Source organism: Apodemus sylvaticus (assembly GCF_947179515.1).
Source record: "Apodemus sylvaticus chromosome Y unlocalized genomic scaffold, mApoSyl1.1 SUPER_Y_unloc_2, whole genome shotgun sequence".
In the NCBI taxonomy this organism is placed as follows: domain Eukaryota; kingdom Metazoa; phylum Chordata; class Mammalia; order Rodentia; family Muridae; genus Apodemus; species Apodemus sylvaticus.
This window is the reverse complement of record NW_026262996.1, coordinates 584,366-717,471: the sequence shown is the minus strand read 5'-3', so window position 1 is coordinate 717,471 and position 133,106 is coordinate 584,366. Positions and strand designations below refer to the sequence as shown.

Genomic DNA, 133,106 nt, shown 5'->3' with positions numbered 1-133,106 from the left:
GTTCGCAGTCTCCACATAGGATATAGTGGTGGAAAGGGTGCCCATTGTGGCAGGGGCCTAGCTAAGAACATTTTATGAAATCAGTCATGTGTTTGAGAAGGAATCAGGAAACCTGGCAGCTGGCCTTATTTCCCAAATAATGTTCCAAGATTTCCTTGGGAAGTCTGAATGTTTTTCCTTGACCTGGCTGGCATGGGTTGTATAAACTCAACCAGGGAGTAGGATTATTTGGAGGTGTGACCTTGTGGAGTAGGCGTGTTACTGTGGGTGTGGGCTTAAGACCCTCTCCCTAGCTGTCTGGAAGTGAATATTCTGATAGCAGCTTTTAGGTGAAGATATAGAACTCTCAGATCTGCTTGCTTCATGCCTGCCTGCATGCTGCCCTACTCCCATCTTGATGGTCATGGACTGAACCTCTGAACCTGTAAGCCAGTGCCAGTTAAATGTTGTCCTCCTAAGAGATGCCTTGGTCATGATGTCTGTTCACAGCAGTCAGACCCTAAGTAAGACAATGTCCTTCTCTATTGCACACACAGCAGACAAACACAGTCACACAGGTTAACATGTGCACACTCAAATGTATGCACACAGGCACTCACATGCACACAAGTGTGTGCATGCACACACACACAGAAACACACACAGAAGGAAAGGAAAAGCAGAAATTCACGTATACATCCAGGCAGGCATGCACTAAAGCAAGCATGCCTATACTCAGAGACACGTAAGCAGATTATCCCCATAGTAATCACATTTGTAAGATATCCAAAGCCATGCAAGATTGCGGAGAAAGTCTTCTTTATGCCAAGTGCTCTGGTCTCAGTCATTCAACAGCATAGGCCACCATAAACAGCAAACACGGTGACCTTCCATCTCCACTGATGCCCTACCCAATATCTTCTTACACATCTGCTCTCCCCTGAAGTGTGAACACCACTAAGGATATTGATGTGGCCCAGCAGCCTGGGATGCCCTGGATCACAGCCTGTCTGCTTCCCAGGTGACTACTGTTCCTCTCAGCTACATGTCTCTTGAGCCTCTCCTGCACACTGCTGGCTTGGGCATTGACTGAGCCTATTTAGGACTGCAGTAGCTCCAGTCCCTCCATGGGGAATGGTGTTTTGCTAGACCACTCCCAGGCTGTTCCCACAGGCCTTCCTGAACCTTGTCTCTGGCCTCATCCTCTTCTTGCCTCTGGTCTTCCTGCACTTGGGTGTCCACCTCCACCACCTCCTGGACTTCCACCATCAGCAGTAAGGCCTCTTCACCAGGGAGTGCTTCAAATCCCCAGAATGTTGCCACTTGTTGCTGCCGAGGTGCCCCATGCCAAGGGCTTCAGAGGTTGCAGCATGGCCGCCTTGAGGAATGGTGGGCAATAATCAGTATGTGACAATTGGGTTTAGGATATCAGCACTACTGCCTTTCCCATATTGCTCCTGGACCTCTTCCATTAAGGTGAGCTCCCCACACTCCACTGTACTGCCCTAGAAGCCTTGCTAGTCACTCACAGGTGTTTCTGGGGTGTTCCTACTCATACAAACGGCAGTTACCTGAATAACTGTGAAGCTAGAGTGTTTACTGGAGTCCCATCAGCCAGTCTCCTAATAATGCCCATGTTGTTGCAAGGAAGATTTAACTCCCTGTCCTACAGGGTCCATGTGGAATCTCTGAAATCAGGTGGCTATGCCACCTGCTAAAACCCCTCTGCATTTCAGCAGAGTACTGGCCTGCTTTCACACAAAATTTGTATGGACTTCAAAGATCTGGCAATCATACATGGCATGGAAACCTTCTGTGTTGGTTTATGTATGCACAGCCCAGGGAGTGGCAATATTAGAAAGTGAGGCCTTATTGAAGTAGATGTGTCACTGTGGGCTTGGGCTTAAGACCCTCACCCTAGGTACCTGAAGATCAATCTTCCACTAGCAGCCTTCAGATAAAAATGTAGACCTCTCAGCTCTGCCTGTGCCATGCTGCCTAGATGCTGCCCTGATCCACCTAGAAGAACCTCTGAACCTGTAAGCCAGCCTCAATTAAATGTTGTACTTATAAGTCTTGCCTTATAAGTCATGGTGTCTGCTCACAGACAAAGAATATAACAAAGAATATAGAAAACAAGGAATATAGAAAAAATATATATAGGATATCTAGAGAGGGAGAATATATAAAAACATAGTAAACAAAGAATATAGAAAAAAATGAAAAAAAAGAATCCTCAGAGAGTAGAACTTTCGTGGATGACATTGGGGTTTCATGGCTAAGTCACCTCATCCTACAGAGCACCAGGGGCTGCTCAAAGAATATACCTAAGGGGTTAGAGAATAGGCTAAGGGACTTAAAAGCCACTGATGCTCTAACAGAGTACCATGTTCGGTATTCTGTTCTTAACAAACACATGGCAACACAAAGTGGCCTGTAAACCTAGTTCCAGGGAAATCTCCCACTCTCTTCTAAACCTGGCACATAGATACACAGAGGGAAAACTCTTGCATAAAATACCTAACATTTGTCTGATGTTCTTGACAGAATGACATTGAACTGTATCATAATAGACTCAGGCAAACACTTCAGAAATAAATGCCTTGCCTATTATTTTCAATTCAGATATATTGTATGACTCAGGAAGCTGATAATCTAAAACATAACTACTTTTATATGGCAATTAAAACTGAAACATTTTCATTTTTAGGGAAAGTACCATTTCAATCAAGACTAATGCTTCTTTGATACATTTGGGAAGCACACATTCTTAAGAACATTCATTAAAGTGTGTTACACTGTAACTTCAGTATGAACAGAATAAAGCAAATTTACAGTCATTATGAAGAAAATTTAAATCATATGCATAGACATAACACTGTATATGTCATCCAAAGTTAAACACAAATCCTCATTTCTGACAGTAATTTCTTATCATTACTGCTCATGTATAAGCCTACCATAAAACCTATCTTTAATAGCAGAGGGAAAGCATTTCTAACTCTAAAGGCACAATTTATAGGATATGGTAATCTGGGGAAAGCTTTGTGTATCTCCTGACAATATGCTGCTATCTAACAATGCCATTCCATGCCATCTAAATTCTTCCAAACTTGAATCAATACAATGTCGCTAGTTAAACATAATTATATTCCAATACCAACACCTGACAACAGGGAGCTGATAGGATTGCAATAGACAAGGACAATTACTGATTACCAATAATTACTTTCTGGCAGAACAATAAATTCAGTCAGGTATTGACTCTATGAATATCCAGTTTCAAAAACAAAAATCACTCTGAGAATCTTAGGCACTAATTTTTAATGCTTCATGACACAACACTGATAATTTTAACTTAATTAATTCTAGTTTTGAGGAAACATGTCTATTTCTCATTAAAAAGCATTCTAATAATTAGAGAAAATTGAAATATTACAAGGAAATGCAACCTATGAGTTATGAGAGGATAGTACTTTTTTTTTTCAGGAATGTGTATGAAATTAACTACAAGTTATTATTGTAAGTCAAATAAGCCAGATTTAGAAAAATGGATTTTCTCTCAGATGTAGAAGTAGATAAAAGTCTGTGGTGTGTGTGCATGTGTGTGTGTGTGTGTGTGTGTGTGTGTGTGTCTGGTAGGTGTGTGTGTCTGGCATGTGTATGTGTATGTGTGTGGTATCATGTGTGTGTGCATGATTGTTTGTGTGCATATATGTGTGTTTGTGTTTGTTTATATGTGTTTTGAATTATGGAACTTGAAAGGAAAACAGCTTGAGAAGATGGAATACCTGGGAATACAGAAAAGAATGGGAATAATTCAGAAAATGATATGATGATTCATATGCACAAAGATGTGATTGTGAAACCCAATAATTTTTTGCTGATCTAAAAATAGTAAATTACCCTACTTTGACATGAAAGATTAAGGATTTTGAAGTCTGTACTAAGATCTAGCAACTTGACATTTTGGGGTAGCAGCCACTAGCTCTTATCGAGACTGGTCTTGAACTTCCAGATACAAGTGATGTCTCACAAAAAGCTAGACTACGGATTTGGTACATACCTGTAATCCCAGCACTCTGGGGTTCCAAAAATATTAAAGAAAAAGAAAACTTCTAATTAACTCCTCTGGCAGTTGCTGTACTTCAGATTACTTGGCCTTGGTCTTTAAACTTTTATTTAAGAGCTACAGATCACAAGAAAAACAAAATTCTAGGAAATGGACATATTTTCTCTTGAAAATGTTTTATGAAGCTATGCCAAGTCAAAATTGATTTAGAAATTGTGATGGTAGCCAGGCGGTGGTGGTACATACCTGTAATCCCAGCACTCTGGGAGGCAGAGGCAGGTGGATTTCTTAGTTCGAGGCCAGCCTGATCTACAGAGTGAGTTCCAGGACGGCCAGGGCTATGCAGAGAAACCCTGTCTGGAAAAATCATATCCAAAATATAAAAGAAAAAGAAAGAAGGAAAGAAGGAAAGAAGGAAAGAAGGAAAGAAAGAAAGAAAGAAAGAAAGAAAGAAAGAAAGAAAGAAAGAAAGAAAGAAAGAAAGAAAGAAAGAAAGAAAGAAAGAAAGAAGTTGTGATGGTTTATATGTGCTTGGCCTAGGGTGTGGCACCATTAGGTGGTGTGGTTTTGGACTAGATGTGTCACTGTGGGAATAGGCTTTAAGATCACAGTCCTAGCTGCCTGGAACCCAGTCTAGTGTTGTTTACCTTGGGAATAAGATGTACAACCCTTACAACCTCTTGAACAATGTCTACCTGGATGCTGCCCTGCTCCCACCTTGTGATACTGGACTGAACCTCTGAACCTGTAAGCCAATTCCAATTAAATGCTGTCCTTTGTAAGACTTGCCTTGATCATGGTGTCTTTCAGAGCAGTAAAACCTTAAGACGGAAGCCTTCAGTAAAACTCTAACGGATAATGTGCATGCATAATTAACTAGCAGATATATAAACTTTCAAAACTCTAGAAAAAACAAAATGTGTCATGTAACAGTGGGTACAACCTCAGAAAGGAAGCATCTAATTAGAAGACTCACAAAGAAAACTAGAAAGAATTGGAAAGCAACTAGACACCTAAACACATAAATCCCCAGATTCCATTCTACACAAAGTTAAGTCTGTCCTTAAATTGGCCATACATACGAGCACTACTGAATATTTGGTGGAAAAACACAGAGCAAATCTCAAGAAATTATAATGAAACATATTTAGCAAAAGTAAGGATCCCGCCTGTTAAGTTCCAAGTCAGATACAAATGTGTAAGTTGCCCATCAACATATCAAAGCAGAAGATGGATACAAAGTTCTCCCTGGTTCCCTTAATCTGTACTTGTTAGAAGGAGTTTCTGACTGGCATATCCCATCTCCTTCCCTGTACCAATGCAGCCCAGTTAATGGGCTGGGATTCCCTCTTCCTAGAACCTCTGGGATGCCATTTTGACTGTTCAAGTTTGTTGACAATCTCTTGGCCTTTGCCTCCCTTCTTGGCCTTTGGTCCCCTCCACTCTGCACTCCCACGTCTTATCACATTGCCACATCCAGGGTAATGTTTAATCTAGGCTCTCCCAGATTCCTTGTCCCTGTCCAGGCTCTCCCTTTCTACAATAAACCTTCTCTTCTACCATACCTAGGAACACTCATATCCTTTCTTTTTATTTTCCTTTTATCTTCATTTATCACCAACATCAGTTACCTAAGGGTTAAATCAAGAGCAATTCTTTCAGAGAAAGATGGACATGGCCTTACTTCCAATTATACCAACTAAATACTTAGCTCACACAGATCACCCAGAACCCTCATTGTCTCTCAGCAAATGTCACAATTTCTGATTCCCTTTGAGCCTGTGCTAAGACCCAACAGTGCTTTAATATTATCTCAGAATCTTAATTTTTTTTTTTACAAGCTCACTATGTAAGTCTTATGCTTTGGCATCTCTACAAATTACAATGAAAGTAGGTTTAAAAAGCAGGAAAAGTCACACTTATGGCAATGGAGGGGGTTTATAAAGGAGAAAAACACTGCAGGTGGGGATTTCCAAGACTTGGCATTACAGGAGAGTGGAGAGGAATGCTGGTCTTTAAGCTAATTGATTTACAGCACCTGGTTAAACCACAGGGAGAGAACCTAGATCAAAAGGAGCATCTTGACCTGGGAAAGACTTATGTTTTCTTAGCCTACTAGGTTATCAGCCAGCTGCACCTGCTGTTTCTGTTTTGCAGCTGCCAGGGACAGGGCCATGCCTCTGTTAGGGCAAGTTCATTTCTAATGGAATCTTATGAACAAAGTCGAGTTTCTTCTGCTGCCTCAGACCCTTTAAGAGAGAGAAAGAGAGAGAGAGAGAGAGAGAGAGAGACAGAGAGACAGAGAGACAGAGAGACAGAGAGAGACAGAGAGACAGAGAGAGACAGAGACAGAGAGACAGAGACAGAGACAGAGACAGAGAGACAGAGAGAGACAGAGAGACAGAGAGAGACAGAGACAGAGAGACAGAGAGACAGAGAGGGAGAGGGAGAGGGAGGGAGGGAACAGGAAGAGGAACAGGACGAGGTACCTGTACAACCCTGGGTGAACATTCCTAACCCAGGGTTTCTCAGCAGTGGGTACACCTGATAGTAGGCCCCTGGTGAAGCACCCAGCCTACATGCAGGAGCATGAACTGAGAAAGTATTTATGAGAAAGTATCCTTCTGTGAAGGACCAGAGTATCCATACTTTGTTCTTCCTTCTTCTTGGACATCATCTCATCTGTGAATTGTTGCCAGGGACAGTCCCAGCCAGGAAGATGCAGATCCCAGGGGGAACTTTGGATTTCAGGAGAGGAGCAGGTTCAGCAGTGACAGACAGAAACAACCACACACAGAGGTGGTTTGAATCTGAATGTATTTAGGAGCTGTAAAGCAAGGATTTTTATACTGGAAGAGTTGGTATTACCATGTCAAAAATGTCGCCAGTGAAGCAGGCACAATTATCATAACCATTTGGCACAAGGAAATGCAAAATCAATCAGGTACAATGTTTCTCATGTAACAGATTCAGAGGATCAATTTACAGATGTCATCAATCTTCCTGAGTAGAATACAGAGTCACTTGTAGTTTACAGTAAACCTTCAAAGAGTTTGAAGTTTCTTATACCCCCTGGGTCTTAAGTTTTTGTGAGAAATTCTTATCTAGCATTTAGCTTTCACCTTGTAAAAGCCTCTTGACTTAATCAATGCTTTCCATACCCCAGTGTCAAAGCCACCCTCATACACATACACACAGCCATATAAACCTGCATGTTGTTGGAAGGTTGTAATTATGTAAGTGAGTATGAGGCAAAGCTTTGCATTCTTAAAAAGGAGTTTGCAGTCAGTGAGTCCACATATATATGTGTGTGTTTTATATTATATAATATCACATATATTATATAATACATGCAACATATTTGTTTCTCTATGTATGTCCATACCAAATACACACACACACACACACACACACACACACACACACCTAAAGTGTTTGAGAGTAGATCATAAAACTAGAAACTGAACTAGTTTTATAAAGAAGAAAAAAACAGTGTCCTAAATGGGAAATTAGAGAAAGAAATTTGAAGAGGATGGTGTGATAGGTGTTTTGAAGAAATAGAGCTAGAAAGAAATGGGAGCAGTAGAAGGACAGGAAAGTGGATGTATGAAGGTCTGGAGAGATAGCATAATGTTTGGAAACTCTTGTTCTTACAGAGTACATAAGTTCAGTTCTCACATGGGGACTCACAACCACCCATAACTTCCGCTAAGGGGTTTCAGTACTCTCTTCTGATCTCTACAGGTGTACATTTACCTGGTGCAAATATGTACATGCAAGCAAAATACTCATATCCATAAAGTAAGTCTTTAAATGTTTTTGAAGGAGGTGGAGTATGAAGTAAGGAAAGGAGAAAAAGTACATATGAAATGCCACAATTAAGCTCATTTGTTTTAATGATATTTTTAACTAAATTTAAAACATAAAAAATAAAGCAGTTAGTGGTATAATATCCATGGTGATAAGAAAGATGGTTTTAGAATTCACTGTAAGCAGTAATTGATACCTGATTACCAATTAAATTTGATGTCATTGATTTTTACCTTTTGATGTTCACTTTTGAAATAAGTACATCCATCTATATTAAATAATTCTACTTAGATAAGATCTGAAGATTCAGATCTCTTTTTAGTAGTTCAGAGATTCCAAAGTCTGTATCTCTGTATATAAACACATAAAATATGGACTAAGCATACATGTTAGAGTAAAGTTTAAAACTTTACTCTTAACATACTTGTACTTAAGCGATAGTTATTGTGCTGAACTTAGCAGAATGTCTGTTGATACCACATGGTACTTTTCTAATAATGATACTTTGATTTTTTTTAAAGATGTCATTTGTTTATTTATAGTCAGTTTTAGCCCAGGCTAGTCTCAAACTCATTTTATAGCAATGGCTCCTGATGAATACTCCTTTTGTCTCCACTGGCCAGTGTTGGCATTGCAGTTATAGAAGTCACTAACAAAATTAATGCAGTGCTAAGGATGAAACCTAAAGCTTTGTTCATACTGGGCAATCACCATTCTGAGACACAGTTCTGAACTAAAATTTTTATAGAACTACATGTGATTAAATTGTACTCCAATATAAATACTATGTAGAGTCAAGAAAATATTACATTAAAGAGTATTTACCATGTTGGTACATTTATTTATAGATGAGTAAATGAGAAAATATGCTTTTTCTTTACTCTGCAGATCTTTTGCAGCTATATGAATTAAGATTGTTCTAAATTTTTTTTTTTTGGTTTTTTTGGATATGGTTTTTTTGAGACAGAGTTTCTCTGTGTAGCCCTGGCTGTCCCAGAGCTCACTCTGTAGACCAGGCTGGCCTCGAACTCAGAAATCCTCCTCCCTCTGCCTCCCAGAGTGCTGGGATTACAGGTGTGTGCCACCACCACCCAGCTCTAAATCATTTTTATCTTAACATTTTATTACTTCTGTACTTATTTGCATGTGGCCACATAGTCTAATGATGCAGTATTTACCTACTGAGTTAATTAAATTCTAGTACAGTCCCCCAAAAAAGGAAAAAAGTGCTTTACAGCTAGTATTTGCCAGAAATCATCCAACTTTATTTGTGACAGTCTAGTGTATATTTCTAAGAAGAAACATCTTTCTAAAGATTTATTTGCTTATTTACTTTCCTTTCTGTATTTCAGTATTTTGCCTGCTTCTATTTCATCTCTCAGAGTGGGGTGTGTGTGTGTGTGTCTGTGTGTTTGTGTGTGTGTGTGTGTACACATTTCACAGTATGCAGTGCCCATAGAGCTAGAAGGCATCTCCTGAAATGAAGATAGTGGTGGTTGTGAGTTGCCTATGTGGGTATTTGGGAACCTTGGTCTTGTGTAAGAACAGCAAGTGTTCTTAACCTGATCTCTTGCCCCAGGTAAAAAAAGGATTTTCTTTGAAAATTTACCTAATAGTGTGTGCATAGTGTGTATGTGAGAAGAGGGGAAAGATTACAGAGGGGAAGTCAACTTTTAGAAGTCACTTCTCTCCTGTCACTAGTTCTGAGAATCAAACTCAAGGTTTCAGATTCCAGAGCAAATACTTAAGTCAAACACTGAGCAATCTAGCCAGCCCTCCTCATCTCAGTTTCAAAAAGAAAAAGAAAAAAGGGCATATTTTGTTTTTATATCTACTGTAAAGGTATATATTAATTTCCTATTTAGTGGATGATGCTGGCAAAACAGATAATGAAGGTTCCTCTGAACTTACCATGAATGCAGAATCAGAAACTGATCCTTATAAATTGGATGGAACATTTCCTGAAGTTATCAAGGTGTACATTTTTAAAGCTGACCCTGAAGAGGACGATGTAGGTAAGGAAGAAAGTTTCTAATAAATACATGCATGTTGTAACTATGTATACTATTTATATATTTTATAAATATAATTTATAAAGGTGTATAAATATGTATATGTTTTTCTACATTATTCTTTGTGATTGTCTGTGTGTGTGTATATATGTGTATATGTGTGTGTGTTTATATGTGTGTATGTGTGTGTTTGTGTGTGTGTGTGTGTGTGTGTGAGAGAGAGAGAGACAGGGTGTCACATGTAGCCCTGGCTGAACTGGAACTCACCTTATGTATATGAACCAGATTGGCTTCAAACTCATGGTAATATGCCTGCCTCGGCCTCCAGAGAATTGGAATTATAGCATGTGCCCCCAGACCCTGATATTACTTTGATTTTTAAAGGATACTTTACTTGGAAATTTGGAAAGCTTCTTTAAAGATAACTTTAGCACATTTGTAGTGTAATATGCTGATAGTATAAAAAGTAAACCTATGACAGTAAATAAGGCAAGTTTCAAATTAATTTCATAGTTTGTTTTCTTATAGGAGAAACTGTAGATGTAGTAGAGAGTGAGACAGATAATGGCAATGAAGCTGAAGTGGTTGATCAGAGCAGCAGTATTCATGTTTCCAGAGACAACATTTATACGCCAGACAGTGATTCTCAGAAGGAAGAAGAAGATACTAGTAAGTAGATGGCAAACTTTGAATGGAGATGATTTTGTTTCTATAAACTCTAATTCTTTTAAAGCAAGCAGTGTAACAGCAGACCTGTATAGAGATTACTATGCTACCATATCACAAAAGACATTAGTATTCTTTTTTTTCAAGAAAAAAATGTGTTGTTTAGCTTTCTCTTTGAATTTAAAACCTAATAATTAACTGTATATATATATGTGTGTGTGTGTATATACTTATATATCTTTATATATGTATATATACTTACATATCCTCTATATGTATATACAATCTTTATATATATAAAATTATATATGTATATGTAATCTTTATATATAATTTATATAGAGAGTATATATAATTATATATATCTTCATATATAAGTAGATATATATAAGTATATATTATATTTTCTATGTGAGTGTATATTATATATAATAGAAGTTAATGTATGTATTACATATATATTTATATTTAACTTGGTTATTTTATTTCTTTACACTTCAAATGTTATCCCCATTCCTAGTTTCCCCTCCAAAAACCCACTATCCCATCCCCCCAACCCCTGCTTCTATGAGGGAAATTCTTCCACCTGCCCACTTCTGCCTCACCACCCTAGCATTCCTCTACTCAGGGACTTTGAGCCTTCACAGGACCAAGGACCACCCCTCCCACTGATGTCTGACAAGGCCATCCTCTGCTACATATGCAGCTGGAGCCATGGGTCCCTCCATGTGTACTCTTTGGTTGGTGGTTTAGCCCCTGGAAACTCTGGGGGATCTGATTGGTTGCTCCTCCTCTGGGGCTGCAAACCCCTTCAGCTCCTTTAGTCCTTTCTCTAAATCCTCCACTGGGGTTCCCTGTGCTCATCTGACGTTTGGCTGTGATCATTCTTATCTGTATTGGTTAGGCTTTGTCAGAGCCTCTCAGGAAACAGCTATATCAGGTTCCTGTCAGCAAGTACTTCTTGGCATTAGCAGTAGTGTCTGGGTTTGGGGAGTAGTCTAAGTACTCTATCAGTTTCTAGGTTCTTAGGTATCACTATATAAATCATCAGGAACATAGGGACACAATATAAATCAGAATAGTTTATAAAGCACGGTAGGGGCTAGAAAGGGTGAAAAGGGAGAGTGGTCAGGGGTTGGGGGAGACATTAATTTGGCAGGGTAAAGAGACATTAATTTGGCAGAAAAAAAAAGAGATGAACATTCCCAAGAATTGTATTCAACCCCTCCCCCCATGCCCACCTCCTGTCCCCACACCCCCTAACCCCAGAATTTTTGAGCCCCAGGAATTCCAGACCTCTGTGCTAGCCACAACCTCCCGCACCTAGGGTAGAGCCCTTGGACCAAGGTGAAGTCAATTGTTCTTCAAGAACTTTCAGATTTTTGAAGAAGCAAGGGACCAGCCACTTGCTGAGCAATCAAACTGGTTTTGTGGACACATTTACAGCCCTTTGGGGGAGGAGTTCCCCCCTCCCCATCCTACCCCACCCACTTCCCGGCCTTTATATTTGGAACCCCCCATTGAACTTCGAATCTTGATCAGAAAACTTGTCTTGGCTCCTTATTTTTCTTGCAAGGCCATTCTATTCCAGCCCCAGCTTTCCTTCCAGGTGACTTTGGTTAGCCGCAGGTGGCTACAGTGGATGTTTGATAAAAGTCCATAAGGAAGCAATATTTTATAATCTTGTATATATCTTACTTAGGGTATGTACTTACCCTTACTAACAAGCTTTGTTTGGCATCACTTAGAGGCTAGAGTTCCACAACTGCAAAAATGCAGAGCACTAGTGACTGAGGGCTGTGCAGCCATAATTGGGCTTATAAAGCTAGCCCTCTTATTAAGAACAAACTCCATGATAAATAACCCTTACAGAACAAACATCTTCAAAGATACTACAGAAAGACTGTAAAACCAGGAGGACCAGGAAGCCAGTTGTTAGCCAATCTTCCACACAGGACATAAAAGCTGCAACTATAACATTTCAACAATATAGTTGCCTAACCAAGTACTGAATACTGAAGATACCAGTACATGTGCCATGTAGATGGGAAAAATTTTACAAGGCCTATCCTTAGATGTGTATGTCCAGGCAATCAATTGTTGCTGAGACAGGGAGAATCAGTTATCTCCTGAGACATGTTTCTTGATAAACTACCCAATACTAGTGGTTAGCCCTAAATACATATGCATACAGGCAACACTACCTAGATGCTTGTTTGTGTGTATGTGTGTGTGTGTGTGTGTGTGTGTGTGTGTGTGAGCACACGTATGCATGTGCATGTGAAACAATATTAATTATAGAAGAAAAGAACACATATTTCAGAAGGCCTGGGTGAGGCCTTCTGTATTCAGAGATACATGTGGAAGAAATGAAAGTACAATATTCATGAATAAATTTTTCAAAAAGGCCTCTAATGAAACAAATCACAACATTTAACACTTCTCAGGATTAGCGTGCATTAGAGAGCAGGCTGAAAGAAAGGCATGCTCTCAAGAGCACTAGGGTGTGACCTGGTGAGATGGATGGCTAAGTGGTTAAGGTTTGCTCTTTCAAGGTGCTTGGTTTGAGTTACTAGCACCCATTCAGTGGATCAAACCAACTGTAACTTCAGTTTCAGTGGATCTTGGCTGATAGTTTTATGTCAGTTTGACCATACTAACAACAGTTTTAAATGGAACTTTGACAAAATGCTTCTACCAGATTGGCCAGTGATAAAGCTTGTAGTACATTTTCTTGATTGATGATTAACAGGTTGAGGGCCCAGCTAACTATGTGTGATACCATCCCTGGGCTGATGGTCCTGAATGTTATAAGAAAACTGTCTGGGCAAGCATGAGGAGAAAAACAGAAAGTCCACTCCTCCACAGTATCTGCATCAGCTTCGCCTCTAGTATCCTGTTTTGAGTTTCTGTCCTAGCTTTCTTCAGTGATGGTCTGTGATGAAGAACTATAATCTAAAATAAACTGTCTCCTCCCCAAGTTGCTTTTGGTTGTGGCATTTTATCTCAGCCATAGAAACCCTAAGGAAGACAAAATGCAGCATCCTCTTCCATAGGCACCCAGCATGCATGTAATGCACATATATACAACCACACACATAAAATAAATATACCTTTTAAAAGTTAATAAAAACAACTTTTTAAAATCACCAGGTCAGAAGGCTCACAACCATTTATAAACTATTTATACTAATATGCCCCTGCTTTGACTTTCTACATAGAGAGCTATCCTGGAGAATGTTGTTTGTTGTATGCATATGAAAGGCTGAAAACAGCCTAAAAATCCCCAGTGTCTAACTCTCAAATGACCCCGAGAACTAAAAAGTTTAAAATGCTATCTCGCTCCAAAGAAGCTCTAACTCCAGCCTTCTTTTGGGGTTTTTGTTGTTGTTGTTGTTTTTGTTTTTTGAGACAGGGTCTGTGTAGCTCTGACTGTCCTGGAATTCACTTTGTAGACCACGCTGGCCTTGAACTTAGAAATCCGCCTGCCTCTGCCTCCCAAGTGCTGGGATTGCAGGTGTGTGCCACTACTGCCTGGCAACTCCAGCCTTCTAAGAAGCCCCAAACACCTCATATTCCAGAGCCCACTCTTTGTTAGAAAGGTCACATTCCTTGAGCCTGCTCTTTGTTAGAAACTAGGTGATCCTGGCCCCCATAAGGTAATGGGAAATGAGCTAATTAGCTGCTTATCTTGCTTCTCTAAACTGCTTACGCTATCATGCCCACCCAATAGCTCATGCAGCTATAGACCTTCAAGAAGATAGGAAACTGATTGGTCCATGGAATGCAGGCTTGGGATAATTTAAACTGATTGGCCTAAAAACTATGGAGTGGTACATATCGACTGGCTCACACTGTGCGGGTTCTTGATGCTAAGGAATGATGGTTTGTGATGCTTGGCCTTTGTTGTAAACCTGTAAAAACTGTCCCAATTCTGCACTCAGGGTTCCCAGTCCTCTACCCCTGCACAGTGTATGACTGTGAACCCCAGAGCCTCTGGAATAAAAATCCTCTTGCTGTTGCATCAAGACCGTTTCTTGCGAGTGATATGGGTGTTGCCTTCCAAGGCGTGGGGTGCTGGGGCACCCTTGTTTTTCAGGTCTTACATATACTCAGAAGAGAAGGGTTTCTCTGCTGGGTTCATCTTGATGTTGCATTCTCTACTCTTTTACTGTCACAGTCTGACTACTCTGAGTCTACACTGGGCCAACTCTGCCGTAGCTTTAGTCAAGCACAAGGGCAAACAGCATCTTTTGCTGTTCAATCACCTTCTCATGTCCCAGAGGGTCTGACTATCTTATTGCCATAGATTAGGAATATTCACTGATTCCTACTGTCCAGAGCCCTGAGGGCCAAAGCCCATAGCATATGATCATCCAGACTCCACATCTACATACTCTTCAAAGTGCACAGGGTCTCAGGAAAACAGAATATATTCTCATTTTGAGTTCAAGCATTCTGATTGTTCATACTGTATAACCTGTGACTGTTACAAAGAATGAACAATTGCTGTGTAAGAAGTGTATGTATTACCCACAAGTTCAGACTTGCCATGGCTACATAACTTTGTCTGTTTCAAACTGTCCAGAGCTTACAAGATTTTACAGTCCAGAATGTACAACTCCAGACCCATGATATATACTTATCTGCATGGGATATTGCATCTTCTGTACACATCCTATAGCCCATAATATTGACTCTATAGCTTCCTCTTCTTCCAGATAGCTGCAGGCCCCAGTTTTGAGATTCTGATGCCTATAGATTAGAGCCAACAAGGGGCATCAGAGTGTCCTACTGCTCAGAGCTCAAAGTATTAGACCATCCCAAATCCACAGTTTCCTACAGAAAAATGTTTAAATGTCCAGACCCCACAAGTTTCTTTGGTCTAAAGCCCACAATGTTTGAGTGTTCCGGACTCACATCACACAACACTCCACATCTTACAGGATTCCAAGTATGCAGAATCCAGTGTCCCAGTGACACATCTTATTGTGGTCATTTACCAATGTTAAATGACTTTCAGAGTTGAACGTCACAATTGTCCATCTCTTTTTCTTTCTGCTCTGGATTATTTCACATGCCTCTGGCTGTTCTCTCATATCTAAAATAAAAACCATTCCAACTATGGCATTAGTTTAGTGGTTTGTTTATTACTCCCTTACTTATAAAAGAGATTTCATTCTGAAGCCATTTTAAGCAACGGTGGCATAGAAATTTAGATTTAGGTTATCCAGAATTTTAATGTTCCAACATGGAAGGCGTTTCACAGGGGTTTTATAGTTGCACAGAACTAAGTCATTAAAAAAAGGCAACTTCAACACCTTTAATCCCAGCACTTGGGAGGCAGAGGCAGGCGGATTTCTGAGTTCGAGGCCAGGCTGGTCTACAGAATGAGTTCCAGGACAGCCAGGGCTATACAGAGAAACCCTGTCTCAAAATAAATAAATAAATAAATAAATAAATAAATAAATAAATAAATAAATAAATAAAAACAAAACAAGGCAACGTCAAAATACATTGACAAGTATACCAGAGCGGTAGATATAAAAATAGAAAAGTTAATTTACGGGTCCAAGATGCCATTTGATGACAATGCAGTGAAGTGCAGTGCAGTACACTTGAGTTTGTTCATGAGTTCATGCTGTTCAGTACAGGTCAGCAGAGGCAGTTGAACCCAGAATATTAGAACAAGTTGCCAGAGTTATTTTGAGGCCAAGCAGAGCGATTCAATCAGAAGCTGAGAAAAGTCCATTTGAATTAGTCAGTTTGGAGAGGTATTTGAACCAGAACAGCTAAGCTGAACCAGCTGGAGTTCAGAATTAGAAAGGGAAAGTTTATTCAGCAGTTAACCTCTGGAAGACAATTAGTCAACCAAATAAAAGTTACTTTTACAAAGAGGTTTTATTTATTGTCACAAGGTATTAGTTCAGATACAAAGTAGGGTAAGGAATGGTTATTCCAGATGGCTAAGAGATAAAGTAATTACCATCTGAACTTGGAAAATCCCAATCTCTCTACAGTACTGAAATTCCAGTCTGTCCATCAGCCTCTACAGCCACAAAAGTTCCCTCTAGTTTACCTTTTGTTCACAGCCAGGTGCATATTCTTTTCAGGAATTTGGAATTTATTTCTTGCTTCCTCAGGGATCTGGATTTTAAAAGGTTATAGCATTCATCTTGCTGATTTTTAACATTCTCCTATAGTCACTCACCCCAAAATATTTATATTATGTTGCCTATTTTTCAATACCTGAGTTCAGGCATATTTACTGATCCTCAAAGGGTAACTGTATAATCAATGCATAAAGTTTTAGTTATAGAATAAGCTTTACTTATCATTTGCACTAATGGGAAATGTAATGTTACCTATTTTTTTAATTGAATTTTTAGAATTAAAACAAGAGCTACGGCAAAAGTAGTAATGGATGCTGATAGTCCCACTTACTGTAATGTTTGAAAAATGGTCTGCTTTAAAAAGTAATACAAATCTACATAGCAGTTTTTTATGTTTGTTTTTGGTTTTTCCAGACAGGGTTTCTCTGTGTAGCCTTGGCTGTCCTGGAACTCACTCTGTAGACCAGGCTGGCCTTAAAACTCAGAAATCCACCTGCCTCTGCCTCCCAGAGTGCTGGGATTACAGGCGTGCGCCACCACCGCCCGGCTTGGGAAATATTTTAATTGAAAATAAAATTAACGTTAGCCTACCCCTCCAAAATCTATCTTCAACATATGCTGATAGTAGCAGAAGCAACACCTCTATGTTTGGTTGTGTCTATGCTCTGAGAAGATTTCTTTTGAGACTCCATTAAATTCACTATTCGTATAAATCCCTTAGCCTTCAATAAAGAAAACAAAGAATTGAGGAAATACAAACACAAGAAAATATAGGATTGAGTCGAATGGGAAAAACATTCTAATCCATTAAAGTACACAAATGATATTGAGTAGGGTTTCTTAATTTTAAATGATATCTTTCCTAAAAGCCAATTTTTCTTTTGAGACAACAAAACTTTCATGTGACTTTGCTGGGGCTCTTGTTTTTAATTCTAAAAATTCAATTAAAAAAGTAGGCAACTTATTATATTTCCCATTAGTGAAAAAGATAACTAAACAGCAAACATATAGAGGAAGACTTATTGTATAGGTTATACACATTAGTAATTAACAGAGTTACCCACAATGCATCAGTATCACATTAAGGAAAGAAATAAAAACATTTTCTCTTGTAGTCATTTAATCAAGGTCAAGTATAGATTTGAACTCTGTACTTCCTGTTCCTGTCTGACCATTATATGACTCTGAACCTGTGCCTCTCTGAAGGCAGTCTTAAGATCTGTTTATCCCTGTCTGTTGTATGAGTTTTATGTGTCTGTCCTATGTATTATATGAGCTGTGTGTCTACATGTGAGTGGTGTCTGTCCCTAACAAAGAGATTTGTTATCGATCTACTTATGGCACTAAAAGGCATCATATGGGAAAGAAATGGGATAATAAAGAACATCTTTAACAAAGTTTTTCAAGGATTTAGTCACTGGCTCCAATGGCACACAGATAACAAATCTCATTGCTTATCATACAACATACAAAAATGATTTCAACCTTAATGGCCAATGTTGGAATTTTGCTTTCAACTTCCGTGTTTGCTCCTTTTAGTAAAGGAAACATTACTCTAGGTAAGGCACAGAAGATCCCATAATCTATTACAGCTATTTATTAGCTTAGGTTGCAAAGGTTGAATGTACTGGAACTCCAAGGCAAGTAAGATTGGTTGTTATATTGCAGGATTAGATAGAAGAGAAAATTCCTTTCTAGCTGGAAATCAAACCTGTTACTTTGTCACAGAGCCTTCACCACTGAAAATGTCTCAGTTGTTCTTTAGTTTATGCCAGAATCCTGAATAAAGCTTTAAGGCCAATGAGAGAATAAACTTACTAGCCAGAGTGAGGGCAATCAGGCAAAGAACAATTGCTTCCTTCTCACATGTCCTTTAGGCTGTCACAAAAAAAAGTGTGGCTCAGATTTTTGATTACTTACTCTAAGTATGAAAATAACATAAATTAATATTCAGAGTGTAGAGTCATTATCACAGTATTTAACAAACGTGGAAGCAGTTTAGAACTATATAGAAACTAGGAGAATTTGAAGAATCATACTAAAAAAATGCCTGTCATGGAGAAATTATTAAAAATAAATTTAGTGAAGGCTCAGAAGACGAAAGTCTCAGTCTTCTTGGAGAGTACACATGAGCAGAATATTGGGAGAACTAAGGATAACAAAGACAGTCTTACAGGGAAAAGATGAAAATCTCACTGGAAATCAGACACAAACTCATCTTCTCATGATAGGAATTGCTGAACTGTATATAAGGATATTACAGAAAGCAAAGTGATGAATTGGAATAACATGGAAATAATATGACATGACTTTCCTAACTGGTAACGGAGCATGTACCTAACAGAAAAAGAACTTAAAGTTTGAAAGAATTCTTACCATGGCCATGTTGATAACAAAAACACATGGTGAGATGAAATTACCAACTGTAGGAGTAAGCAAATATCGGATAAAAAAAAGATTAAGATACTCATAAATGGTGATGGTGACAGGGCATACATAATTGCTCAGTTGGCAGAATGATTGTCAAACATGCACAAAAACCTTGATTTAATCCCTAGCAATGCATAAGTCAAGCACTTGAGGCCACCCTTAGATAAGTGATATCCTGACTCAAAAAACTAGAAATTAAAAAAAAAAAGTTATTAGGATAATTAAAGGAGGACCTGTAGGGCAGTTCAAGGTTTCCTTTATCACCACTACAAACTGAATATACCAAGATTCGCCCCAAACCTCTGTTCCCTAAATTCTTTTGATGAACACTATTGTTGCTCCAGCTATGACTAATATGACTAATGACAACCACAAGGTAAATCATTATTACAAAAACTGTAACATCTTTGCATGGTTTGTATACAGCCAGTACTCATTCCCTCAGCAGAACTAATTCAGAAACTAGTAGATGCAGCCTATAAAAGTGTGTGTGTATGTGTGTGTATGTTTGTATATATGATTTCTCAATTCTAAAAACACCCTGTGGATCTGTTTGAAAACATAAGGCCTTTTAGTAATTAACTCCTATTCCAATTAAGATTTAAAAAAATCTTCTACTATTTAAAAAAATATTGTCTGTGTGAATATTCATTTTTCCCAACAGTTTTTATTGAAGAGGCAGTCTTTTCTTCAAAAAAAAAAAATGTTTATATTTCTCGCCTCTTTATTTATTTATTTTTTGTTTGGATTTGTTTTTTTCGAGGGTTTTTCTGTATAGCCTTGGCTGTCCTGGAACTCACTCTGTAGACCAGGCTGGCCTCGAACTCAAAAAATCTGCCTGCCTCTGCCTCCCTATTGCTGGGATTACAGGTGTGCGTCACCACCACCCGGCTTCTCGCCTCTTTAAAAAGAACCAAGTAGCTGCAGCTTTGTGTGACTATGACTTGATATCCTATTTATTTTTTATAAATTTATTTCCTCCCTTTTTATTTTTTTAAAGATTTATTTATTTATTATATATAAGTACACTGTAGCTGTCCTCAGACACACCAGAAGAGGGCATCGGCTTCCATGACAAATGGTTGTGAGCCACCATGATTTGAACTCAGGACCTCTATCTAGAAGAGCAGTCAGTACTCTTAACCACTGAGCCATTTCTCCAGCCCTTGATATCATATTCTGTCCCGTAGATATTTATGTCTCTTTTTGTGCCTGTAGTGTGCTGGTTTTGGTACTATGTTTCTGAGAGTCTTTAAAATCATGCATAATGGTATGGCTTACCTTATCTTTTTCCCTTGGGATTTTTGTAATTAAATCACTCATACTTACATTTTTAGAAAAAGATTATCTTTCTAATTTTGTAATTTTGTTGCTGGGATTTAAGAGGTACTAAAATAAATCTATAGATTGCTTTTGGCTAGGTAGTTACTTTTACAATATTGCTTGCTTAATTAAATTCATAAGCATAGCACCTATCTTGTAGTGTTCTTAATTTCTCTCTTGACTATTAAAAGTTTGTGGTTTACCGTTTTTTTTCCACTTCCTTGGTTGAATTTCTTGAAAAATAAACACGAGTGGATTTATTTTGTGAAAGCTGTGAATGAGACTGTTTCCCATATTTTACTGCAGAGATATTTGCCTACTTACATCTATTCATAGTAGGCAGATCGGCTGATGAACTGATAATGAAATTATACTACTCATTCACAGTGGGACTCATTTCAGTTATAAACTAAAATGAAATCATGTTATTTTAGGGAAAAGAGAACTTGGAAACTATACTGAATGAATTAAGCTAGACTCACACAAATACTGTATAGTCTCACTAATACGGATATCCTAGCTCTGGATACTTACAATTGGATGGTTAGCTCTGGGCACTGTAGAAACTTGAAAGAGCCCCATAAGAAGAAATACAGGCTATACAATAGAGGGAATAACAGGGAATGGAGGAATAATTAATGATTTTTTTAAAAAAATAACATTTATTTTTATTTCATATGCATTGCTGTTTTGCCCACATCGTTGCCTGCAAGAGGGCATCAGTTTCTCTGGAACTGGAGTACAGAGGGTTGTGAGGTGCTATGTGAGTGCTGGAAATTGAAACCAAGTCCTATGGTAGAGCAACCAGTGCTCTTAACCACTGAGCAATCTCTCCAGCCTCCAAATAGTAAGGGTTTAATCAAGGATGAGAATAGGGAGATATGGGAGAGGAAAAGGTTGAGGGAATATTTAATCAAAACTATATTTGAGTGAAATGATATAAAGAAGTTTATTACTTGAAAATAAATAAATTAATTAAACATTATTATATAAAGAAACAAAACTGGGGCAGGGGACCATGATTATTTTTTAGTAATAAACTTGAGCTTCATGATATACTGTCTGTAGAAAAACAAGAGATTAACTACGAACAAGAAGACTAGTATGGTTAACCATAGGAAAAAGGTTGATGCTTGATAATTGAAAGAAATTAAGTAAAATAGTGTCTGATAATTGAAAGAAATTAAGTAAAATAGTGTCTGAGTTGATGGATATTATTATATGCTCTTGACTTATTTATACCTTATACAATAAAGTAGGACAACCAATGAATTGAATAAGAGTGAATAATAGACCTTAGGGGGTAAAAAATAAAGTTGTTTAAGTTATAAAATTTAGGACTCAAAAGCAATTCCGTAAGAAAAATGAAGCCATTGTGAGTTCAATAAAACACTGTTGTAGAAGAAAAAGTAAGAGGAATCATCTTATTTGACAGTTACTAGGAAATTAATTACAGCTATGAAGGCATTACCTAGACAACATGTATCAAGAAACAAAGAGAATCAAGAACCCAGATACAGACAAGTATTAAGTCCAGAAACAAATTTTGTTGATTCCCACAATAACAATGATTTCCATCCTTGATTTTTCTATTCCCATAGATCAAAAAGTACAAGCCAGATGCAGTTCCAACCATACTGCTTTATTTTTAACAACAACAACATCAAAAGAAACAAAATTAAAAATAAATAACTATGGTAAGTTTGCATTACCGTATTCTTTTTCTTTATGAATTACAAAATACAGTGTTCTTTTAGAATGTGAACCAAAGAGAAAAAGGTAATGGAGAGAATGAAAATATAAACTAAAAGACATTTGTTTTAATAAGTAGATGATGTGGGGATTACATAGAGGATGATAAAGGATTTAAAAATAAAGGATAATAAACTTTATCATTCTCAAATTTTATTTTTTGCTTCTCCAGATTATAATACAGGTAACTAAGGACATCACTTTATCTATGCTAGTCCTAGGAATATTGCTGATGAAATTTTAAAAAACACATACAGGAAATAGTTCTTAGGAACTACAGCACAAAAATATATTAGGAGTAAGGATAAAATAATTTGTGGTCAAATTCTAGATAAGAAATAAATACTTTTGGAGGGTCTGGGGGGTTTAAGGGCAGAGGAAGCTGTAGGAATAGAGTAAAATGGAGGAAAGAAAGGGAGCAACAGAAAGGAGAAAGGAAGGAAGGAAAGAACAAGGGATGGAGAAAGACTAATGAAGGAGAAGGACTAAAGAACAATCTCACACTACTGTTATAATTTTTGCTGATGAAAATAAGATAGATGTCGCAAAGGTGTTAGGGAAGGAAAAGAAGATGAAGGGCTTGTATCCTTTCCTTGTACACTGTTCATGTGCTCTTTTAAGATGTTTGTATGTTCTGTATGGTGTGTCAAGAGCACATTGTCCCCATGTATTGGTTCTTGAAATTTTTCTCCCTTAGGCTTAATTCTTGAACTCCGGACTCTTTTTATTTCTAGTTCTTTTTGAGTAAACTCCTCACCCTTTCTGCTCAGAACCACTTTTTGCCTCCGCCGCCGCCGCCGCCTCTCTGGTGTCTGTTCCTCTGACCAATTCCCTGGATTCTCAGGCTTCTCAAGCTACAATACACAGACAAGTAAAAATAAGGTATATGTGGTTCATGTTTGTACTGATACCAAGGACTATCCATAACACATCTCCTCACCTCTAGAAGTGTATGAATTCGCTCTAGATTAGGATTCTGCCCAGCCTGCAGCAGCTGCCAAATGCTGTGGTTCTCATCTAGGGTAACTTCAAGTAGATCTCCTTCCATCATAAGTTCCTCTAGGGGGGCCCGGGTAGCTTCAGGCAGTTCCAGTACTGGACCAGTTAATTGGGATAAAAGCGAAGGCAGCAGTTCCTCATCTGGAGGGTTTGGGGATAGCTCTTTTAGTATATGATCTTGGTCTAATTCTCCTTACTACAAAAGAGCTAAAAAACACAGACAGTCATTTGGTGGTATCTATTCATAAGCCTAACAACACCTAGACATACCTCTTTCACATGAATTTTCGTTTGGAACAATCTTCTCAGAACTTTTCAACCTGTCTTCATTTAGTACCAACTCCTCCTCTTCCTAAGAAGAAGAGGAGGAATGGATTACTTTAATCAAACTGAAAAAAAGGATAAACCATGCTCTTTATATCCAGTGTAAATGAAACTTTTTTTACTCCTAACAGAGAGCACATAGAACAATGGTTCTCAACCTTCCTAATGCTGTGGCCCTTTCATTGATATTCATAAATGTAATTTTGCTACTGGTATGAACTGTAATGTAAATAGTTGATATGCAGGATACCTGATATTCAACCTCTGTGGAGTCATGACCCACAGGCTGAGAACCACTGCTAGAGTATTATGAGTATTAGGAATCTAGAATGATACAGGATAGGGGAGAGGGACTGACCCAAAGGACACTGATAAAGGTAGATTCTTAAGGACAGTCTTAACAGTCTAGAATATAGATATCTGAAGCTAAAAAGTGGGCTGGACAGCTTACCTTAAGAATATCCTTGCCACTATCCTCTGTGAGACAGTCAGACTCAAGGCCTGAAGGCAAGGTAGGGGGCTGCTCATGTCTCAATTCATCCTGTAGTTGTTGGCGGGATTTTGCCAGTTGTTTCAACAAAGCAGTCACGTCCTCAGAAGCTAGAGCCTGTCTGGCACGACCTTGCCAACCAATGGCTCTCTCTGTGAGGCACTGTAGGGCCTCACCCTCAGGCAGCCTTACAGACAGTCTCTGTAGTCCTACTAGCAATGTCAAGATGGTCTCCAGGCGTGGACGCCTTGATCGCATGCACAGTGGGCACAGGAATTTGGTGTCCCATTCCCACCAAGCTAGCAGTTGAGATGAGGTATGACTGGCCCTTAGTGACCTGAGTAGATGGGGTACAGTCACACATTGTCCATGGAACCAGTCATGACAGAGATCACACTGCAGAGCTTCCACTCCTGCACGGACCTGCCCACATATACAGATGGAGGTTGCAGAGGCATTCATCGGTGAGGACATTGGACTGGGCTTGGCTGAGTTGATGTGACGTAACTTCAAGATACCTTCCTTTTCTTTCTCTTCCCCTTCCTTAAAGGCCATGATCTATTGAACCCAGTACAGAGAAAAGCTGTTAAGTATCCCATCCTCTTCTTAGATTATCCCCTTTATTCTTCTCCCAATATAAATAATAGGCTCGGGGTATAAATGGTATGCTTATAGGCAACCAACCCATATAACAAACCATGGCTTAGGCTACCTTCTTTTCAGTGAGATACTCATAAGCTACATTTTCTCCATCTGTGTCAAGCTGCTTACCAGAGACCCTGGGTCCCTGAGGTCCTGTGCAGACAGCCCCAGCAATTCTGTGTCATATTTGTATAACCCCATCTCCTTTTCAATCCACCGACTGCGCTTGGTACTGACTGAACCAGCATCTGCACATGGGCAGAGAACCTATTATCGGATAGAAGAAAGGGATTACTGTCCTTCATTTTCCTGATATGTCTCAAAAATTCATGTTCACTTATGTGCTCTTCACTAACCAGGGTCAGGCACAGAAAACGATGTGGTAACAGGAATCAGATCTCACCTCCAAAAGTGTGTAACAAGAATTCTTCTTGAGAAAAGTCTTAGAAGCTTTCTCTTTCCAGGAATGTGCTGTCAGTACCTGATTCTCCAGCTGTCTCAGTTCCTCCAGCTCCACAGGTAAATCCCGACCCACAGCTACAAGGCCCTCCAAATCATCCAAACAAGGGTAGTGATCACCATTCTGAGGTAGGTACAATTAGATTATGTGAAGTATTATGTTTAGATTTATTGAGTAAGGTTATATATTATGTCGAATAATCACAGTATGAATGAAAAACAGACTTATTTTGCAAAAAAGGAAAAATGGCACACTAATTTTCTCACAAAATTCTTCCTTTTGCTCACTCAGAATCAAAATGAGGGCTGATCTGATCATTTCCTTCTGTACTCTTGTTTTGGCCAACTCTTTGTGTGTTTGAACGTGAATCATTCTCTCCCTCCTTGTTTTTTATCGTGATAACCTTAACTTAGCTAACTTTCATCTCCAATTCCTCCCACAACCCCAACTCTATAAAAAATTGAAATAAAATGGTCTCTCTTCATCTTCCAGGTCTGGGTGCAAAGTGAGAAATGTGATCCTCTGGGTGCTGGAGAGGTGGCTCAGAGGTTAAGACCACTAGCTGTCCTTCCAGAGGAACTGAGTTCAATTCCAGGACCCACACGGTGGCTCACAACCATCTGCAATGATATCTGATGCCCTCTTCTGGCCTACAGGTATACATGCAGGCAAAGCACTGCATACATAATCTAAAAGAAAGAAGAAAGAGGAGGAGGAAGAAGAGCAGGAGGAAGAGAAGAAGAAACCATGATCCTCACTTGAATCTCATTTACATCAGCAATCCAAGCCCGTGCCTTAGTCAGAGCTTCCTTCAGAGACTGGATGTTAGGCAGATAGACAGGGATGTTTTCTGCCTCTCGTATTATAACTTCCAAAGTGGCTGGAGAATGCTTTTGGCTAAAAATATTTGGGAAAAAGAAACTTGTATTTAATATTATAGTTGTGTGTATATAGTTATAGTATATACTATTGCTAAAAGTATAAGCAATAAAAATTTTGATAAAGCAAGTGAATAATAGTGCTGTCTTAGTAAGGACACAGTGGTGACCTATATATATTGCATTAATAATGTTGATAATCTGAGAACAAACTCAGTCAAGGAATACATTGACAATTTTTCCTTTAAAGTTCTAAAAGATTTCCCCCAAGCCTATGCCTTTCAGGTCCTTGGCTATTTTAGAGATGTCATGTATGGATCTCATCTCATGAATGGGCTATAAATCCAAGCAAAACATGGCTGGTTACTCTCATAACATTTATGCCACTATTGCATCAATATCTAGCATTCAGCTTTGCACCTGAGAGGTATTGATAATTATCTTTCCCCTTAATTAGAGTGAAGGATACAATCAGCAAATGAATATAGTCAGTTGTGGGTAAAGTTTCTAGTTGGAAACCAGATCAATTTCTTTCTGTTTGATTATGTAAGCATGTTGAATCTTTAGCATGGTAATGAAGACTAATCAAAAGTTTAGGCTAAAGCATGTGACTTGGGGGTTAAGGAACCAAAGAACTCCTTGGGCCACTAACTCAACAAGATATAACCTATTTCTGGGACTGGAGGCTCCACTTGGTAGCATAAGATGTCTTGTTAGGGCACTGTAGGGACAAGACTACTATTATTTTGTTAAAGGAACATAGCATTAAAATGACTCCCAATGACATTCTGCTGTAAGTACAGATAAGAAGAGCACTGTTCACCTTTCATCAGATAAGCTTCTAACAGTAAATGGGAATTAAGATTGTTGAACTTTCATCAGAGAACTTCTTACTGTAGTAGATGAGAATTAACATAGACTTACAATTGAAGTATTGCAGAGAATGAGTACTTTTGGATCTAGCACTCAGCCTGAAATGTGATTATTTAATCAAATTCCTCTGCTTAAGGTTCAGGAATCTTTGCAGAAGAGGAAGACTGTTTGTAAGAGCCAGAGATAGAGGACGGCTCCAAAAACAGTGTCATCTGGACTGGTACACATGTGAACCCAAAGAGGTTCTGACATTAAACATGTGATATATACAAGTTGAAATGAGACAAGATCCTACTACTGAGAGTTGACACAAATTACCATCCTTAACCAGAAGGCTAATTGTAATTGATAGGTGCTGGGAGAAAAATAATTGTTTTTCTCCACTCAAGTATCACTTGATGTATTGGTCACAGCCCTGGGCAAGCCCTTTTCTTACTAGTGTGTAACACAAAATGGACTTCATGTTTTTATGTCTGAATGTTTTATTTTATTGCTTTTCATCTTATTGGTTTTCTTATTTTAAGTCTGAAAATTTGATTTTTTTTTTTTTTAAGAAAGTCAATTCCCAGCAACGACATGGTGGCTCACGACCATCTGTAATGAGATCTGATGCCCTCTTCTGTTGTGTCTGAGGACAGCCACAGTGTACTCATATAAATAAAATATATCTTTAAAAAAAAAGAAACCTTAAGAGATTTGCATGACATTTTACATATACAGGACTAGGTTAACCTAAGACGCATAGGTACTACCATGCGGTCTAAAATATCTAATGAAAATTATATTCTGAAGCAGTCTCATTAAAGGCCACAAAGAGAATACAAATGGCAAGAGATTATTCTTTACCTAGCTTCTAAGCACAAATGGGCCTTTTCCTCCCAACGTTCGGCAATAGTCAGCAGTTCTTGTAACTCTGCTCGAGCTTTGTTCACAGAAGGGCTGGAGGCTACTTTGGTTCCCATAACTAAAAGCTTCTTCATGATGACCAGAGAATGCCGCTGGCCAGAGGGAGCCAAGGCCTGCTTTACTTGATCTAACCATTTTGCCTGCTCCAACAACTCTTCAAGTTGATGAGCTTCAGGCACTTCCACACGAAGCTGCTGACCCTTTTCCATCAGGGACTGAAGTATTTCTAAACTATAAGGCAGTGAAGTAAGAGCCTCACGGGTCTCAATTTGGTATGTTTCCACCTCTTGAAGAACATCCTGCAACATTTTAGAATAAAAATAAAGATTTTAGCTCTCTAAATAACTAAATAATCTATCTAAATAATCAATCAATCTATAATTCTTTTTAATAGATTTTTATTAATTTATCCTCACCCTCCATCCTTTTTCCCTTCTATATTCTCTCTTTTATGAGATACTTTGCCAGAATACTACATATTCTTTTAATAATCTGATCTAAATTTAATTTAATTTTCTGAAATGACTTAATACAATCTTGTCACTGGGAAAAGCCTCTTGAAACCGGAAAAGGAAATAGTTCTAATAGTTCCATTTTCTAGTAACAAAAGTCAGCCTTTCATGAGTAAGCTGTTTTAATACCTGTTTAGTATCTTTAATATAATGTTTACTTAAAGTATACTTCTTATAGTATAACACTAAAGTATAAGATAAGGGCAGTATGAGAACAGACTCCTTTGATGGTAGGAATGAACCTGATTTTATAAGGAGTTCTTTAACTACTACTTCTTGGCCTTTTTATCAGGAACCAACTACTATTGGTGAGTAATCTCACACCACAGCTTGTAAGTTACTCCAGTACATCTTTTTCATTTCACTGGAGAACCCTAATACTGACTTTCTGTATTCAAGATTAATTCCTTCTTTCAGTAAATGCTTGCTGAGTGTAACTGAAATAAACCAGACCAAAAACAACAAAACAAAAAAATTCCCCCCCCCCCAAAAAAAAACGAAACAGGAGGAAGGTGGTTTCTTTACAAGAATCATGTTCTTATGACTCCCTTATTATGTGAGATTCCCTTCATGAATATCCTGTAACAGTAATTTCACTATCCCTGGCCACTCCACCTTAAGTTCATCAATCTGATGCATGGTACAGGGCAGAGTGCCCATCTGTTTGAGAAGAATCTGTAGTTCAGTCAGGGTGATTTGTGGTGTTTCTAACCTGTAGGAAGAAACAGGATTGTATTTAGTAAACCTGCCAATACCTTGCTGATAAAAAACAAATTTGAACCCTATATTTCTCCGTTACATTACAACTTTGAATATATATGCATGTATATGAATGTGTGCATATATACACATATACATGAATATGTATATATGTATATTGGACATAGAAAAAACCATAGCAAAGACGTAGAATTTATTTTAAGTAAAATCATGCAAGTTTTTCAATTCTGAGGAAGAGATGCCTCTCCATGTACAAAAACCCTACAGAACACAAAATAGACAAAAAAGAACCTCTTCATGATATATTATCAGTAAAATATTGAAAATGAGGAATAAGGAAAGGTAACAAAAAGTAGAAAAAGAGTCAAGTATAAAGAAGAACTCTGAAAAATTACAATTGTCAATCTAGACTATTGTACTCAACAAAATTACCTATCAAAATTGAAGAATTGACACCTTTACCACCATCCTACTGCACAGTAATGCTTCCCAAATCCTCTTCTAGAGTCTAGCCAGATGAGTATTCCTAACCACCTATATTGGCTGGTTTTGTGTGTTAACTGGACACAGGCTGTAGTTATCACAGAAAATGGAGCTTTAGTTGGGGAAATGACTCCAGGAGATCCAGCTGTGGGGCATTTTCTCAATTAGTGATCAAGTGTGGAGGGCCCCTTGTGGATGGTACCATCTTTGGGCTGGTGGTCTTGGGTTCTATAAGAGAGCAGGCTGAGCAAGCCAGGGGAAGCAAGCCAGTAAGAAACATCCCTCCATGGCCTCTGCATCAGCTCCTGCTTCCTGACCTGCTTGAGTTCCAGTCCTGACTTCCTTTAGTGATGAACAGCTATGTGGAATAATCAATATTATGTGTGTAAGATCAATAAGCCCTTTCCTCCCCAACCTGCTTCTTGGTCATGATGTTTGTGCAGGAATAGAAACCCTGACTAAGACACCACTTGATCATTATTTTCCTAAAACTTTCCAGATGTACCTTAGATCTCAGCCAGTGTCCTGGTCTAGTCTGGCTACCTGCCCAACCTCTAGGCATTTTTAGGGCACTACACTTCATGCCTATTCTGACCTTTCCTGCCCACACCACAGCTAAGCTCTAGGCTTTATGAGGATCAACCCTAACTGAAATCACCTTCAGGTGCTTATGTTATCTTGTGGTCGACCTTGACTATCCCAATAGTTCCCCCAGACTTCCCACTTTTTCTTCTCTAAAGGCTAGGCTGGTGAATGCCCCTGACCACCCCATCCACATAGTTTGTGCAACCCTACTAGATTTAGCCTGGATCCTACTAGTGTTGTACTAGTCTAGTCTGGCATTTCTGCTTTCACTGCAGAGCTCTAGGTGTAAGCCAGGAGTTGCCCAGGATTCTCCAAAATCACAGGACTCTTCCACATCATATTCAACCTTACCCCACACTGGTGGCTTAGAATAAGAAGCACATCCAGCCCCATCTTCCCAACTGACTTCATTTCACCTAAGCATTTCTAACCTCTAGACTCATTTCTGCCCAATACCTTCTCTTCTTCCCCAACTCAGCAAACCCAAAACTAGCAAATGGGGTCCTTATGCTCAAATCTCACTGCAAGAACTCACAGGCAAGTATATTCACTTTAAATCCTACCAACCCTGTAGAAATGCTTGTCAATGTGAATGCTAGGACACAGAATTTAAGAGAATAAACATATATTCATTAACGTCACTCAAGAAGTTTAGAAAAGATACAAGGAACAACTTGAAATTTAGAAAAAAAAAAATGCTTAAGGAGACCAAATGCTTAAGTGATGCTCAAGAAAATGTAAGTAGAAGAGTGAGAATCCAAAACTTCACAACAGTAGATAGAAACATTGAAAAGGGCATAGGCTGAAATGAGGACTCAAGTATAGAACTCAACAAAAGAAAAACAACTAGACTTCCTCTCCTATTACCCCCCCAAAAAAAACAGTCCAAAAGAAATGGATGAAATCTGACATGTATATAACATTACAAAACTAAGCCAAGATGAATAATTTTATAAATCCGTAGTCAGTGTAGGACTGAACAATAAAAAGTTCCCTAACTAAAAATAAGCACACTAGCAGTGGATTTATCAGAGTTTTATTACAACTTCATAAAGAACTACTACCCACAATACTCAGATTATTCTTTGAAATGGAAAAAGAAAGGAATTCTAAATTCTTTTCAGAAAGCCAGTATACCCTGACACCAAACCTGATTAAAGACAAAACAAAAAGAATCTTTCAGGCTAATCTATCTGATGAATAAAGATGTAAAAATTTTCAAAAACACAAGCAAACTCATTTAAACTCTTGTTAAAAAAAAATGTCTGAAGACCAAGCAGTTTTATTCTAGGGATAGTCATTATACCTAAGTCAATCAGTGCTATTCATCACATAGACTCAAAGATCAATACATGATCATTAGAGGCACAAAATGCCTGTGAAAAGGCCAATGTTACTTTACATTAAACGTATTGGGAAATTAGAACTAGAGAAAAGTTATGTTCACACATAAAGGGCTATGTATGAGTAAATTAAGGCAATCACCATGTTAAACATAGAAAAGCTCAAGGAATTTACACTAAGATTAGAGACAAGACAAAAGATGTCCATTGTCTCCATTGCTAAAAAATATGGTTGTTTCAGTCTAAACTACAGCAACAGTACAGCAGCAGGAAAAGGAAGATACAAATAGAAAATGATCCCAAAGTATCCCTATTCACACATATAGGATTTTTACATGAGATACTACAGACTTCAGCAGGAATAGGAAAAAATAAAAAAGAAAAAGTTAAAAAAAAAACCCCAATCAAACAAATTTCATCAGATGCAGGGAAATTAACACAAAAACAGTTGCTTTTTTAGATACTAATGGCAAACATACTGAGACAGACCAGGGAGGAGAAATTCCTTTCATAATACATAACACACATACACAAACACAATAAACAAACTCTTTGGGAAGAAATCTAAACACAGAATTAAAAGTTTATAACAAAGTTTAAAGAAACTCAAAAAATTCCAAAGCCATTGTTCACCTATGGAGAAAAACTAACCCCAAAATTTTTACATACACATAGAAAATGGGTTAAAGATACCCAAAGCAACAGTAAACAAAATCTCTACTATCAACACAGTGCTGAATTTCAAGTTATATAGAGCCATAAAAATGAAAACAGTATGGTGCTGGCAAAACCAAAGAAAGATATCAATGGAATTCAACAGAGAACATGAACACTAAGTCTATAAAAATAACTACCTGAATTTTGTCCAAAAGATGACAAAAGAATACATCTTCAGGAAATGGTGTTGGAAAACATAATTCAATATAAAAAAATGAAAATAAGTTTTACCTGTTGTAGAAAATTTTCATCTCAACCCACAGTTTCTAAGCCATCTTGATTATTTAGTTTTTCAATAAAACACACAAAACTTTTAATATACACATTAAGTCTTTAAATAGCATAAGACCTGAGGACATATTTATCCTCTATGTTATCAGACCTAATTTTCTATAGATATACCCAAGTTATTACTTATTGTATTTTATCTGGGCTGTTTTTATCTGCAATTGGCCAGCTCTCAGGGCCATGGTTTTGTTTTGGTTTGTTTTTTGACTCTTAACCCATGGTGACTTTTTAGTCTGGATCAAGGTTAAAATTTTCTATAACACTTTCCTCTCACAATTTAAAAAGCTCATATACAAATGAATAAAAATTCTTTACATCAGACCTGGCAACCCATAATTCTTAGAAGGAAAAAGGAAGTCCATTTATGTCACAGGTAAAAACCTTTGTTAAATGGTCTTTGCTAGCACAAGAAATAAAATCAATAACTAAAAAACAGGATTTAATGACCCTAAAATTTCTCTAGAAAATTTTGAAGAGGCAGCCCACATACTTGCAAGGTACACAACTGAATGAATAGTGTGTGGACTATACAAAAAATTTACAAAGCTAGTATCCAGTAACAAAATTGTTTTCTAAAAAAATGCTGTGAAAGTGAACAGAAAGTACCCAAAGGAAGAAAAACAAATGGCTAGTTTTATGTTAACAAAGTCATTTGGGAAGAGGAATTCTCGATTGAGAAAAATGTGTCTGTAAGATCTGCCTACAGACAAGTCTTTATGAATTTTCTTTATTAATGATTGACAAAGGTAGACCTAGATCATTAAGATTTTGTCTCAGAAGCATGAGACTCTGAGTTCAATCCACACCCACATACAAAAGTCATACTTATATTTTGGTGGAAACCAATATCTGTCTAATTGGAGTTAAAGGCTGCTAAGCAATGTCTTCATTTCTTTATGTGTTTTGGATATTAGCCCTCTGTTGGATGTAGGGTTAGTGAAGGTCTTTTTCTAATCTGTAAGCTGTCATTTTGTCCTATTTGACAGTATCCTTTGCCTTACAGAAGCTTTTTGCTTTCTTCCTTTCTTTCTTTCTTTTTTTTTTTTTCTTTTGTTTTTTGGATTTGTTTTTTGTTTTTGTTTTTTTTGTTTGTTTGTTTCTTTGTTTGTTTTTCCGAGACAGGGTTTCTCTGTGTAGTCCTGGCTGTCCTGGAACTCAGTCTGTGGACCAGGCTGGCCTCGAACTCAGAAATCCTCCTGCCTCTGTCTCCCAAGTGCTGGGATTACAGGAATGTGCCACCATCGCCCAGAACTTTTTACTTTCTGAAGGACCCTTTTATCAACTGTTGATCTTAGAGCTTGAGTCACTGGTGTTCTATGCCAATTTTCTCCTGTGCCAATCAAGGCTATTTCCCATTACTGTCTTCTGAGAGACTCTACCTGAGGCTGATTGAAAAAGATGCAGTTATCCACATCCAAACACTGGACAGAGGTCAAAGATCCTTATGAAAGAATTGGGGGCTAGGGGTGGCGCTGAATGTTCTGAAGGGATAGGAACTCCACAGAAAGACCAACACAGCCAAATAACTTGGACCCCTAGAAGTTCTCAGAGACTGTGCCACCAACCAAAGAGGATACATGGGCTGGAACTCCACCCCGGTGGGTTGCCCAACAGAGTGGAGACTCTTCCCTAAAGTTGTAGTCTAACTGTGGTTATCTGCTCCCCAAAAGGGCTGCCTTGTCTGACCTTAGTGGGAGAGGATGAACCTAATCCTGAAGAGACTTGATACACCAGGGTGGGAGATACCAAGAAGATGTGGGCCCACATTCTCAGTGGAAAATGGTAGACAGATGAGAAAGGGACTATGTGAGGGGTGGCAGGCAACGTTTGGGATGCATGTATATACATACATACATACATGCATGCATACATACATACATACATACATACATACATAACTGCTAAACAAGGGAGATATCATGCTCAGCAATGGTAATACGGATACTAGATGAGAATGCACTATTTATTTTTCTTTGCTTTTCTTTCCCTTTCCTTTTTTTTTTTTTTTTTGGTTTTTTGGAGACAGGATTTCTCTGTGTAGCCCTGGCTGTTCTGGAACTCACTCTGTAGACCAGGCTGGCCTCGAACTCAGAAATCCTCCTGCCTCTGTCTCCCAAGTGCTGGGACTACAGGCATGCACCACCACTGCCCGGCACAAGAATTCTTTTTTTAGCTTACAGATTCTTTTTTGTTATTTATTTTTATATATTTTTATATATTCACCTACTTTTGTCTGCTTTTTCTTCCTTGTTCATTCTTGAAGTTCCTGACATCCCACAGTCTAGCACTTGTTGGGCAAAAATTCTACCACTTAACTAAATCCCCAATCACTTTTGCTTGCTTTTCTAACATACCTGTCCTCTGAGTTACTGATCAGTCCTAGAACTTGGGAAATGCAAGTCTCTGCTTCAGTTAGGCATTTCTTCAATCGCTGAAGTAGGTCACTATTAGGAAATCGTCTATCATGAGCTTCAGATTCCAGTGCTCTTAGCTCTTCTAAACCTAAAAAAAGAGTTGAAGTTGTAAGAGAGTGCTATGGGAATATAGAAGGTTTTTAGAATACTGAAGAAAGTAAGTAAAAAATAAATAAGTGGCTTAAATAAATCAATAAATAGCTTAAAGGTTCTTCAGCTTCTATTACTTACTCCGTTTCCGTCCATCCTCGACCTCTAGGGCTGCTTGTACTTTGTTGGCCCAATTGTCAAATGACTCAGCCCGAGTCTTCAGCTTTTGTAGCATAGCAGGCAATTCATCCAATGTGTACCTGTATCTGGAAGACCAGGAAAAGAATATATGACCCAGATCTGTATTTTTTTCTATCTCTTACATATAAGATCCATACTCACCGTAAGTACTGTCGGCTTCTTGAGCACTTGCACAGATCATTGATATGGGAAAGGCAGACAAGACCATCTGGACAGTCATAACAGGCCAAGGCTGATAGGAAACACGTGGTCTTACACTTGATGCACTGACGCTCATCATCTGGGAGTAGCTCAAAGGCCTCTCTCTCAGCTTCCGTGATGCCCTGGGGGTGTTCAACCCACATATACTGTAAAGACTAGGAGCAGTGTTGTGGACACCCCACCTCAGCCAATACTGAGCCCTGCTGTGGGCTTAAGCTTGTAAGGATAGCTGTAGAGAAATTGGAAGAAAAACACATAAACACATAGTCTTTGCCCTTATAATTCCAATAGCATGAATTAAAGAGAAGGCATAAAGTGCTTACTCAATAGGATCTGTGTCTCTTATATAGTGTATACTTGATGAGTCAGTCCTTAGCCCTAGTTTCTACCACCCACCTTCTCCAACAAGGTCTTTCGTAGGCGTCGCTCCTCCTGTACCATAATGAACATCTCCTTGTGAACTGCCACTGCTAGATTTAGATCCAACTTCTCTGGGAATGCAGCCATCTTGCAGATGAGCTCCTCATGGGAGAAGACACAATAGCGCCGGAGCCGGCGGTAATGTTCAATACACTGGCGTCCAACAGGTAGCTGTAAGTGTGTTCGAGATTCTACATGCCTACCTGGAAACCACGAAGTGTAGTTTCTCCAAAATAACCCTTACTCATACTCTTTTTACTGTACTACCTGCAGGCCCATCACATCCTAGACTTACCCAATCGGCAGTGCAAAAGTTCACTGCCTCAGCAAAGTTATAGCCTTGGTTAAAGCCACTGTGGTAAGCACGAGGGAAAGTAATGACAAATTCTCCTGCACACTGGTTTGTACGAACAACCTGAAATACAGAAGAAAAATCAGAAGTAGTGTATGTTAGAAATAATGATAAAGATAAACTTATGAATGGCACAAAATTGTAAGGATTTAATAAAGATTAGAAACAAAAGACTATCTTCAAATGTATGAGTGAAGAAAGAAAATGCGATTGTGAAGACTAAATGTGATATACTCAGAAGAATCTATAAAGTAAAATGATATAGAATTCAAAGAACAGAAAATACAATAACAAAAAGATTCTTAGCCAACCCCCCCCCAAAACAAAACAAACAAAAACAAAAACCAGGAGATCAAATTCTAAGCGCTCATATCTCTTATCTCTGACATTCTGTTCATGCAGGTAGTGATAGCTAAAACAATTTTAAGCCCACACTTAAATCATTTCTCAAAACGGATTATGTGAAAGACTCAAATAAAAGATTTTGTTTAAGAGAGGCCATTGTACTGCTAGAGGAACAAAGCTCAATAAGACACATAAAAAGAAAAAATTTTATGAGTTTGTCAAGCAAATGACAAGATGCTCTACACAATTAGTTATTAGTAAAATCAAAGTCAAAATATGAGTGGCATTATGAAGTCAATTTTTCACAACTGTGAAAAAAATACAGAGAACACAAGTCTTGGTTATCATTTGACGCAAAAAGAAAACTTCTGTCATGTGAATATGAAAACATTAGGGATATACACACAACTAGCAGGAATGTGATATGGTTGGTTTCTCAGAATGTGAGAAAACTATGCATTGTTTATGCAATAATACTTGAGACTACACCAAACAACTTAAAACAAAGATTTAAACAGATATTTGTAAACAAGTGTTGACAACAGAATCAGTCTCCACAGCTGAAAGTAAATCAGCTGAGTGGTTCATCAACTTATATGTAAAGAAAATACGAATATCTATACAATGGAGTATTATGTATCCACAAAAAACAATGATGTACTCACATATTCTTTAGTAAGGATTAACTCTATTGAAGTTATACAAACAGAAGCTAGTTATCCATAATAAATGACCTACTTTAAGAGTATGTTTTTAAGAAATGGATAGAGAGTGAATTCATGGAGACTAAAAACTTATACAGTACAATCTACTATTTCTAGTTTGCAATATTTGAGCTCCTTGGATATTTACTTTTAAATCAGGAAATTGTTCTTTCATTGGTTCCTAAAATATCCTCTCTCCCTCCCTCCTTTTCCATATACATTGTTATACTGATAGTAACCATAGTTTTCTAGGTATTGGGTCTTTTTGTTTGTTTTATACCTTTGCTCCTTTGAACAACTTGTTACAAAGATACTTGCTAATTCCTTTTACCCAAAAAAGTTCTTGACTATAATAAACATTTCATTTCATGGACCATTGTTTTGTTTTTCCTATTTTTATAATTTTACTTATTTTAATTTTATTTTTTTGGTTTTTTTTTTTTTTTTTTTGCTTTTGCTTTATACTCTTTGTATGTATGTTAGTGTCTCTGTTGTCCACAAAGACATCTCAATTGTGTTCTTTAGAGTGCTGAAAATTCGAATCATAAGCGTATGTTGCAATGTCTGACATAACTAAGAATCTTTTGTGTGGTGTTTTGTGTAAGGAGAGTTGTTGTACTTGTAGTAAAGTATCTACTATCAAATCCAAAGGTTTGATGGTAGATAGTTTCCTTAGTAGGATCACTTTCTATAAACAAACAAACAAACAAACAAATAAATAAGACAAAAATGACCAAAAAAGAGATCTAACCACATGTGGTAAAAAAGAAAAAAAAGGGGGCTGGAAAGACGGCTCAGCGGTTAAGAGCACTGACTGTTCTTCCAGAGGTCCTGAGTTAAAATCCCAGCAACCACATGGTGGCTCACAACCATCTGTAATGAGATCCAATGCCCTCTTCTAGTGTGTCTGAAAGACAGTTATAGTGTACTTATATGAATAAAATAAAAATCTTAAAAAAAAAAACAAAACCACAACAACCAACAAGGATTCTTTAATACTTAAAGTTACAAGTATACTATAGGACTAGTGATGAAATAAAGGCAGATGACTCTAGTAGTATCAGAAAAAGTAAAACCTGTCACAGGAAATAAAGATCAAGAGGTTCTGATAGAATGGCTGATACATTAAATGATAAAGTTGAACATAAAAACATAATAAAATGCTGATCTACATAATTAGTAAACTGATAAAGTGTACCTATCAACTTTTAAAAATTCAAGCCATGGAAGCATGTTCTAAGTATATATAAAAAAATTTATAAATATTGTTACTAGAATGATGAAAGAAATTTATAATTACATGCCTGCATAGTTGCATCACTGATATTCAGTATGATTTTTTGTTTTGAAATAGGAGTAATATTAAAAATCAAAACGTGACATACCGGAAAATGTCAGAACAAAAGGGACCATTAGAAGTTTCAAGTTCATTCTGCTCAGATAAAGAAACGTAGAAATAATTATGTATTTGTACGAGAGACAAAAACAGAGTTGAGAATTTGAAATAGAAAAAGTACAAAATGTTGCAAAATATAGTACTTTGTTTTCCAATAACTTCTCTTGTAAAACAAGATATAAGATTAAATTTCCCAAATCTATAATGCAATTTCAATTTCCTGTGTTGAGGTCTTATAAAGTTAGCACTTATACTCAGTAATGTTAAAATGCAACTGGTTCTAAGATTCTTTTTATGCTGTTACATAACAATCCGATTGCCGGGCAGTGGTGGTGCATGCCTGTAATCCCAGCACTTGGGAGGCAGAGGTAGGCGGATTTCTGTGTTCAAGGCCAGCCTGGTCTACAGAGTGAGTGCCAGGACAGCCATGGCTACACAGAGAAACCCTGTCTGGAAAAACAAAAACAAAAAACCAAAAAAAAAAAAAAAAAAAAGAAAGAAAAAAGAAAAGAAAAAATCATTGTTCTGTGGTGTGTGTGTGTGTCTGTGTGCGTCTGTGTATGTGCGTGCACGTTGTGAAAAAGCTGCATTATTCCCTTGAGCCTCATTTACAGATACTCACCGGCACTCCATGTGACATGAGAGTGTTGGGATTCATCAGTGTGACAAGTTGGTGCAGGAGGTCAGGCTGGCTCTCAAACAACTCCGGTGTAAGTCTCTTCATAACATCCTCCAAGTGTTCTGCTGCTAAAGAAGGTACTCCATACCAGGTCTTTGGTTCACCCCTGTCAGAGAGAGAGAACAGATACATGAAGTTTAGATGTATCCTTGAATATAGGAGGTGTCTTGATATATTCCTGGTATTGGTGTGTCACTCACCAGTGCAGGTAGTTAATGGAATAACTCCAGTGATCCTCAATATGCCAACAAAATGCTGAAAACACCATGCCCACATATAACCAGGGCACTTTCATGCCTGAGATGTCTGCATTGATGTGGCAAAGAACAGACTGATCCAGCACCGGCATCACATTGAGATTCCAACCACTGGTAGCATATTCCTGTTGAGTCACAGAGTTACACTGTAGGTAGCAGGTAAGACTGGACTAAGAAAGATAAAATGAGCCAAATCTACAGACAAAAATAACTTGTTTTCTTAGAATATAATGCACCACATAACTTATAGTTGCTTAGAAGATATATATATATATGGCTTCTGAGTGCAATTTTTCTTTTCTACAAAACAAAACTATAATCATGTTAAAGATAATAATGCGAATGAAGGTTTTTATGACCCAGTAAGAACTCTTTCTAAATGCTAATCTTAAGCGATTTTATCTTCTCTTTTTCTTATTTTGTCTAAGAAGTTCTAACTTAAGTTTAATAATCAACATATGTAGTAATTACTTAATCTTAATATAAAAATGATCATTTTATATGAATTACTGTTCAAAATATATATATTAAGAGTCCAGAATCTTTCTTGCCTACAAGATATACAGGAATAAAAGATAGGGCAGCGATTGAGGGAATGGTCAGCCAGACTGGCCCAATTTGAGACCCTCTGCCATGGGAGGGAGCCTACTCCTGACACTATAAACAATATTCTACTATTCTTGCAGAATGGAGTCAAGGATAACTGTTGCCAAAAAGGCTTTGCCAAATATCCAATAGAAACTTGTTGTGGATAGTTTTAAAATCATGATACTGGCTTTCCCAGGAGCTGTGTGTGACCTTGCAGCTGCCAGTGCTCTGGCCCCTCCCTTTTGTTCTTCCCAGCTTAGCTTAGCTCCATCAACCCAGCTTCTCTGGGTCACCTATGCTCTGTGGATGAAAAACACTCAGACAGCTTTATTACTTCAGAATGTGCCTTCTAGCACAACTACTTTTGCTGGGATCAAAAACCTCCTGGCTTAAAATATATGCCCTTAACAACTTATTATCCCCATCTCTCCTCCTGCCTAAGCTTAATGCTCATATAGGTGGTCTCTACCCACCTCCTTGGCCATCCTCAGGTAGCAGAGGGCACTGGTTCTAGACTACCTGAGATCTTACCTGATTGTTGCATGCTTCTCCTCCCAAAGCTTAGCAAAAAAGGCCCTTCTCTTTCCCCGTGTCTCCTTTTCCTCCCCCCTTCCCCTCCCCCACAAGCCAAAAGGACCATGTCCTAGGTGTCATTGTGAGGGACACTGGGCTGTCGATTGCCCTCATGTCATGCAGAACAGAGGACCATCCCATCCAAATACCCCTCCAGCTGACCTCCTAGGCTTGGTTATGGATGACCGAACAATCTGGAGCTCCCTCAACCCAACCACGCCCATCACCACCAGGGAGTCCCAAGCAGTTATCAGGGTATGTGGGCAGTCCATCTCCTTCCTCTTGGACACTGGAGTCACTTACTCAGTCCTGACAGAGTTTGGGGGATCCAATTCACCTGTGCGGTTTCCTAATGCTGGGGAAGGAGAACAGCCTTACCTTCCTCATCAGACCCCACCACTTAGCTCCACATTTAGACATATACCCTTTACCCATTCCTTTTTGGTAGTACCAACCTCTCCCGTTCCCTTATTAGGAAGAGATATTTTAGTTAAGTTGGGAGCTTCAATTTCTTTTGCCCCCCCCCCACTCGCCTGAACCCAAGCTCGCCAGCAGTTCCCCTACTTCTCCTTCTAGCCAGTCAACCTACTAACACTAACATGTTATTTCCTCTACCAGCTTCTCAGGTGGACCCGAGTTTGGGACATCCAGAACCCCTCTGTTGTTAGACATCATTCTCCTGTTGTCATCCAGTTACTGGACCCTACCAGGTACATCACCCAAGCTCAATACCCCCTCTCTCTCCAGAGCCTCAGGGGACTTAAGCCTATCATTTCTGACCTCTTAAGGAAAAAGCTTCTTCGTCCCACCTCTTCTCCTTTCAATACCCCTATACCAGCAGTTAATAAACCTAACGGTACCTACCGCCTGGTTCAAGACCTCAGGCGCATTAATGCCTCAGTGGTTCCTCTCCATCCTGTCGTAGCTAATCCCTATACACTTCTTTCTACTTCCCCTCAGGAACTTCTCATTTCTCAGTCCTAGATCTAAAGGACGCATTTTTCTCTATCCCTCTTGATGCCCAGTCACAGAACATATTTGCCTTTACCTGACAGATCCTGACACCCACTTTTCTACCCAACTTACCTGGACTGTTCTACCTCAGGGATTCCGAGACAGCCCACACCTATTTGGCCAGGCTCTAGCTTCTGACTTACTTTCTTTATCTCTCCCTAGATCTAAAATTCTTCTTTATGTAGATGATGTCCTTGTCTGTAGCCCATCTCTAGAGATTAACCAAGCTGACACCTCTACTCTTCTAAATTTCCTTTCCAGTCGAGGCTACAGGGTCTCTCCTTCTAAAGTTCAACTGTCCACTCCTCAGGTTACCTATTTGGGATTAACAATTACCCCAACCCATAAGGCTTATTGGGTTAATAATATTTATTACCTTACATAGAAAGAATCTGATTAAGTCTTTAACTGTTCCTTCTACAAAGGAAGAGATTTTATCATTCTTAGGAATGGCTAGCTTTTTACGTTCCTGTGTTCCTTCCTTTTCCCTCCTCTCTCGACCCTTATGCGAGGCAGCATTAGGCCCCACCCACGAACCTCTTCTCATATCTGTTGCCAAGCCCTTTCAGAGGCTCCAACAGGCTCTCCTCAAGGCCCCAGCCTTACATCTCCCTGACCTGACTCGCCCTTTTTCTCTCTATGTAACTGAAAAGGAGGGATTTGCCCTTGGAGTCTTAGGTCATCAAATGCACCTGTGGCATACTTGTCAAAAAGACTGGATTTAACCATTCAGGGATAGGCAACTTGTATTCGTGCCTTAGCAGCTGCTGAACTCCTAATTCGAGAATCAAAGAAACTAACCTTGGGGTCTCCCATAACTGTGCTCTCTTCTCATAACCCGTCACAGCTCCTAACTTACAAAAGTTTGCAGACTCTACTTCCCTCCAGAGTTCTTTCTCTCCAGGTAGCGCTAATAGAGGATTCCATGCTCACCTTCAAATCATGTCGTCCTCTTAATATTTCTACTCTTCAGTCGGGTGGTGGTGGCACACCCCTGTAATCCCAACACTCTGGGAGGCAGAGGCAGATGCAGGCGGATTTCTGAGTTCAAGGCCAGCCTGGTCTACAGAGTGAGTTCTAGGACAGCCAGGGGTACACACAGAAACCCTGTCTCCAAAAAAAACCAAATCCAAAAAACCAAAAAAATAAAATAAAATAAAAATAAAATTCTACTCTTCTCCCCTGACCTAATACTAACCACTCCCCATCTCATTCATGCACTGAGACTTTAGAACAACTATTACCTCATGCTTCACACATACAGGAGGGCACATTGCTTCAAGCCATTTATACTTGGTACACAGATGGAAGCTCCTTTCTATATGAAGGGACTAGAAAAGCTGGCTATGCCATAGTATCAGACACCGAGGTGGTAGAGGCACAGGCCCTTCCTGTGCACACCACTAATCAACAGGCTGAGCTGATAGCTCTCACCCGTGCCTTTCAATTGGCACAGGGGCAATCCCTCAATGTCTATGCAGATTCCAAACTTGCTTTCCATATCCTCCTGTCCCACGCTGCTATCTGGAAAGAGTGTGGGTTACTTACCACAACAGGAGGATCAGTAACTAATGCAAACCATATTTTAGCCTTGCTAAAGGCCTCCCATCTCCCCACAGCTATTGGGATTGTCCATTGCAGATCCCACCAGACAGATGACTCTATTGTATCCAAGGGAAACAACCGAGCTGATGAGGCAGCTAGAGCTGCGGCCCTTAGGGGGCTAAACTCATCTCACCTTCCCCAAGACATCCTTACACTACAACCCACATCTCTACCTCCACCTCCTGACACTCGCCAAACTCTATCCTATCTTCACCAACTCTTTCATACTAACAGCCGAGCGTTATCTTCTTTTGTTAAGACCCACTTACAGCCTACTCCTGAAGACTTAAATTTCTTAAAATCTATCACTGCTTCTTGTAAAATCTGTCAGATGTCAGACTCCAACTTGAGATACTGTAGTACCCCTTTCCCTACCCATCAGACTAGAGGTTCCCTTCCTGGAACCGACTGGCAACTTGACTTTACCCATATGCCTACAGTCAAGCATGCTGAGTACCTCCTGGTCTTGGTGGACACCTTCTCAGGGTGGGTAGAAGCCTTTCCCACCACTAACAAAAGGGCTCAGACAGTCTCTGATCTCCTCCTCTGAGAGATCATCCCCCGATTTGGTCTTCCAGCCTCCCTTCAGTCAGACAATGGTCCTGAATTTACTTCCCAGATCTCTCAGAGTCTATCTAAGGCCTTAAACTTCCCTTGGCATTTTTACATTCCTTACCATCCTCAATCTTTAGGTAAGGTAGAAAGAACTAATCGCTCTTTAAAAACCACTCTTGCTAAGCTATCACAGGAACTTCACCTTGACTGGGTAAAATCCTACCTCTGGCTTTTTTCAGGCTATGAGCTCTCCCCAAGCGACCTCTTCTTATCTCACCCTTTGAACTCATGTATGGATGTCCAGTTTTAACTCCTGGTCTCTCACCTAAATGCTCTCCCCTCCCAGACCTCCTACTCACCCCATTGCTCTGCCACCTTTGCTCTCTCCTATGGGACTTTGCTGACCACCATCTACCGCGGCCACAGACTGTCTCCTGTCCACTGCCTGTCAACATTGGAGACCAAGTCCTCTTATCCCCTCCAGATCATCGGCCCTCACCCCTCTCTCCCAAATGGCAAGGCCCTTGAAAGGTGATTCTCGTGACCCCTACAGCCACTAAACTCGAAGGATTCTCTCATTGGGTCCACCTGTCTCGCCTTAAACCTTTCATCCCTCCACCTATAGATAACTCTTCTTCATACACATCAACCCTGACAGGGCTGTGCTCTATTAAGCTCCGGAGGACATCGAGACCATCCACCTTGTCCCCAATTCCAGGAGACTCCACTCCTGCAGCCGAGCTCGACCTCATTGGATTAGACGTAGGTTTCTTGCCCTATCCCTGCTGCTCTTCGTTTCCATCCAGGGCAGTCCTTACATCTGGAGATTCGAGGTTCAAGGAAACCCCACAGATAACAAACAAACAGCCTTTCCAGTTAAGGTCAGGAAACTGCTTCATAGCCGGATGCCAGGAACCGATCCAAATCGCAATCATCCCTGTATCTGTTATCCCATCTAAGTATTATGATCTCTCTAGTTGCTTTCTCTTTGACCAGATAAAAGATTACTGTAAAAAATGGCCAGATGACTATAGGGGCTCTCCATATTGGTCTTGTCAGATACATATGCTAGGATCATCAGTCAATCATTTCTTCTATCAACACCGCAAGATACTTTTCTTCTACATACAAGACCCGTGGGATTCCAGGTGGGAGACAGGAGTTGTTGGTAAGCGCTATGGTAAAAACCAGCCCAGCTCCCCAGTAAGTACCATCCACATTCAGAGATAATAAATATCTCAATCACCTAACATCTAGGAAAAGTAGGGTAATCAAACACCCCTCCAAGGTCCTTACCTCTTTGACACCACTCCTCTTAAACAGCACTAACTTGTCATTTCACCTTGTTTCAGACCTTGACCTTGGAGTACCAACTCCTTAATATTGCCAGACCTGGATGCTTTAAAGATTTCTGGCTATTCATACTCTGTGGAATTAACTCACAATTACCACTTACAGCCTCTCCAGTGATACTGTCAAGTTACCTTACCTCACCTTTTGTCAGCTGCCCTGACTCCAATGTTGCCATTAGTCCTTACCTTTCCTCTGTCCCTCTGTTTGGCATGGCAAACTGTTTTGAGACTTCCAGGACACATTCTGTAGGAACACTAAGCTCCCTAGACTGTAAAAGGATCACAATCCTTGATATACCATCTCTGCCATAATGCCCCACAGTCCAAAATATGTCAATTCTTTGTGGCACTTAGGTATATCATCACCTCCCCAGTCTTGCTGCTTCCCCCTTCTTCTTCACCACCACCTTTGCCCTTTTCCCCTACAATAAACCTCATGTGGAACTGTTTGGCTTGGTGTGGTTTGTCCAGATGCAAGCCGTGCTTCTATTACAACAGAAGGAACTCATAATGACTGAACTCCCATCCAGAAAATATGCATGGGTCAGATCTAGGCCCCCAACACATATGCAACAGTTGTGCATCTTGGTCTTCATGTAAGAACCCTAACATCAGTAGCAGGGGCTGTTTTCTTTTGGATCCCTTGCTGAGCTGCCTTGGCTAGCCACAACAGAAGATCCACCTAGTCCTACTACAACTTAATATGCCATGGCTGACTAATACCCATGGGAGGACGTCCCTTTTCTGAGAAGGGAAGAAGGGATGGGTGGGTCAGGAGGGAGGTGAGGAGGAACTTGGAAGAGAGGAAGAGGGACTGGAAGAAGAGGAAAAAGGGAAAGCTACAACCAGTATGTAAAGTAAATATAACTTAATAATAATAACAATAATAAGTAATAATAATAACAACCCCTGATTTCTCAATGGAAAATCTAAAAGCAAGGGAATGGACAGATATGCTACAAATTCTAAGGACCCAAAGATGCCAGCCAGCAAAACTATCAATCACAATAGATAGAGAAAGAAACCACCCCACAGCAAAACTAACCTTAAGCCATTCCCATCTACCAAGCCAACTCTTCAGAGGACCCATGAAGGAGAATCTCAGTTGGAAGATGTTAACAACGTCAAAAAGATCAAAAGGAATAAATCATCTCAGAACAAAAAGCAGAAAAAATTACCTTAACAAAACCCCAGAAATTATTAAACTCTTTCATTGATAATTATCAATATTTATGGTCTTAATACTTCAATTCCTTTAGACACAGACCAAACAAAGAGAACGGGTTACAAAACCAGATGCATATTTTTGATGCATCCAAAAAACATACCTCACCAAAGACAGTCATCAAATCAGGGTAACAGAACAGAAATAAAAATTTCCAAGAAACAGACACAAAAGGTAAGCAGGTATAGCCAATTTAATATATGACAAAACAGACTTCAAAAGAAAAGAAGAATGGTAGGAAAGCACACAACATACTCATCCAAGGAAAAAATATCCAGCAAGGGGATTCTGAAATTCTAAACATTTAGTCAGGAAACACAAGGGTATCCAAGTTTGTAAAAGAATCAATACTACTAAAATTAATAAATATATTGCAATATATTTTGCAATACAATATATTGCTAAAAATCATATATTGGCCATCACACAGTGACAGTATAAGACTTCAATACCTTACTCTGACCAACAAACAGGTTCAGACAAAAAAACTAAACAGAGGTAAATAATACCATAACTCAAATGAACCAAGCTGACACAGAAGAATATTCTTTCTTTCTAGCAGTTCATAGAGATTTCTGTACAAGTGAAAATATTGTGAGGTACAAAGTAAGTGAAAACTAAAGTAATGCCCTGTATCCTATCAGACCACCACAAATTAAAGTAGGATATCAACAACAAAAATAATAGAAACCTTAGAAATTCATGGAAACCTTAGTAACTCACTAACAAATAAAAATAGAAACAGAATATACCCAAATCCATGGGACAAAATGAAGGTGGTTCTAAGAGGCAAATTCAGATCACTAAATGCCTACATAAGAAATTGAAGAGTTCTTATTAGTAATTTGGCACTGAATCTGAAATTTCTAGAAAAAGCAGTAATACCCCAAAACAGTACAGAACAAAAATAAACAAAGTAAAGGCTGAGAGAATATAAAGAATCAAGGAAATAAGTTATTTCTTTGACAAAATCAACAAGATTGATAAACACTAAATCAAATTAAGAGGAGACAGAAGATCCAAGTAAAATTAGAGATGAAAATGAGGACACTACCATAGACACCAAGGAAACCCAGAGGACCATAAAGACACACTTTAAAAATCTGTATTTCATTAAAGTACAAAATCTAAATGTATTCATTTTTTGATATATTAACAGCCTATCAAATTAAAATATGATCAAGCAAGCAACTACAAAATACAAATAACCTAAGTGAAAAAGAAGTAGTAATTAAGTCTCCCAAAGAAAAAAGTGACGCTGAGATGGAGTCAGCCCAGAAGTGTACCAGACAGACCTTTAATGATAACCTATACAAAACACCTCAAATTATCTTTTAAAATTAGAATCAAAGAAATATTTCCTAATATATTTGTATGAAGCCATTACTACCCTAATATAAAAACTACAAAAAGACTTCCCACAATGAAATAAACCAAATAGTATTATGAGCAAAATATTAAAAAAAAAAATCCTTGTAAAACAAATTCAACAAAACATTAGAAAGACTATATGTGATCAAGTTCAGTTCATGACAGACATGTAGGAATAGTGCAACACATACAAATGAATAAACATAATACCCCACATAAACAGACTGAAAGACAACAATCACATGGTCATCTCATGAGATGCAGATAAAAGCCTTTGACAAAATCCAACATGCCTTCATGGTAAAAGTCCTCTTCTACTAAATAGGAACTAAAACTGAGACCTATATCTGGACAATATACAAAGAACAATTTGAGAAACAAATGTGATATCTTCTTCAAACCGTTTTCCATGGTGTGAGAAAACTATTTGGGAGAGGATGTGGAAAGATTGTAAAAGTTCTAAGACTGTGTTTTCCAAATACATGAGTACTGATCTACATGGGAATTCTAGAGATGGGGCAACACAAACAGGGTGCACTCATCTTCAAACCAGATGGGGTCCCAACAGTGACAGAGTAGTAGACACAGACCATTCCTAAGAAGGCATCTATAATTTACGTCCAGAGACCAAGGAAAAGTTAGTTTTACCAACTGAAGTCTGTGTTTATAAATCACATTTTAGAGCAAGCCTTAAGCCAGGAATAACTGATTGACATAGAATGAACTTAATGCTATTTCTCTACAATCGCTGTCTCAATTTCCTTTGTTTGGACATTCTGTATTATGGTGTTTTGCATGTACACTGTGGTTTCCAGTTTTATGTTTTAGTCGTGTGTGTGTGTGTGTGTGTGTGTGCTTGTGGTTTCCAGTTTTATGTTTTAGTCGTGTGTGTGTGTGTGTGTGTGTGTGTGTGCGCTTGTGTGTGTGTGTCTATCTGTGTCTCTGTGTGTGGTGTTTGCTTATTTTTGTTTGTTTGAGATAGAACAAGAATAGATTTTGGTGGGAGGGGTTTTGAGAAGGATGTAGGAATTTTCACAGGGGAGAAATATTATAAAAATAAACTGTATAAAAAAATTTTAGTGAGAAAAATAGGGATGTACATAAATGTAAATAGAAATATAAATGTAAAAAGAAAATGTCATGGAAAATTAGAAAATAAAAATGCATATAAACCATGGATAATTATAGTGAATAAAAATTGAGCAGTACATTTTACAGTTAAGGTGAAAACTTAAGTAAATGTTAAAAAACCTACTGTACAGTAGTTTTTTTCCTCTCTTTTCTCTCTTTTCCCCTCAGACCTATTTCTTTCTACACCTAGAAAGAAAAGCCTGAGTATATAGAAAGAACTATAAAACTATGACTAGGGTATAATTGCAAAAAAGATGATATAAGAGTTCTAAAAATCCATCACCAACAAAAAAATCCTATAAAATTATTTATAGTTCAATCTATTAATGACCAAAGAATTACAAGTACACTGTGCATATTTACATCTGTGTATAAATATATAACTGTGAATTATGCAAATATAATCATCTGAACACACTTTTCAGTTTCTCAGGCAATATAAATTGTATAATCTCAAACAGCTGAAAATGAACCAACCAAATGAAACCTTTTGGCCTCGTTAATAAACACAAAATGAAGCAATTAAAATGTTATACTTCATAAATTAGAAATGTGACTACATCCAATATTACCTACTCAAGATATAAATATGTGACTGTAAAAAGTAGTATAACATGGCAAATTATAGATTAAACAGTTCAGAGTATCTTGGAATTCAATCTCTAAATATATGATCTAGAATTTTTTTTTCTGGAGACATATTTAAAAAGCACCTATAAGCCTGAAATGATGATGCATACCTTTAATCACAGAACTCCGGAGGCAAACATACATACATACACTGAGGGATTATAAAGAGAGACCCTGTCTCAAAAGGAAGTAAAACAAAAAATAAAAAAACTGGAATAATGAAAATGTGGTCATATATAAATAAAGAAAAATTTTAAGGTGTAAAGAAAAATGAAATAATAAAGCTTTCAGGTAACAGGATAGAACTAGAACATATTAAACTCAGTGAAGTAACCTACTCCTAGAAAGAAAAATGCCACATATTTGTTCTCACTAATAATCAAAAAAGCTTTTGTTACAGCAGAAAGGGACCATCACAGAATGTGGAACACAGGTGATGGAAGTAACTACAATTTCTAAGCTGACTCCATCTTGAATCTGCTTGGCCCAGGTTTGAACTCTGGTTAATAAAAATATCACAAACAATTCCAGGAAGAAACTGCCCTGGGCCTAAGCCAATCAGGCAATAGAGGGAAAGTGCCTAAAATTCCAACCTTATAGATAAGTTGCTCAAGTTGGCTTAAGTCATCACTAATTAATCCCCATGCACCAAGATACCCCCTGCCAAATAAGACAATTGCCAGGCTGGAGACCCCTATTCCAAACGAGTATAAAAACCCTGCCCAATTGAGGCTGGAGCTCTCAGCAGGAATCTACTACATTGGAGGAGTCTGATGGTCTAAGTTTAGGTTTGCATAAATGCTTTTGCAGGTGAATTCGGACTCCTGGTGTCCATTGGAGATCCTGAAATCTGGGCACAACCGGAAAACCACAACTGTTGAAATACTGAGAGCAAATGAACCTAGAGTACCTAGGTGCTATAGATATATCTACAACATAATATCTACACCCAAGGCTCAGGGAACACCAGGGAAGAAGGTGTAGAAAATTTTACGGACCAGGGACCAGTAAGTCTACTATGAGATCACATTTCCTGGAAATGCAGAAAGCTATACCGCAATAATATGGCAAACTATCTTAAAGACGTAAACAGACACAACACAATAGACATAAAAGGCAAGGAGAAAAATCACATAAAGACCCTATAGCCATAGACAAAGAATTTATAGGCAAATAATGTCAAGGGCAAGACATACTTTGTGTATCTTTATTATATAATTTATAATATATACATTATATATAACCTTCACAATATATGAGATATGATATAAAATGAAATTATGTAGTTATATAGCCTGAATTATGTAAGACATTAAATAAAAAATATTATATTTAGTATTATGATTTACACTTCTTAACTGAGGAGCTGACTGTTTTGATGTGTGACAAAGTATTATATAACTTATACATTTTCTAATTAACAATTATAAATACCAAACGTTAGTAAGGGAAGGGAGGCTATAAGGTGATTTTTCAATTTTCCACAGTAAATTTTTACAAAAAAGTTCAGTCTTATCTATAAGAAACTATTAACAATTGTACAGATAAGCCTCACAAAAAAATTTTAGTGACATTTGCTGAATTAATTACCTTCTTAAGTCTATATTTTTAAGTGAATCTCTCTCCTAAAACCAATATTTTATATAAAGAAAAATATTGTGTTGTGTCATGATGCTGCAACAATAATTATATAATGAATAATTATATACTTCCTTGATGTTCAACTATAATGTGACCTAACAATAATTCCTTGATGTTCACAATAATATATAGCTGCTAAAATACTTCATTATAATTTTGGTTCCTCAATCAGGTAGTTATTTCTACCATAAGTAGAATTTGGTATGAACTACAATTTTTTTTTTAATTGATAAAATTTGTTAACACTGTTTTATAGGATTTTGGTATACATACAAATAGTAAAGTTAATGGAGCATTTTCTTCAACTATTCTAGTTCTTTAAAACTCTTAAGTACAAGGCTACTCTATAACAGAGCAAAGGTGCTTCCATCTTGTTTCAGCTGAAACCATCTGATTTCTACTGCTTGTCCTGAAAAATCCAATGGGAAAGTACCCAAGCCTGTTCTAGAAACTCTGAAATGTCCCACCTCAGCGCATGGCTCTTGTTTGTTAGGATAATCTACCCAACACACACATCCTATCAAATGGCTGCGTAGATATGTCCCTGTATTTTCAAGTTTTAACTGCTGTGTAGGCAGAGCCACATGTTAACAAGATATTTGGTACTGTCATTTCTCAGGTCCATTACATGCTTTCAATATGTAAATGCTTATCCTTCCTCTCCTGTCCCAAAGATTATTTTTTGAAATAACCACCTCTTGTTAGAATGGGACTTTCTGGGCAGAAGTGTGGGGTCGGGGTATGTGAGGGGAACTGGGAAAGAGGAAATCATTTGAAATGTAAGTAAGGAATATATCTTTTAAAAAAAAAGGCAAGCTGTCTTGAGTTCTTTGTATATACTGGATATTAGCCCCCACCGGATGTAGGGTTGGTGAGGATCTTTCCCCAATTTGTTGGTTGCCGTTTTGTCCAACTGACAGTGTCCTTTGCCTTACAGAAACTTTGTAATTTTATAAGGTCGCATTTGTCAATGCTCGATCTTAGAGCATACACTATTGGTGTTCTGTTGAAGTTTCCCCCATGCCCATGTCCTCAAGGGTCTTCCCCAGTTTCTTTTCTATTAGTTTCAGTGTGTCTGGTTTTATGTGGAGGTCCTTGATCCATTTGGAGTTGAGCTTAGTACAAGGAGATAAGAATGGATCAATTTGCATTCTTTTGCAAGCTGACCTCCAGTTGAACCAGCACCATTTGTTGAAATCGCTATCTTTTTTCCACTGGATGTTTTCAGCTCCTTTGTCAAAGATCAAGTGACCATAGGTGTGTGGGTTCATTTCTGGGTCTTCAATCCTATTCCATTGACTACCTGCCTGTCAGTGTACCAGGTCTTCCATTCTATTCCATTGATCCACTTATCTGTCACTGTGCCAATACCATGCAGTTTTTAACACTATTGCTTGAGGTCAGGGATACTGCTTCCCCCAGAAGTTTTTTTTTTTTTTTTTTTTTACTGATGAGAATAGTTTTAGCTATCCTAGGTTTTTTGATATTCCAAATGAATTAAGTTAGACTCCAGAGAATCAAATAACTCTATTAATAAATGGGGTACAAACCTAAACAAAGATTTTTCACCTGAGGAATATGGAACAGCTGAGAAGCACCTAAAGAAATGTTCAGCATCCTTAGTCACTAGGGAAATGCAAATCAAAACAACCCTGAGATTCCACCTCACACCAGTCAGAATGGCTAAGATCAAAAACTCAGGAGACAGCAGGTGTTGGTGAGGATGGGGAGAAAGAGGAACACTACTCCACTGCTGGTGGGATTGCAAGAGGGTGCAACCACTCTGGAAATCAGTCTGGAGATTTCCACACTTTGTTCTTCTTCCTTATTTGGCATCATTTGTTATGTGAATTGTGTCTTGTGTATTCAGAGCTTCTGGGCTAATATCCACATATGAGTGAGTACATACCATGTGTGTTCTTTTGTGATTGGGTTACCTCACTTAGGATGATATTTTCCAGATCCACCCACCTGCCTAAGAATTTCATTAATTCATTGTTTTTAATTGCTGAGCAGTATTCCATAGTGTGTGTGTGTGTGTGTGTGTGTGTGTGTGTGTGTGTGTGTGTGTGCATCCATTCTTCCATTGAGGGATATCTGAGTTCTTTTCCAGCTTCTGGCCATTATAAATAGTGCAGCTATGAACAGAGTGGAGCACGTGTCCTTATTGCATACTGGGGAATCATCTGGGTATATGCCCAGGAGTGGTATAGCAGGCTCCTACTGAGGTGACATGCCCAGTTTTCAGAGGAACCTCCAGACTGATTTCCAAAGTGCTTGCACCATCTTGCAATCCCACCAGCAGTGGAGGAGTGTTCCTCTTTCTCCACATCCTCACCAACACCTGCTGTCTCCTGAGTTTTTAACCTTAGCCATTCTGACTGGTGTGAGGTGAAATCTCAGGGTTGACCTCTGGTCCTTATTAGAAGGGGGAACAAAATACCCACAGGAGGAGATACAGAGACAAAGAGTGGAGCAAAGACTGAGGGAAAGACCATCTAGAGACTGCCCCACCTAGGGATCCATCCCATATACAGCTACAAAACCCAGACACTATCATGGATGCCCACAAGTGCTTGCTGTCATGAGTCTGATGGAGCTGTCACCTGGGAGGCCCTGCCAGTGAATCACAAATACAGAGGAGGACACTCTCAGTGAGCCATTGAACGGAGCACAGGGTCCCCAAATGGGGGAGCTGGAGAAAGAACCCCAGGATCTGAAGGGGTTTGTGCCGCAAAAAGAGGAACAACAGTATGAGCCACCCAGTACTCCCAGAGCACCTAGGGACTAAACCACCAACCAGACAGTGCACATGGTGTTAGACATGGCTCCAGACACTTTGGCAGCAGAGGATGGCCTTGGTGGACATCAAAGGGAGGGGAGGCCCCTGGTCCTGGAAAGGCTCAGTGCAACAGTGTAGGGGAATGCCAGGACAGGGAAGCAGGAGAGGGTTGATTGACTGGGCAACACGGAGTGTTGGGCGGAGGGGAGAGGGGGCTTATGGGATTTTTCCAGGGGGTGGGGTGACCAGGAAAGGGGACAACATTTGATATATAAATAAAGAACATATTTAATAAAAAAAGAAAAAAAGAAGAAGAAGACAAGCTGTCTTAGTTAAGAATAAGTAACCCTCAATGCCAAAAATCAAGAGAGGACTAGGTGTCTGGTTCACACTGGATGAATTAGTGTTAGCATTTCTTCTAGGCTGTACCCCACAGTTTCCTGGCAGCAACCAAGTTTGCCTGACTCAATGTAAAAGGTGCTGTTTACCCTCTCCTCTCTAGCTCTCTTATCCTCTTCCCTCTCTGTCCCTTCTCTCCTCATCCCCGTCCACTCTTCTCCACATGTTCCTGGCTGGCCTCTACCCCTTACCCCTCCTTTCTTCTCCTCTCTGTCTCTCTCTGTGTATCTCTATCTCTCTCTCTGTCTCTCTCTGCCTTTCTGTTTCTATCACCTCAACCCTCCCTCCCCATGCTCTAAATAAATTCTGTTCCACACTATATCCATCTTATGGCACCTCAGAGGGAAGGGATACAGGGATACTGGGATACCTCAGCATGGGTCTTCAGGAGTACCTCCTGTACCTCACTCCTCCACCCACAATGCACCATAACACACCTCTACCAAACAAGGACTGCAGGTTTTTGAAGAATAAAAACCAGCTGAGGGGCTGGAGAGATGGCTCAGCAGTTCATTGCACGTACTGCGATTCCTAAAGTCCTGAGTTCAAATCACAACCACATGGTGGCTCACAACCATCTGTAACAAGATCTGATTGTGGTGTTTTAAAGACAGCAATAGTGTACATAGATATAATAAATAAATAAATCTTTAAAACAAAACCAAACCAGCTAAGGCTGAGGTAGACAGAGAAAAGGATAAAAAAGGCAAAAAGGAATAGCAGAGAAGTCCCATTAAGTTAGGAGGCTAGTTGAGAGACTGTCCCAAGCCGGGTGGTGGTGGTGCACGCCTGTAATCCCAGCACTTTGGGAGGCAGAGGCAGGCAGATTTCTTCGTTCAAGGCCAGCCTGGTCTACAGAGTGAGTTCTAGGAGAGCCATGGCTACACAGAGAAACCCTGTCTCAAAAAAAAGACACACACAGAGAGAGAGAGAGAGAGAGAGAGAGAGAGAGAGACGGCCCCAGCAAATAGGCAGTTTTAAAATATATAGATGTATCCATGACTTTATTATTATCAATCCTCAAGCAGGCTTTCAAAAGCCTCTCAATATTTGTTAAACTGCGTGTGTCTTCCCCCATCAACTGTTAACAGAATGTAGTGTTTCAGTGATCTTTGTCTTTAAAAAAATTCCTTTAAATGCATTTATGACTGCTTGTTAGAGGCATTCTGTTTTTCTCCAAGCAGACTTAATTCAGATTCTCAGTTCAAAATTTGGTTGTATGGAGTGATCTTTGGGTATTTACCTAGTAACAATTCCAGAAGGAAAGCAGGTAGGCAGACTGTAGATCCTCACTTTTCCCTTTGCTCCCCAAGACCTAATCCTCTAGTATCTCACCCAGCCCTGCAATCAAACACCAGGTTCAGCCTTCCTTTTCCTTCTATCTCTACTTTCCAAGGTCCCACAGATCTTAACTTGTAAACTCCATCCCAACATCAGCAGGTAGTCTGAACACAGATCTTCACCTATCCTGCATATTCTATTTGCCACTTATCACAACTCTATCAGAACACCTAGAGTGATCCCTTCCTCCCTCCCCCCTCCTTTTTCCTCCTTCTCTCCCTTCCTCCCTAGCCCCTAAGAACAGCCGTGTATATTTTACATATGAAAGCAGACCTGACTTTCAGATTCTTCCAGAATCTCTCAGTCCCTACCCTGCCCTCAATCTGAGTTTTCCAGCCCTTCCCACAAAATCCCTTCCCTAGATATTTTGCTTCTTCTCTCTCTCTACCTCCCTCTCTCCCCCTCCTGTTTCTGTTGCTCTTTTTTTTTTGTCCTTCTTTCCTTGCCCTTCCTCCCCCCCCCCCCCGCACCCCCCTCCCGCAATGTGTGCCCTTGCCCTCATTTTCTTCCTCCTCCTCCCCTTGCCATGGTGACTTCTTTGGCTTTGATCCCTGGCTTTGGAGTGGTTTCCCAATAAATTTGCCTTTACTATAATCTAATCTGGCTTGTATTAGCTCATTTCATCAGTGGCACAAACACCTATTATGATCTTGAAGCTCTTCTAAAACTTCCTTGCCCTATCTCATCCTACTATCCCAGGCTCCGTCACCAGCAGGCATTCCCTGAGATCATGCCAGTGAGACAGCCTGGGAATTAGGTAGGCTATCAGGAGCCATAATGGGACAAGCTAATGTACTAGCAGGTGATCACCCTGAAATGGCCTGCTTTGGATTATTATATAATCTAGAACAGGTAAGCCCTCATTAAGCAAGGCTGTAAGGGACTCATTTTTGGAAAGATTCCTGCTATTAACATGCTTTTCCTGTTATTATTTCCTGTTATAATTAGACACCCCTTTGGAGCAGATCTCTGCAGATCCATGATGTACTGTCGTTTTTTGTTTTTTTTTTTGGGGGGGGGGTTGGTTTGTTTTTTGGTTTTTTTGTTTTGTTTTGTTTTGTTTTGTTTGTTTTTTCGAGACAGGGTTTCTCTGTATAGCCCTGGCTGTCCTGGAACTCACTCTGTAGAACAGGCTGGTCTTGAACTCAGAAATCCACCTGCCTCTGCCTCCCAGAGTGCTGGGATTACAGGCGTGCGCCGCCACCACCTCCTGGCAAGATGTACTGTCTTATTGTGATGATATTTAGACAAATAAATGACTTAAGTCTTAATGATGATCCTAATAAGGATCCTATAAGATCCTAAAATTATATCTGTGATTATTAAGCTCTTTTATAATGGGCCTGCTATCAGGTCCTTTTTCTAATAGTCAGAACTACTTTTCCCCCTTAGATAGCTTTCATAGGAAACTTTTTACAACTTAGTAATAAACTCATCAACCACTTCTTTAAGTGTCCTATTTTACTCCCTGGGAAGACTTCTGACTAGGAGGCTGAAAGGTAGAGCCCAGGAGTTCCTGCTGAGATAGAACAAAGACCACACTGCTTAATCCTCTGCTGTTAGGCTACAGGTGCTAATCACCTAAGCCAGCAGTCTTTCACCCTCAGAAAGAGCAAGAAAGTTCCTAGGACATTTTAGAAGTTATCATCAGCATTTCAGTACAGTTAGAAAGTCCTGAGACCCTCACACTTCAAAGCCATCATCACCAGAGTCCTACTCTGTGCCTCCACCACTACCTTCTCCAGGCAGGGAGGCTCCTGGCAGTGGGCAAAATGAAGTTCTTCACTTTCACCAAATCGAATCCCTGAGTCTCATCCCTAGCTCTGTAACAAATACCTGTTCCTTATAGCCTTCTTCTTACCCTCATACCCCTAACTTATCTGGATCCTACAGATTATCCACTCCTAATCTCCCTCCACCTATTAATTGCTTTAACCCCCTCCCAACTCCAGAGGCACTACCTTTCAGAGGAAGAAGTAGGTTGATTATAGATCTTCTCTCCTGTGTTCATCCAGATCCAACTGCCCAGTCTCATCCTCAACCCTATAGTAGGCCCTTTGGGGTGACCATTCTTCACTCTGTGTTCCTATTCCAAGGAGACCAAATAAGTAGATTTTGGTGGGACACTGTTTTCCTCTGTTCTGTGAATGCCTTTAGACCTCTAGCCTGTTCCCATTCCTAAATGTCAGCTACCAATACTCAGAAACACATTTTACCTGGAATCCTCAGTAGCCACAACTATCAGATCCACAATCTTCTACCAAGCAACACTGACAAGACACTCTCCTAAAATCCAGAGGGGAGGGAAAAAAAACCCAAAAACCTTATCCAACAAAGACAGAACCCAAAAACAGCATGTAGACATATAACCATCCCAATCCCAGATGCACAGGCACTAGCTTAAAAACACACTACCAGGACAATGTATCTAATAGAGTCAGTTATCCTATCACACCCAAGAAGACTAGACAGCAATAACTAATCAAATTCAGGACCTAAATAGGTAAAATAGAAAAGAGAACAATACAGAGATTCACTGAAACAAATAATTGAAGAATTGGTTCTCTGAGAAGAGGAACGGGGTAAAAAACAAAACAAACAGACAAACAAACAAAAAAGTAATCTAAACTAACTAAAACCAGAGGGAGAATATCCAAAACCAAAAATGAATACAGGATACAACAACAGATACCAATGATATGTATGAAGTTATAAGTTAAAAACCTATACTTCACAGAACTACAACATCTAAAAGAAATGAATAATTTTCCTGCTATGTAACACTTACCAAAGTTAAATTAAGACCAACAAACCAAATTAAATAGACATTATAACCCCAAGAGAAATAGAAGCAATCATAAAAGTTTCCCAAAAAACAAATGTCCAGGATCTGATAGTTTTAGCACAGAAGTCTATCAGACTTTCAGAGAAGAGCTGAGGCCAATACTCCATAAATTATTTCACAAAATAGAAACAGAATAGAAAAATTGCCCAATTCATTTTAACATGACACACTTACTCTGATGCCCAAACTACACAGATTCAACAGAATTACAGGCCCTCATAAACACAGAAGAAAAATTTTTAAATAAAATATGTAAAAACTGAAACCAAGAACACATCAAAAACATCACCAACCATGATTAAGTAGGCTTCATTACAGAGATGCAAGGATGGTTCAATATATAAAAATTGATGAGTATAATCCAACAATAAGTGAAATTGAAGGATAACAGTGTAATCATCTTATGAAATGCAGAAAAGGCATTTGACAAAATCCCACAACTCTTCAAGGTAAAAGTTCTGGAGATAAAAGATACACTGAACATACTTAAACATAATGAAGGCATTTTACAGCAAGTCAATAGTCAACGTCAAATTAAATGCAGAGAAACTGAAAGCAATTCCACTAAAATCAGGGATAAGACAGCTGACTTACTGTCATATTGTTTCAATTAAGTGCTTGCAGACATGGATAAATCAATGAGAGAAAATCAAGGAAATGCAAATAGAAAAAACAGAGGCCAAAGCATTCTTTTTTTTATTTTTTAAATATGATAATATATCCGTAAGTGACCCTCAAAATTCCAACAGGAAATTCAGATGTATTCACTTGATGAACACTTTCAGGAAGTTAGCTAGACAGAATATTAACTGAGAAAACTTGGTACTCTTCCTAAAACAAAACAAAAAAACAAAAACAAAAAACAAAAAAACAAAACAAAACAAAAAAAGGGAGGGGGACTGTAAAAAGCATCCAAAACAACAAACCTTTCACAACAGACACAAAGATAGCCCAATTATCATCAAAGAGGAATCATCTAGCAATGCAGAGCAGATGCAGAGACCCACCACCAAGTATTAGGAGGAGCCACAGGAATCCTTTGGAAGAGGGAGGAGAGGTTTGTAGGAGCCAGAGGGGTCAAGGATACCAGGAGAACAAGGCCCACAGAATAAACTAAGCAGGGCTCAGAAAGGACTGCCAGACACTGAAGCTATAATACTCCTACACCCTGCATGGTAGATCCTTTGCATAAGTGCTATGGTTTATGTCAATCTGATGTTCTTGTGGGATTCCTAACAATGGGAAGGAGGGAATCATCTCTTACTTATTTACTGTTCTTGGTCCTCTTTTCCTCCTACTGGGGTTGCCTGACCCAGCCTTGATAAAAAGTCCTACTTTTTGTGTCTAGTTCTACTATAGCTTGTTGTGCAGTTTTGGTTGATGTAACTGGGAGGCCTGATGTTTTGTTGGAAAACAAAACAAAGCAAAAACAATAGCAAAAAGTAGTAGATATAGGGGAAAGTAGGTAAAGGGTGGGGGTACTGAGAGGAGTAGAGGAAGGGGTATGAGTGAAGAAAAAAATGGAATTGTAATATAATCATGGAAATGATTGAATCAAATAATAAATAAACAAGAAAATAATCAAATAATTGATCACACAGAGGGAAGTGACCCAGATCAGAAAGATAAGTAGGATAGGTATTTGATCATAACTACATATTAGCCATTAAGTAAATGATATCCAAGCTACAATCCCTAGGCCAAGAAAGAATAGGTATTTTTAAAGTGAGTAAAGAGAACACACGAATCTTGCTGGCAGCAGTAAAAAGAATACATTTTATGCATGGACTAGGCCTGGCTGAGCTGTGAGTAGAAAGGGTTTAGTGGCAGGAAGGAGAGGTTCAGGTGGAAAGGGAGAGGGGAGATGGGACTAAGGGAGGAAATGTAGGGAGAGACAGCTAAAACTGCAGGACATCTGATAGTTAATATGAAAATCTAGTGTAAGTAGAAACTCTATAAAATATATGAATACTATCCCAATAAGGTCTTGAAATAATGAGGGATATGGAGTCCTAACTGTCCATCTCTTGTCACCAAATGAAGCTTCTAGTACTGACAGTGGGCTCCATCCAATTCAGTTATTGGCCACAGGGATACCATGAAAAGCCCCAAACAATCCAGCTTGTTGTTTTGATAATAGATGCTCTCCACAAGCTGACAGCAGGACCCCAAAGCTGAAATCAATACCTACACAACTTATTGAACATGAAGAGATTAGGCTGGTATTTACAAAGAACATTCATCCCTACATTCTCAAGTCTTGATATGAAAAGGTACTCTGCAGCCTGCTAAAGGAGAAAGGTAAATACCAAGGCAGCCACAAACCCTTTGATCAACACTGAGGTCCTGCCTATAAAATATGTTAGTGCAAAAGTGGCACAAACCTCGTAGAAATAACCAACAAATGTATGATTTGACTTAAGGCTCCTCCACAAAATGGAAGTCATTTATAACCGACCTTGGGTGACCAAGAACCAGAAAATAGATAGCTATCTACCATCAGAGAAGCTTCCTCCTGCATTTAATTGGAACAAAAACTCACAACCAGACATTATACAGAGATAGAGAGATCTTGAAATATTCATCTCTAAATGGGATGTCGGTGAAAGATAGACAGAGGAGGAGGGAGGGAAGAAGGAAGGGAGAGGGGAAAGAAGAGAAGGGAGGGGAGAAGGGGGAGAGACAGACATAGACAGAGACAGACAGACAGGCGGGCAGACAGACAGACAGACAGATACTTGAAACACCCAGTACTAAATGGGATGTTTCCATCAAATTCCTCCACTTAGAGCTCAGGGAACCCCATGAAGTGGTGGAAGGGGAGGAGGAGAAAGAGAGTGATAGAGGCGACAGAGGACACAAGAAGAACAAGGCTCTCTAAGACAACTGCGGAAGGCTCATATGTACTCACTAAGACTGAAGTAGTAACCATAGGGCCTTCTCAGATCTACACAAGGTCTTCTCTCTGTATATACAGCATTCAGTTTAGTATTTTTTATTGGACTTCTCAGTGTGTGAATCAGTTTGTCTCGTCTTGGAACTCTTTTCCTTCTGGGGGTTACCTTGTCCAACTTCTACACAGTTTTATTATAATTTATTTTGTCCGCCGGGCAGTGGTGGCACATACCTGTCATCCCAGCACTCTGGGAGGCAGAGGCAGGCAGATCTCTGAGTTTGAGGCCAGCCTGGTCTACAGAGTCAGTTCCAGGACAGCCAGGGCTATACAGAGAAACCCTGTCTCGAAAAAAAAAAAATCCAAAAAAAAAATAAATAAGTAAATAAAAAAGATTTATTTTGTCATCTTTGGTTATTATCTCTTAGAAGCCTGTTCTTTTCTAATCAAAGACAAAAATGGAGTATATTTAGTGGTGACGGAAGCTGGAGAGAAATTTGGAGTAAAGAGAGGGGAAATGTATTAAGGATATATTTGTATAAGAAAAAGAATCTATTTTCAATAAAAGGGAAGCAGTATAAATCCAAACAAAATTTGACCATATGAACCAAAAGGGCAAAGTTTTAATATTTATATTTAAAGAAAGGTTAATATTGCAGGACAGTGGTGGTGCATGCCTTTAATCCCAGCAGTTGGGAGGCAGAGGCAGGCGAATTTCTAAGTTTGAGGCCAGCCTGGTCTACAGAGTGAGTGCCAGGACAGCCAGGGCTACACACAGATACCCTGTCTCAAGAAAAAAAAAAAAAAGGTTAATATTGTAACTGTTTAACTGATATTTTACTGTCTAGATACACCAGGAAAAAAAGTGACAGTAAGAGGTATATGTAAATTCTATTAGTGATGTATTTATGTAGTTATAAATCTCATGTAAGCATGCACAATGTGAAAGAACAAAAGATTTTGAGTGCTAATAAGATTCTTCCTACTCAAATTTTAGTAGATATTAATAAATATATTACCTTTTCTTCAGGGGATAAGTTCCATTTGCTATTGTTGACAGGAAACCCACTGCCAAATTCTTTGGAGTGAATGTCTGCTCCATACTCAACTGTCACATCCTCCTCGATGCTGCTCACCAACCTCCAGAATTCCTTTTCCACAACTTCTGTAGGAACCATCTATGAGAACAGGTGAAAAGATAGCCATGGATCACTGGTATTTGCTTTCATAAAACTAGGAGACATTAATCATTCAACAACATACATGTACAGGCATGTTGAAGTAGTCAGCCTTGAAGGAATCAGCCATCTCACCAAAACTCTGTAAGGTATACTCCTGTGTAGCTTGCTCAAAGCCAAAAGCTTCAGGGGGACGTTTACACTCCTGAAAAGAAGAAAAAGAAAACATTCAGTAAAGTGAAAGCGAAAGCAAAAGGTAAAAAAAAAAAAAAAAGAAAAAGAAAAAGAAAAAAAAGAAAAACATAAAAATCAGACACATTAAATCTAATAGAAGAGAAAATGTGGAACTGCTTTGAACACATTGGCACAGGAGAAAATTTACTGAACAGAATACAAATGGTTCAGGCTCTAAGATCAAGATTTGATAAAACTGATCTCATGAAACTGAAAAGCTCTATAAGGCAAAGGACATTGTCAGTACGACAAAATGGCAACATATATATTGGGAAAAGATCATTACCAACACTATATTCTACAGAGAGCTAATATCCAAAATATATAAAGAACTCAAAAAGTTAGACCCCAACAAACTAAATAACCCAATTAAAAAATGGGCTACAGAGTTACAGAGAATTCACAAGGAGGACTCTCAAATGGCTGAGACGCACCTAAAGAAATGTTCAACATCATTAATCATTAGCATCAGGAAAGTGCAAATCAAAACAACCCTGAGACTTCACCTCACACCAGTCAGAATGGCTAAGATTAAAAACTCAGGAGACAGCAGTTGTTGGCGAGGATGTGGAGAAAGAGGAACACTCCTCCACTGCTGGTGGGGTTGCAAATTGGTACAACCACTCTGGAAATCAGTCTGGTGGTTCCTCCGAAAACTGGGCATGTCACTTCCAGAAGATCCTGCTATACCACTCCTGGGCATATACCCAGAGGATTCCCCACCATGTAATAAGGATACATGCTCTACTATATTCATAGCAGCCCTATTTATAATTGCCAGATGCTGGAAAGAACCCAGGTATCCCTCAACAGAAGAGTGGATGCAAAAAATGTGGTACATCTACACAATGGAGTACTATTCAGCCATTAGAAACAATGAATTCATGAAATTCTTAGGCAAATGGTTGGAACTGGAAAATATCATCCTGAGTGAGGTAACTCATTCACAAAAGAACACACATGGTGTGCACTCACTGATAAGTGGCCATTAGCCTAGAAGCTCTGAATACCCAAGACACAATTCACTTATCAAATGATGTCCAAGAAGGAAGGAAGGAGTGGCCTCTGGTCCTGGAAAGGCTCAGTGCAGCAGTGTAGGGGAATACCAGGACAGGGAAGTGGAAAGGGTGTGACTGGGGAACAGGGGGAGGGAAGAGGGCTTATGGGACTTTTGGGGAGGTGGGAACCAGGAAAGGGGAAATCATTTGGAATGTAAACAAAGAACGGCAAAAAAGAAAGAGCTAATGGCACAACTGTCTCCTGAGAGGCTTCATCTAGCATCAGATGGAAACAGATGCAGAGAACCACAGCCAAATATTACGTAGAGCTCTAGAAGTTTTGTGGAACAGTGGGGAGTAGAACTGAGAAAGCTGGAAAAATCAAGGACACCATAAGAAAACCTATGGAGGCAACTAATGTGGGCATGAAAGAGTTCACAGAGACTGAACCACCAACCAAAGAACATGCAGAGGCTAGGCCCTTACAGATATGTTGCAGATGTGCGTCCCTAACAACTGGAGTGAGGTCTGTTTCTAACTCTTTTGCTCCCTTTTTATCCCCTTCTACTAGCTGGACTGCCTTATAAGGAAGTGGAAGAGAATATGCTTAGTCGTACTGCATTTGGATGTTCAAGGAGACTTCCCATCTCTGAGGAGAGGGAGATTTGGGGAGAGGTGTTTGTGAGTATGCTGCGACTGAGAGGATAGGAGGGAGTGTAGGCTCCAACTGGAAGATAAACTGAATAAGAAAATTAATGAAGGAAAAGAAAAAAGAAAGGAGATTTTCAAGCTGCATTTAGTATTTTACATTAAAAACTACATTTTAAACATTTTAAACATTTGTTTCAATAGATACTAAATAATTTTTTCTCTTAGCTAACATTTTCACAGTTTATAAGTTATGATTTTATCTACTTCATGTAAATCATTACTATCGTTTAGCTTTTCTATCCAATTATTCTTATTCACTATAAGTTAATCAAGTCTTCTCTACTAATTTTAGTCCACCTCACTGAAAAGGATAGATAAAAGAAATTGACTAGGTTATGATTAAACTGTCTAAGGCGGATAAATATTACCGCTAAGATACACTTTGGGCACTTCCATATTCCCTTGGGAACTTCAGAAAGTGGTGGCAGTAGGCAAAAGATGTGGTAATTATCATTACAGCCATCACAGAGCAGAAACCTCTCATCTTCATCCGCACGAGAGCATATTCGGCAAACATATGAAGCCATCTGTCAAGGAAAAGGAAAATATGTTAGGAATTAGTTCCTCTATATACCTATCCTAAGTTTCTGGCCTACTGACTCTGAATTTCTATAACTACACACTATGGAAACTCTAAAATATCCTATCTGATAAAAAGCACAACAGCATATAAATAATCATAACAACACATTAATAAGTAGATCATATTCAAGATGTTTAGAAAGCAACTACAAAGCATTATTTTAGAAAATTCAGTAGTGGGGTTCAAAATGCAGCTCAGTTGGCAAAATGAAGCCCTAAGTTCTCTCCCCAGCAATACATAAACAAAGTGTGTCATGCACACTTACAATTCTAATAGTTAAGATGGATGGAATGATCAGAAATTCAAGACTCTATTTAGATATATAGCTAGGCTAGCCAGGGAATATATTAAAACCCTGTATTACACAGCAAAAAGTAAAGGAAAATATTCAATGACATAAAATTCACATGATCTCTTCCATAAAGCTAACTTGCACTTGAATAGCTAACCTAACCTATCTCCCACTAAAAGTCCTCTTTGCCCCTTTCCCTAGCCAGGAAACCTAGACTCCTCCTCAATTCCCACTCACCCACCACATCTAGGTACTCTCAGCTCTGCTACAGGCCTGCGTTCAGTTTTATAAGACAACAAAATTTGCTCAGCCAAGTACCCCTAGCCCCCAGGACCTCCCCACTCTAGGAGAGAGAACTAAAGCAGCAGCTATTCCCACCTACCTGACCAGTCCTTGGAACACATTGACTCACTGTATTTACTGCACATTTGGATAGGGCAGGGAGCTCCATTTTGTGCAGTTCATCTCATACCTTTTAAGACTCCTTGTCTATTCCCATTCCTAGCTGAAGAAGCTAGACTACATTGGTCCTCTACATCTGTCACTACCTATCCTCCCTGCATGCACTTGGTTCACACTCTAGAACTATAACTTCTGTTATTAACATCATCCATCTCATCCAATTAATTGTAGAGCCTTTGTGTTCCCATCATTTCCTCCCATCCCAGTCAGTATAGCACCATACCTATTTTCAGAAATAATGACATAAAACCCTGCACAGGGAAAAGACAATACAAAAATCATAAATGGTTCCAATTTGAGGCAAAAAACTAAAAATTCCTGCCTCAACTTACCACAACTTAGAAGAAGTACTAAATGATAGAAGACAACATTGTTTTTATGCTATTGTTTATTTTCTTTTAGTTTTCCATATTATTACTGATAATTTTGTACCTTTACACTGTTGAATTTTAGTTTGTATGTTACTGGAAAAGGCTTACCTATTTTTATATCTAAAAAAGTAGACTTCAAACAAAGCTTGCAAGAGAAGATAAAAGCAGCCACTATATAGGTAAAGATTCATCAAGAAATTATGTTTATATTTTTGTATTAAATGCTGAGGCTCCCAACTTTACAAAAGAAACACTTTCTTTTAAAGGCATAAGTGATTCTGTCTGGGACAATAATCATGTAGAACTTTAGTAGTCAATTCTCATCTTCCAATAGGTACTTTAAACAAACAAGAAAAAAAAATCAGGAAAAAAACTTATCCCACAGATTAATTTAATAGACAGCTACATCTGGCAGAGAAAAAACATTCTGTGCAGCACAAGGACTCACCATTAAAATCAATCATGTTATGAGCATTAAATTGGGATAGAACAAATACAATAAATGTTGAAATAATTTCTTGTATCTTATTACAACATAATGGAATAAAACCAGAAATCAATAGTAAGAAAAAGCACAGAGAAACTAAAGAAATGGCTCAAAAGTAAGAATCCTACTTGATGTTTCAGAGGTCCTAACATTCACATGGCAGCTCACAGTCATCTCTATTCCAGTTCTAGGAAATTCAATGTTCTCTTCTGATCTCTTCTGACCTGAATACCAAACTTCCACATGGTGCACAGAGATGCATGTAGGAATAACACTCTTAAAACAAAACAAAACCAATAAACAAACAAACAAACAAAAAAAAACCCCCAAGTTTAAAAAGGCAAGTAAAACTACATAAATACATGAAGGCTAATGTACTTTCAGATGAACTATGCTTCATTAAAGATATCAAGTAGAGTCTTTCTGCCACCATTGGCACCAGGGAGCTGGGAGACTCCACAGCCTTCTATGCACAGCAAGCCAGGAGAGAGTGATCTCCCAGCAGGCTTTCACTTCTGAGCACAGAGGTGAGATTTCCACCTTCTCTCTGGAGGGGACTTGCTAGGAGCACACAGGGCATACAATCAGTGGAGCACCTGGGATGGAAGTCTTCCCACCCACTGCCATTTGCACTAGGGAGCCAGGAAACTCCACAGCCTCCTGTGCACACACCACCAGGAGAGAGAGATCTCCCAGCAGCACTTTCACTTCTGATCTCAGAGGAGTAAGGACACAGGCTTACAGGCCCACAGGAGGAACAAACTCCAGCCAGAGACAACAGTACCAACTAGCACCAGAGATAACCAGATGGTGAAAGGCAAGCACAAGAATCCTACCAACAGAAACCAAGGCCTCATGGCAACATCAGAACACAGTTCTCCCACCACAGCAAGTGCCAGATACCCCAACACACCGGAAAAGCAAGAGTTGGATTTAAAATCTTATCGCACGATGCTGATAGAGGGCTTCAAGAAAGACTTAAATAACTCCCTTAAAGAAATACAGAATATCAGTCAACAGGTAAAAGCACTTATAGAGGAAACACACAGATCCATTAAAGAATCACAGGAGATCATGGATCAACACGCAGAAGCCCTTAAAGAAGAAATGCAAAAATACCTCAAAGAATTACAGGAAAGCGCCCGGCGGTGCTGGCTCACACCTGTAATCCCAGCACTTGGGAGGCAGAGGCAGGTGGGTTTCTGAGTTTGAGGCCAGCCTGGTCCACAGAGTGAGTTCTAGGACAGCCAGGGCTACACAGAGAAACCCTGAAGGAACTGGAACATCCAGGTTCTAAAAATGGAGGTAGAAACAATAAAGAAATCACAAAGTGAGACATCTCTGGAGATAGAAAACCTTGGAAAGAATTCAGGAATCATAGATGCAAGCATCAACAACAGAATACAAGAGATAGAAGAAAGAAACTCAGGTGCTGAACATTCCATGGAAAATATTGACACAACAGTCAAAGAAAATGCAAAATGCATAAAGCTGGTAACCCAAAACATCCAGGAAATCCAGGGCACAATGAGAAGACCAAACCTAAGGATTATAGGTATAGAAGAAAGTGAGGGTTTACGGCTTTTTTTTTTTTTTTGGATTTGGTTTTTTCGAGACAGGGTTTCTGCTGAAGATTTACAACTTAAAGGGCCAGTAAATATCTTCAACAAAATTATAGAAGAAAACTTCCCTAACCTAAAGAGAGACATGCCCATGAATATACAAGAAGCCTACAGAACTCCAAACACACTGAACCAGAACAGAAATTCCTCCCGTCAAATAATAATCAAAACCCCAAATGTACTAAACAAAGAAAGAATATTAAAGGCAGTAAGAGAAAAAGGCCAAGTAACATATAAAGGAAGACCTATCAGAATCACACCAGACTTCTCACCAGAGACTATGAAAGCTAGAAGATCCTGGGCAGATCTCATGCAGACTCTAAGAGAACACAAATACCAGCCGAGACTACTATACCCAGAGAAACTCTCAATCACCATAGATGGAGAAACCAAGATATTCCATGATAAAAACCAAATTTACACAATATCTTTCCACAAATCCAGCCCTACAAAGGATAATAGATGGAAAAATGCCAACACAAGGAAACTACACCCTAGAAAAAGCAAGAAAGTAATCTTCCAACAAACCCAAAAGACGATATCCACACAAACATAAAAATAACATCAAAAATAATGGGAAGCAACAATCACTATTCCTTAATATCTCTTAACATCAATGGACTCAACTCCCCAATTAAGAGACAAATATTTACAGAAATATTTCTCATGTAAATATTCAATTTTATCAGAAAATGTTTGTAATTCCCCTTTTAATTAATTTAGTAATGTTTTTATGTCGACCATTTTATCTGCATTATTTTTCATGATAATCTTCTATTTTAATGTCTTTCTATATATTTCCTCTATTTTCAGAAATGTTTTCAATGTAAATCTTTGATTTTTTAACAAATGTCTCTAATTCCACCTTCAATTAGAGTTTTTATATGTACCATTTTATATGTAAAAATTTCCATGAGATAGTCTATTTCAACATGTTTGTATATATATTTCTTAAATTTTACAAGAAATATTTTCCATGTTAATCTTCAATTCTATCAAAAAATGTTTCTATTTCATATTTCAATTAATTTAGCAATGTTTTACATGTCTAACACTTTACTCTTTAATTTTCCATAAAGACTGTCGATTTTAACGTGTTTTTCTATGTATCTCTTCTATTTTATCTGAAATATTTTCCATGTAAATCTTTAATTTTATCATAAAGTGTTTTTACTTCCCTTATCAATAGAAAAAAGAAAGAAAGAAAGAAATCAAGGAAGTTTCAACAGAGTAAGAACTTACATTAAAAAACAAAAACAAAAAAATCTCAGAGAAGAGTTAGGGATATGGCTTAATAGGCAAAGTACCCACCCATAAACTTGGAGAACCTAATTTTTGGCCACTAGAACCTGAGTTAACGCATAGGTGGCATAGATCTGCTGCCAATTGTCAAGAGAAATAGAGAAAAATAGTCCACTGGCTAAATTTTTCTGGCCAGCCATAAATATCACCTGATATTTTTATCATGCCTCAAAAAATAAAATGGACTGAAAACTTCCACTTTATACCTCTGTCCTTTATATGTACAATATTCAATAGCGTGCATGCACGCACACATGTACACACACATACACAAACATACACAAATACACACATGCACACAGATCTCAATAAATACCTTAAGATATACCTCAAGATTTTTGAATAAAAAAAGAATGAAACACAAATACAGCAGATGGCAAGAAATAATACAAGTTAAATCGATAAATTAGGAACAATACTTAAAATAAGCTAAGCAAAGAATTGATTTTTTTAAGAACTAAGACTGACAAAACCTTATACCAAATGAAATATGAAGACAAAACTAGTAACAGTAGAGATGAAAATAGTTTTTACAATAACTCAAATAAAAGTCAGAAAACCATTCATAAATTTTTTATAAAATGCCAAAAAATCTGTAAGAAATATATAAATTAAAAATCATGATATAAAATTAAGTCACCAAAATAAATAACTTCCAATGAACATGACTAAGTAGTAACTAAATTAAAGAAAAAGAAAATTCTAGAATCAGATACATTCACTGCTAAGAAGCATGTAAAAGCAGTATTTCTCAAACTATTATGTAAAAAAAAGAAAATGAATGCTATAAATCCTGAATTATCCTGACAGCAAAGCTGATTAAAAACATACAACTACAACAAAACTACAGGTTATTCTCCTTATAAACATAGATGTAAAAGTTTTCAATAAAATATTTGCATATTGAGTTGAAAACACAAAGATTATATATCATTTCTATTTTATCTAGAAAAAAAGGTTAATATTTTTCATATTCAAACCAATTAATTTAAAACAACACTGGCATAGTCTTAAGTGCAGATATTTAAAAGCCATCTCAACAAGAAGAAAAGGGTATTTGTCATTTATCAGAGTTCAACATAACTTCATAATACAATTCTTTCAGAAGATAATAAGAAAGAACATCTGAACATAATAAAGACATGACAAAGTTGCAGACAATATTATACTAAATGAGAAAAAAATGAGCAACACTTCCTGTAAAATACAGAACTATGCAAGTACTATATTCTGTATTTCAGAAAAAAATCAATAGCTTTTTTATACACCATTAATGAATATTTGAAGGATGAACATAGAAAAATATATTCAATTTACAACATCTTCAAAAAATATGCCTCAAAATAAACCCAATTAAGGTGGGAAAGAAGAAAAACTCCTACACTAAAAATATTAAAGACATAGAAAAGTCTTGGTAAAAATATTGAAAGATACATCTTTCAGACTAAAAAATTATTTAAACGTATTATTTAAATGGCTGTACTACAAAAAACAGTCTACACATTAAATGCAATCTTCATCAAAATCCCAATATTCATTGTTTGTTTGTTTTTCGATCCCAGTGATATTCTTTATAAAAAAAAATTGAAACTAAGGAAATATTAAGACTTCTAACAAATCATACCCTAGCTCAAATTATACTACAGAATCATAGCATTGAAATACCATTATATCTCAGAGGAAGGGGAGTAGTATAGCTAATTAAGCTATAAAGAAGGTTGTAGTTCCATAAAAATGAAACCAGAGGGGGAAAAATGATAACAGAGGTCCGTGCCTCAAAATCTACACCTATAATCACAGTTTTGGAAAGGTTAAATTAGATCATCCTTGCTATGTAACATGTTAGAGTCTAGCCTGGGTTACATGATACTAAATAAATTTTAATAAAATATATAACAATATAAAAGCAGTAAAATACAAAAAATAATTAATTAAAACATGAATTAATTTAGGTACATTCTAATATTGATAGTTAAAAACAGTATCACAAAATCACTGGTGAATTCTTACAAGCTGGGTACTGCTGTGATTGTTCCGTAGCTGCATAGTCATCCTCGTACAAGGTTCAAAACTGTGATTTAAATTCTTGTCAGAAAATGCTGATGTCACTTTTCCAAACTCACTGGCTTCCCCCTTCACTACAACAGTTGCAGGACATGTCACTTCTTTATCTAGGAGTATCAAATGTAAGTGAAAACACACTATTATGATTAACAACAAAAATCTTGTGGTTCTTTACTTTATCACTGATTAGTGTTTAAATTTCACCTGGTTGTATGCTATCTTTCTTTTTCAGAGTCTTCTCCTTAGCCATGAGACCCAAGCCTATCATCTTGGGACCTGCCCCATATATCTGTAGTTTCTTTAGCTCTGGGTTTTTCTCAATGTCTTCTTCTGTGGGTTCCGGCTATTAAAAAAATTTCAAAGGACACAGTAAATAAAAGGATATAAGAATTTATAGAAAATGTCTAGAATTATTATTAGCAGAATACCTTAGAAAAGTCAGTGCAGCCCCAGATAAACTAGCCATCTAGTAGATGAACTCTTCACCCACATAATAAGTAGCAAGCAGTAAGTGCATGTAGTAAGTTTAAAAATGAACTCATAAATCTGAAAGGGAAAGTGGAAGGGGATTTACGGGACTAGTTTGGAGGAAATAGAGTGAAAGGTAGATTTAAAGAAAATATATTACATGCACATATAAAATTCCCAAATACTTCTAATAATATAACAACAACAATTCCATGTATTGCTGAAGAGGACAGTGGTCTTTAAAGGACAGCTCCAGCCCCAGTTACAGAGATAGTACTGGTTAAATACAGTGGGTCTCAAAATGAATTGAAAAAGACTTATAGGTACAAGTGGTAGGTGACACAGGTGGAAGGAATATTATAGACAGAAAAGAAGAAAATAGATATCAGAATGTACTCTACATATGCATGAAACATAATGTTCATATCCCTTTTTTTTCATGTTGTGAAAAAGATAAGTAAATGTTTTCAAGATTAGAAATGAGAGATAAAGAACTGGCTCACGTTACAAGCACTCACTGTTTTCACAAAGGACCAGGTTCATAGTCCTCATATAATGACCTACAACTAACTCCAGTTTCAGGGGATCCAGTGACATCTTCTCACCACTAATGGCAGGAGACTCACATATGGTACACAAACAGAGAGAGAAAACACACATATGCACAAAAACTTAAAATCTAAAAAACACTAAAGATTAAATATAACTCTGCATATTAGAATGCAATAAATACAAATAAGCTCCTTTACATCAACAGACTAAATAATAAGACAAAATAATTTTATTCCAAGGAACATGCACCATTAAAAACATAACTCTTTTCCCCTATATTATCAAAGACTTTAGAAAAGTAAAAACTGCTAGGTGTCCTCTACACTTATGCAGCAGATGTACACTTACATACCTGATACGCATCTTGGTCTTCCTGTGGGACCCCTAGCAACTGGAGCAGGTACTGTCTCTGACTTTGTTGCCTGGATCCCTTTCCTCTACCTGGGCTGCCTTGTTTACCCTCAATAAGAGAAGATCTACCTAGTCTTACTGCAACTTGATATGACAAGGAGGTTTGATACACGTAAGAGGTCTCCTTTCTTTGAAGAGAAAGGGGGAGAGTACTGGAAGGAGAAGAGGTGAGAGGGAGGGATTGAGAGGAGAGGGTGGAGGGAAAACTGTGGTCAGATATAATTAATAAAAGAAGAAGGAAATCTTAAATATCAAATAAAAAATAAATACAGGGGCTGGAGAGGTGGCTCAGTGGTTAAGAGCACTGACTGCTCTTCCCAAGGTCCTGACTTCAAATCCCAGCAAATCCTAGCCATCTGTCATGGGATCTGATGCCCTCTTCTGGGATGTCAGTGACAGTGTACTCACATACATAAAATAAATCTTTTAAAAAAACTAGGCAAATTTTTAAAAACAAAAAACCCCAAATATTATAACTAACCAATAACTAATAAAGTATCTATTACTGAACTATGTATTTCCAACTCTTCTTATACTTGTCATTTTTTTTTTGAGACAGGTATCGAGTAAATTGCCCTAATTATCTCTGAATTTACTTTGTAGTTCAGGCAAACAACAATTAGCTCAGGTCTCCAAAGTAGCTGTAATTATAGCCCTATAACAGCCTATTAACATACCATGTATACATCAACATTAATATGCTAATATACATACTTAAATATGCCATGTAACATATTAATATGCTAATATTGACTATTAATATATAGTTAATATGTCAATATAATTAATAATAACCTAGAATTTGTATTGTATATCTTTTACTAAATACTTACCTAATTTAAAATTACTATTATTGATGGCTCAGTGGTAAAGAGCACTGACGGGTCTTCTAAAAGTTCTGAGTTCAAATCCCAGCTACCCTATTCTGGTGTGTCTGAAGACAGCACTTACATATAATAAATAAATAAATCTCTTTTTATTATTATTATTATTATTATTATTATTATTATTATTATTATTATTATTATAGTTTTTTCCACTGGACAGTCAGGTATAGTTCACTTCAAAATAAGTTAAGATTCACTTAAGATTCATAATTTTTCTCCTATAAAATACAACATAAAAATAACCTTGTTTTTAATTTGTATTTCTATAGTAATTATTGAAAGTCAGATGCCCTATATGATAGTATCTAGGTATAGCTACCTCAATAGTCTGTTTCTTCAGAAAAAAAAAAAATGAATCTACTATAGTTTCATTATAAAATTATATCCAATTCCAAAGTTTATGGTAACAACTTTTTTTTTCTTTTTTTTTAGTTTTTTGGACAGCCCTGGCTGTCCTAGAACTCAGTCTGTAGACCAGGCTAGCCTCGAACTCAGAAATCCGCCTGCCTCTGCCTCCCAGAGTGCTGGGATTACAGGCGTGCACCACCACCTCCTGGCTAATTTTTTTTTTTATTCGATATAATTTTTTATTTACATTTCAAATGATTTCCCCTTTTCTGGACCCCCCCTGACTCCCCGAAAGTCCCATAAGCCCCTTTCTCTTCCCCTGTCCTCCCACCCACCCCTTCCCACTTCCCCGCTCTGGTTTTGCCGAATACTGCTTCACTGAGTCTTTCCAGAACAAGGGGCCACTCCTCCTTTCTTCTTGTACCTCATTTGATGTGTGGATTATGTTTTGGGTATTCCAGTTTTCTAGGTTACTATCCACTTATTAGTTAGTGCATACCATGATTCACCTTTTGAGTCTGGGTTACCTCACTTAGTATGATGTTCTCTAGCTCCATCCATTGCCTAAGAATTTCATGAATTCATTGTTTTTAATGGCTGAATAGTACTCCATTGTGTAGATATACCACATTTTTTGCATCCACTCTTCTGTTGAGGGATACCTGAGTTCTTTCCAGCATCTGGCAATTATAAATAGGGCTGCTATGAACATAGTAGAGCGTGTATCCTTATTACATGGTGGGGAGTCTTCTGGGTATATGCCCAGGAGTGGTATAGCAGGATCTTCTGGGAGTGAGATGCCCAGTTTTCGGAGGAACCGCCAGACTGATTTCCAGAGTGGTTGTACCAATTTGCAACCCCACCAGCAGTGGAGGAGTGTTCCTCTTTCTCCACACCCTCTCCAACACCTGCTGTCTCCTGAATTTTTAATCTTAGCCATTCTGACTGGTATAAGGTGAAATCTCAGGGTTGTTTTGATTTGCATTTTCCTAATGACTAATGAAGTTGAGCATTTTTTAAGATGCTTCTCCGCCATCCGAAGTTCTTCAGGTGAGAATTCTTTGTTTAACTCTGTACCCCATTTTTTAATAGGGTTGTTTGGTTTTCTGGAGACTATCAGACCTTCAAAGAATTCTATCAGACCTTCAAAGAAGAGTTAACACCAATACTCTTCAAACTATTCCACAAAATAGAAACAGAAGGAACACTACCCAATTCCTTCTACGAAGCCACAATTACGCTGATACCAAAACCACACAAAGATCCAACAAAGAAAGAGAACTTCAGACCAATTTCCCTTATGAACATCGATGCAAAAATACTCAATAAAATTCTTGCCAACCGAATCCAAGAACACATCAAAACGATCATCCACCATGATCAAGTAGGCTTTATCCCGGGAATGCAGGGTTGGTTCAATATACGGAAATCCATCAATGCAATCCACTACATAAACAAACTCAAAGAAAAAAACCACATGGTCATTTCATTGGATGCTGAAAAAGCATTTGACAAAATTCAGCATCCTTTCATGCTTAAAGTCTTGGAGAGAACAGGAATTCAAGGCCCATACCTAAACATAGTAAAAGCAATATACAGCAAACCGGTAGCCAGCATCAAACTAAATGGAGAGAAACTTGAAGCAATCCCACTGAAATCAGGGACCAGACAAGGCTGCCCCCTTTCTCCTTATCTTTTCAATATTGTACTTGAGGTACTAGCTCGGGCAATTCGACAACATAAGGAGGTCAAATGGATACAAATTGGAAAGGAAGAAGTCAAACTATCATTATTTGCAGACGACATGATCGTCTACCTAAGTGACCCAAAGAACTCCACTAGAGAGCTCCTACAGCTGATAAACAACTTCAGCAAAGTGGCAGGTTATAAAATCAACTCAAGCAAATCAGTGGCCTTCCTATACTCAAAGGATAAGCAGGCTGAGAAAGAAATTAGGGAAATGACCCCCTTCACAATAGCCACAAACAGTATAAAGTATCTTGGGGTGACTCTTACCAAACATGTGAAAGATTTGTATGACAAGAACTTCAAGACTCTGAAGAAGGAAATGGAAGAAGACCTCAAAAAATGGGAAAACCTCCCATGCTCATGGATCGCCAGAATCAATATAGTGAAAATGGCCATTTTGCCAAAAGCAATATACAGATTCAATGCAATACCCATCAAAATCCCAACTCAATTCTTCACAGTTAGAAAGAGCAATTATCAAATTCATCTGGAACAACAAAAAACCCAGGATAGCTAAAACTATTCTCAGCAACAAAAGAAAGTCTGGGGGAATCAGTATCCCCCTGACCTCAAGCAATACTACAGAGCAATAGTGTTAAAACCTGCATGGTATTGGTACAGTGACAGGCAGGTGGATCAATGGATCAGGATTGAAGATCCAGAAATGAACCCACACACCTATGGCCACTTGATCCTCGACAAAGGGGCTGAAAACATCCAATGGAAAAAAGATAGCCTTTTCAACAAATGGTGCTGGTTCAACTGGAGGTCAACATGCAGAAGAATGCGAATTGATCCATCCTTGTCTCCTTGTACTAAGCTCAAATCCAAATGGATCAAGGACCTCCACATAAAGCCAGACACTCTGAAGCTAATAAAAAAGAAACTGGGGAAGACCCTTGAGGACATGGGCACAGGGAGAAAGTTTATGAACAGAACACCAATAGCGTATGCTCTTTTTTTTTTTTTTAAGATTTATTCTATGTATATGAGTTCACTGTAGCTGTCTTCAGACACAGCAGAAGAGGGTGTAGGATCCCATTACAGATGGCTGTGAGCCACCATGTAGTGCTGGGAATTAAACTCAGGACCTCTGGAAGAGCAGTCAGCCACTGAACCATCTTTCCAGCCCTGTAATTCTTTTATATACATATTTTTTCTTATATTTTATAATGTTCCTTAGCTCTTCCATGGTCCAAAACTATGGAAATTACCCCAATCAGCCAAAGAACTCCTATGGGCTGGCAAACAATTTATTAGTGAGATTTTCTTCCAAATATAAACTTATGCATCCAGACATTAACTTACAAATCTCACATTTCTCCTAACTTCATTTATGGGCTAGATAGCAGAAAACTAGGGACAGATCCTAGCTCGGTGGCTTGAATATGCTTGACCCAGGGAGTGGCACTACTAGGAGGTGTGGTCTTGTTGGAGTAGTGTGGCCTTATTAAAGAAAGTGTGTCACTGTGGGGTGGGCTTTTGAGACCCTCCTGTTAGCTTTATAGGAGAGAGTCTGCTCCTGATTTCCTTTCTATGAAAGTTGTAGAACTCTCAGGTCCTTCTCCTCCCATGACTGCCTGCATGCTGCCATGCTCCCACCTTGATGATAATGGACTGAACCTCTAAAAGTGTAAGCCAGGCCCAATTAAACATTGTCCTTAAGAAAGTAACTTTAGTCATGGTGTCTTTTCACAGCAATGGAAACCTAAGTAAGACACTGGCATGAATCACTAAAACATTCTGTATCTCATCTTTACTCTTCCTGCAGAAACCATAAAAATTTTTGTGATATATCATGCTTCTCATTTGGGAGAGAACTAATAATAATATTAAATTCTCAATTACATTCACTTCTTCATATCATTAAGTAACAAGGCAAGAGAGACAGAGGAAAGGCATAAGAGGAACTCAAATTACCCCACTTATAAGGATACGAATGTACAAAAAATAGTACTAAGGATTCTGTCTAGATTATTATAAATCATAAGTAAATTTAGTCAAGTAATAAGATTTAGACATAGGTTTTTAATTTCCTAATAGTAAAATTTTAAAGAGAGAAAACATGAAACAATTCCATAGCCATGAGAACAAAAATACCTAAGAATAAACTTACCCAAACAAATAAAATACCTCTAAAATAAAAAATATAAAATATTACAGAATATTCTTAAAATATTCACACAATGAAAATACCAAAGACATTTTTCAGAAAACTAGAAAAAACAATCCTTCAAAATATACATGGAAGCAAAGAAAATCAGTAATAATTAGGTCTTATTGAACAGAAAGATAAAATTAAAGATACCAGAATAACTAATTCAAAGATACATTACAGAACCATTGTAAGGAAAATAGTAATATAAAAAACAGACAAAACAATGGAAGTTAAGCATTGCAGTAATGTCTGTAAGTAAACCTATGACCTGCACGGCACAACAATTTCAAAATTGAAGACAATCCAGGATATATAGGAACAACCTTTGTAAAAAATAAATAGATAATTGAATCAATCTCTGTTTTTCCCAAGAAATGAGCTAATTTCCACTGTATCAATGCTCAGCACACCACCTTCTCAGTGGCAAATTAGAGAAATGGATAAATAGACCATGCTTATATGACCATTATTACAATATAGCATAGCACTGGAACTGTTCTATCGTACTTTGATTTGAGATTGTTCATATCTCAACACTAAATTTTAAAATCATAATAAATAAATAATAAATAAATAAATACAAATACAAACCCAACAAAAAAAATGTAACAAGCAGAAGTCCAAAAATATGGACATATTATCCACAACAAAATTATTTTCAACAAAATATTAAACACTGAAGTGTTGTCAAAACTGAATATCCACATATAGAAGATTGATGTCAGTTTCTCATCTTGTACAAATATAATCTCAAAAGACAAAATACTATTTTACTGAAGATCAAAGACATAAGTATTATTTGAAATTGAGAAAAATTAAATTGGAAAAAAATTTAAGGTGCTGGTTTTCTTAAAAAGATCTCAAAAGCAACACAGGGAATTTAAGTGAAAATTGACAACAAGAATTAACTAAAAAACCTTCACTAATACTAGTAAATATTCCACAGGGAAAAGGCAACCTAGAGAATAGGAAAAACACATCTTGTCAGCTATTCATTACAGAAAGGTTAATATTCATATTAGGGATAGAATTTAAAATCCATTTATGTAGATAGCTTGATATTGATTTTTTTTATATATGTACATATATATCAGAACCTAAGGCCCCTACCCCAAAATTTACAAATGGTTATCTTCAAGGGAACAGTAGTATACAAAATTACCCAAGACACACAAAAATTAAACATGGAAAAAGAATTACAGATTAATCTCATAAACACATGCAAAAATATTCAATAAAATACCTACAAACCAAAGTCCAAAACACACCATGATCAGGAAGGCTTTATCACAGAAATGTAGGTTCAATATATAAAAATCAATATATGTGATCAACTATATAAACAAACTAAAAGAAAACACACATGCTCATCTTATTAGATATTAAAAAAAAAAAAAAAACCTTTGACAATTTCCAACACACCTTTAGGATAAAAATATTAGACAGGTTAGTAAAACAAGACATATACCTAAACATAACTAAAGCAATGAATAGCAAGCCAACATCAAATTAAATGTAGAAATTAAACCAATTCCACATCAGAACAACATAAGGTTGTTCACTCTCTTCCTATCTATTCAATATAATACTTGAAGTTCTAGCTAAATCAGTAAAATAACTAATGGAGATCAAGGAGATACAAATTGAAATAAGAGAAGTCAAATATATTTGCAAATGATAGTATAGCTGCTGGCAGCTATGGAATCCAACAGAGCCAGTAACAATTACAGGTGGAGGGGGGCTTGAGGATTATTAACAACATAAGAAAACAAACCCTTCACAATAAACACAAGATACAAAATAGATTGGAGTAACTTTAACCAAGTGAAGTGAAAGACTTCTATGACCAAAACTTCAAAGAAATTGAAGAAAAGATCAGAAGATGGAAAGGTCTCCCACATTTGGGAATCAGTAGGATTAACATAGTGAAAATGGTCATCTGACCAAAAGTAATCTACAGATTCAACCCATTAGCCATCAAAACTCCAGTACAATCCTTTATAGATCTTGCAAGGACAATATTCAACTTCAAATGGGTAAATAAAAAAGCAAAGACAGCTAAAACAACCCTGTAATAACTTCTAAAGGTATCACCATCTTTGATGTCAAGCTCTACCACTCAGATACAGTAATAAAAACCTCATGGTATTGGTATTTTAAAAAAAAAAGACAAGTTGATCTACAGAATAGATTCAAAGACTCAGAGATAAATCTGATAGACAACTCATTTTTAATAAAGAAGCAGAATTACACACTGGTAAAAAAGAAAGACCTCTTCAACAAATGGTGCTGGTCTAAGTGGATGTCAGCATGTAGAAGAATGTAAATAGTACCTTATCTATCACCTTGCACATAACTGAAGTCCAAGTGATTCAAAGACATAGACATAAATAGAAGAGAAAGTGGGAATAACCTTGAACATGCGGGCACAGGAGACAATTTCCTGAACAGAAGACCAACAACTCAGGCCCTAAGATCAACAACCAAGAAATAGGACCTCATGAAGCTAAAACCTTCTGTAAGGCAAAGTATACCATCCATTAGATGGAAGAGCAGTCTACAGAATGGGAAAAAGAAGCCAGGCAGTGGTGGCGCACGCCTTTAATCCCAGCAGTCTGGGAGGCAGAGGCAGGCAGATTTATGAGTTCAAGGCCAGCCTGGTCTACAGAGTGAGTTCCAGGACAGCCAGGGCTACACAGAGAAACCCTGTCTCAAAAAAACCAAATCCAAAAAGCCATAAAACAAAACAAAACAAAAGTTAAAAATATAAACAATATATAGTTTTATAATATCTAATCCAGCTATTAAGTGTTCTAGATATAACATTTTCATATCATTTTGAACACTGATAAAGTTTTATATTTTTAGGGTTTTTTTGTTATTTGGAAAAATCATTCTTATAAAAAATAAGATTTATAAAAATGACTTTAGACCTATAAGAATATTTGTTTTGAACACGTAAGGAATAAAAATAAAAAATACTATGAGTTATAAATGAAAATACCCACTTCCCACTGGTTTCAGCTTAGGTATTCATGTCAAGTTTTTTCCCTTTTCTTGATTATTTTTGTTTGTTTAAATTGTCTCCTGAAAATGGATTTTCACCCAAACTCAATTTCTAAACTAACTCTGGCAGCTTATTAGAAGGAAAAAATAGTTTACCTCAGGCTGTAGCCTTTTTGCTCGTCTACTGCAGCAACTGAATTTTGATGGCTGAACAGACTGTCTAAGAGGGATGCTATGAGGTTTGTATTCCTTGTCTTTTTCTTCACTGTCAAATGGATCTGTGTTACATTGCTGATATGGGGAGAAAAAAATACAGCTATGAACATAGAAACTCATATGTATAAAGAGTGTGTGTGAGTTCAACAGTGAAATATTCATAAACATATACATATATATGTAATATTTAAAATACATAATTAAGTGAATTGTTCAGCTAAACCAAAGTAAGACAAATGTACTCATTCTGAACACTTAAAATATGAAGTTTCTAAAATAAGGAAGCTTAATAATTTTAGAAAATAATGATCTACTTTTTAAGATAACAACGTAGTGTAATTGCACTTCTTTTGTAGGCTATGATTTGATTAATAATAACTTTCCAAGATTTCCCAAAAAGAAACTCACTAGAGTTTACCTACCATAGGCAGAACAATAACGCTTTATATAAGCAAGTTTCCAAGGCCTATTCCTGAAATTTCAAAATATACCAATAAATTTTAAATGTCCAACAATTCAAAATAATAAGTGCCAAAATTACAAAGAAAGAAGTAAAGCCAAAAGAAATCAAATATTGTACCAAGCTCCAAGTTAGCTACAACCCTTACCACAAGATTAGCTCCAGACTGAAACATTTCATAAGGGTAAATGATCCGTTCATAGTGGGATCGTAGCAGGGAACCAATGTTTTTACCAGATGGGTAATTAAGGCGTTGAGCAACACGGGCCCAACGGCGGTCCTTGCAGATTGCTTCATACCCACCTTCCTCCACCACAATCTAAAAGGATAAGAAAAGATATAAGTAAAGTGAACACACTGGAAATGTCTAAGTACTCCAATAACAATGCAGAAAACATATTATGTACTTCCACTATTTAACCACTGTATAACTCAAGCAATAAGCCAAAAATTGTTGCCAGGTACTATAAAGCAGATATAAATCAAAGTATGTTTTCTAGTTATGGTTTTTTTTTTTTTTTTTAACGTGAACTACTCTTACCTTATTAAGGCTGTAAAGGTCCAAGATCTTTCTCTCCACATTAGGTATCTTTAAGGAAGAACCTTGAATTTCCCAGAATTTTGCAATCTGATCCAAATAGTTTAGCTTTACTCTAGTCTGGGCCTATGAAAGAGGACAGTCTTTTTAATAAATTATGCTTACTTTTTGCCCCCCTTTGTACTTTACTTATCTTTTGTTGTTTTTTTAAGAAATATTTTAAAATTATAATAGCATCATTGCCCCCTGCCCCTTGCTCCCTCCAAACCTTCTATTTTATTATGGCCTTGTTCTCTTTCAAATACATGGCTTCTTTGTCTGTTAAAACAATTAATATATACATTCTAAATATTCTATTACTTATCCTAAATGCATAAATATGATTTGCTCAGCCTGTATAATGTTATGCATATATATATATTTTCATGGCTCACCAAATGGTATGAAATAAAAAAGTGGTATGCTATTCCTTATGTGGTACTATTTCTCTCACTTCCTTAGTGCTCTGTAATTACTTGTCAAAGGTTGAGGCCTCCTGAGTTTTCTTTTATTGATACCATATTCTACTGGTGTCATCCCTGTTTAGATCATGTTTACACTCCCATGTTGCTAACACTTTTTATGCATAGTTCCTCTAACATCAGGACATACAGGAAAACTTCCTTTTCCTCTGCTTTTTCAATATCACTATTCCCTCTTCCATAATGATCTCTAAGACTTAGGTGGAGGAGAGAATAAACTAGGAAAGTAAAAGGCAACCACTTCAGACTGATTAGGAGGAAGCAATAGAGGGACTAGCAAGATGCAAATAAATATTAAAAAGGAAATAAGAAAAAATGGGGTCTGGAACTTTAATTATATCACTTATATAATTTTTTCTTTTTGGTTTTTTTGGATTTGGTTTTTTTGAGACAGGGTCTCTCTGTGTAGCCCTGGCTGTCCTGGAGCTCACTATGTAGACCAGGCTGGCCTTGAACTCAGAAATCCTCCTCCCTCTGCCTCCCAAGTGCTGGGATTACAGGCGTGTGCCACCACAGCCCGGCATATAATTTTTTTTTTTTTTTTTAAAGCACAGGTTATACATCTATCTTTACTTTCTTTGTATCTTTACCCTTTGTCTACTATATGATGGAATGCTGAAAGCTTCATATTCTGGAATCTTATAAACCTAATTGTATTTTAAAGAAGATGCTGTCATAAATTAACATTTTTAAGAAATGATAACAGTGGGGTTGCAATAAACAATATTTCATATCAGAAACTAAATACAAGTCATTGTAACATCATAAAGATTAGAATTCCATTTGTTCTGTAAAAACACATATCTTACTTCCAATTCATTTAGCCTCTGAATTCGAGGAGTAAATCTGAAGTTATCAACTTCTACAGCAAAAGGTGGCTGCCAATCCTAGAAGGAAATAAAACTGATGATTATGACATACTGAAATGGGTCAAGAAGTTAAAGATGAGGAGAGGGAGAATTGTTTCACTCTTGTATTAATGCTTTATATACATTATACTTGCTATTTGTTTTGCAAAAATTTTTAAATAATCATGTCTAAAATTCACAAACTGAAAAGCATAGACAAAAGGAAAATAAGAGGTCCACCACATTAAGTCTTCAAAACACCCGGTGGCTCACACCTGTAATCCCAGCACTCTGGAAGGCAGAGGCAGGCGGATTTCTGAGTTCATGGACAGCCTGGTCTACAGAGTGAGTTCCAGGACAGCCAGGGCTACACAGAGAAACCCTGTCTCGAAAAACAATAAATAAATACATAAATAAATAAAAGAAGAAAAAAAAGTCTTCAAACGGAATAAAAAAAAAAGAACAAAAAAACAACTGAAGACAGATCTATGTAAACTCAGTCTTACAAGTGTTCTTGCAGATAAACAAAATGTAACATATCTTTTTTCCCAAAAATATAACTGTATTTCAAGCACTTTGTTAAAATGTGTGTAATAAAATTGTAATGCTGGGTAAAAGATAAGTAGAAGAAAGGAAGTGCCTACAGATTAAATACTTAAGAGCAGTATTTTGTGTAAAAAGCATATATTCTTTATATGTTAGCTATTTAATATGATGTTGCAAGCTCATTTGAATGTGGTTTCCTAGTGAAGCCAGCTGGTAGTAGTAGTTCATGGTAAAACAGAGTGAAGCCATGTCCCGCCAATCAACAGAAATTTATCCAGAAGCAAGGATTGCACACCGTTTTCATTTTACCCTTTTTTAAAGCATGTAAACAAAATCCTGATATTGAAAGTGTTAGAAAGTGACCAATAACAATATAAACTTGCATAACATCTTTTTTTTCCAGTTATAAATGAGACCGCTAGTATATTTAATTTTTATTAGTTGCAACATGGTAAAGACAACTCATTAATTGAAAATGTATTAATTACACATCTGCAGAAGCATTTCAGGTTCTAATCACAAGGAATCTGGATTGCTGGCGGACTTTTCTACAGTACGCAATGAGAAGCTAGAGTGATTCAAAACGCCTACATGAATCTAGGGTCTTGTTTAGGGACCTGGTAGACCCACTGTCAATCATAATAAATTTTAAAGCCTTACCGCAGGTGGGCGAATCTTGCAAATACCTGACTTCTCCGCAATGGGTCTGATTTTAGCTATATAGCCGAGAGGATCTCGGAATTCCGCCCAACTGGGCTCAAACACCGGGCACTCAGGCGGCGGTAGAAAGTCGTCAGATGCTGGCTTCATGTCCGCGCGAAACGTGGTTATAAAACGTGATTCGATATTAAAGGGCGAATGGAATTCCCTACTCACTCCGATAACCCGCAGCAACTTTATTTTCTTCTAAATTTCAGAGATAGATTAATTCCACAGTCTTAGAAATATAGACCTTCCCGTTCACATCCACCATATTTAGATCACAAAGTGACACCAGATGTGTCGCTCCGCCGACTTATTTTTCAAGCGTTATTTATAAACGTAGAAGTCGTTCCACACATACGTAAAACTTGAAGCTGCAGGAAACAGACGACCAAAGTAAAACAAACAGAAACTAATTTGTTTTCTTCATTAAACTGTATTAAAACAAACAAACAAACAAAACAAAAAAAACCCAACTGTTTAGATACGTACTTTGCCGGATCTTTTTTCTTTTTAACATATCACTGCACGCGAACGCCTGCGCAGTAGACCGCTAACAACCCGGAAGCAATTCCGTACGGCTTAAAGTGTCTCCCGGAACTTCGTCTTTATGAAAATAGTAACAGTTTTTTTTTTTTTTTTTTTCTTCTTACTCGACCAAGTAGCCGGACCTTGGCTTTGTGGAAGTTAATCGGTGATTCTAATTCTAGTGCCCGGAGTATATCCACGCACATTATTTAACTAACACTGCACTTGCCATTCATACATTTATTACAGTATTTATGCATATTCAAGATTAAATTTTAGAGGCAGGCGGATTTCTGAGTTCGAAGCCAGCCTGGTTCACAGGCTGAGGTCCAGAACACCCAGGGCTATGCAGAGAAACCCTGTCTCGAAAAAAACTAAGACAGAAAAAGAAAGAGAGAGCAAGCAAGAGAGAGACAGACACAGTCACAGAGACAGAAAAAGAAAGAAGAAAGAAAGCGGAAAGAAGGAAGGAAGGAAAGAAAGAAAGAGAGAAAGAAAGAAGAAAGGAAGAGGAAGGAAGGAAAGAAAGAAGAAAGGAAGAGGAAGGAAGGAAGGAAGGAAGGAAAGAAAGAAAGAGGAAGGAAGGAAGGAAAGAAAGAAAGAAGGAAAGAAAGAGGAAGGAAGGAAGGAAAGAAAGAGAGAAAGAAAGAAAGAAAGAGGAAGGAAGGAAACAAAGAAAGAAGGAAAGAAAGAAAGAAAGAGGAAGGAAGGAAGGAAAGAAAGAGAGAAAGAAAGAAGAAAGAAAGAGGAAGGAAGGAAGGAAAGAAAGAAAGAAGGAAAGAAAGAAAGAGGAAGGAAGGAAGGAAAGAAAGAAAGAAGGAAAGAAAGAAAGAGGAAGGAAGGAAGGAAGGAAGGAAGGAAAGAAAGACAGAAAGAAGGAAAGAAAGAAAGAAAGAAAGAAAGAAAGAAAGAAAGAAAGAAATTAAATTTCACAACAATATGTTCCATGAAAACCTGAAATTTAATAATGGACATACCGTATGGAAAGTACCCGTGTTATTTACATGCACAATTAGCAGTAAGGAAATATTTTACTACCTGAAAAACTACGAAAACTTTCTGAGATACTCAGAAATAAAATTTGTTGCCATTTTGAGAAGCAGAAACAATTTTGAACAAACAGAAAACCATGTTCTCTCTAGAAAATCATTGAGACATGTTTTCTTCCTTACCTGCCTTTCTCTCCTGCTCCTGCTCCTTTCTTTTACTCTTCCGTAGTCTATTTACACAAAGAACTCCATTATTTACTTTCTTCTGAACAAGCTGTGTAGACCTCATGGAACTTCATTTTGCTTTTTCTGAATATAAATATATACCCTAACATATTTAGTTTTATTTTTATACGCCCTGTTCTACATTTCTGATTTTAGTTTTGTTTAGAAATCATTTCTAAAATTATTAAGCTTCCTTATTTTAGAAACTTCATATTTTAAGTGTTCAGAATGAGTACATTTGTCTTACTTTGGTTTAGCTGAACAATTCACTTAATTATGTATTTTAAATATTACATATATATGTATATGTTTATGAATATTTCACTGTTGAACTCACACACACTCTTTATACATATGAGTTTCTATGTTCATAGCTGTATTTTTTTCTCCCCATATCAGCAATGTAACACAGATCCATTTGACAGTGAAGAAAAAGACAAGGAATACAAACCTCATAGCATCCCTCTTAGACAGTCTGTTCAGCCATCAAAATTCAGTTGCTGCAGTAGACGAGCAAAAAGGCTACAGCCTGAGGTAAACTATTTTTTCCTTCTAATAAGCTGCCAGAGTTAGTTTAGAAATTGAGTTTGGGTGAAAATCCATTTTCAGGAGACAATTTAAACAAACAAAAATAATCAAGAAAAGGGAAAAAACTTGACATGAATACCTAAGCTGAAACCAGTGGGAAGTGGGTATTTTCATTTATAACTCATAGTATTTTTTATTTTTATTCCTTACGTGTTCAAAACAAATATTCTTATAGGTCTAAAGTCATTTTTATAAATCTTATTTTTTATAAGAATGATTTTTCTAAATAACAAAAAACCCTAAAAATATAAAACTTTATCAGTGTTCAAAATGATATGAAAATGTTATATCTAGAACACTTAATAGCTGGATTAGATATTATAAAACTATATATTGTTTATATTTTTAACTTTTGTTTTGTTTTGTTTTATGGCTTTTTGGATTTGGTTTTTTTGAGACAGGGTTTCTCTGTATAGCCCTGGCTGTCCTGGAACTCACTCTGTAGACCAGGCTGGCCTTGAACTCATAAATCTGCCTGCCTCTGCCTCCCAGACTGCTGGGATTAAAGGCGTGCGCCACCACCGCCCAGCTCAAGCTGACCAATTCTTAAGGTGCAAGAAGTAAACTTCCTAAAAATGATGTGGCCTCCCACACAGGAACATAGGAAGCAATAAGTTTTCTCTTGAAATCTCTTCAGGGTAAGGTGGCAGAAAATTAAATAATTCCTTTGTAACTTCAGCATGTTATAATCAGTTCATTTGTGCTGGACCATGATGGAGGTGGTACCAATCTGTAATCTAAGTACTCAGAGGCAGAGGCAGGCAGATCTGTAAGTCTGAGGCAAGCCTGGTCTACAGAGTTACTTCCAGGACAGCTATAGCTACACAGAAAAACCCTGTCTCGAAAAAAACCACACACACACACACACAAAGAATTTCTCAGCTTTGGAAAAGTTTGGTTCTGACTGCCAGAGATATTTTTTAAATGTTAATAATGAAAAGTGGAAAAATGTCAATTTCCTTTCATTGCATCCCTTTCAAAAGGTCAAAGTAGCAGGACATGAGATCTGAGAGGAGTTTGTCATCTTTTGCTGTCTTGAATGTTCTTTAATTGGGTGTTTCCCTTATTTACATTTCAAGTGTTACCCCCTTTCCGGGTCCCCCCTCTGGAAGCTCCCTATCCCATCCTCCCTCCCCCTGCTCCTATGAGGGTGTTCCTCCACCCACTACCCACCCCCTCCTCCCTGCCCTATCAATGTCTAATTCTTATTCCTGGACCTGGAGCTTCTTGATCCTTTGTCTGCCTCCCTCTGGTGTTTGATTGAGGACATTGCAGCCCTTTCCTATTCTTTTAATTCTGGGTGAGAGGCTGACTGTAGAAAGACCCTTGGCTTCTGTACCTCTGAGCTTTAGCTTGTCTCTTGTCCGGGCTGCTCCCTGCAGCATGTGTACCGCCGATGTCAGGCAGCCTATAATAGAAGCAGTCGGGAGAAGGGGTCTGGCTGCACAGTGCCCTATACAAACTCGGGGAGGAGGAAAACCTGCAAGGGAAGCCTGAAGCTGACTAGGAGCAGAGATGCCCAGATCAGATCCCTGTGCCTGTGAGAAGGCTTTGGAAAGTTAGCTGCATATTTTACAGCTCTTGATCCTCAGCTGTGAAGGCTGCATCTCAGGCAGTCAGACCCAGGGTCCCTGGTCCTTCTCACAGGCTCAGGGAACCCCAGACTGTGTTGTGGCACTGGTACCACCTTATGTCTTGGTGCTGCCTCCTGTTGGAGCAGATGCAGTGGGGAGGGAGCCTCTGTAGAAGCTATCTCTCTATAGACCTCAAAGACCCCATCCACATTTGATTTCAACCCTCTGCAGCTTTAGAACTCAGCTCTAGTTGTTCATAGTCAGGAGGGGGGAGGCTTTTATCTCAGGTTAGTTTTCAGTTCCAAGCCAGACATAAGATGTGCCAGTTTGTTACTGACCTTTATCATCCTGCTAAGCCTTTATAAAAGACACACAATCCAGATGCTTTAGTTATTAGCCATAGGCCTAGATTGGGCAGATCTAGGACTAACTAACTTATTCCCCCTGTGGTACTGCCTCTTGTTATTTGCTGTTTCTCCTGACCATGTGTTTCTGCCTGCCTGGACACTGCCTTCTTTCTGCATTGCTGACAATGGGCTGAACCTCTGAGCCTGTAAACCAGCCATAATTGAATGTTGTTTTATAATACTTGCATTGGTCATAGTGTCAGTTCACAGCAGTGAAACCCTAACTAAGACAGTTCCCTAACTGGTTCTTGCTTTGTTAATAAAGAAGGTTGGGAGCAAATTGTTAGGTAGAAGGAGGAAAGGTGAAGAGGGGCTTTTCTGCCATGCTTTAGAACAAGAAGAAAACAGCAGCCATGTAAGGTCTTGGGGCAGCTAGGCCCTATAGCCTCCACTATGGATCAGGGCTGACATGGTTGGGGGGGGGTGTTAGCTGATACCTGCTTGCTAGTAAGTTTAGGGTAGGAAGAAAAACAGAGATAATAATTTATGAGGGCAGGAGATTCTGTCCCCAGCAATTGTGCCTAGCTGAGAAGTTCTAAAATAATAAAGCTCCCTGACTGACCTGTATCCATGGAGTCTAGGGCCTCAGGGTTGGGCCAGTGGAGCAGTTGACTCCCAGACCATTTCAATAGAAAGAGAGGCCAATTTGGCACTAATTATAATAGACCCAGAAGACCAACCCAGGAGCTACACTGGGTAGGACAAAAGGGAGCCGGGAGAGGCCAGATCTTAACAGCTTCCAGGCAAGCTAGATCAGTGCTGGCAGCAGCAGATCTAGAGCTAAGCCAGGGAGAGTTGGTAGTGCAGTAGCTTTTGGGCACTGAGGTAGAATGTTTTTAAAACTACATATAACAGATTCCAACTTGCACTGATAACAATTGCTACAACAATAATCTCAAATGTCAGCACATCCTGGCAATGATGTGGCTCAAAGGGAACACTCTTCCATTGCTGGTGTGAGTGCAAACTTAAACAGTCACTTTGCAAATCAATATGGCAGTTTGTCAAAAAATTAAAAATCAATATACCTCAAAACTCAGTTATACAACTCCTGGATATATTCCCAAAGTATATATTCCCCTACTGTTACAAGGACACTTATTCAACTATGTTCATAGCAGCTTTTTTATAATATCCAGAAATTGGAAACAGCCTGGATATCGTTCAGTTGAAAATGATAAAGATAATGTGCTATATTTACACAGTGGAATATTGCTCATTGTCTTACTTAGGTTCTGACTGCTGTGAACAGACATCATGACCAAGGCATCTCTTAGGAGGACAACATTTAACTGGCACTGGCTTACAGGTTCAGAGGTTCAGTCCATGACCATCAAGATGGGAGTAGGGCAGCATGCAGGCAGGCATGAAGCAGGCAGATCTGAGAGTTCTACATCTTTATCCAAAGGAAGCCAGGAACAGACTGGGCATGCTCAGGCACCCAGGGGAAAAACCTCCTAGTCCATCCCCACAGTGACACACTTCCTCCAACAAGGACACCTTTTAATAGTGCCACTCTCTAGTATGAGTACATACAAACCATCACAATTAGTTATTTTATTATCCCATTTTTTGGTAGCTTTTAACTCTTTGATCTTGGCTAAGGAGTAAATACTGAGTCTCCAGGATGATTAACGTAACCAGGGCATTTTCTTGTCCAGTGAGCTTTAAAAATGTGTTTTCTATACAAGATCCACATCTAGTCCTTAAAAATGGAGGAGTAAGGGGCCAGCCTAGCCAGTGAGGAGGCTTGTGAGCCATGAATTGTAATTACACATTTTATGTTATTAGAAAATAAATGAGTCATGTCCTTGTTGGCTTTTATGTAATTTATTTTGTATCTTTCATAAAGGTCTTTCTTAATGTTTTTACTGTTCTGTGGGAAATTAGAATGCATTTCCCACATTGTAACTTACTGTCTAAAGATATATTTTAGCATTGGTAGTGGGGAAGTTTAAGAATCTTACAATATCAATTTTAGACTTAAAGGTTATTTGACCTGTTAGTCTTGTTAGTGTCTGCAAAGATTTTTCCAGTGTGGAAGGAGGTGAAAGTAAAGGAATAGGTAGACAGTGTAACCATACTATCTGGAAATAAACAAAGAGGAGTTCCTATTTGTAAGAGAGTCTTTGCCTGCATGCATGTGGTCCAGATGAGACAGTCTATTTCTTCTGATCTGGAACAGACCTCAAATGGGAATGATGAATGCAGATGGGATCCCACCACACTTGAATGCAATCAACATTATGAAGATGACAGCCTGAACTTCTTTATTAACAAATGTCATAATGGGGCGGTGGTGGAGCACGCCTGAAATCCCAGCACTTGGGAGGCAAAGCCGGGTAGATTTCTCAGTTTGCGGCCAGCCTAGTCTACAGAGTGAGTTCCAGAGAAACCCTGTCAAGAAAAATAATAACAAGAAAGAAAGAAAGAAAGAAAGAAAGAAAGAAAGAAAGAAAGAAAGAAAGAAAGAAAGAAAGAAAGAAAGGAAGGAAGGAAGGAAGGAAGGAAGGAAGGAAGGAAAAGAGAAAGAAAGAAGAAGAAAGAAAGAAAGAGGGCTGGAGAGATGGCTCAGCAGTTAAGAGCACTGACTGTTCTTCTAAAGGTCCTGAGTTCAAATCCCAGCAACCACATGGTGGCTCACAACCATCCGTGATGAGATCTGATGCCCTCTTCTGGGGATGAAGATAGCTACAGTGTACTTACATATAATAAATAAATCTTTTAAAAAAAGATTTTAAAAAAAAAGAAAGAGAGAGAGAAAGAGAGAGAGAGAGAGAAAGAGAGAGAGAGAGAGAGAGAAAGAAACAGAGACAGATGTCATTTCTTCTTTCTGAAATATAATGATGTGTACTTAGTTCCTCCTTGGAATGAATGACATGATACCAAGGAGGAAAAAGAGACTGTGGTCTGGTTCTGATTAGAGAGGTTGTAGATACTTTAAAAGAAACTGACTGGTAATTTTCTCAATGATAGAATCTCTTAAATAAAACAACATGGAATGTGACCTTTTAAACACAATTTCATATGAATGAATCTAGTCTTTAAAGAGTACATTTTTTTTCCTAAGAAGAACCAGGAGTTGGACCAGTTTCCACAAGTTTTTAAAATTAATTTAGAGTGGGTGGACTCAATAATATGGTTTATGTATTTGACATATCCTAATTGCTGAGCTTGTTAGGTGCAGTGGAGTTTCTAGTTTACATTTAAGGATAGGGTATTTTAGCTATTGATGAGGTGAAAGTAGGCCCATTGTCTGATAAGACTGACAGTGGGTTGCCCTAACCTAGAAATAATCTTGTGTAAAAGAGACTTGAATACAATTGAAGAAGTCTCTCTTTAGTTGACAAATTTTCTTTCTACCCTTGCTGATAAAGTATTCACAGTCACTAACATATTTATACCCAGTGTAAGGAGGCTTTTATTTTGGAAAGTCAAGTTTTGAGAGGTATAGAATGTGGTATATGGAAGATAGTAACTCAGTCATCCAGGTATCACCCAGAGAGGTAGTCTGGTGAAGCTGATGCACAAAAAATGCAGGGGCCTCATGTAGGATAATTCTTGGTTTTGGCAAAATCCACCATCCAATCTGATCCTGTTTTGAATTCTGGGAGCAGGCTTTGTCCTCTTGGTGTCTGGTGGGCTGGAGAGAGAACTGCCCATAAGGAAAAGCAATGAACAAGACCCTTAGTCTTACCAAAGACTAAGTCCCTTATCAAAGAGTTGGACAAGTTTTAAACTGCTGGGCAACCTAGTCCAGCTTATTGTAACCTATTCAAAAGCAAAGATGAGTTGACTCACCTCTACCAATGGGAGGCTGAAGAATGTATGTTTTAGGTCCAAAACAGTATATACCTGATTCTCTGGAACAATCAAATTCATAAGAATCACAGGTTCCAGGTTTCTTCACAGGTTAGAGATGCATTCCTAGGTGACTGATAAGGCATCAAAATGTCTCTTCAGGTCAGGTGGTATGGAATTCCCCCTTTTCCACAGATATTTTTGCTGCTTGTTGGGGCAACTGATCTACCTTTGGACTTTAGGTGCCTGGGCTGTTTGACAAACCACTTTGAAGAGAGAAAGAATTGTTTTAAACGCGTGTTTTTTTCTTCAGCAGCTGAGGGGCTTCTCTCCTTATAAATAATGGCATGCACATGAAAGGTAGCAAAAGCAAACGGGCTGACTTTATAAATGTTTGTTTGTCTGTCCTTTCCTCAGTGTATGACTTGAATGAAAGCAACCAGTTAGATCAGGACCAAAATTGGGGCTCCAGTTAAAGCCTGCTTTAGTTTTTTGGGCCAAGATTCCCTGTTGCAAGGCCTGTGCCCATATGTTTCAGTTAGGGTTTTACTGTTGTGAACAGACATCATGACCAAGGCAACTCTTATAAGGACAACATTTGATTGGGGCTGGCTTACAGGTTCAGAGGTTCAGTCCACTGTCATCAACATGGGAGCAAGGCAGCAGCATCTAGGCAGGTATGGTGTAGGCAGATCTGAGAGTCCTACATCTTCATCTGAATGGAGGCTGTTAGAAGACTGGCTTCCAGGAAACTAGGATGAGGGCCTTAAGCCTATGTCCACAGTGACAAACCTACTCCAACAAGGCCATGCATCCTAACAGTGCCACTCCTGGGCCAAGCACAATACAAACCATCACACCATATGGTAACCCGTTGGTTAGGTACAGGTGATCCAGCTCTCCTGGCTCCATTGGCGACTAGGCTGCTCCCCTGACCAAGCTGAGATGGCTTCTGTCTGACACAGCAGAGTATCCTGGAGGTCTGGGAACATGGCCTGAGAAATATATAATTAGTCCTCATACTTATGAAAGAGAGAATCTTGGAGTCATCCTCAGGCATCAGGATGACAGGAATGAATCTGCACAGCAGCAAAAGTCATATAGGTCTGATAAAGCAACAGAAACTGATCTTGAGTGATACAGACATTTGATGTCTGTCTGTTATTTGTTCCTTAGAAGTGTTTTCATAGCACAGGGAGCTATTGAAGTCAGATTCTGGTGGAGGGTGAGCTGGTCAGTTTCCGTTACTTATATAGATAGCATTTACAGCTATGGCACACAATCAGGATGGCCAACTAAAGGTTAGTGAACAGGTGCTATACTATGACTCAGGCCTGTGTGAGGATCTGAGTGAAAACCTCCTGTGCCACAATGCTCAGTGTGTCATGAATGAGAAGTGGAGATGGTTAAGTAATATCCCATAGAACCAAAATTGGGGCTCCAATTAGAGCCTGCTTTAGTTACTGGATTTTTTTTTTTTCTGTTTCAGTGCACTTTAGAGACTATTTTCCCTCTGTGTGAGAAAAGAGGCTGGGCTATTTCAGCAAACCCAGAAATCTACTTTCAGCAATATCCCCGAGATCACTTGAATTCTCATACATTCTTCTTGGTGTGGGGAGCATGGTTGCTGAGGATGGCTTACGTCTAGGCAACTCTGTGAGATCAAGCTTTTAAACCAGAGTGGAGTCTTGTGTTCAGGAGAGCTAGACCTTTTTCTTGTGGAGATATATTACCCTAATTACTAGTGCAGCTAGAACAAGGTATTTTTATCTTTCAAATAAATTGCTGTGTTAGCTGCTGCCAGTGAGGAACATCTGCATGCAGAGTTCCTTGGGCTACGGTTTGTTCATGTGCATTTGGATTAGCCTCTCAGAGTTGAAAATGACTTTTGAAAAATGAACAAAAAGATTCAGTGACTCTTGAGCATACCCTTGCCCTGTGACAGGCAGAGCCCCGAGGTAGTGCTGCTGTGTCAGGAATGACAAGGAATCTTCTGCTCCAATCTCTTCTCTGTCTTTTTGTAATGTTCCCTCTAAAGAACTAGAAAGATTTTGAACCCTGGACAGAGCCTAGTCCTGTCCAGGATAGCCGGATAGTTTCAAAATGCTGTCCAGGATAGCATTGATAGTCCATTGTAAAGCAAATGTGGATTGACTCATTCATGCTAGGGGAATGGAGAAGAAAGCATCCTTAAAGTTGAGGCGTGTACATCCCTGGTGCTCTGGTGAATAGAGACAAGCAAAGTATATGGATTTGAAACAGTAAAACAAATGGGTTTCCGTATTCATTTACCTCTCAGAGACCCAAAAATTCCCAGTAATCTGTTGTTCCTGGATTATATACAAGCAAGACAAAAACAAAAACAAAAATAAAAACAAAAACAAAACCATTCCAAACTGACTGACATGGCCTAAGAATGTTAGGTCCTAACAGCATCTTCATATAAAAAACAAATTGCTGAGCATTTATAGATGTGACTCTAAGCCAAGTGGAAGTGTGCTATATGAGTATATGTGTGTATGTGTCTTTCCACATTTTAGGAAACTGTTGTTATGTAAGTATTGGAGCAAGATCCCTGGGTTTGGAATTGTTTTTGTAGTATACTGTAAAAGCTAAAACTTATTCTTCAGTCAGAAGGCAGTTAAAATGTCTTAATATACAGATGTATAAGAACTTTTAATTTCTTGAGGAGTAAATGTGATAACAATTTTTCAAGGAAGAGGTCTGCCTTGAGGGGTAAAGGGAAGTGTGGAATCACTACTGTGAGTGAACTGCTTATAGCCCAAGCTGACAATACTTTCAGATAGTCCCAAAATATGTCCATGTCTCCCCAAAGTGGCAGCTCAGAGTTTTGTAACTGACCCTATTGGAGTTTTTAAAACATAAAAGTTTGGCCTCTGTTTATACTAACAACCTAACTAGATAGTCTCCTATTGACACAGAGATCACAGGTTTTTGGAGGTTTAAGATATTGAAGTCCTGTTCCCTCCCTCAGCGTTTGACCTAGGCTTTCCAATCTCTGCATTAATCATTAGTTCTCAGTCCATGAAGTTCTTGGCCCTTTGTTCTTAATACAACAATACAGCTTCCTGTCTTCACCTGGGAGCCAAGGCCAGCCAGCACCTGGAGCACTGAATCCATGGATCTGCCAGACTCGCAGTTTCCTGATCCCAGTAGGCCACCTGCTGACAGTGGTGTCATCATGCGCTGAGCTATATTGTAATGATGTCATTTCTTTTTCCACTGCCTTTCCATATATCCCCGGGGTTCTTTACCAGGTACCCAGTTCATTTGTAGCTGCTGGCAGCAACAAAGTCCTACCCAGTTCTTTCTTGTTCTCTGTCTTTTTTATGTAAGGTCAGGAGGGTTATTGCTTTTCTGGCTTTGGAATGGTCTAGACATTCATTCCTTTAGTGTCTTTTTTTCTTAAAATATGTTCATTGGCCCCTTTCTAATTAGTTTCTTATGTAACAGTTTGTAATGGTGTCTCCTCATATTAATAGAATAATAAGATTCCAGAACTCATTGGGGCAGAAATAAAAGCACATAACAAGCATGAAGCAAATGCATATCAAGAAAGAAATAAAAAAAAATTCTCATTCAGGGAAGCTTGGAGACATCTGGCAGAAACAGTAAGCATCATGACCCTGCAGAACCTGCATCCAACATCCTGCCCAAGCAGGACAATTTCTCTTTGTTTGTGTCCATCTGTTATAGATGCTCACTGATAGCAAGTAGTCTAGCATCTGGAAGTCTATTTTTTTAGGTTCTCCTTGGGATCTGTGATTTGGCCGTGGGTTGATGCAAATTCACAAGAGTTTTCCAGATCCAGCCACTTCAAAGTGTAAGCTCCCTTTAGTAAATTGATTTGGATATGCTAAGAAGGGCTTTGGATATAGAATCCAAAACTCAAGGTTTGGAATAAGTATTGAGGTTGTATAGCTTTAGTAATCTAAGCACCTAGAATGCTAAGGAAGGATATTTGTCAGCACCTTGATAGTGTAGAGTTTATATATAATTTGGAGCTATCATGCCCATATGATGAGAGCCTGTCTCAACAAACGAGTAAAAGGTCAACTTTGGAGAAATAAACTTTCATGATTCTGTAATATAAAAAGATCTTCATAAGGTTATACAGTATATACATAAGAAAAAGTAGAATGCATGAACTTTTATATATGCCAATATTAAACAATAATTTGGGGACTGTCTTAGTCAGGGTTTCTATTCCTGCACAAACATCATGACCAAGAAGCAGGTTGGGGAGGAAAGGGTTCATTGATCTTACACACATAATACTGATTATTCCACATAGCTGTTCATCACTAAAGGAAGTCAGGACTGGAACTCAAGCAGGTCAGGAAGCAGAAGCTGATGCAGAGGCCATGGAAGGATGCTTCTTACTGGCTTGCTTCCCCTGGCTTGCTCAGCCTGCTCTCTTATAGAACCCAAGACCACTAGCCCAAAGATGGTACCACCCACAAGGGACCCTCCCCCCTTGATCACTAATTGAGAAAATGCCCCACAACTGGATCTCCTGGAGGCACTTCCCCAACAGAAGCTCCTTTCTCTGTGATAACTCCAGCCTGTGTCAAGTTGACACATGAAACTAGCCAGCACAGGGACTATAATCTAAAACAAAAAAGAACAAAAAGTCAACTTATAAACCCCAGATATTAAGAGCCAGTATTACAGAAGGAAGAAAGGTTACAGGTTGCTTAGTTTAGAACTATTAGTTAAAGGGCTATTATCCATATAACTATGAAAATGTGGGTGCTGCTTATTTGTAAGTGACTAAAAATTGAACAAATTTAGACAAAATTTTTAGAAAGTTAGAGGAAAACTAAAATATATAAACTTTTTGTTCATTCATTTTTATTGTTTTTTTGTTTTGTTTTTCAAAGAGCATCACTTTATCTAGCCCTGGTTTGCCTAGAACTCATAGATATATACACCTATCTCTGCCTTCAGAATACTAGAATTAGAGGCATATGATATTTTGTCTGGCAAACAGTTTCAAACTTTTTTTTAAAGATTTGTTTGTTTGTTTGTTTAATGTATATGTACTGTACCATCATTATACCATCATTAGCTGTACTGATGGTTGTGAGTGGTTGCTGGACCTTTGCTTCATCCAGCTGCCCCACTCACTCTGGCCCAAAGATTTATTTATTATTATATCTAAGCACACTGTAGACACACCAGAAGAGGGCATCAGATCTCTTTACGGATAGTTGTGATCCACCATGTGATTACTGGAATTTGAACTCAGGAAGAGCTGTCATTTCTCTCCAGTCCAGTTTCAAACTTTTAAAGTTTGTGTCTAAGATGTGAGAGCTGTTGCATAGAATAAATGGAAAAAACATTTAGTAATTGTTACAAGGAAACTTGATGTTAAAGTAATATGATAGTATAGAACAAATTTAGTCTTAGTTTTAAATTGTCTCCACAATTGTGATTGATTACTATAATAAACACATTCTTATCATAAAGGAGATAAAAGATAGTTTATTCTGGAGTCAAATATTTTATGGCAATGGTGCAGTAAAGAAATCTTTGAGAAGGCTGTCCAATGATTACAGGAGAAGGTTTTTCTTAGGATAAGAAAGAGAAAACATCCACAGTCATTTGGGAGAAATCAAAGAGAAAAAGAAGCAGACTAGATATAGCCAGAACTATCTGTAAAAGAGGAGAGAATAGAAGAGAATAACAGATAATACTGATGATATCAGGAAAGAAAATAGTAGAAGATAGTCAGGGCAAGGGAAAACCTTGCTATTATAAAGAAAAAAGGGATCTGGAACAGCCTAGCACCTAGATTCTAGCATCATTCAGGAGGAGTCGGGTAGTGAGAAGAGTTAGAAAGCTACCGTGAGAGCTGCGCGGAGGCAGAGGCAGGCGGATTTCTGAGTTCGAGGCCAGCCTGGTCTACAGAGTGAGTTCCAGGACAGCCAGGGCTACACACAGATACCAACAAAAACCAAAATCAAAACAACAAAAACAAAACAAAACAAAAAAAAGAAGGCTACTGTGAGAGTTTTGAGATATAACCACTGGTATATCAATGGACAGCCATGTCATTTTTGCTAGTCAAAACAAACAAACAAACTCCTTTAGGTGAAAAGGAGCTATTTGGTATTGCATAAATAATTGTTATGCTTCTTTTTTTCCCTGGGAAATACTATTTTTTTTCACTCTTAGCATCCCTAATTTGTTTGTAGTTCTTATGTAAAGTTTAGGCTTCATGAGCTTTTCTCTGCCTCGTTCAGGTCTTATTTAGGTACCTATATTGGAGGGATTTCATGGGTGTCTTATCTGACGTTTCTTAGAGAAACAATCTCACAGAAAATAATGCTATAAAGCTCACTTGCTATTAGATGACTCAACTTTTGGGTTAGTAGATAAGGAATGATTAACAGTTCTAAAGGTAGGAGTAGGTACATTTCAAGAAGTCAAGTGGCTTTGTGTTCACACAAGATTGTTTTGATAGGTTATCAAGATGCTAATACAATTAAAGCAATACAGTTAATCCACTTATATCTTCAAAACTAGGAATCTATGTGACTGTATCATCAGAATTTACAAAGTATACTGACACAGTGACAGTTATAATTTTTTCAAAAAAAATCTGTAAAATACAAAAAATGATTAAATAATATCAACCAGACAAGGTTTCTCTCCTTTTTTTTCTTTTAGGATTTCATATGTTTAAGGATGTCTCTGGGGGACTGGAGAGGTAGCTCAGCAGTTGAAAGCACTGACTGCTCTTCTGAAGGTCCTGAGTTCAAATCCCAGTAGCTACATGGTCACAACCATCTGTAACAAGATCTGACACCCTCTTCTGGTGTGTCTGAAGACAGCTACAGTGTACTCACATATAATAAATAAATAATTTTTTTTAAAAAGGGATGTCTCCATGGGATCACTAGTGGTCTACCTTAAATTTGTGATTCTCCTGCCTCTCCTTTCTTGGTGTAAAAGCACTGGGAAACTAAGTTTGTTTGCATACAAAGCAAAGCACTTTAACGACTGAGTTATATTTTTAGTTCCAAGTATTCTTAAGTATAGATTTGCCTCTACCATGTTTTTTGTTTGCTTACTTTTTTTGTTGTTTTGTTTTTTAAAATCATGTCTATGAGGTTTATGCTGGCCTGAAGCTTCCTATGTAGATCAGGTTTCCCATGAACAGATAGATTCTCACGACCCTGTATTAGCATTATAGCGATCTTTACTTTTAAACAGAAATTTGCCTCCTACATTATTTCACCAAGATTAAAGTATCAAATATAGATATATAAATATTGATATATCCATTAAAGTGTTGGTTATTTTTGTGTTTTTTTAATCTATTTTTTGTCCTCTGTCTCCCTCTTGACTTCTGATTATCCGCTCTTTTTTCTCTCATTTTGTTTTTCAAGACAAGATTTCTCTGCGTAACCCTGGCCATCGTGGAACTAGCTGTGTTGACTAAGTATGCGTTTTACTCTTGAATGCTAGATGGTTTTTGGATTTGTTTTTACTAGTTCTTTTTGCTATCATTGTTTGTCTTAAATGATGTAAGCAAATTCTATAGTGTTGCATTTTAACTGTAAGCTCTCCAGTTTTGGTGTTTGTTTTGCTCTGCACCGCAGATACCCAACTCTTCATCAAAAATTCACAGGCGTTTTTGACTCCATAAAGACCCCAAAAATCCCTTCAGCCAATTTATTAAAATAAATTATCAAGTGAGCAAATGAATGGGTAAGTAAAAACTTCCTTTTGATTGTTCACATCAGTTAAAAATCAAGCGCCTGTGACGCTACGGAAACCTACAAAGGTCCCTCTACTCCAGCCGCAAAGGGGGTGGTAGGGGGCGGGGGGGGGGGGGGTTGGAGGGGTGGTAGGGGTGAGCGTCGAGGTTGGGATGGGGTGGGGCTTTTACTGGGGCTGTCCTTGATTTTGCCTGCACTAATAGTTATGAGGTCCATGGCAAATAGCCATTGAAACTTTGTATTTTATTTTTTAGTAAGTTTTCGTCAATTAAATATACAAAGTCCTTAGAGTGACGTCCTCGTAGTGAGGCTACAAGTATGTTTACTGTCCGGTTTTCCAGGCCGGATTCTTAGTCAGCTTTTCATCCGCCATTTTATAGCCCCGCCCATGGGATTGTTCGTTCTGTGACGCGACCGCGGAGGCCGCAGCCACTTCTTTCGTGAGCAAGATGGCGAGCGGCGAAGTCGGAGTCACTCTCGGGCAGCCGCATCTTTCTCGTCAGGATCTTGCCGCTTTGGTGAGATTTTGCTTTCTGAATTGCTAAGTAAAGTGTCCATAGTAGGTAAAGGGTTGGGATTAGGTTGTCCTGGCAATTTTGGAGCGCGAGGAGGGAGGCCGGTGATACCGACTGTATTTCGGACAGTTGGTGACCAAATCGTGGAACTTAGAGGCTATCGCTGAGGCTTTATTAATGTGGCTAACTTTTTTTTTTTTTTTACCACTGACTGTTTCAGAGGTGATTATATGGTAAAGTTTAAACGTTAATCTTTTTATAAATACGTGAAAAATGTTTTTACCTTTGCCGAAGTTCGCGAGGTCTGATGTAGTGAGAGTGAACTGCTGTTGTACGGAGAGTAACGTTCTTTTTTTTAGTTTTCCCGACCGCTAAAATACTTTAAAGTTTTCTGTGAAAATATGCCTTCAACACATCTGTTTCTCTCCGAACTATTCAAAAAATACTTTTAAAAGTAAGATATAGACAGGGAAACCCGGGAAAACTTTTTTTTTTTTTAAAGGAGCAGAAAGGAGGTAGTGTAAACCCATAGGTCTTAGGAAACCGTTGGTCTGTCTTTAAAGGCAGTGGACTTAAAAAAAAACTGTTTCCTTGCAGGATGTTACCAAGTTGACTCCACTTTCACATGAAATTATCAGCAGACAAGCCACAATTAATATAGGTAAGAACAACTGTTAATTAGTACATGGACCTATTCTGTTCTAAAAGTTGATTATGGCAATAGATAATTCTGCATTTTCTTTGAACTTACGAGACTCAAATTGTCCCCAGTTAGAATGCCATACATCTTGTAAAAGTAGTTACCTAAAGAATTCCCATCAAATATTCCAGGAATGATAAGAAACTGACATCCTTAAAACTTGGGCGTTTTTAAGGGAACTATTAGAGGCTAGGATAGACTCTCACTTTGTAATCTTGCTTACCTGAAATTTGCTTTGTAGATTAGGTGGTTCTCTCAGGCTACAGAGATTTGCCTACCTATGCCTCTCAAATGCTGGGATTAAATGCTTGCATATAATTTTAACCAACAGTATAAAAAGTACTCTTCAGTTACATTTCAGAACAGAATTTGTGAAAATGTAAAATTGATTGTGCATTATGTTTGTATAAATGCATAATATAAACTCTCAAAGTACTTGCTTTCATTTTGTGCATAATTTTTGTTGTTTGTAGGCACAATTGGTCATGTTGCTCATGGGAAATCTACAGTTGTAAAAGCCATTTCTGGTGTTCACACTGTCCGATTCAAAAATGAGCTAGAAAGGAATATTACCATAAAACTTGGATATGCTAATGCCAAGGTACGTAATATACTGTGGAAGTATGAACTATTCAAATTAGTGATTATGACAATTGAAAAAAATCAGTATTGTCTTTGAAATTTTCAGATTTATAAGCTTGATGACTCAAGTTGTCCTCGACCAGAATGTTACAGATCTTGTGGAAGTAGTACACCTGATGAGTTTCCTTCAGATATTCCAGGGACCAAAGGAAACTTCAGATTAGTCAGGTGATTATTTCAATGCTTAATGAAGTAATTAGAATTATTAAGAAACTAATGAAAGCTCAGTTTGATACAAATTTCTATTTTAGTAAACTATGAGTAAAAAAAAAACAAAATTGAAATCTTTTTTCTAGGTGATATGACAGTTGCTTAGTAACTTAAATTTTTTTAAGGGCTGGAGATGTTCTGGAGATGCTTCAAGCATCTACAAACCAACTCAGACAAAAAAAAAACACTGCTCTGAATATTGTTTAAAAATCATTTATTCAAATCCCCCAAATTTGTACAAATCTTAAGATTTGCTACATAGGAATGAAGTCATTAGATAAAATTCCCTTTTTCCCAAATATCTTACGTTTTCCTCTCAAAATTGATAGATTTAGCAGTAGACAATAAAACGAATTACAAAGTCATGGATGAAAGTGAAAATTGGGGCCATTGTATGGTGGTAAATGTTTTAATCCTAGTATTTGGGAGGTAAAGGCAGGTAGACCTCTCTGAGTTTGAGGCCAGCCCGGTCTCCGTATTTAGTGAAAATAAATACATCAATTCTTCAAGAAGCTAAAACTGCCAAAGACTATATACAATATGAAAAAGTAGTACGATAGACCTATAACTATTAAATTAATTTAGCTGGACCTGGTATCTGGATATGTAATTTCCATTTTGGTGGAGGCTATTAGTACGTCCATAAGTTTAAACCTTGTAAGCCTCTTATTTTCATTTTGAATTTCTGAAAGCATACCAGTTCTTAGGTATTGCTTTGCAGCAGAATTACTCCCAGTATGATCTAAATCTGTGCATGTGTATATGATTGTGTGGGGGAGGGTCTTCTATATACAAGAATATGGTGATTAGAGGTGGTTATCATGTGTCTTTCTCTTGTGCTCCATTGTAATTTGAGACTGTTATTACTGAACTTAGAGCTTATTATTAGCCTGATGGGGCCAGCAAGTTTCAGAGATCATCCCCTTGCCGCCTCTGTGCTGGAATTAAAGACTAATACTGTAGGTCTTTATATGGGTGCTGGTACCAAGGTCTTCCTGTATGTACAAATACTTTACTTACTAAGCCATTTCTCTAGCATATCAAAAATCTAGAGAGTGTTATCTATTATTGGTTGATTTGAAGACTGATTATTATTTCTCCAATAGACATGTTTCCTTTGTTGATTGTCCTGGTCATGATATTTTGATGGCAACTATGCTGAATGGGGCAGCAGTGATGGATGCAGCTCTTCTGTTGATAGGTAAAGTCAGAATTGGTTAAGTCAAGTCAGTGTAAAGTCTAAGAACTTTTAAGGTTATTAAGGCCCATAAGATGATAAAATGGAAAATTTCCAACGAAAATTAACCAAAAACCCTAATACTAATGAGGTACAAAAAACAAAACAAACAAACAAAAAAACCACTGATAGTGAATAAGCATAGACTTTTCCAGAAGCATGGAACTTGGTTATACTACTAGGCAAATTAATATCACAACCTAGGGAGTATGGTCCTAATTGTGTAAAATAAGTACTTTTTATATAGTACATTGTTATGTTTGTGGTTATTTTTGAATGTAATATTTTTCCATTTTGTTAATAGTTAATGTTTTTGGTTGTTGCTATGTGTTAAAAAGTACTTCAAATCAAAATTTATTCATTGGGACTACAAATATAAAAGTTTCTTTTGTTTAGGAATTTGGCATCTTTGCCGCAAGTCTTTTTCAGGCTTAAGAACAGTATGAACATAAACTTATGTTTGTACAGGGTAAGAACCCATAATACTTAAGAATGTTTGAATCACTTTGATAGACATTAGATGTATGTTAAATATGCTACCAAGAGTTGAAGTTATCTTAAGATTTATGTGCATCAGGATAAGTTTTTAAGACCTCTTGGGTCTTGGTTTCACCTCTGCTGTAGTAACAAGTGGTTTTTTTTATGACAACTTTTTGTTTGTTTGTTTGTTTGTTCATTTGTTTCTTGGGTTGGTTTTTTTGAGACAGGGTTTCTCTGTGTAGTCCTGGCTCTCCTGGAACTCACTCTGTAGACCAGGCTGGCCTCGAACACAAATCTGCCTGCCTCTGCCTCCCAGAGTGCTGGGATTACAGGCGCTGCCGGCACCACCTGGCTAAATGATAACTTCTGTCTTGAGGCATTATATCTTAGAACTGGTCATGAGTAAAACAATTTAAAGTCTATTTTTATTAGAAAATTAAGTCTTAATACTTGGTTTCAATTGTTTAAAACATTTTTTTTCTTTTAAATAAATTTAGCTGGTAATGAATCTTGTCCTCAACCTCAGACTTCTGAACACCTGGCAGCCATTGAAATTATGAAGCTAAAACATATTTTGATTCTGCAAAATAAAATTGATTTGGTGAAAGAAAGTCAGGCTAAAGAACAGTATGAGCAGATACTTGCATTTGTACAGGGTAAGAACCCATAATACTTAAGAATATTTGAGTCACATTGGTAGACATTTAATCTAGTATTTAATGTACCAGATCATCCAAACACAGAATTTATGGTGTTAGTTCACTATCTTTTCATACTTTAGTAAACTGTTACTTGTAAATGTGATATAATGTATTGTTTCTGGATTAGATGTACTCTACTTTTATTTAGTCATATATAAAAGTTTTAAAAGATTTTTTTAGTTTGACTGTAATTGTGAGAAGGGGTGGTTACATGTACCACATTGTGCATGTGAAGCAAGCTGATTCTCTTTCCCACCATGGAGTTGCCCAAGGTTTGAATGCATATCATCAGGTTTTTTTGTTTGTTTTTTTTGTTTTTCCGAGACAGGGTTTTTTTGTGTAGCCCTGGCTGTCCTGGAACTCACTCTGTAGACCAGGCTGGCCTTGAACTCAGAAATCCTCCTGCCTCTCCCTCCCAAGTGCTGGGATTAAAGGCGTGCGCCACCACCGCCCAGCTATCATCAGGTTTTGCAGCAAGTGCTGTTACCCACTGAGCCTATTGACTGCATACAAGTTAGACTTTTTTGTATATGTGTGTGTGTGTGTGTATACAGAGTACATGTGTATATATAAGAGTACAGTGAATGAAAGTATTGTTAGTATTTTTCTTTCATGTCTTTTTGAAGTTTCCATTCTTTTTTTATTAAATAGTTACCAAAGTAGTATCTGACGATGTTTTTTTTCCCTTTATAGAGTATAATAACAGGATTACATTTGGGAGAGAAAAATGTCACATTTTTATATATGTAATATGATTTCTTTTTTTGTTATTTAGTAGGAGGTTAGCTACAAACCCTTTTATTTGGTAAATAATAAATTATGGTCCTCAAATCTCACTATGTTTACTATAGGCCATTTATCAGCCAACTTAACATTTAATGAGTAAATACTGCCAATAGTCTTTGATAAGTAATGCTTGTAATTTTTATCTTGACATTTATAAATGGACAAATTGTGATTTTTGAAAGCTTTTACATTTAGCAGTGTTTCTTTGCTTGTAGTAGGTATATTTAATCACTTTTTTTGGTAGTATGTACTAACATATCTTAACATTTTTCCCTAAAAGGACTTATTGTTTGAAGATGAAAATATATAGAGTCATCATTTCTATTTGTTGGCTAAGATGTAGAGGAGTATATAAGAATATATTTTTAGTATATTTAATAATTTTTAAAAATTTATTTATATTTTATGTGTATTGCTATTTTGCCTGCATCCATGTCTGTGTAAGGGTGTCAGATCTTAGAGTTATGAGCCTGCATGTGGAAACTGGCAATTGAACCTGCTTTCTCTGGAAGTGCAGTCAGTGCGCTCAAACCCCAAGCCATTTCTCCTGCTCAGCCATCTCTCCTGCCCTAATTAATTGTTTTATGAAGCACATAAATATGTCTGAATTTTGCCATGTAGGTACAGTAGCTGAAGGAGCTCCTATTATTCCAATTTCTGCTCAGTTAAAATACAATATTGAAGTTGTATGTGAGTATATAGTAAAGAAAATTCCAGTACCTCTAAGAGACTTTACTTCAGAACCCCGACTTATTGGTAAGGACTTCACCTTTTGGCCTTTGATTGTGTTTTTTTGTTGTTGGTTTTTGTTCTGTTTTTCTTAATACATTCATTTCTCTTCAGTATTTGTTTGTTCAAGGACTAATTCTCCTCTCTCTTGGCCAGTTATTCGGTCTTTTGATGTTAACAAACCTGGCTGTGAAGTTGATGACCTTAAAGGGGGTGTAGCTGGTGGTAGTATTTTAAAAGGCGTTTTAAAGGTAAATTGTATTCTAAACTTTTTATTGTAACTCCCATTTCCCATAATGTAAGTTAAAATCTATAGGTTTTTCTTTTTTTAAGGAAATTTTTATTGTATATTGTGGTTTTTATTTTTAGGAATTTTTAAAGGATATTTTTGTATTTATGAATGTTCGTATGTATACGTATATATGTATACCATATATGTACCTGGTGCCAGAAGAGGTTGAATTCCTCTGGAATTTGAGTTAGTCTGTTATGGGCTGCCATGAAAATTGTGGGAACCAAATTCTGGTCCTCTGCAAGAGCAGTAAAATAATCTGGTTTTTCTGTGTAGCCCTGGCTGTCCTAGAACCCAGAGACTTGCCTGCCTCTGCCTCTCAGTTGTTGGGATTAAAGGCTTGTGTCATCAATACCACCACTAGGCAAACAGTGAGGACTTTTAACCACTGTCTGGTCTCATGTATTGTCTTTTAAAAGTTGGAGTCTGTATTTTGATAGTTTCGTTATAAGTAGTTGTGGAAATTGAGTTGTAATTTTAAACAACTGTTCATGTTTTTTTTGTTGTTGTTGTTTTTTATTTGTTTGTTTGTTTGTTTGTTTTTGAGACAGGGTTTCTCTGTGTAGCCCTGGCTGTCCTAGAACTCACTCTGTAGACCAGGCTGGCCTAGAACTCAGAAATCCGCCTGCCTCTGCCTCCCAGAGTGCTGGGATTACAGGCGTGCGCCACCACCACCCAGCTTCATGTTTATTTTATTTTATTATTTTTAGAATTAAAAAATATTCTTGTAAATGGAGTAGATAATAATTTAGTAATCTGCCTTTTGGTACATTTTACATTAAAAAGCCATTGCCGATTTCAAGCATGTCATTTATTTGTTTCTTTGTTTTAGGTGGGCCAAGAGATAGAAGTGAGACCTGGTATTGTTTCTAAAGATGGAGAAGGGAAGCTTATGTGTAAACCAATCTTTTCCAAGATTGTATCACTTTTTGCAGAACACAATGATCTTCAGTATGCTGCTCCAGGTGGTCTTATTGGTAAGAATTTTACTCTCACTGATAAATATTTTTTTTCTTGGCTTTTTGGTTACTCTCATGGAGGATGGGGATGTATTCAAAAGGCTATTTGTACATATAATTAGTCTTATTCAGTATGAAAAAGTGTGACAAGCAAATGAATACTTGGTTAAGTTTTTGGTTGTATAATATATGATGTATGAATATGAGTATATTTATAAAGCAAAAGGCATTCTGATTATGTATGGGTTGACTTTTCTAGTCTGTGGGTGTATATATAATATATGTTTGTGATATGAATAAAAGTGCTTTGGCATGCATATAAAAATCAGAAGATAGCCTTAGGTGTTGGTCTTTAACTTTCATGTTGTTTGAGACAGATGAGTTGGTTCACAAGCTTCTGGGGATTCTATCTCTGACTTTCATTTTGAAATAGCAGTACTATCATGACAGATGTTTACTACTGTTCCCAGCATGACATGTGTTCTGGAGTTCTCAAGTTTGCATAGCATCTCCTCTGCCCACATAGTATAATTTTTTAGCAATAGCAAATGTAATGGCTTAGCAATTAAAATGTATTGCTATGCTTTTAATTTTTTGAATTGGCTTATCCCATATAGTCAGGGTTTTAAAGGTATGAGTATTTCTTTGCATGTATTTATATGTACCACATGTCTGCTTGATACCTTCAAAGGCCAGTAGAGGGCTTTGGATTACTATCTTTTTCCTTTAAAGTAGTGCCTTTCTTTAAATTTAATAAAAAAAAAAATTATAGACAACAGAAAGATGCTTTATCTTTGTTGTATGTTTTAATCTATTTAGCTTATATCTTTTTTGGTTTGCAGTGTTAGTATTATTGAAAAGATTGTAGGTTGCAATTTTTTTTGGTTTTGTATTGTGTTTAAATTTATTATAGCTTTATTTGTGTTTCTTCTATATTGTCTTTTCTTTGTTTACTTCAGTCCTTTTTTTTTGTTTTGTTTTGTTTTGTTTTGTTTTGTTTTTTGGTTTTTTGGTTTTTTTGGATTTGTTTTTTCGAGACAGGGTTCTCTGTGTAGCTCTCCTGGAACTCAGAAGTCCTCCTGCCTCTGCCTCCCACGTGCTGGGATTACAGGCATGCGCTACCACTGCCCAGCGATAAAAGTTTTTAAATGTTTTGTGGAAAGTTTTTTTCCTCCCCTTCAACTAGTTTTGCTGGATATATTACTTTAGGCGGCTGTTTTAGTGTTTTAGGACTTGGAGTGCATTGCTCCAGGTTTTCAAAGTTTCCTTTAACAAATCAACTGATATTCTGATATGTTTTCCTTGAATATGACTTTAATTCTCTTGCAGCTATCAATATACTTTCTTTGAATATATATTTTTGTGTTTTAGCTGATTTGCCAGAGAATTTTCTTTTAAGTCTTCTCTATTTAGTGTTGCTTATATTTGAATGTGGCTTTACATGGTTTGGGAAATTTTTCATTTGTGGTCTCCTTGAATATATGGTTTATGCTGCTGACCTGGATTTGTGTATATAGACAATATAGAAGAACACAAATAGATTCTTTCACATCTATTCTTTATTACCAGGGTTTGTTATTTTTGCATTTCCTACATGTTCTTGTGTTTTAATTTTTCTTGCCATATTCTTTGCTTATTTTGTTTAGATTCTCTACTTTATTGATGATTTTTGTTTGTATCATCAGGTCTAGGCATGGAGGGGAGGGTGAGGGTGTATGTGTATTCGCGCATGTGCATGTGTATGCGGGCCAAAGGGAATGAAGTTTTCCTAGTGTCAGGAAGGCTCATAAGGCTGGGCTGTCATACAATGTGTAGGATGAGACCAATCCTAGGGGAGTAGGAGTACTGGAGATTGGTTAGATTGGAAATACAAGGAGAGGGTGCAGTTTGGGCTATAAACATTGGAAGAAGATTCAAGAAGATTATGATAGAACAAATTCATAGGGTGTAGGTTCTAGACAGGACCTAGAGGTTGTATCTGACATTTGCAACAATATAGTAGGAAGGGTAAGAGTACAGTTAGCCTGTCTGCCTGTATGCTGTGGCTATGGGGTTCTCTGGTAGGAAGTTGGGCTTGAGACTACTTTGAGTCCCAGAGGAAAGGAGATGAGTTGGTGAGAAGGTGTGTGCTGAGATATATGGTAAAAGAACTAGAGGAACTTAAGGAGTGCAGGTAGTCTACTTGGGTCAGTACCATATGTGATAGCTTTGGATTTACTGATAGAAAGTGAGTTTGAAATCTACAGGGGTACTAAAGGAGTCAGTTTTAGAGATCTTTGGAGATATTTAGTTTTGTTTAGGTAAACAAAAATGTATTTACTACTATGTATGATGTATGCTATTCTGTGTAGATTTAATGCTTCAGTTTTTCATGAATTTTAAGCAAATAAAATACAAAACTGAATACATCTACATTTTATTAGGAGTTGGAACAAAAATTGACCCAACATTATGCCGAGCAGATAGAATGGTTGGGCAGGTCCTTGGTGCTGTTGGAGCATTACCTGAGATATTCACAGAATTAGAAATTTCCTACTTCCTACTAAGACGGCTCCTAGGTGTACGTACAGAAGGAGACAAAAAAGCAGCAAAAGTAAGTTCATTTTTATAGTAACTGTTTCAAAGCTATGAAATAGTTTATCTAGTGTTTCAGTCTCTTTTAGTTAAAATGGAATTGCTAAAGAAGTAAATAAATTGGAACTTTCTATAAGGTAATCATTCAATATAAAAGTAACTTTTTACTTCTTAAGTTTTACATTTTTTAAAATTTTATTATTTTGTATGGTATATGCATTGCCATGACAGATTTGTGGAGGTCATATATCAACTTTGTAGAGTTTGTATACTGTTTAGGTAGGTTCTCAAAAGTGCCACAGCAAAGTACCCTTGTCCATTGAAACACTTCATTAGTTCTAAATTACAAAAACAGAAGGGGTTCTGAGGGTGGTATCCTAGAACATAAAAGTACTTGTCATGCAGCATTAGGAACTAGACTTTGGATCTCTACCACCAATGTAAAAGCCAAGTAAAGATGACATCTGATGTCATCCTATGTCCTCCCCCCATGAACATAAATGAACATAAATGAATCCATAACACATACTTTCAAAAACAAAAAGAGAGAAAAGTATACATGTTGCTTATGCAGAGATTTACTTGACAGATATTAAAAACTTTAAAACTTTTTTAACAAGTGCAGAGAAAAAAAATTTTTTTTTTTTTTGGCTCTTTTGGTTTTTTAGATTTGGTTTTTTTCGAGACAGGGTTTCTCTGTGTAGCCCTGGCTGTCCTGGAACTCACTCTGTAGACCAGGCTGGCCTCGAACTCAGAAATCCTCCTGCCTCTGCCTCCCAAAGTGCTGGGATTACAGGCGTGCGCCACCACTGCCCTGCCAGAGAGATTTGTAATTAGAAATGATAATTACCAAAAACTTATTGGTGTTCAGATGTTATCCCTGACAATTTAGCTTAGTTCTTTGCTTTATTTAGAGAAAACTGCAGAAAGGCTAGCAAAATGGCTGAGTGGATAAATAAAGGCCATTGCTGCCAACTAATAACCTGAGTTTCCTGACTTCAGTCCTAGGATACGGGAGAAAATAGAGAACCAACTTCTACAAGTTGTTTTCTGACTTTCCACATATGCATTGTGGTTCTGTGCCTACAACTTGCACATGTTGGACACAAACACATTAAGTTGTTTTTAAAAAGTGACACACCCTAACTTATAAAGTGTTTACAAGACAATACTGGAGCCAGAGTGATGTTTTAGAATGCTTACTGTTCTTGGGAAGAACCTTAGTTCTGTTCCCAGTACTCACTTTATGGCTTATAATTCCCTGTATGTATATAGTGCACATACCTACATAAAAGTAAGCCAAAACATAAAAAAGTAAATAAACATTTTTAAAGCTATGGAGATTTCCCTTAAAAAGCATTTTTTAAATTGAATGTGTATGTGTGTTTTGCCTATATTTATGTATCTATACTATAGTGTTCCTGGTGCATGAAGATCCCAGAAGGTGGCACCAGGTAGCAGAAGGTTACAAACTGGTACTAATGAAATTGTGGTGCTGGTGCTGGGAATTAAACCTGTTTTGTAGAAGAACAGCTATTGATTTTAACTGCTAAGCCATCTGTTCAGTCTTGGTTTTTGTTGTTGCTGTTTTGTTTTGTTTTTGTTTTTTGACACAGGGTTTCTCTGGCTGTCCTGTAACTAACTCACTCTGTGGACCAGGCTGTCCTCGAATTCAGAAATCTGCCTGCCTCTGCTGGGATTAAAGGTGTGCACCACTACTGCCTGACCTCTTTTAGTAGTCTAAAGGACAAAAATCAGTTAAAATTTTGCATTTCTAATATTAAGTTGTTTTTATTTGCTTTGGAGTGTGATGATTAAAACCTTGATAGGCAAGGAAGTACCGCTGTATTAGTTACTTTTATATTGCTGTAGTAGAACACCATGACCAAGAGAAGTTGTAGAAAGAGTTTGTTTATCATTGTAGTGGCTTAGTCTGTGATGGTGAAGTCAAGGAATCATGGTAGGAATAGATACTGAGGATTCAGACCTTGAACTGCAGGTATGAAACAGAAAACTGGGAATGGCATGTAGCATTGAAACCTAAACTCCACACTCCCAATAACATACTACTTTAAGCAAGAACACGTTTTACTCCTTTATTATATGTTTGCAGTGTATTTGCAGATGTTAATGAAGGCCAAAAGAGGATTCAGAGCCCTTTGATTTGGGGTAAAGGTGACCTTTTGGGGGTACTAGGACTTGAGCTAGAATCCTTTTAATGCAGACTTCTTACTGTGCCTCTTTGCTGATGTTGTTGCCAAGGATTGAATCCAGAGCTAGATATATTATTTATCCACTCTCACATGACATTTTATGAGACAAAGACTTTAAAAATGTTGATCTGACCTTGAATATTATGCTTTTGTTAACAGAACTCTGAGAATAGCTCTGGCAGCTAATACTTCATGCAGCTCATAATTGTTCACAAAATACCTGGGGTCTGAACAGTTTAAATTGTATCCGTGGATTTAAACTATTAGAATCTACTTAATATTTTTATGCCACTATGCCCTTAAGGAAAATGTGTAATGTTTTTTAGAATTTTGACCTGTTTTCTGGTTAGTAGTATAATTGGTAATGTATTTTTAGAAGTAGACTAAATTAGTGTCTTAGATTTAAGTTAGGGTCAGTACCAGGCAGACTAGAATATATACTGTAGTATAGATTAGCTTCCAAATACTGTCAGTCTTTGTGTTTCACCTTAAATTACAATTTAGGATGCCAAGCTGTGATGGATCTTTCATAGTCATAGAATATTATATAGATCTTTGATAGTGTACAACTTTACATCAAATTTTATGGTAATGAAATTTTTCACAGTTTAGTTCTTTTCATCATACAATTGTCAGTTGTTTTGTCAATAAATTATCTTTTTGCCATTGTCTAGTATGTTTCTAGTTTATTTTGGTAAACTTTAAGTTAATTTTATTTTTTTTAATAATTTTCCTAGGTTCAAAAACTATCCAAGAATGAAGTACTCATGGTAAACATAGGATCCTTGTCTACAGGAGGGAGAGTTAGTGCAGTCAAGGCAGATTTGGGTAAAATTGTTCTCACCAATCCTGTGTGCACAGAAGTAGGAGAAAAAATTGCTCTTAGCCGAAGAGTTGAGAAACACTGGCGGTAAGTTCTTCAGTTTTATTACTGTTCAATTAACAAAAAAATCAAAAACCAGCCTATATATTTTCATGTGGGATTTAGCAGGTTTTTTGTTGTTGTTTTTTTTTTTTTTTTTTTTTATTAAACCTTTGGTCTTACATTGTCTAAGTACTGTACTAAGCAACATCTGTAGCCATCTTTTTACTTTTTATTTTGGCACAGGTTTTGAAATCTAGTCTAGAATTTGTGATCCTCTTCTGCCTCCTTCACTATCACACATAGCTTTAACATCATTCAGTTTTATAGCTTTAATTTTTAGCTGTATGTTTATTTATAGTGTTAAAACTGTGTAAGCCATTTTAAATTGTATAGTTTATTGGTAATGAATCTATTCATGTTATTTACTGTACTCTAATCATTCTTTATAAAGTCTCAAAAACAAATATTAGCAAACATAACTGAAAGTTAAAATTTTAGTTCTGTCTTTGTTATGCATTAGTTGGAGTGCCCTAGTTGCTTTTTTTTTTTTTTTTTTTTTTTTTTTTAATATTTATTTATTTATTGTATGTAAGTACACTGTAGCTGTCTTCAGACGCCAGAAGAAGGTGTCAGATCTCTTTACGGATGGTTGTGAGCCACCATGTGGATGCTGGGATTTGAACTCATGACCTTTGGAAGAGCAGTCGGTGCTCTTACCAGCTGAGCCATCTCTCCAGCCCCCTAGTTGCTTTTTACAAGTTATATAATTTAGTTTTTTTCTATTATTTTTCTTGGTGTAGGGTTCTTGAGATTTATCTGTTTATAGTATGTATCAGAATTACTATTGAATATGTAACCAATGAGTTTTTCCCACCTAGCAGCAGACATGGGCTGCTTCCATTTATGGCCTGTATTCGTAAAGCTGTGAATGTTACTCTATTTCTTGCAAAACTACACTTTCAGTTATTTAGGTTAGCATAAAAGTAGTGGTTTATATGTGTGTATATTTAATGTATATGTAGACCTTGATTTCTTAAGAAACAAAACCAGCTAGTGTTAAAAAGAAATTGAGAGTTACAATTGATTTTTTTTTCTGACTTACATATTCTAGATTATTGTTTCTTTTAATATATCTTTTGTGTTTTAATCTCTCATTTTTACTTTAGTGGGTTTTTGTTTGTTTGTTTTCAATACTTATTTAGTATTTGTGGAGGAAGGACAGCATCCCTATGGAAAGCAAGGGAACATTTCTGGGATATCAAACTCAGGTCAGGTTTAGTAGTAATGGCCTTTATCTGCTGAGTTATCTCAATAGCTTTACTGAAATTTCTCTTAAACAAGCAAATAACTTTAACCAAATTGCTGCAGATTGCTATCTTCTAAACATCAGAATACTCATTTTGTTCTCATTGCCCACTGGCTTTCCTCTAAAGCACTCCTATTGGCTGGTTCCCTTTTCCCAGTTAGTCATATCATGCATTATATTACATATGCTCCATTGCCCTCTGTTTTTTGCTTACTTAAGGACTTTTCCTCTTTTATAACCACCTTACCAGTTTTACAGTTTTAAATTACATACATAAAATTAATGTTTATGTATTTCTATCTTTTAAGAGCTGCAATATTGATCTATATCATGTTTGTAATTGTCTTTTCTTGTTGAATTGTTACACAACGCATTTATTATAATAGTTTAATACTTTATTTATTTGTTTGTTTGTTTGTTTATTATATGTAAATACACTCCAGAAGAGGGAGTCAGGTCTCAAAGAGCAGTTAGTGCTCTTAACCACAGAGCCCTTCTCTCCAGCCCAATAGTTTGTTTGTTTCTTTCTTTTTTCTTTTTTTTTTGGTTTTTGGTTTTTGGTTTTTTTCGAGACAGGGTTTCTCTGTGTACCCCAGGCTGTTCCAGAACTCACTCTGTAGACCAGGCTGGCCTTGAACGTAGAAATCCACCTCCCAAGTGCTGGGATTACAGGCGTGCGCCACCACCGCCCAGCTTGATACTTTAATAATATGAAAAAACAGCTACCCATGTCTCTTAAGTGCACTTAAAGGACATCTATTTTCCCATGATTTGATTTGTGCATTTTTAGATTTAAATTTGACTCTCTTAGGAAGGAGAAAAACAAACAAAAAATACTAGTATTAATATTGTGGTGGTGTCATTTATGTTCTCTATATGTACAAGTTTTCCCTTACAATTTCTTTCTTTCTTTCTTTCTTTTTTTTTTTTTTTGATGGGGCCTTATTACATTTTTAAAAAAAATAGTTAGTTAGTAGTGCTGAGCCCTGCCATGGATTTCAGAAGTGGAATTCATGTCATCAGCTTTGTCTTATAAGAGTTTTAACTTTTCTGTAGATAGTTGTAATTTGCTTGTATATCTGTTTATTTAACAGACATCTAATTATAGTTTTTGTATACGACATCTTAAAACTGTAAAACATTAAAATGAAAGCTTTTTAGGAGTTGAAGGGTGTAGCTTTGTCACAATTCTTTTGCATATTGATCTAGTCTTCCACCTTGTTGAGATAGGGTTTCTCTCATTTTGCTGCTGTGTTGTTTAGTTTCACATTAGTTGGCCTAGGAATTTCTAACCAATTTTTCTGGCTCTTACTTTCTTTAATTATTTTTATTTTATATGTGCGAGTAGTTTGCCTGTATGGTTGCTTACTATATGCATGAGCAGAGGGTAGAAGACAGAATCTGATTTTCCAAAGTTATAGATAGTAATCTAATCTAGAGAACCATCTAGTTTTAGTTGAGGAGGTCCAGTCATAATAGACCTCTATTGCTTTCATTTACTGGGAACCTTTCAAGTCACTCCTTTTTTATTTTATATGTATGAATAAAATTTATTTTCATTTTGTGTATAGGTGTTTTGTCTCCATGTATGTCTGTGCATGATATTGTATACAGTGCCTTCAGGAGAGAATATTAGATATTCTAGGGCTCGAGTTACAGAAGGTTGTGCTTATCATGCAAATGAGAAATAGAACCCTGGTCTTCTACAACAGAATCCAGTGCTTTTAGTCGTTGTGCCTTTTTTTCACCTCTAAATTTTTATTTTTGAAAGATAGTTTTATCAGATAGTGAATTCAGTTTGCTAGGATTTTGTTTTTCTTTCAATGCTTACTTTATTTTTACCCTACTTCCAGAATGGTTTCTGGTTTCCAGAATGGCTTTAAATAGGAATAAAGAATAATGTCTGCAGATATATAGTCTTCTCTTCCTAGCTTTTTAAAATATTTTTATTTTCCCAGGAGCTTTGCTTTGTTTTTTGAACCTAGACAACCTGTAATCAATGTCTCAGATACAGAATTTCTTGCAGGTTTGTTTTTGTTGTTTTGTTTTGTTTTAGTTTTAGTTTTTTTAAATCTCACAGCTTCTGGCACAATTCCTAGGTCAGGCAAGATAGAATTAGTTCTTTTGGTAACTTATAAGTCAAAACTTTGAAAATAAGTTTCATCCTTCTTACATCATTCAAAACCTGCAATTTGGTTGACATTAACTATATAGCTCTACATCGAGGGTTGGAGTTCACTTAGAAAAGTAAGAACCTTGACATTTCCTATAATTTTGAGAATAGAGTTTGTAAATTTTACTTATTTATCTATCTGACTGTCTATCTGACTGTCTATCTGTCTGTCTGCCTGTCTGTCTATCTTTGACAATTTGGCTTGGTTGTCAAGGATCTTTATCTTTTAGTTTTCTACTAAACTAGTTTAGTCAGTATGCTTTTAGGTATTTGGTATTTATATAGAGGCAGCAAATTCCTCCTGAAGCTTTCATATTGTTGATTTTTTCTCCTTTAATAAATAGTCTTTCAATTGCAGTCTTGAAAACTACTTAACTCTTGACTAAATGAGAAGTCGAACATCAAAAAGAGCAAACTTTAAAAGATAAAAGCAAAGATTCCCTGACATGGAATCTTTTTCATGATTTGATCATTAAAAACACATGCAGGAAGGAAGGAAGGAAAGGAGAGAGGGAATAGTGGACAAAAGAGAAGCCAGGTTTTTGGGGAGGGGCATTAATGAAAATTTACTGTTTTTTTTTTGTTTGTTTGTTTTTGTTTTTTTTTTTTTTGTTTTTGGTTTTTTGGATTTGGTAGAGACAGGGTTTCTTGGTGTAACCCTGGCTGTCCTGGAACTCACTCTGTGAACCAGGCTGGCCACGAACTCAGAAATCCACCTGCCTCTGCCTCCCAAGTGCTGGGATTATAGGCATGTGCCACCACCGCCCAGCACTTAATTTTATTTAAAACCATTATCATGTATCTGTTGAGATGCAGACAAGTTTTGTAAAGCACTTACTTTCAGGAGAAAATTAGGGTTTTTATTTTATGTATTTCTTTTTAGTCTACTGACCTAATCCCAGTACTAGGGAGGCATTGTCATGAGGGTCTCTAAGTTCCAAGACAGGACTACATAAAGATTCTCTGTCTCAAAATAAAATAAAGTAAAATAAAATAAAAGCTACCATATTTTCATTAATTAGTGTGCTTCTCAGAGAATTTGGGTCACCCATACACACTTTTTTGTATAGGTAGGCATATCACTCTGGAAGAATATTTACACTCTGGAAAAATATTTACATCTGAGTTCTAGAACTGTATTTTTTTTTTTTCCTTTGTTGCTGAAGACTTGAACCCAGGGCTATGTAACTGCTTTGTTACTCAACAGTATACTTTGCTTCCTTTCACTTAAAAAAGAGGGCAGGGAGATAGCTGGAAAGGAGGCTTGGTGATTACAAACAATGGCTGCTTTAGAAGACTCAAGTTCCATTCCCAGAACTTACTTAGTGGCAGGTAATTGTAACTAGTTGGAGGGTGTCCAACATTTTCTTCAGGCACTGCCCAAACCTGGTAACCAGACATAGATACACACATACATGTCAATAAAAATAAGTAAATTGTTCATGTTAACTGGAACTCTGTAAGGCTATAGTATCAAAGGAAATTTCTTTATAGAGAAGTGAGAGCTTGCTTGAACATTTGTAATATTATTATAACATTTATAAAAGTAAGTAAAACTGTTGTAAAGTGATTATGTGATAATGCTGATGAAATGGATTTAAATACATGATTTCTTCTATTTTAATTTTGCAGTTTAATTGGTTGGGGCCAGATAAGAAGAGGTGTGACTATCAAGCCAACAATTGATGATGAATGAGATGGTACATTTGGATGGAACCAGGATTTTTTTTCATGACAGTCTTAGAGATATTTGCAAATCTAAAAAGTAGGCAATCTAAAGAAAGAAATTAATTTCACAGCTTATTTCATTAGTAAAAACTGTCAGGTTATTTTCATTTTCAGTAGAAAAAAATTGATGTCTAAAAAAATGACAACTTCTTGATACGTTTCATCTGCAGTTCAACAAATAGTATTATCATTGTTAACAACTGTTGCTATGTACCATTGAACTTAGAGTAAAGAAAGTTTTTCTTGTGCTTGAAGGATTGTTACATTAATAAAAACTTGAAGGCTGGATTGAATTTTGCCTCATATTTTACATTGCTTGAAACTTAACAAATTGTTCAAAAATTGTCTGTGTTAAAATGATCTGGCCCTGGGCTTTTTCTTTTTTTCATAGTAAGAACACATTTACTAACGGATGGAAAACCAGGACCTTTATTTAGCAAGCATTAGGAAATGTTGGACTGGTGAGATGGTTCAGTGGTTAAGATCACTGACTATTCTTCCAAAGTCATGAGTTCAAATCTCAGCAACCATATGGTGGCTCACAACCATCTGTAATGAGATATGACACTCTTTTCTGGAGTGTCTGAAGACAGCTAGTGTATTTAGATATAATAACTAAATAAATCTTTTAAAAAATAAGAAATGTGAAGAAGAAAAAATACAGATGCTCAGAACCCATCCAAAATATGGTGTCAGGCAAGAACTGTATGATTAAAATTTTAACAAGTCCCCAAATATAAAGCTGATCCACAATAATTTGAGGATGCATTCATTGTACCTCAACAAGTGAACTGCAGGAGATGCAGACCTAGCAGAGGAAGGTTCAAAGATAAAACTAGAACAGTCCTTAAAGGACCTGTAAGGTGTCGAGGATAAGGAAAAATTTCCGTGTGTCCTGAGGGCTTCCTAACTGCTAGCTGCTTTTTTGCATATTACCTTATTTATGATAAGATTCTTTCTTTTTTTTTTTTTAATTTTTTTTATTCGATATAATTTATTTACATTTCAAATGATTTCCCCTTTTCTAGCCCCCCCACTCCCCGAAAGTCCCATAAGCCCCCTTCTCTTCCCCTGTCCTCCCTCCCACCCCTTCCCACTTCCCTGTTCTGGTTTTGCCAAATACTGTTTCACTGAGTCTTTCCAGAACAAGGGGCCACTCTTCCTTTCTTCTTGTACCTCATTTGATGTGTAGAGTATGTTTTGGGTATTCCAGTTTTCTAGGTTAATATCCACCTATTAGTGAGTGCATACCATGAGTCACCTTTTGAGTCTGGGTTACCTCACTTAGTATGATGTTCTCTAGCTCCATCCATTTGCCTAAGAATTTCATGAATTCATTGTTTCTAATGGCTGAATAGTACTCCATTGTATAGATATACCACATTTTTTGCATCCACTCTTCTGTTGAGGGATACCTGGGTTCTTTCCAGCATCTGGCAATTATAAATAGGGCTGCTATGAACATAGTAGAGCATGTATCCTTATTGCATGGTGGGGAATCCTCTGGGTATATGCCCAGGAGTGGTATAGCAGGATCTTCTGGAAGTGAGGTGCCCAGTTTTCGGAGGAACCACCAGACTGATTTCCAGAGTGGCTGTACCAATTTGCAGCCCCACCAGCAGTGGAGGAGTGTTCCTCTTTCTTCACACCCTCTCCAACACCTGCTGTCTCCTGAATTTTTAATCTTAGCCATTCTGACTGGTGTAAGATGAAATCTTAGGGTTGTTTTGATTTGCATTTCCCTAATGACTAATGAAGTTGAGCATTTTTTAAGCTGCTTCTCCGCCATCCGAAGTTCTTCAGGTGAGAATTCTTTGTTTAACTCTGTACCCCATTTTTTAATAGGGTTGTTCGGTTTTCTGGAGTCTAACTTCTTGAGTTCTTTATATATATTGGATATTAGCCCTCTATCTGATGTAGGATTGGTGAAGATCTTTTCCCAATTTGTTGGTTGCCGATCTGTCCTCTTGATGGTGTCCTTTGCCTTACAGAAACTCTGTAACCTTATGAGGTCCCATTTGTCAATTCTTGCTCTTAGAGCATACGCTATTGGTGTTCTGTTCAGAAACTTTCTCCCTGTACCGATGTCCTCAAGGGTCTTCCCCAGTTTCTTTTCTATTAGCTTCAGAGTGTCTGGCTTTATGTGGAGGTCCTTGATCCATTTGGATTTGAGCTTAGTACAAGGAGACAAGGATGGATCAATTCGCATTCTTCTGCATGCTGACCTCCAGTTGAACCAGCACCATTTGTTGAAAAGGCTATCTTTTTTCCATTGGATGTTTTCAGCCTCTTTGTCGAGGATCAAGTGGCCATAGGTGTGTGGGTTCATTTCTGGATCTTCAATCCTGTTCCATTGATCCTCCTGCCTGTCACTGTACCAATACCATGCAGTTTTTAACACTATTGCTCTGTAGTATTGCTTGAGGTCAGGGATACTGATTCCCCCAGATTTTCTTTTGTTGCTGAGAATAGTTTTAGCTATCCTGGGTTTTTTGTTATTCCAGATGAATTTGATAATTGCTCTTTCTAACTCTGTGAAGAATTGAGTTGGGATTTTGATGGGTATTGCATTGAATCTGTATAGTGCTTTAGGCAAAATGGCCATTTTAACTATATTGATTCTACCGATCCATGAGCATGGGAGGTTTTCCCATTTTTTGAGGTCTTCTACCATTTCCTTCTTCAGAGTCTTGAAGTTCTTGTCATACAGATCTTTCACATGTTTGGTAAGAGTCACCCCAAGATACTTTATACAGTTTGTGGCTATTGTGAAGGAGGTCATTTCCCTAATTTCTTTCTCAGTCTGCTTATCCTTTGAGTATAGGAAGGCCACTGATTTGCTTGAGTTGATTTTATAACCTGCCACTTTGCTGAAGTTGTTTATCAGCTGTAGGAGCTCTCTAGTGGAGTTTTTTGGGTCACTTAGGTAGACTATCATGTCGTCTGCAAATAATGATAGTTTGACTTCTTCCTTTCCAATTTGTATTCCTTTGACCTCCTTATGTTGTCGAATTGCCTGAGCTAGTACCTCAAGTACAATATTGAAAAGATAAGGAGAAAGGGGGCAGCCTTGTCTGGTCCCTGATTTCAGTGGGATTGCTTCAAGTTTCTCTCCATTTAGTTTGATGCTGGCTACCGGTTTGCTGTATATTGTTTTTACTATGTTTAGGTATGGGCCTTTAATTCCTGTTCTCTCCAAGACTTTAAGCATGAAGGGATGCTGAATTTTGTCAAATGCTTTTTCAGCATCCAATGAAATGACCATGTGGTTTTGTTCTTTAAGTTTGTTTATGTAGTGGATTGTATTGATGGATTTCCGTATATTGAACCAATCCTGCATTCCCGGGATAAAGCCTACTTGATCATGGTGGATGATCGTTTTGATGTGTTCTTGAGATTATTTCTTATTTGGGAAACTTGGGCTCAGGTGTAAAATAATTTTTCTGAGGTCACAAAACAGAACTGCTATTAGCAGATATTTTCATTTTCTAGTTTAAATCAAGCCATGCAGAAGTTTAGTATTTGGTCTGGAGTAAGTGGCCCAAGTGAATGAAGGCTGTGACTCTCAGCCAATACATTCCTGCCTCCCTCTTATTCTAAGAGAGAGAGGAGTGTGCATTGCTTGGAGAAAGACTTGGTACAACAGGAGTAAAGAAATTGAAGTATACCACTGAAAAGCAGGTCAGATTTAGAACTTAAGCCTTTTTAAATATTAATTAAATTTTTATACTCCATATTTTATTCCTCCCCCCTCCACTCCACTGTTCCACATCCCCCATCCCCTATCTTCATGTGGATGTCCCCACCCACCACCCCACCTGACCTTTAAACTTCCTGGAGCCTCCATTCTCTTGAGCATCATCTTTGAGTGAACCCACACCTGGCAGTCCTCTATTGTGTGTTGAGGACCTCATGTCAGCAGGTGTGTGCTGCCACTTTGGTGGATCCAGTGTTTGCAAGATCCCAGAGGTCCAGATTAATTGAAACTGCTGGTTCTCTTACAGGTTCACTTTCCTGTTCAGTTTCATTCTGCCTTCTATAATTCAACAACAGGGATCAGCTGCTTCTGTCCATTGATTGGGTGCAAATATCTGCATCTGACTCTTTCAGCTGCTTGTTGGGTCTTCTGTAGTGTGTTCATGCTTGGTCCCTTTTGTGAGCATGTCATAGCCTCAGTAATAGTGTCAGGCCTTGCTGCCTCCCCTTGAACTGGATCCAACTTTGGGCCTGTCGCTGGACCTTCTTTTCCTCAGACTCTTCTCCATTTCCATCCCTGTTTCTTTCAGACAGGAACAATTATGTGTCAGAGTTTTGACTGTGGGATGCGGCCTTCTCCCTCATTTGATGCCCTACCTGTCTTCCTGCAGGAGGTGGGCTCTGTAAAGTTCCCTCTCCCTACTGTCGGGCATCTCATCTAAGGTCCCCTCCCTTTTGAGTCCTGAGAGTATCTCACCTCCCAGTGCATTCTGGAGGGTCCTCTAACCTCCTCCTTCCCAAGGTTGCCTGTTTGCATTCTTTCTGTTGGCCCTCAGGGGTTTAGTCCTCAGTCCAAAAAAAAAAAAAAAAAGTACGTAATACCCAAGATATCCAGTGTTGGTTTTTCCACACAGTTTGTCTGCCTGCATGCTCTGCAGGTCACCTGCTTGCCTGCCGCCTGGGCTGCGGGGATGTGGGGGCGATGCAGCCCGCAATAAGGTGACACCAGGCCAAACAGTTCCACGTGGGGCTTTATTTAAGATGCAAAAAAGGTGTAGCGGGCAGGAAGAAGGAAGGAAATGAAAAAAGACAGGATAAATGCTACCTAATTATATACGGGTGATGATGTAAATTACAGGTAAAGGTGGGCCATTGAATTCTGGGTATACATCACATAGGCGACAATTAGCACAGTGCGACTATAGGCCAAGGCAACAGGCCTGTAGGTGCACTGTGCTAATTGTCAGCTATATGATGTCACGGGTCTCGCAAGTGTCCGTACTAACATCCCTACATTTCTTTCATTAAAAAAAAGGAAAAGAAGGGGGGATGTGATGGTGAAAAGGAGTGAGGGCGCCATGTCTCTTAAACTACTTCCTGCTGTCTAGGGGCATTGTCACCTTCAGGATGTAGCTGACTTTCACCATCTGGGTCCACTTGGTACATGTTGGCATCAGGTACCTCTGCGGACAGTGGCTCTTCAGTGGACAGTGGTTCTTCCGTGGTCAGTGGCTGCTAATTCTGTAACAAGCTGATTAATAGTTTGGTTAGAATTTTTTTGTATTTGCCATTGGAGGAATGTAGAAACAAGATTAATTAGGCAGGGGGCAAACAATAACACCAGGAAGATGACTAGAAAAAGCATTACAAAAGGGAGTATCCATTTCCATATAGGGTTTTCGAAAATGTCAGAGATGGAGGTCTCACGATCTCTGAAGTTCTTTATATCTGTCTGAAGCTCCTGGATTTTGTTTCTCACTAATCTGGATTGGTTGACATAGAAACAGCATTCTTCTTGGAGGAACAGGCAAAGACCACCTTCCTTAGCTGTCAGGACATCTAGGCCCTGTCGGTTCTGAAGCACCATGGCTGCCAAAGAATCGATCTGCTTCTGGATAGTAAACACAGTTTCAGTCATTCCCTGGAGATCACTTTTAAACTGGGAAGTGAATGTGTTGTATTGGGCCAGAGAAGTCATTATTCCTGCCACACCAGTACCAACACCTATGGCTATTCCTATAGTAACCAAGAGTGGCACGATCTGAACTGCCCTCTCGTGTCGAGCAGCTATCATATCTACAACCGGGATTGGCAGGGGCTCATTTCCCTGGATCACTCCCACCTCAGGGAAAAGGAGTACCAACTTGCAAACTCCTGAACAGCTGGCAGGTAGGCGATGATATACCTGAGTGCCACAAAGAATTGACGTGTTCTGGATTGCAGGGCATTGTGGCAGAGATGATATATCAAGGCTTACGGTTTTATTACAGTCTAGGGAGCTTAATGTTCCTACAGAACGTGTCCCAGAGTTCTTAAAACAGTTTGCCATGCCAAAGAGAGGGATAGAGGTTAGGTATGGAGTCGTGGTGACATCGGAGTCAGGACAGCTAACAAAAGGTGAGGTAAGCTTATTTGGCAGTATCACAGGAGAAGTTGTGACAGTTTTGAAGCAATTCCTGGGGGGTACACATAACCAAGAATCTTTAAAGCAACCAGGCCTGATGACATTAAGGAGCTGGTATGCTGAGGTCAGGGTTTGAACCAACAGTCGAAATGACAAGTTAGTGCCATTTATGAGGGGTGCTGTCAAAGGATCAAGGACCTCAGAGGCGTGTTTATCTCCCCTACTTTTCCAATATCTAGATGTTAGGTGATTGAGATATTTATTTTCTCTGAATGTGGATGGTACTTACTGGGGAGCTGGGCTGGTTTTTACCATAGCGCTTACCAACAACTCCTGTCTCCCACCTGGAATCCCACGGGTCTTGTATGTAGAAGAAAAGTATCTTGCGGTGTTGATAGAAGAAATGATTGACTGATGATCCTAGCATATGTATCTGACAAGACCAATATGGACAGCCCCTATAGTCATCTGGCCATTTTTTACAGTAATCTTTTATCTGGTCAAAGAGAAAGCAACTAGAGAGATCATAATACTTAGATGGGATAACAGATACAGGGATGATTGCGATTTGGATCGGTTCCTGGCATCCGGCTATGAAGCAGTTTCCTGACCTTAACTGGAAAGGCTGTTTGTTTGTTATCTGTGGGGTTTCCTTGAACCTCGAATCTCCAGATGTAAGGACTGCCCTGGATGGAAACGAAGAGCAGCAGGGATAGGGCAAGAAACCTACGTCTAATCCAATGAGGTCGAGCTCGGCTGCAGGAGTGGAGTCTCCTGGAACTGGGGACAAGGTGGATGGTCTCGATGTCCTCCGGAGCTTAATAGAGCACAGTCCTGTCAGGGTTGATGTGTATGAAGAAGAGTTATCTTTAGGTGGAGGGATGAAAGGTTTAAGGCGAGACAGGTGGACCCAATGAGAGAATCCTTCGAGTTTAGCGGCTGTAGGGGTCACGAGAATCACCTTTCAAGGGCCTTGCCATTTGGGAGAGAGGGGTGAGGGCCGATGATCTGGAGGGGATAAGAGGACTTGGTCTCCAATGTTGACAGGCAGTGGACAGGAGACAGTCTGTGGCCGCGGTAGATGGTGGTCAGCAAAGTCCCATAGGAGAGAGCAAAGGTGGCAGAGCAATGGGGTGAGTAGGAGGTCTGGGAGGGGAGAGCATTTAGGTGAGAGACCAGGAGTTGGAACTGGACATCCATACATGAGTTCAAAGGGTGAGATAAGAAGAGGTCGCTTGGGGAGAGCTCATAGCCTGAAAAAAGCCAGAGGTAGGATTTTACCCAGTCAAGGTGAAGTTCCTGTGATAGCTTAGCAAGAGTGGTTTTTAAAGAGCGATTAGTTCTTTCTACCTTACCTAAAGATTGAGGATGGTAAGGAATGTAAAAATGCCAAGGGAAGTTTAAGGCCTTAGATAGACTCTGAGAGATCTGGGAAGTAAATTCAGGACCATTGTCTGACTGAAGGGAGGCTGGAAGACCAAATCGGGGGATGATCTCTCAGAGGAGGAGATCAGAGACTGTCTGAGCCCTTTTGTTAGTGGTGGGAAAGGCTTCTACCCACCCTGAGAAGGTGTCCACCAAGACCAGGAGGTACTCAGCATGCTTGACTGTAGGCATATGGGTAAAGTCAAGTTGCCAGTCGGTTCCAGGAAGGGAACCTCTAGTCTGATGGGTAGGGAAAGGGGTACTACAGTATCTCAAGTTGGAGTCTGACATCTGACAGATTTTACAAGAAGCAGTGATAGATTTTAAGAAATTTAAGTCTTCAGGAGTAGGCTGTAAGTGGGTCTTAACAAAAGAAGATAACGCTCGGCTGTTAGTATGAAAGAGTTGGTGAAGATAGGATAGAGTTTGGCGAGTGTCAGGAGGTGGAGGTAGAGATGTGGGTTGTAGTGTAAGGATGTCTTGGGGAAGGTGAGATGAGTTTAGCCCCCTAAGGGCCGCAGCTCTAGCTGCCTCATCAGCTCGGTTGTTTCCCTTGGATACAATAGAGTCATCTGTCTGGTGGGATCTGCAATGGACAATCCCAATAGCTGTGGGGAGATGGGAGGCCTTTAGCAAGGCTAAAATATGGTTTGCATTAGTTACTGATCCTCCTGTTGTGGTAAGTAACCCACACTCTTTCCAGATAGCAGCGTGGGACAGGAGGATATGGAAAGCAAGTTTGGAATCTGCATAGACATTGAGGGATTGCCCCTGTGCCAATTGAAAGGCACGGGTGAGAGCTATCAGCTCAGCCTGTTGATTAGTGGTGTGCACAGGAAGGGCCTGTGCCTCTACCACCTCGGTGTCTGATACTATGGCATAGCCAGCTTTTCTAGTCCCTTCATATAGAAAGGAGCTTCCATCTGTGTACCAAGTATAAATGGCTTGAAGCAATGTGCCCTCCTGTATGTGTGAAGCATGAGGTAATAGTTGTTCTAAAGTCTCAGTGCATGAATGAGATGGGGAGTGGTTAGTATTAGGTCAGGGGAGAAGAGTAGAATTTTATTTTTATTTTATTTTATTTTTTTGGTTTTTTGGATTTGGTTTTTTTGGAGACAGGGTTTCTGTGTGTACCCCTGGCTGTCCTAGAACTCACTCTGTAGACCAGGCTGGCCTTGAACTCAGAAATCCGCCTGCATCTGCCTCTGCCTCCCAGAGTGTTGGGATTACAGGGGTGTGCCACCACCACCCGACTGAAGAGTAGAAATATTAAGAGGACGACATGATTTGAAGGTGAGCATGGAATCCTCTATTAGCGCTACCTGGAGAGAAAGAACTCTGGAGGGAAGTAGAGTCTGCAAACTTTTGTAAGTTAGGAGCTGTGACGGGTTATGAGAAGAGAGCACAGTTATGGGAGACCCCAAGGTTAGTTTCTTTGATTCTCGAATTAGGAGTTCAGCAGCTGCTAAGGCACGAATACAAGTTGCCTATCCCTGAATGGTTAAATCCAGTCTTTTTGACAAGTATGCCACAGGTGCATTTGATGACCTAAGACTCCAAGGGCAAATCCCTCCTTTTCAGTTACATAGAGAGAAAAAGGGCGAGTCAGGTCAGGGAGATGTAAGGCTGGGGCCTTGAGGAGAGCCTGTTGGAGCCTCTGAAAGGGCTTGGCAACAGATATGAGAAGAGGTTCGTGGGTGGGGCCTAATGCTGCCTCACATAAGGGTCGAGAGAGGAGGGAAAAGGAAGGAACACAGGAACGTAAAAAGCTAGCCATTCCTAAGAATGATAAAATCTCTTCCTTTGTAGAAGGAACAGTTAAAGACTTAATCAGATTCTTTCTATGTAAGGTAATAAATATTATTAACCCAATAAGCCTTATGGGTTGGGGTAATTGTTAATCCCAAATAGGTAACCTGAGGAGTGGACAGTTGAACTTTAGAAGGAGAGACCCTGTAGCCTCGACTGGAAAGGAAATTTAGAAGAGTAGAGGTGTCAGCTTGGTTAATCTCTAGAGATGGACTACAGACAAGGACGTCATCTACATAAAGAAGAATTTTAGATCTGGGGAGAGATAAAGAAAGTAAGTCAGAAGCCAGAGCCTGGCCAAATAGGTGTGGGCTGTCTCGGAATCCCTGAGGTAGAACAGTCCAGGTAAGTTGGGTAGAAAAGTGGGTGTCAGGATCTGTCAGGTAAAGGCAAATATGTTCTGTGACTGGGCATCAAGAGGGATAGAGAAAAATGCGTCCTTTAGATCTAGGACTGAGAAATGAGAAGTTCCTGAGGGGAAGTAGAAAGAAGTGTATAGGGATTAGCTACGACAGGGTGGAGAGGAACCACTGCAGCATTAATGCGCCTGAGGTCTTGAACCAGGCGGTAGGTACCATTAGGTTTATTAACTGCTGGTATAGGGGTATTGAAAGGAGAAGAGGTGGGACGAAGAAGCTTTTTCCTTAAGAGGTCAGAAATGATAGGCTTAAGTCCCCTGAGGCTCTGGAGAGAGAGGGGGTATTGAGCTTGGGTGATGTACCTGGTAGGGTCCAGTAACTGGATGACAACAGGAGAATGATGTCTAACAACAGAGGGGTTCTGGATGTCCCAAACTCGGGTCCACCTGAGAAGCTGGTAGAGGAAATAACATGTTAGTGTTAGTAGGTTGACTGGCTAGAAGGAGAAGTAGGGGAACTGCTGGCGAGCTTGGGTTCAGGCGAGTGGGGGGAGCAAAAGAAATTGAAGCTCCCAACTTAACTAAAATATCTCTTCCTAATAAGGGAACGGGAGAGGTTGGTACTACCAAAAAGGAATGGGTAAAGGGTATATGTCTAAATGTGGAGCTAAGTGGTGGGGTCTGATGAGGAAGGTAAGGCTGTTCTCCTTCCCCAGCATTAGGAAACCGCACAGGTGAATTGGATCCCCCAAACTCTGTCAGGACTGAGTAAGTGACTCCAGTGTCCAAGAGGAAGGAGATGGACTGCCCACATACCCTGATAACTGCTTGGGACTCCCTGGTGGTGATGGGCGTGGTTGGGTTGAGGGAGCTCCAGATTGTTCGGTCATCCATAACCAAGCCTAGGAGGTCAGCTGGAGGGGTATTTGGATGGGATGGTCCTCTGTTCTGCATGACATGAGGGCAATCGACAGTCCAGTGTCCCTCACAATGACACCTAGGACATGGTCCTTTTGACTTTCGGGGGTTGGGGGGGCCGGTGGGTGGGTGGGTGCGGGGGGTAGGTCAAGCCCTCACCCAGTGACCTTGTTGAGCACATCTATAGCAGGGAGCTGGTGGTACCTGAGCCTCGGAAGGCCAGGGGCCCGGGATGGTAGCAGGAGTTGTTCAGACAGCTTTTGCCAGCATGTGGTACTTTTTGTTTTGGGGCTCTTTCATCTCTCTCATGGTATACCTTGAAGGCCAGCACCAAGACTTCTGCCTGTGGAGTCACGGGTCCTCTCTCCAAGCGCCTAAGTTTAGCTCTTATGTCAGGGTAGCTCTGGGAAAAGAAATAAGCTATTAAAAGTTGCTTACCTTCTAGATTCTCAGGATCTAAATTAGTGTATTGTAACAAAGTCTTCGTGAGGCGTTCTAAAAACTGAGATGGAGAAAAGCTTCTGTCTGTCTGGTGAATTTCGTCTGTATGTGTTCTTGCCTCTTCCCAAACTCGCCTGCATTCATCAGGAAGTAAATTGTTAGTAAGAATCATATGAACATCATGGAAAGTCAAGCTGTAAGATTGAGTGATGTACTGAAATTCTTTAATAAAGTTAGAGGAGTTAGAAGTATAGGAACCCAGTCTACTTTCTATCTGAGAAAGTTTGCTCAACATGTACTCTAACCAGACCATCAATTCCAGCCACTTCCCTCAGAGGAAGGACTGGCGCTGGGTCAGGTGTCCTTGGAGGAGAAGGAGAACTTGGGGGTTTGGCTGTAGCCTTAGAACGTGTAATAGGAGGGGTAAAGGTTAGCGCCAGTTCAGGGTGTTTGGAGTGACCTGTAGCTCACACAGAGGGAGAGAATGGATCTGGGGAGCTTGGGTTGGTAGACTCTGAGACCTGGTGTGAAGGAAAGACTGAGGCTGCAGTTTGGGATTTCGCAGGCCCAATAGACCTGCTGTGAATGGGTGGTGGCTCATCAGCAGGATCAAAAGTAGCAACATCTAGTGGAGGGTGGGTAGGTTTCATGGCTAAGAGAAGGTGGGATGGTGGATAGACAGAGCAGAGAGAGTGTTCAGAGAGAAGATAGATGAAGGCTTGAATATATAGAACCTGATCCCATTTACCGGAATGCTGGCAGTATTGGGTCTAGGGTGCCATTAGGTGGCCATTTGGAATTATTGTCTAAGTTATATTGAGTCCAGACCTTATTACATAGTTTTATTAGTTTTGATCACTTCAAATTGGGCATTAGTTTTAGAGACTTGAGATTTTCCAGGAGGCATCCCAGTCAGGTACCTGGAGGTACAGCCAAAGACAAGTTATTGCCCATCAGGTGGATAGGAAAAAGTTGCTATATATAATTTCAGCATCCTGAAAGAAATTAGCAACACAGTGCAGCTAGGCTAAAGGACCTAGGCCGTCACGAAGGCCTTTAGGAGCAGAAATGTTTTCAGAACGTCAGAGGAAGTGCCCTGCCTGGTCCAGGACTTTGTCGGCAACTGTAAAAGCTAAGGGGGGATTTTAGGGTCACTTCCTAGTGGGGGTACACCCAAGGGCTTAAATGTCCTATTACGAATGTTAGCTGGAAAGCCAGCATGAGGCCTGGGCCTGAGAGGCAAATCTTAGCTCCAGAAAAGGTTGGCCAGGTCCCCTCCATGGCTAAGATTCCCTCCAGCTAACGGAGGCACCTTACCGATGTGCCGATGTGTGTTTGTTAAAGATGTGCTATCCGATAGCCGGGAGTGTGGAACTGTTTGGTTGGGTGGCCCAACCGTGAGTCTCAGGTTGCAGCAGTCTGCCCAGTGGTGAGGAATCCAGGCGGTAGCAGTGGTGGTGGCAGCAGCAGTGGCAGCAGCAGTGGCAACAGCAGCGTAGTGGTGGCAGCTGTGACTGGCTAAGGTGGGCAGGCAGCTAAGATGAAGATGGAAGCAGCTGCTGCGGGTGACTGCACTGTCCTGTCCGTAGCGACTGCAGGCAGAATCTCATGGCTGGCTTGCCAAAATGTTGGTTTTTCCATGCAGTTCGTCTGCCTGCATGATGTGCAGGTCACCTGTTTGCCCTGGGCCACTGGAATGTGGCTTGCAATGAGGTCACACCAGGCCAAACACTTCCATGTGGGGCTTTATTTAAGATGGGGAAAAGGTGTGGCGGGTGGGAAGGAAAAAGACAGAGAAGAGAAACGCTACCCAATTATATGTGGATGATGACATAAATTACAGGTAAAGCTGGGCCATTGAATTCTGGGTATATGGCAGCTGTTGCCTTGGCAACAGGCCTATAGTCGCACTGTGCTAATTGTCGCTTATATGACATCATAGGTCTTGCAGGTCTCAGTACTAACACACAGAACTCAGAAAGGTCAACAAACTAAAGTGCACAAGTAAGGACACCTCAGTTCCACCTTGGAGGGAGGGAGGGACCTAGGAGGGAAAATGGATAGCACAGAAGTTGGGGGGAAGTCAGGGAAACCTGATATTTTATTGGGTGAGGGAAGAACTTAAGACTTTTAATAACATCTTTCCAGCCTCCCAATGTTGACTTGTCTTGAGCCTGTCCCTGAAGAGGAAGTGTTCTTGTGGGTTCTTCTTGAGGCACTCGAGGGGGAAGAGCATGTGTGAGCGGTGGGGGAGGCCTGGACTTAAAAAATTCTGGGGTAAGACTTAGTCTTTCAAATTATTTAGGGTTGCTGTATAATAAAAGTTTTACTTATCTGAGTCTAACTTATTGTGACTGACTTGCCTTCTGTGTTCCTCTGAAGCTAGAGACTGCAGTCTCAGGCATTTAACACCTCATCCTAAAACAACAGGACATTAAGTAAAGGATTAGTTGCTAGAGCCTTTTAACTATTGTCCATATGCCCCTTGCTTGCAGGTCTAGGGAGAAGTAAGGAGCAATAAACTTCTATTGAACCAGCAGAAGAGAATAACATTTGTAGAAGAAAAAACTTTTACATATGCAAATATGCATAATCTCTTATTAAGATCTTATAGATTCATACATATACATTCATACATTTCCATTCAAACCAGTTGGGCCCGACTTGCATGCAGGTTCACAATTACACACATACACACACACACACACACACACACACACACTCACACTCTCTCTTCTCACAATTACACACTTATACACATGCATTCTCACAATTACATACTTTCACACGCATCCATACTTACATATGCATATGAAGCAAAAGAACAAGTACCAGTGCAGAAAGAACTCACTCATTCTGGATGAAAAATGAGCTCCAATCTTTAATGCATAGAGAAAGAAAAATCGTCCACCCTTTTAATGCTAAATGAATTAAACCCACATTTGTAAGAGAAAAGCTTTGTTCCTTTTAATAAGACTAAGCCTGCC

At 38.3% G+C, this 133,106-nt stretch overlaps 2 protein-coding genes across 7 annotated transcripts; one reads left to right on the top strand and one right to left on the bottom strand.

Moving 5' to 3' along the window:
• Window positions 1-21,785: 21,785 nt before the first annotated feature.
• Window positions 21,786-85,648, bottom strand: LOC127676085 (lysine-specific demethylase 5D). 5 transcript variants are annotated; one of them, XM_052172005.1, is made up of 27 exons: window positions 85,588-85,648; window positions 85,054-85,469; window positions 83,809-83,886; window positions 82,482-82,604; window positions 82,089-82,259; window positions 81,421-81,555; window positions 71,890-72,028; window positions 71,632-71,792; window positions 64,871-65,029; window positions 62,645-62,764; window positions 62,401-62,559; window positions 39,380-39,561; window positions 39,123-39,285; window positions 35,999-36,118; window positions 35,680-35,874; window positions 35,224-35,405; window positions 35,023-35,147; window positions 34,732-34,879; window positions 28,857-28,953; window positions 27,670-28,028; window positions 25,831-25,969; window positions 25,016-25,195; window positions 24,742-24,879; window positions 23,932-24,528; window positions 23,427-23,508; window positions 23,098-23,297; window positions 21,913-23,011 (listed from the first exon to the last, which is right to left on the bottom strand). In XM_052172005.1, the coding sequence occupies exons 2-27, from the start codon at window positions 85,201-85,203 to the stop codon at window positions 22,667-22,669; spliced, it is 4,647 nt and encodes a 1,548-aa protein (XP_052027965.1). In that variant the 5' UTR covers window positions 85,204-85,469; window positions 85,588-85,648; the 3' UTR covers window positions 21,913-22,666. The 5 variants fall into 5 exon arrangements, with proteins under 5 accessions (XP_052027969.1, XP_052027968.1, XP_052027970.1 ...); XM_052172006.1 differs by lacking the exon at window positions 85,588-85,648 and having other exon boundaries at window positions 21,912-23,011; window positions 25,094-25,195; window positions 85,054-85,528; XM_052172008.1 differs by lacking the exons at window positions 71,632-71,792; window positions 71,890-72,028; window positions 85,588-85,648 and having other exon boundaries at window positions 21,793-23,011; window positions 85,054-85,531.
• Window positions 85,649-101,363: 15,715 nt separating this feature from the next.
• LOC127676084 (eukaryotic translation initiation factor 2 subunit 3, Y-linked) lies at window positions 101,364-119,361 on the top strand. 2 transcript variants are annotated; one of them, XM_052172003.1, is made up of 12 exons: window positions 101,364-101,476; window positions 102,071-102,134; window positions 102,647-102,774; window positions 102,862-102,983; window positions 104,132-104,226; window positions 105,240-105,398; window positions 106,851-106,985; window positions 107,115-107,209; window positions 108,083-108,227; window positions 110,633-110,802; window positions 113,734-113,906; window positions 118,973-119,361. In XM_052172003.1, the coding sequence occupies exons 1-12, from the start codon at window positions 101,408-101,410 to the stop codon at window positions 119,034-119,036; spliced, it is 1,419 nt and encodes a 472-aa protein (XP_052027963.1). In that variant the 5' UTR covers window positions 101,364-101,407; the 3' UTR covers window positions 119,037-119,361. The 2 variants fall into 2 exon arrangements, with proteins under 2 accessions (XP_052027963.1, XP_052027964.1); XM_052172004.1 differs by lacking the exon at window positions 105,240-105,398.
• The last annotated feature ends 13,745 nt before the right edge of the window (window positions 119,362-133,106 follow it).

Coding starts and splice junctions, on each gene's coding strand:
- LOC127676084 (XM_052172003.1), top strand. CDS start 101,408: ATGGCGAGCGGCGAAGTCGGAGTCACTCTCGGGCAGCCGCATCTTTCT. Junction 102,775..102,861: donor TTGGATATGCTAATGCCAAG/GTACGTAATATA, acceptor TGAAATTTTCAG/ATTTATAAGCTTGATGACTC. Junction 102,984..104,131: donor GGAAACTTCAGATTAGTCAG/GTGATTATTTCA, acceptor TTTCTCCAATAG/ACATGTTTCCTTTGTTGATT.
- LOC127676085 (XM_052172005.1), bottom strand. CDS start 85,203: ATGAAGCCAGCATCTGACGACTTTCTACCGCCGCCTGAGTGCCCGGTG. Junction 36,119..39,122: donor TCATGTCACATGGAGTGCCG/GTGAGTATCTGT, acceptor TCTGTATTTCAG/GTTGTTCGTACAAACCAGTG. Junction 24,880..25,015: donor CTTGTTACACACTTTTGGAG/GTGAGATCTGAT, acceptor ATCCGATAATAG/GTTCTCTGCCCATGTGCAGA.